Genomic DNA, 144,179 nt, shown 5'->3' with positions numbered 1-144,179 from the left:
CAACGTTTTTTCAGAGCTTCAACATATACCCCATGTGCATTTCTTGCATACTGTAACATTCTTTAAACCTTCGTGAACCAACACTGCATCGTAGACAAGTCTCTGTGCTATAAGCGATTCTTCATGAAGATTTTCTACGAGGATTTCCTTGTTTATGGAAAAACCCCGTTCCAATGCAGCATTTCCGTGAAACAAAATGAAGATCATTTTTAAAAATGATGTAAGTGCTTCAAACATGCCTGATCTTGTAGGCAGAAGACTACACAACCAGAAACTGTCTAGTCTTTCATTATGGGGTGAAAAAGTTTTAGCAACATCTAGAAATGTGTTGCTTGCACATACTTCCCTGAATTCTCTTTGAACCTTGTCAGCTTCAGTACCTGAAATCCAATTATTGGAAACAAAAGTTTTTAAGGCAAGATTCAAACGCTTATCTCTAATGGCTGGTATTCTCGCTACTTCTGGGTAAAAACAGGAAATTCATTTGGTGAGCGTGAATTTAATTGGAGACCGTTCTACTAAAAGTTTACAAAAAACAACCATGGCGTTCCGGCAGTCCAAACGAAATTCCAACACCTCTTTTTCGTTAACTCCATGTGTATTACAAAGTGCTGCAGTAGTAGAATATCCTAGATCAATGTTTTTAGCAAAAATAAAGTTTTCTTTTTTCTCGAATTCCACTGATGCTATGCTTTTGGCACGTTCAATCACATCAGATTTCACGAACCTTGATAAAACACATTTCATTGTGGCTAATATTGCTTCATACAAGAGTGGTGCGAGAGGAGAATCTGACTAGAATTTTGTCAAGAAAGGTTCCGTCTGCTGCAAGTAACTGAAAAAAGCAAAGCTTTGCCTTCAGTAGCTTATCCGGAATACCCTTCGACACAATTTTAAAACTATTACATGATGGGGTTTTTCTGTCCTTCTTCACACCCTCAACATACTTTTCAACGTATGGAAGAATCTGCAATGCCCTAGCAGCTACACTGAAATTCTCAACCCGACGGATGGCACAATATTTCATTGGGAACAATTGTGAACCTGAATAGAAGTAATAATCAGCTCTACGAGCAGGTACATACAAAGCCGTTCTATTTGCTTGGGAGTGAAAATATTTTCTAAAATCATTTTTAGTTCATCCCTAACAGACCTCTTGCACTGCATATGAACAATTTTCAGTGACAGTAACTGAGATTTCAGAAGCTCACTTTGCTGTTGTAATTTTTTCTCCCCTTCTTTTCTACTTTCAATTTGTTTTTCCAGAGAGAGAATCCGAAATTGTAGTAAATCTATTTGTTTTTGTAAACCTATATTTTGTGTAAAATCATGATGGTAAGTTGCCTCAGTGCTTGTATTGGAGCTCTCAATTTGAGAGTTTTCACAATGAGAACTGTTAAGGAGTATTTCCTGTGATACGGATACATCGACAATAGACCGCAGCTGTTTTGATTTAGATGTGTTCAACTCGTCAACAAGCTTTCGTTTAATGGTTCTAGACTGAAGTCTATCGCTTCTCGTGGAATCAACTGCTTTTTTGTTGTTTGGCAAATTAATGTTTGGGACTGCATTATGTTTAAGCAACCTCCGCCTTTTCTCGTCCATTAATTCGGCACGCAAGTATCTTTGATAATCTTCATCGGTAAAGTGTTCGGAACAAAGTCGTACTGTTTTTTGGTTAAATGTATCCTTCCCACCACACAAAAAAATCCACTTCTTTAATAAGTCATCATGTTTTGGAAATCTAAAATAACTTATAGCTGTGTCTGTCTTGTCTTTATAGTTTCTACAATTCTGCACTGCACATCCGGGCATCTTAGAAAATTATAACTTGAAAAACAGCTATTTACATACCATACTATGCCACAATTCAGTAAAAAAAAAGAGCTCAAAGTATTATCTACAACTAAAGTATTTACACAATACTTTTGTTTTCACTTATTTACGTTTTATTGGTTTCGCAATAGGTTCTACATTATAAAGTAATTATGTTTTCATCAAACTTACAGTTTGTACAGAATACGTAGAAAGATTGTGGTAAACAAAGCGCGTAGGCCGTGTTCCTCGAGCACGGGCAAGAGACTGCTGCTCCGAGCTACGTCACAGGTCCGGGCGGCCAAGTACCGTTATTCCCAGCCCCTAAATCGGCTCCCCCCTGGCAACCATGAGCCTGCGAGTAGGAACACTGACAGTGTAACTCCATGTATCTTATAATGTATAGTTAGTTTGTATTTAAGAAATGAATGAGCACATTCTCAATGACAGGTTCGCATCAGGACTCATTTGCTATGCACACTTGTGAGGAACTGTACTATGAGATGTACTTTACGTTGCTGACACTCTTCAGCTTTGGTAAGCAAAAGGAAAAGCACAGGGTACGTGGGCATGCGGTGTATACAATTTGTCCAAATAGCCACTTCTCCGAGCTCCTTCTGTTCGAAGGACCACTTGTCCGAGTGACCACTTCTCTGAGCTTTGAGGGGTGGATGGTGTCCCATGCCCCGCCTTTTCCCCTCTCTCGGAGCCAATCAGCGCACAGGAGTCTAGCAACGAATCAGCATTAAGAGTATTTTTATTTTTGCTATGAGATAAACAAAAATATTATTCCTTTGTCTTCGTACATAAAGCAGCAAGCAAAAACTAATCATTTAAATGAAGTGTAGGAAAAGTTATAGTGAATATATATATTTATTTGTACATCTAGGTCTAACAGCAAATTAGCAAATACATTTTTTTTAAGTTTGTGCACTGAAATAAACAAAAATAACAACCTGTCACCACCGTCTATAGAGCAGCTATGTGGCAAGCAAGAGATAGTTAATGATGTGTCTAAATTTAAAACAACTTGAACTGAGCGCAGAAACTTAATTGAATCGGTGGAAAAAGGAAATAAGTCCAAATTTGGCGAAAATGAACTGAGATATACAAAATGTTGTATTTCTTTCTGCCTACAATATGGTGTGAAAAAGAAAAAAAGTCCGTTACATAGTGCAACTGCTGTGGTTACATCAAAATATTGATGAATGGATAAAGGAAAAATGTCCAGGACATATTTCCCTGTTCCAATCAATAAACATGTTCTGAAACAGTACCACAGTTTTATCACTTGGCAGCGCCACATGTCAATAACTTTAAGGCAACTTCTTTTTACATAAAATATAGTTTTCAGTACCTGCAACACCTTGTTACATTATCTGTGATTTCTATGAATTTTCCTTCTTGTTCTGTTTGTTTTGCATGAAAGTATAAACACTGCAGCAAAGTAAAGTTATTCTGGTGTGTTTAGTTATGAATGCTAGTGAATCAGAATTTGAAGATCGTAAGAGAAGAAAGAAAGGTGTGAGAAATACACATGAATATGCGAAAGAAAAGACGAAGTTAGCTAAAGCAATAGGATTGCAGTACACAACATCAAAAGGGTTTCTTGTACATGGTACACCTTGTAGGTGAGCATATTATCATTGTTGTATTTTGTCTCAATTTCTTGAAGGGGTCTCCTTCGATAATTCAGTTTGGAGGTCACTGCACACCTAAGAAATATGCATATATTTGGGGAGTGTTTGGAAACAGCCTTTGTGTTAATGTGTAACATAGTCCTGTGCTTGTAAACTGCACACAGTTAAGAGCATTAGTTTGCTGTATATGTATAGATAAAATGGCCAGTATGAAAATATTTTATTTAAAGGAAGGTTTGATCTTGTGCAGCATTTATAAGGTGAGGGCAAGCTCATACGCCAGGACGTTAACATTTATGTCTTTATTTCCAGTTTTCGAAGGATGTGTTTCAACAAATTCACAGAAGAACAACAAATAGCCATCATTTCGGATTTGTACGATGGAAAAATTAAAAATGAGCAAGACTTGTACCTTTGTGGACTTATTGAATGCCTTCCAATTGCAAGACAGAGAAACAGAAAAAAATAACAGCCTTTGTTAAAACTTCAGCTTTCAAATATTACGTTAAGAATGGGTCACAAAGGTTACATGTCTGTCGTAAGGCCTTTCTAAGTTTACATTCAGTTGGTAATAAGGCTGTTCATCGCCTAACATCACTCTTGGCAAGTGGGAAGTCCCCTAAAGACAACAGAGGAAAACATCTTAATCGGGCAAATGTTTCATGAGGTGAAGTGATTGCTGCCATTGATGACCATATCAAGTCTTTTCCCAAGCACTATACACGTTACAGTAAGAAACCAGCCGTTTACCTGGATGCAGTTTAAACTGTAAAAAAATGAACGAACTTTTCTGTTGCAAGTATTCCAGTCTTCATGTTAAGTATGAGTTCTACCTGAAATACTTCAGGGAGAACTTTAACTGTAGGTTTGGCCGTCCACAAGTAGATGTATGCTCTACATGTTAAGACCTTGGTGCCAAGTTGAAATCCACTTTTCTCAATGAGACAGCGCAAAGGGTGGCAGCGGCAGAGTTACTCATTCATAAGAGACGTGCATCCAAATTTTACAGAAAACTTCAAGACATCACCAAGCTTTGTAAGGAAAGAGATGATGTAGTAGCCATTGTATTCGACTACATGCAGAACTGGCCTTTGCCATGTCTACCAGTTCAGGAGATGTTTTACTTGAGAAAAGTATGGCTCTATGTGTTCGGAATACATAACCTAAAGAACAATACAGCAACATTTTATTGTTATCATGAAGGGCAAGCAAAACGTGGCCCAGACGAAGTGTGTACATTCCTGCTCGACTATTTAAATGACCTTCCACCAACAGTTAAGGAAGTATATTTATTTAGTGACTCTTGCGGTGGTCAAAATGGTAACCATACCAAAGTGAGATTTTTACTTTACTTAACTGTCAGCAAACGATTCAGTGTTATTCACCAGTATTTTCCAGTGAGGGGACATTCTTTTTTACCAGGCGACCGAGATTTTTCTGTGATAAAAAGAGAAGTAAGACATCATGATCGTGTCTATTCTGTATTGGAGTATATTGAAATGATAGTAAATAACAGGAAGAAGAATAGTGCATATCAAGTGAAGTTAGTTGAAAACCAAGACATTATGGACTTCAAAAACTGGTGGCTGGATTTCTTCAAGAAAAATAGCAAAGAACTTGGTTTTCAAACGATGGAACAGTTCGCACTGGCTACATACAGACATGTTATTTATAACTCTGAAATGCCTGGATATGTTACAACTTCTACGTTCATTGATGGGATTATTTCAAATACTTCCAAGCTGTTGAAAGCTAACGCAGAACCAAGGTGCCACTCTATAAAAGCTTACAATACACACATTCCATTGAACCAGCTTAAGATACAAGATGTAAATAAAATCATGAAATATATTCCAGAAGAATATAAAGGTTTTTATCAGGGCATTGTAGATTGGTCACCAGCAACAATGGTAGATTCAGAAGTCGAGAGTGAATAAGACATTGTGATGTGTGCCCTTGCGAAACATGTTAAATTAGATCTGATAAAATTCTTGTGTGTAGTGGTATGCAATTTTAAGTGTTTGCATAGTTATTACTAAATCGATGGAGTTATGAAACAAGAGACCAACCGACAAAACCAATGTTTTGAGATATTGACCATCAAGATGGAAGTACCTTATTTATTCCACAGTAATCGATCACATAAGTGATTTAATATGTAAAATAATTATATGTATCTAATTAGTCAGTATATTGTACTCTGTATAACTCATTACATACCTTTTTTGACAAAAGTGTACTGATATGAGCAGTTGGTCTACTGTTGCATAGTACAGAACGAGACATTTTCTGACATATTATGTAGTTGGTCGTTTGTTGCATATTCCGATTGGTAAATAAAATGAACAGGAAATAAACAGTAATCTTTCTTTGCTTTTTATTATTATTATATTATTTTATAACTAAATAAATAAAAATTCAGTTGTTGGTAAACTACATTTGTAATAAAGAATCCTTGTGGAACAAAGTTCTTATTGGATTTCTATGTCGAAGTCTGGCTCCCTGCCAAAGCCATCAATATCATCTTTGATTCCTTCTTGAGCAACGAGACTCCTGTACATTTTCCTGCAGTCACTTGGAATGAGATGCATCAGAGATCTGAGATCTTTAAGTTTTGCTGGTGTTATTGGCTTCCCATTTGGCCAGAGTTGAGCGAGACATTTATGGAAATATGGTTGAGCAGGCTGATTCTTTTTTTTTGCAAATTTATCTCTACGTAGTCAATTTGTGTGAAATCTGTTTTTATGAATATGGAGTATGGTTGTACTTATCTTTAAAAGATTTGTGCAATGGGAGTGCATGACTTGATGTAAGTTTTTGGACATACGCCATTGCTAAGAACTTTTTCTGTTGAATAAAAACTAATAAATAAAATAAATAAAAATAAAAATAAAAATACTCAAAAAAAAAAAAATACAAAAAACACACAAAATTAAGCAAACAATTGCTGTTGTCAACAAGGATATGAACACCACAAAATATTCCGAAACAGGAATATGGTCAGCAAACAAAGAAAAAACAAAGAAAAATGTACTAAGAGAACAAAAAAATCCCCACAAATGATGACAACACAAAAATATTGAAACCCAAAATAATTCAGCACAACAGTTGAAGCGAGAAAAAAAACATGACAAAACGAAAAAACAAACAAAATCAATAGTTTTACCTAAACAGAAACAAGCGACGTTTCGGGAACTGCTATCTGCTCCCGTCCTCAGGCAGAGACGCACATGGTACGGAAACACAGGTGCGACTGAGAAGGGGCTGCCGCCGTTTCCTCATATGCTCGGCCGGGAGCGTGTGACAGTGATACCGGGAACTATTACGTTCCCATAACTCGCTATGTGGTCGCCAATATAAATAGTGCAACCCCGTCACTTTGATCGAATCATTGGAAACGTCGGCGGGGCGCGATGTGTGTGATTTTAAGATTAAAGGTGGCTCACGGTCCAGAAGAAGTAAAATAGCTGTCGCATGTTGCTTGGCTCTATTTTTAATAGTGTAGGTGTCAGGCGGGGGGAGGTCACCCTTTCCCCTCAGTTAGTTGGCTAACTGATGCATGAGAGTGTCGTGATGTCTGTATTTAGAGGCGTGTGGAGTGTGCGCAAAAATGGCCTAATTAATTTCGTTGTGTGAGTGTAGTGTATAGCTCCAAGGCCGCACATACCCGGCTGACCAAGCAGGCATATCATCGTGTAAGTTTACCGATGTGTAGGAGAAATTACATAGATTAGTAAACACCTGGCCGCCTTAAGGACCGAACTATTGCGTTCCAGTATAGTTCGGTCAAAGTTAGGCTAAACCAGTATTGCTGTAGTTAGCCCCCAGGCTGTTGTCGTCTAAACCTGAAAAATAGAGAGTGAAATTAGTAAATGAATGTCATCCTATTCTATTATTGTTCGAGCAGAGAGATGCCCAAAAACCCATGCCTTCCGAAACGCGGCCGGCACTGGAGGTGAAGCCTGCCAGGCGGGTCTCGCCCTTCAGGCATACGGAGCCAGCCCTAACACACACAGGCAGTGGACCGCTGCATGGGTCAAAACCTACACCTGCATGCTTCGGACCATTTCGAATTAGCAAGAAAATGAAAGTTACATTAATGAATTAATTAATAATGGCTGGGGAAAACAACTAGCAAGGACTAGTGGAGGAGGTGGGGGAAGGAAAGATTTGGTAATTAAAGGAATTTGGGCCTGCGGTCGAGTTGTCGCTGGTTTATAATTAGAGCCCCGCTGGGTCAAAGGTAGTGTTGACGCAATAAAATAGAGCCCCGCTGGGCCAAAAGTAGTGTTGACGCAATATTTACGAGTCCTGGGCATGTCAATCATTGGCTAGTCCAATGTTGATTATTTGCACCGCAGGACGTAGACAGGCACATCGGGGCCAGAGAGAAACGTCTGCTATGTTTGCTAAGTTGCCCTGCGTACATGGGATGTGTGGATTCTAGTATAACCTGGCTTAGGCAAGTCGCGGTTTTTTAAACTGTCGCTGTGCAGCTGGGTCGTAGTCCGGAAGTGAATTCATATAAGTATTGGCATGTTCAGGGAGCTGGCCATAAAAAGACCTGTTTTGCCGTTTTATATATTCCTCTACATATTCTACTTTGAGTAGCTGGTGTACTTCTAGTGTGCTGGTGTACCAGCCGCAATCTGCAATGGCTCTAAGAAATTTATTTTGAGTGACCTGTACTTTATCGATATGGCATTTTGCTGCATAGCCCCAGATTTCGCAAGCATATAATAATTAAGGGCGAACTATTTGTAAATACAGCTGTAATTTTTTCTTTCTAGGAAATTGGGGGGCCTTAAACATTGAGTATAGGCTGCGCAAAGTGCCTCGCGCAAACTGTGTCACCTTAGTGGTGTGAACTTTCCAGGTGAGCCTGGTATCTAGAGTTAAACCTAAATATCTAGCCGATTTAACAAATGGTATGGCTTGATTAAAAATTTTTAATTCGCGGTCGGGGGCGGTGTATTTTTTAGTTAAAATTAAAGTTGTGGACTTGGCTCCATTTATTTTAATGCGCCAGCGAGTGTACCATTGTTCGAGTGAGGTAAGCTGCCTCTGAACTTTGGTTAAAGCAAACTTCAAATTCGGGGATTGATATATTATTGCAGTGTCGTCTGCATATAATTGCACGTGGGCATGTTCCCGCGGGATGTCGGCTGTGTAAACATTATAGAAAAAGGGTGAGAGTGGGGACCCCTGCGGCACACCTGCTGTCAGCTCCCGAGTGGATGATTTCACCCCCTCTATTGATACAAAAAATTTTCGACGCCATAAATAGTGGGCCACCAGATGAATATACGTGTCTGGAAAGTTAAATGTAATTAATTTTTGAATTAAGCCAGGTATCCAAACTTTGTCGAAAGCTTTTTCCGCGTCTAGCATCGTTGCGACAGTAAATTTCGCTCGTGAATTAAAACCGTCAGTGGCCTCTTCAATGAGCTTAATTAGGGGGTGAGAGGTAGAGTGGCCCCTTCTAAAACCAAATTGGTTATCTGGAATGACTTCGTGTTCGTCCGAATGGTGTTGAAGTCGTTTGAGTAAAATTTTTTCGAAAATTTTACTCATGCTATTTAGGAGGCTAATAGGTCGCCTGTTTTGTGGTAGTGACGCATTTTTTCCCGGTTTCGGAATGGTGATAACTTTAGCTAGTTTCCATGACGCTGGGTAGGATTTAAGAATAAAAATAGCATTTATTATTTTAAGAAAGTATTGTATAGCCTGAAATGATAATTTCTTTAAAGTATCAAAATTTATTCCGTCAGGTCCGCCTGCTTTATTTTTTGGTCGCGAGTGAATAGCTTCTAAGAGCTCTTTAATTGTTACGAGTTCCGGCTCGGCTTGTGGAACGATTTGTAAATAGTTATTACAGCTACTGTCGTGGTCCTAGTAAACTGAGGCTCGTTTATGTCCTCGTTTGGTGAAAATTGTTTTTCAAAAATGTCTGCTATAGCATTTGCTTTATCTATCGCGTCATATTTAATGCCCGCGTTTGTAACAATGGCTGGTGTGGAGATAAATTTATTTTTCCCTCGTAAATTGCGTGTGAGCCGCCACATTTGCCGAGGTTGAGTTGCGCACTCTGTTATTAAGTTTCCGTATTTTTCTATTTTTAAATCTTTAAGTTTTCGCGAGACTTGAGCTTTAAGGCGATTGTATTCAGTCCCAGCTTGCGGTGTTCTCGTTCGTTGGTAAGTGTTGCGCGCCTGCCGTTTTAAAACGATTAGCATGTCTACATCTGGGTAATTTATTCGCGTAAATTCTCTTTTATTCACGATTTTCGTGTGTTTTTTGCGCACGTCTGTAATTGTGTCGGTGAAAAGTTTTACGTGAGTTTCGAGCTCATCTGCTGTGTCTATCGCTGGAGTTTCTGTAAAAGTTAATTCCAGGTCTTCGCGAAATTTGTCCCAGTCGGGAATACCAAAAGTGCGGCTAAATATCGCTGCGCAAAATTGAGCATTAAAAGTTAATTGAATAAGTACCGGAAAATGGTCTGAGTCAAGCTCATCTAATTTTTCTGAAATAACCTGCGCACCTGGTATGTTTGTAAGAGCTATATCTAATATGTCAGGCATGCCACCATTCGTTGGATAGCAAGTTGGCGAGCCTGGAGCAAAAATTTCGTAATTATTTGCTACCGAATGATCTAATAATTTTCTGCCTGCTGGGTTAGTATTTTTGCATCCCCAGTCTTCGTTTTTGCTGTTTAAATCGCCTGCGATGAAAAAGTGTTGCTGTGGATTAATTAATTTATTTAAATCCCTAGAAAGTAGTGGCTTACCTGGGGGTTTATATACTGCCGACATGCAGACATGCGCATTTTTATTACGAATATTTATGCTGGTGGCCTCTAGGTGCTCTAAGCCAGTTATTTCTATCGGATGGTGATGAATCCCGTGTTTAATTAATATGGCTGTGCCGCCCCCACGAGTGGCGCGGTCAGTGCGGTAAGTGGTGTAACCACAAATATTAAATCGATGATGCGGTGATAGGTGAGTCTCGGTAATGAATGCCACATCAATCCCATATATTACAAGGCACTGTTCCAACTCGTACGACCGAAGGCGGAGACCACATGCATTAAAGTTTAGGAGTTGTAGTGTTTTCCCCATGTTTACTGCCATTTACTGGAGCACTGTCGCGAGTGCTTCCAATAGAATGGTTTGGCGGTATTTAATGCTCTCGGTGGAGCGGATGCGTGCGTAATACGGTTCGAGTGCCTTCACTAAATTCCAATAATCGCACATGCGCAGGATCTCTGCTAGTTCCGCGAGGCTAGTGATATTATTATTTGGCTGTGCTTCTGGCGCGGTTTCTGTTCTATGCTGCTGGCTCTTCTCGACGCGAGCCTGCACGATTTCCGTTGCCGTGCGCCGCGGTGCGCTTACGCCTGACGTAGCTGCCGCGTATGACGTGGAAGCTACTGCCTGTGTTTGATTTATGCCCGGTTGGCTGGCCTGCTCGCTGGGCCGTGCGTTTCGCGGACTGCGCTCTGTTGTTGTTGTTGTTGCCCGGTGCACGTGTTCCCTGGTGGGTGCGGGGGGAGGGGGGAAACTTTCCCGCGTCGGTGCGGCCGGCTGTGCTCGCGAGGCTGTGCGCGCAGCTTTCTGTGCTGCCTGTTCCGCGGCGGCCTGTCTCCGCGACTCTACGATCTTCAAAAACGCGGGGCACTGTCGCCAGGCCGCGGTGTGGCCTGTCTCTTTACAGTTCGAGCACACCTTTGGTGCCTCCTCTGGGACTGGGCATTCGCTGCGGGGATGCGAACCCGCGCACCTGATGCATTTAGGTACTTCTGAACAGTTTCCGGTGGTGTGTCCGAAGGAACTACACCTCTTACAAAGCGGAACGTCTTCCGCGCGAGTCGTGTACCGCTCAATCCTTATACCACTTGTGTAGTATAGTTGTTTGACGGCGTAGATGTCGTGCGCGCTAGGTGCCACGCACACCACGAATGACGGTGTTGGCTCGAAAAACTCTTGCCCTGAGTTGCGGTCTGTTAGCCGCCGACTGAGCTGTTTGATGAAATTTACTTTAAACCCGAGCGCGGTGAGCTCCTCAGAAATCGCATCAACCGGCGTGAATTTACTCAAATTCTTTATCACTACTTTTTCCCCTCGCTCGCTGGGCTGGGAGAAAGTGTGGAAAGGCACACCGTTTGCCTTAAACCAAGCGGTCGCTTTGTCTTGGTCCAATTTGCCATCAAAAGTTATGCGCACTTCTTGATGCTTCGTCAGCGTCATTCGGTTTTTGATGCCGAGTCGCGCGAAGGCAGGGCCCAAGCTGCCGATTGCCTGACTGTTGCGGATTACGAATGGTACGCGTTTGTAGCGCGGAGCCTCGTCAGTCGGTGTCCGTTGTTGCGGTGTCGGTACCGCTTGTGACGCATCGCTATTACGCCTGCGTTGTCTACGCTCAACAGTGGTGAAGCCACTGTTGTCGTCATCGATTGTTGTTGTGGGCTGGAGCCCTGGCGGTTTTTTGATTTGACTCGCTTGTTCGGTGTCTGATTCGCTACTCTCGTGCAGCCGCTTTGTCGCCGTGCCTACCTCCATCTCATCGTCGCTACTACTCATCGCAAGTAGGTGCCCCGCCTTGAAAAAAGCAGGGCACACAACAGGCGTATCGTCCGACCTAACTAGCGTGGTATTCCTATCTGTTCGCCGCGTCCTAGCTACCTATCGAACCTAGCACCTTACGCACTGGCCACTGACCTGAGCTTCCTTTTTAGGAACGCCAGGCTAGGCAAAGAGAGAGGCTGACCCTTCTCCGACCAGCACGCGGTAAAGAATCGAGAAGGGGCTGGAAAATGAGGGTATTTATCAGAGAAAGGGCTACATCTTGCTCAGCCAATGACAGACGAGCTGTCTCCCCATTGGCTGTGCACCATGTAGTTAAAGCGGATTGGTTATGGTGGGTTGAGTATTGGCTATTGTTTTGTGCTGCAGGGATGTTTCTCTCTTAATCAAAGGGATCCACATATTTTTTAATTCAATGCTCTGCTGGCTGAAAATATTTTTATTGCTAATAATGAAGGCTGATTCTTTGATTTTCCTTTTTATTTTATCGGATTCCTGTATGAGTGGTGTGGAGTCTTCCCAGAGAATTTTGTGGCTATTTTCCCATGTATGTTCAGCAAGTCTGGATTTTAGGGTTTCACCCTTCTTGCAGTTGTTTTTGTGTTCTTTGATTCGGGTGGATAGAGCTCTGCCAGTTTCACCTATGTACATGTGGCCACATTCACAGGGGATTTGATACACACAGTTGTGAGTTTGTAATTTTTCTGTGGCTGGTTTCACCTTGGTAACAATACTTTTAATAGTAGATTTAGAACGGAATGCTGTTTGAAGTCCATATTTATTTCCTAGGCGTCTTATTTTTTCTGAAAGCCCTTGAACATATGGAATAACTAGGGTTCCTGCAGGTTTCTCAGTTTCTGTGGATTTGAGTGTTTTGTTGGATTTCAAATGCTGTTTGATGGTGTTGACAGGGTAACCATTGGCTATGAGTTCTTTTTTTATATGATTGTGTTCAACCGCAATAGATTTCTCATCAGAACAAATAATCTCAGCTCGGTTGGTTAGTGTGTGAATTATGCCAGTTTTTGTTGTTTTGGGATGGTTGGATGCAAAATTAAGGTATTGGCCTGTGTGCGTAGGTTTCCTGTATACTTTTGTTTCCAGGCTGTTGTTTTTTCTGCTGACTAGTACATCCAGGAAAGGAATGCTACCTTTGGTTTCTTTTTCATATGTGAATTTTATTGATGGCCTCAGAGAGTTGAGGTGGTTCACAAATTCCTCCAAAGTTTCAGGTCCATGTTGCCAGACAGTGAAGGTATCATCCACATAACGGAGCCAGATTTTTGGAGGGCTATTACTTTTGCTAAGTGCTTCTTGCTCAAAGTTTTCCATAAATATATTGGCCATAAATGGTGAAAGAGAAGAGCCCATTGCCATGCCATCGGTCTGTTTGTAGAAAATATCCTTGAACTGGAAATATGTTGTGGTGACACAGAGGGTAATCATTTCCATGATGGATGGGATTGGTATTATAGTTCTGTCCTTTAGGGTTGGATCAGCTTCCAATTTCGCCTTGACAATGCTGAGTGTTTCGGCTACTGGCACATTAGTGAAGAGGCTTTGGACATCAAAACTCACCAGGGTATCATTGTTTTCTATTTTCAGTGTTTTGACTATAGAAATAAAATGATTAGAATCTTTGACAAATGTATCTGTCTGTCCTGCTAGTGGCTCAACAATTTTCAGGAGATATTTTGATAGTTTCTGGCATGGGGAATTACAACAACTGATGATCGGGCGCAGAGGCATGTCGGGTTTATGAATTTTTGGAAGACCGTAAATGTGGGGTGCTTTACTGCTGTGTGGTGTCAGTTCTGATCTAGTTTTTTCTGGGATGTGATTCTGATGTTTTTTTAGAGTTTGGTACACTTTTCTTTCAATGCTGGCTGTGGGGTCTTTTACCAGTTTTGTATATTGATCTGTGGTGATCAAATCAGTAATTTTTTGCTCATAGTCTGGTTTGTCAAGTATGACTGTAGCACGACCCTTATCGGCTGGGAGGATTACAATGGTATGGTCGGATTTCAGAGTTTTGATGGCCTTTAGTTCATCAGGCGGCAGATTCGGTTTAGGTGGACCAGCTGAAGTGATTGCTGTACGCACATTCCAACGAAATTCATCTTGTTTGGCGGCAGGAAGTTTGTATATTGCACTCTCAACAGATGAAACTATGTCAAGTGCAGGAATGTGTCGTGGAGCAATGCTGAAATTGAGGCCTTTTTGTAAAACATTTTCCTCGCTATTGGACAGCTTTCTTGAAGATGAATTAACGACAGTGTTGATGCTCTGTGTTGTGGGATGTGTTTTTGTATTCATCTTACTCGTCAGTTTGGCTAATTTATCTTTTTGCTTCTCTTTGCACTGTAGAGACCTCTTTTGGACCAGATTCGTGATGGACTGATAGATGCGATTGAAATCTTTAGTATTGAGGTTAGACTGAATTTCAAGCTGTAGTGCCGAAATTTCATTGTTCAAATGTGATTTTTGGCAGTGATATGCGGCAATTCTTTCACTCAGAAGCTTTTGGCTGGCTTTCCGGGTTATTTGTTGAGCCTGTTTGCTGTTGACCGGGGATTTGATTGTGAGTCCTCTAGGAATGACTCCCTTACTGCGACATTTACAGAGAAAAGTCAAGTTGTTCGAACATTGTGATAAATCAATTAATTTCTTTTCCAACTTCCTCAGAGAAATATGCATACCGGGTCCATACCGGGCATTGATGTTATCTTTAAAAGATTTGTGCAATGGGAGTGCATGACTTGATGTAAGTTTTTGGACATACGCCATTGCTAAGAACTTTTTCTGTTGAATAAAAACTAATAAATAAAATAAATAAATAAAAATAAAAATAAAAATACTCAAAAAAAAAAAAATACAAAAAACACACAAAATTAAGCAAACAATTGCTGTTGTCAACAAGGATATGAACACCACAAAATATTCCGAAACAGGAATATGGTCAGCAAACAAAGAAAAAACAAAGAAAAATGTACTAAGAGAACGAAAAAATCCCCACAAATGATGACAACACAAAAATATTGAAACCCAAAATAATTCAGCACAACAGTTGAAGCGAGAAAAAAAACATGACAAAACGAAAAAACAAACAAATACAATAGTTTTACCTAAACAGAAACAAGCGACGTTTCGGGAACTGCTATCTGCTCCCGTCCTCAGGCAGAGACGCACATGGTACGGAAACACAGGTGCGACTGAGAAGGGGCTGGAAAATGAGGGTATTTATCAGAGAAAGGGCTACATCTTGCTCAGCCAATGACAGACGAGCTGTCTCCCCATTGGCTGTGCACCATGTAGTTAAAGCGGATTGGTTATGGTGGGTTGAGTATTGGCTATTGTTTTGTGCTGCAGGGATGTTTCTCTCTTAATCAAAGGGATCCACATATTTTTTAATTCAATGCTCTGCTGGCTGAAAATATTTTTATTGCTAATAATGAAGGCTGATTCTTTGATTTTCCTTTTTATTTTATCGGATTCCTGTATGAGTGGTGTGGAGTCTTCCCAGAGAATTTTGTGGCTATTTTCCCATGTATGTTCAGCAAGTCTGGATTTTAGGGTTTCACCCTTCTTGCAGTTGTTTTTGTGTTCTTTGATTCGGGTGGATAGAGCTCTGCCAGTTTCACCTATGTACATGTGGCCACATTCACAGGGGATTTGATACACACAGTTGTGAGTTTGTAATTTTTCTGTGGCTGGTTTCACCTTGGTAACAATACTTTTAATAGTAGATTTAGAACGGAATGCTGTTTGAAGTCCATATTTATTTCCTAGGCGTCTTATTTTTTCTGAAAGCCCTTGAACATATGGAATAACTAGGGTTCCTGCAGGTTTCTCAGTTTCTGTGGATTTGAGTGTTTTGTTGGATTTCAAATGCTGTTTGATGGTGTTGACAGGGTAACCATTGGCTATGAGTTCTTTTTTTATATGATTGTGTTCAACCGCAATAGATTTCTCATCAGAACAAATAATCTCAGCTCGGTTGGTTAGTGTGTGAATTATGCCAGTTTTTGTTGTTTTGGGATGGTTGGATGCAAAATTAAGGTATTGGCCTGTGTGCGTAGGTTTCCTGTATACTTTTGTTTCCAGGCTGTTGTTTTTTCTGCTGACTAGTACATCCAGGAAAGGAATGCTACCTTTGGTTTCTTTTTCATATGTGAATTTTATTGATGGCCTCAGAGAGTTCAACTGTTGTGCTGAATTATTTTGGGTTTCAATATTTTTGTGTTGTCATCATTTGTGGGGATTTTTTCGTTCTCTTAGTACATTTTTCTTTGTTTTTTCTTTGTTTGCTGACCATATTCCTGTTTCGGAATATTTTGTGGTGTTCATATCCTTGTTGACAACAGCAATTGTTTGCTTAATTTTGTGTGTTTTTTGTATTTTTTTTTTTTTTTGAGTATTTTTATTTTTATTTTTATTTATTTATTTTATTTATTAGTTTTTATTCAACAGAAAAAGTTCTTAGCAATGGCGTATGTCCAAAAACTTACATCAAGTTATGGTTGTACTCTTGTGATTTTCAGTTCCCTGATTTGCAATCAGTTAATTTTATTTCTATCAGTGTCGTGTTTTCTGTTGACTATCATAGTTTCCAACTTTTCAGTTCCAACAAAATGCTGCTTCTTCATTTCCTTTACAGTCAAAGGGTTCTTCTTCCTGCAAGACTTCATGATGTTCATGTAGTCAACCGCTGTATAAATTCGTTGCTGGTACTTGAAAGCAGACTCTATATCACCGAAATCTGAGTCATTCGGCAAGAAAGAATGACCTGACACCAAAAACCGTTGAGTGATACACTGAAGTGTTGGATGCTCTTCAATGACAGCTTTTAAAAGCAGTACGATCTTAATGTTGCGGTTCTGGCCCCCACAAGAGTCGGACCATAATGTAAGTTCTTGTATTTCAGGGCATTCTTCCATGAGGTGCTGTCTGAGACATGATCCGACCTCCTGAGCACCTCGCCCAGCCTCTCCTTCAAGCCAACAATAGCAAAAGCCCTTATTAGCGGATCCTGAATGTATTCCACAGTTGTAGAGCATCAGCTTCCGTTTGTAGTACAGTAGAGCACCCCTTAACCGGAATCATTGCGGGGAGGTCCATTCCGGTTATGGGAAAATTCCGGGTAAGGGGAGTTGCGGTAGGCCCGGCCTCCGAGCCGGTTGAATAACCTTCATTCAAGCAAGCAGGCAGGCACGTGTTTCTTATCTCTGTGGGTGGGTCAATGGAAGAGGATGATGAAGAGGGTTCGGGGGAGGTAGTAGGACTACAGCTGCAGTGTTGTGTTACTTCTGTGTTGACGTGCTAGTGATTCACACTTTCTGAGAATGTATAGTCACTGCCACGCACAGTTTACATTTCACATACACAAGAATAACACTTCAAGCATCTCGTTTAAAAACACAGAGATAGAGAAATACAGGTAAATGTAGACTGTTTAACCATATATTAACGTATAAATATGTACATAATACATATCTGTACACTAAATTATTGTCTACAAACTGAAAGCATCACACGTTGGAAGTAAATGTTACTCGCTATCACGTGTGTCAGCGTGTATAGTGGGAGTCGGTGTACATACTCTCGGGCCGGCCGGAATTTACCGTTTACTTGACATAGTGAAACAATAAAACTACTTATAGCATAAACATCTTTATAGTAATTCACGTCCGACGCGAAAACCAGCGGTGTATTTACGCAATGCGCGGGAAAGACTGACTATAATTAGCTCTCTGACAGACGTGCCCGCGCGTGCGCCTACAAGACATGTACAATCAGGCAAAAGCAAAAACACCTCGTTCCAGTGCGGAAATGTTTTGGAGATGTTTTGTAATGTTTTAATATTTTTTTGGAAAATTAGTTCCGGATATCGGGAGTTCCGTTTGTGGGAATTATGGTTAAGGGGTGCTCTACTCTACACTACGTTTGTTGGGATTCGAGGGAGAGGAAGTTTCTCTTCCAAATCGAATGTGAGACACTCTACTGTCTTGTTAGCTTCAAGCATGTTTTTTTTCATTAAGTCACGTGCTGTAGTTGCCGCAAAAAAGTGTTTAGAATGTCTTCCCTTCAAATCTGCCTTCTGATTCTCAGTAGAAGCATTTTTGAGTTGTGCACTAAAAGAGTCGCAAATACTACAGGTATCTTTTTTCAAAGGTTTTTGTTTCAAGTTAAATTTGGTATAAAACATTTTCTTATAGGTGGCAAATGAAACAGGTTCATCAATCTCTTCTTTATACATGTTGTACATGATAGGGAGGGTGGTTTCGGCTGGTAGGAACTTGTCATTATTGGTTGATCTTGAATAATGTGAGATATACCGTGGGTACTTGCTGATATGGTTCACAACTTCTTCCTCTCGTTCTTTTTTAATTGCGTTGTGGCCACCCATGGAGCCACGCTTGTCCTTGACAGGGCTTTCTACAATAACCTTTGACATAGCTCTGTGTACCATGCAACTGGAAATACGGAGGGTTTGCAGAAAGAATGGTTTGCAAACTGGTGTCTTTTTACTACCCAAGGTGTAAACTCTTGAGAAATGTGTCTTCTTATCATGTGTTGCTTTGCCTGATCTCTTCGTGATTCCTTGAGAAACCATTGTTCCAATCAGTAAACATCTAGCTTCATATCAGCCAGCTCCCCAAAATTTATTGAAAATAATCTTCCTTTCATCTAACGAAACTTTATGACTGCAACGACATCTGCTGTTTACAATATCCCTGAATTCTTTAGGCTCAACAGGAACCTCTCTTGAACTGATATAAGGTTTGTTTGTGTTCGTATATTTCTTCCTTGACTGCCTTGTTTTATCAGCATACTTTCTCTTCCGTCCTCTACTGGGTCGTCCTTTAAAACTCGCACATTTTCCAGTACAGGTACGACACAATCAGAAGGTAGTATTTCTATTGTTTCTTCAGCTTCTTCTGGTACAGGTACATCACAATCAGAAGAATGTAGTTCTACTGTTTCTTCAGCCTCTTCTGGTATAGACACAACACAATCGGAAAGTGGTAGTTCTAAGCCATCTTCATCTGCTTGTAAGACTTGGCCTTCTGCTTCTACTTCTATGGCATCTGCATACTCATTATTTGTAATAACTGGCAATGTTGCCAGATCTACTCTATCACGACTGAACAGCTCATTTTTGGCGATATCAATAACATCCACAAATCCATCAAAAATTACAGTCTCCTCTTCACCTTCTCCAGTTTCTCAGTGTTTAAATTTTTCTGCAGAATTTATTGGGCAGGCCTGGAAAACAAATGTATTAATTTGCAATGATTCATAACATACACAAATAGACAGTAATGTGATGTCAACTTTATGTACTGCGGGGAACGCCCCTTAACCTATAAACATCATTAAGATCATTTAAATCACAATATAGTGATGGAGGAACACAAAAAAATATGTATAATTGATAACTATGCCATTTAATTTATGACAAAATGCTAAAAACTATATTATTTTTTTCTATGGGCTACATTACGCTATTGATTATAATATACCTCATTAGCATTTGTAGAGTCCAGAACTTTGTCACCATTCAGAATTTTCATACATCCTTCACTGCCATTAAGTACAGGATGTATTTGTTTCAAATTGTATTGGTCCACCTGTAAAATAAATATTTGTGTAAGAACTTTCAACGGGACACTAAACACATAATTAATTAGTAAAGTTTATGCATGAATTGTATTGTTTAACTTCAATAGTATGAAACATTAAAAAATTCATTAATATTATATGCAATAAACTTGTTTCATGTTATAACCTATATGGATTCTTCTTACCTCTTTGGTTAAGCTACTTTCTGGTTTGTCTTCATATTCTGTAGAGTATATTAACTTAGATGGCACTGTGCACATTGCCATAATGCATTTTGTCCTATATGAGATGTTATCCATATTTACTTAAAATACTGACTAAATAAAATCTACTAAGAATTTGTTATCTTAACATAACCTCCTCAGAAAAGATCAGACAGCAACAACGATAATGCCAACTGTGCAAAGATAAACTATTAATGAATATTAACAAAAACAAATTCGAATATGCCAGTTGGTCTGTTGTTGCAAAACAATCACCAACTATACAGTTAAATCAACACTAGATCATTACTTAGTCTATTGTTGAAAATAAAATACAGATATTTTGAATTTGCAACAACAAAATCTGCTCATAGATGTCAGCAGAGTACATGTATATCATTCTTGATTTTTTCTCAGTTAATTACGCGAGTGAGCAACAGATGGGGCCAAAAACGGATTTTCAACCAAATTTTTGGTTGGTCTCTTGTTGCATAACTCCGTCCAAATGTGTGTTGCATTATTGGGTTACAATGTCTAACATATAATATATTTATCTATTTGTATTACATGTATATAATGTATTTTTTAGGTTTATTGGAAAAAGGAAAAATATGTAACATGTAGTAATACAGTGAGTAAAACATGGATTATTTTACCTAACTAGTATTAATCTTAAGTAGCAAAAAAAAAATTCTATTCGGCAATGATATGAAAAATTGTTTGTTAAAAATATATGAGGTTTTTCCTATCACCGATTCAATTGTAATATATCTGTCTTTGTGTGTGCGTGTGATAATTCTCTGATTATGTCTGGCCTTGTGATGATACGTCACTAAGATGTTTGATTCCCGGGATACAGCATTTTCAATAACGCAGTGACATGTTTTGCTCAGTTTATTTATGTCTATTTCAAGCAATATTATTTTTTGAACTAACAAAGTCAGTTTTACTAATTCCTTAATTGAAAAAAATAGCAATAATTTTTAACTGAATTTTTTATCCCTTATGGCAAACAGGCTACTTTTAACACAGCGGATTATAAAATAGGTTACCTTGTTTAAATAAAAACAGAAATACGACAATGAAAAATCAAATTACGTTTTTCACATCTCGCAATACCTCAATGAAGGTTCTGCAAACAAACCCCTCCCTCAGAACTACAGGTAGACTATCTTACCGCATGCAGTGAGATGTGTGCCACTGTGAGATCACCTCACTCGCACGTGGTCGAGTGCGTCTTCTCCAAGTTCTTCCCTCTCTCGCATGTGTGAAGGGGACCAATTATATCACTGTTTCTATGAAACACGGTCACAATATTGGAAAGTTGCCTGCTTATTATCGTAAGAGGCTTAATATATAAAATTCAAAAAATGATCACATCATTAAACTTGAAAGTTTTTTTTACATTATGTTTAGTATATTGATCATACTTTATTATTATTATTTAACATATGATGTATGTTTCTTTTACATAATAGTTGCTCTGCAGAGGAAATATAATTGAAGGATCTCATGTCCAAACAAGCAGGTGGTAAAATTTAACAAAGCGTTGATTGGAGGAAAGGATAAAGGAAATAAAATAAATTTATATTTCATTGAGCCTATATGGTTTTTGGTAAATATTAGATAAGTAGGGGAACATGAAGATTGCACTACTGAAATAATTATTATAAAAAGTATATCAATGATTAATCCTTAACTTATTTCCGGGAATGCCAAACACAAGGGTTACAAAAACATTAAAATTTCATTAATTTCTTGAAACCACAATTTTTATTACTCAGTCCAAATAATTCAAAGTAAGAAAAATTAAATATTTAAAATAAAAATATAGTTTAACCAACACATAATACTCATATGTCAGTTGATATGATTGTGGAGTCATTTTTTTTAAACTAAAAATTATGTACAAAGATATAAGAACTTGTTATTGGGTAGTTAATGTTAAATACTGAATGTCAGTCTTAAACCCGAGTAACTTGTTCAAAATGTTTTTAACTTTATATTTATATATCTGTTTATTACCCTCCACCACGACCGTAAACTAGAGCCAAGTGCATGAGGTATACCATTACTAGGGTAGGTGGGGGCAAGTGTCCGCAGCGATTTTAACAATTGATTACTCAGTCAGTCTCGCTTCAGTAGGTTGTTAGTGCAATTTCCAGTTGTATCTCGAGAACTTGTGGTTAATGGTCATTTGGGAGCAGAAAAAATGAGGTAAGTCAGATATTTATTACAATATTTTTGTGACTTCTCTTTAAAGTTCTAGAAGAATAGAGCTACTTATAAAAACTGTAGAATTTTCTGTCAAAAAGTTTTATTGATTATCTTTGAAATTAATGTTTAATTTTTATTCTTTTGTTTACAAAAAAAAGTAGCTCATCATTTGGACATTACAAAATGGGACAAGTCTCCTCACTTTATTTGGGGCAATTCTCCGCACTCTTCCGATTGCGGACATTTGCCCCTTGTCTGCTCCATTTTTGAAAAACCTTATTACATTACTTTTTTTTCTAACAGAGTTATAAATAGTGAAAATAAATGTAGTATTTCTACTAATTTAAAGGTTTACTTATACCCATCAAGTCCATCACTTTAAAATTAATATCTACCTGCACATGTAACATTCGTGTACTGTGTTTAGTTAGATACATACCTATTCTAAATATTTGTTTTATTCCAGGAACTATGTGAGGAAGAAAACTTACAAACCCATGACAGCAGAGCAATTCAAAGTCGCTTGTTCGTTAGTTCAAAAAGGGTTCTCGGTTTGTAGAGCTGCTAAAAAAGTTGGATTCCATGAGAAAACACTATGAAATCGACTGAAGGCAAATAAAACAAGTGGGCAATTTGGGTGGAAAAAGACATTCATCAAGGAGCAGGATGATGCTTTGGTTAAACATTGCATTCAACTTGACAAAAAGGTACTTTCGTTTGATCCTTAAATCATTACGTTTTCTCCTTTATCAATATGCTGAGGAAAATGAAATTCCCCACCAATTTTCAACCGAGGGGAAATTAGCTGGTAGAGACTTCACTCGGGTAAGACAAGTGTGGCTAGAACTATGGACTTTAATTGGGTCCAATTATTGATGTATTTTAATAATTTGGAGGCCACATTGAAAAAATTTTAATTTGGTCCATATCAAATTTACAAAATGGACGAAAGTGGGTTACAAATGGTGCCACATAAACTTCCAAAACATGTAGCACCAACAGGGAATAGGGATGTTTCCAAAAGAGTCGCAGCTGAACAAGGTCAGACTGTTACACCTGTCTGCACTATGAATGCCACTGGTCATTATGTACCTCCTTTTTTCATATATGCACGTAAAAGAATAAATCGTTTGCTAATCAAAGGAGGGCCTACTGGATGCAACATGGGTATAACGGACAATGGATATATGACGACAGTCACATTTATCACATGGCTTCAGCACTTCAAAAAACATGCAAAACCGAGTGAGATCAATTCTATATTGCTGATATTGGATAACCATGTGTCTCACAGAACTCTTGAGGCTGTGATTTTCGCAAAAACAAACAATATTCACCTCCTGACTTTGCCACCACACAGCAGTCACAAGACGCAACCACTTGATCGTAATTTTTTTGGTCCCTTGAAAAAGTATTACGATGCTGCTGTTGACACTTGGGATGTCAACCACCCAGGGGAAGTTTTCAACATATCCTGTGTTGCCGAAGCTTTCAAGATAGCTTACGAGAAGGCATGCACTATCGAAAATGCCGTAAAAGGTTTTAGAGCTACAGGAATTTACCCCTTGGATGTAAATAAATTCACAGATGATGACTTTCTTCCTGCTGAAATAACAAACCAGGAACTACCACATGAAGAAGAAGAAGAAGAAGAAGAAGAAGAAGAAGAAGAAGAAGAAGACATACAGGACCCAGATAACAATAGATTGATTGCATTCAATCAACCTGATAAAATCTCGGAAGCTGCTCCTGATCCAACATCCTCTGCCTCCTTAGCACATTCATCAGTTGTCGCAAGTCAAGAAGAATTTGATGCCCAACCTCCTGCTGTTATTAATAGCACTTCAGCCAAAGACAATGCTGAACAATGTCAGCATCAAGCCAAGAGTCAAGAAGAAATAATTCCTCTTCCGAAAATACTTATAAGAAGGAAACGGTCAAGAAAAGGGTTAAAATCTGTGTTGCTCACATCAACTCCTCATAAAGAAAACATGGCAAAAGAATTGAATGCAAAGAAAAAAGAAGCAACTGAAAAGGAGAAACGTTTGATGTCAAGGAAGCGGGGTAGACAGCTCTTTCCTCCTGAAAAAAGGTATAAAAAAACAAAAAATAAAAAGACTGACACTGAGTTCTCAAGCACTTCAGAATCTGACCTTGATGTGAGGTCTCTGTTTTCTGAAAGTGAGGTTGATGAAGATGAAACAGAAAACTGTGAATAGAACAAGAACAACTCTGGTTCGCTATCATCAAATGACTATCCTATAGTTAAAGTTCATGGAAAAACTAAGGACTCTTTCCAACTTTATTTGGCTTAAATCCTTTCTCATAGCCACGGAGGATACAAATGTATGTTTTTCAAGCGGTATCCTAATACCTACAAATTCTCAGAAATTCCAGAAGAAACGTTCGTTGACAAAAAAGATATCATCCTGAAACTGTTAAAACCAAATGAGAGCCACAGTGCTAGATTTCATAACATGTTAACTTTCCCAGACGATTTGACTGTCTTCTAGTCGAGAAATCAAAAGATTCCTAGTCTTTAAGTTGGAAGGTAGTGCCTCTTGCAAACATTGTTTTTATTATTTTTTATATTAAGTAAAATACACTTTTAGACGTAGGTGATTTTCAATTAGTTTAAGTTCTTGTAATATTAGCCTATTGTTTCATCACAATGTTATGTTCAGAGATGGTAGTTAGATATTAAAAAAAATAAGCCTTCAACAGTTCCTATTCTTTTTAGTGACCTTTATAACTACTAAAATAAAGTTTTTATGATGAGTTTCAATAGAATTCGTATTTTTACCTCCCGTTTTCCACTATGGGGGCAAATCTCCGAAGTGCGGAACTTTGCCCCACAAAATGGGGCAAATATCAGCACAATCATTTGTTCAAATAAAAATTAATATTTCCCAAAATAATAACTATATTTGGCTGGAATTGTTATACAATGGTTAGTTATATCCTAATATTTTAATTCTATACCAGAAACCTAATAATATCATATAACTGCTGTCCACAAATATTTACAACCAAAAATCGCGGACAATTGCCCCCACCTACCCTACATACTAGGCATTCATTGGTTATAGACGTGACATAACTGATATGTAGAATCTTAGGATAACGAAAGTTTGACAAACTACATACAGACAATCACACATAATATTAAGAAATATTATGTTGGATGCCAGTCAAACTATTTAAACCAAGCATTATTGTCTCACCTCAATACAAGTTAATTTTTTTCACTTTGATTTTCATATACTTATATTTTTGACAGTGAATAACGTTTATAAGCATGTTTTCACAGTAAATTTCATGTGTAAAAATACCGGCGGCGCAATATTTACAGCGGTATAGAATATGAAGTGCATTTACATAGAAAACATTTGGCCATTATATGAAACATAAGCAATTAAAACTTTCTTAATTGCATGCTACCAATGAAAATATTGCACACAAATTTTGTTCTTCATATGAGGGTTTATACACTAGCACTTTTTTTTTTTTTTTTCATAGAGTACTTTTGAGCCTCATGATCACCAAAATAAGAAAATCTGTAACTATGCCCTTGTTAAAGTAAATCAATAAAATTAGATATTAAATTAACAATTTGTTAAACTCCAAAATAGAGTTAGGGTTGTTTTATAGCTCACGTAATGAGACAATTTTGAAGAAGCTGAAGCTGCCTGCATGCGATGGTTCTTTTTTTTTCACGTGCAGAACTTCTACTAATTAAAAACTCAAAAAAAACATCCCAAATATTAACATGAATATATATTAAAGATAATTTTATTCATAAACAAATGTTTCACATATAAGTCAATAGAAACAAAAGTAATGATAAAAAAATAGCTTAAAATTAGTATTAATTTTTACATCAAATATTATGTCAAATGGTTAATACCACTTAAAAGTTGCTAGAAAAAAAACATACAGCCATGTGAGAACATAATATACCAATAAAGAATTACCTTACACATTTGCATCATTAATGCATTTACACCCCTATCCTTTTGTTTATGTAGTCCTACCAGCAAACAAATTTCCTCAGTGCCGATTCTTTTAAAATTTTTAATTTTTAACCAATTAATAACACTAAGTAGCTGTGATAAACTATCCTACTTGGTCAAACTCTTTTAATTAACTAAAAGAGACTACAAATACTGTATTTAATACTGCAATGTACCTTGTACCTATACAAATAATCATTTTCTGCATTTTGGGTGGTAAAAAGAGTAATTGGTAGTACTACTGCTTGGAAAGGTCTAAACCTGGAGCTATTTCTACATACCAGATTGCAATAAACAGAGATGGAACAGTATCTGTGCAAATGTAATTTTTGTGGTTGTCCAAAAATAATAATTTTGCAAGTCTTCGGTATAAACATCCACATGGAAATGTACGGAACACACAGGCATTTGCTGGATTAAATTTGACACTTTGTTTGCAGTGCGAAACCCATACCCACCTAATCTCCTAAATTGTAGAAAATTTGAGGTACAAAACAACAAAATAAACTGTTTAGAGAAAGCAGGTTCGTTGCTCATCTTCCACACAATAACTGCAAGTGAGAAGTTACCCTAGCCTCCATATTACATGCGAAGTTGGTCGGGGAAAAAAGAGCGGGAGTCAGTTATAGGTGGCCTTGAGAACTAATTAAAGCCTTGACCATTGTTTGCAATATTGTTCAATGCCTTCTCATCTTGAAATCTTTCAAAGTGTGTATTCATGTTTCACCTTAAGGGCGCCGCCTACTTGGAGAGCGCAGAGACGTGCAGAGCCTTGGAAATACGGCTTTTATTCGATAACTATTCCACACAATATTATGCGGTTTGGCTACAAAAAGCATTTAAGGAACAGTTTACAGGCCTATAATAGTGAGATATTCTATTTTCCCTTACTAACAGGTAAATATATACTATTTAAAAAAAATTTCAATGTAATATTTTAGTAATGCGGAAACTTGATAGTTTTAACTATTAAGTGAATTTTGAAAAATATGGGCAGTATTTTAATAAAATTCCTTATTGAAATTCAGGTCTAAATCCAATTCTAGAGAGTTGTTTAAAAGTACCACACATGTTAAACACCATTTGTTAATTCACAGCCAACCATATAAGGAGTGGGCAATCATCCTTTACGTAACATATGAGAGGCTAATATTGATGGTATGAGTCACTTATATTCCGAAGCACTAGTGTTATATAACATATGTTTTACATGAAAGCCCCTCTAAATTATTTAATTTTTTATTATCATTCAAGCACTTAGTTGGTTCTGTCTTTTAAATATCGTAACAAATAATTGTTTTGTTAAAAATTGGTAATGTGCCTTACTCCACTATTATTTTAAGCCTTTCATTTTACTGTATGCAGTTGCGGCATTCCTAAAAAAAAGGCCACTTATATTTTCCGAGTTTGAATAGGAAAATATATCTTTATTCGTTAACCATTTTTACTAAAGCCTGTTCTACAGTGACACGGAACCGTAAGCAATGGAATCACAATCGCAAGAGTTCAGTGTTGCCAATCTCATGCTGAAGCGTTTCCGTGTCCGCTTGTGTCCACTGATGCAAGTATCTTAAAATTTTGGTTTTTGTAATATGTTTACGGTTGGATTCACTGTAGAACGGACCTAATAATTTATAAGAACGGCTGCAAACAATAGCGTCCAAAATGAAATATGCTAGATGTATTTTACTGCAGAACAATAAACGGCGATTGTTTCACAGCTGCAAAATATTGCACACATTGCATACAAACACAACTTTAAAAGCAACAGAGCATTCGTTTAATGGGTAATAATAATTTGACGCGTGCCCGCCCTTCCTATATTAAATATCACGTTACTTTACGTTATAATTAAACCCAAAACGAGTTTAATTAAGTTCAGAAGCAATTCAGGGAAAAAGGTGTTTCGGCAATAGGCCTACTCACGTAATATGCGACGTCGTAGGTTATAAACAAAGCGACGAACAATAGAATAATTCATTAAAGCAACCAACCATCTTCGCCCTTTATTTTTCACGTTGCTATAACCACACATATTAATGCACTTCAGAATATAATAGTAAATATGGACGAGTTGTGTAAACAAATGTATATTTTTCTCTTGCCACAGCTAAACATGTACATTGTGACGCCATCTTGTGACCGGCGAACTACCAACTGTATTAATATTTTATAACAGTATAAATTTAACTAATTAAGTGTGAAAGCAAGTTTAAATACTTTTTAATACCTAGGATTGAATATGTATGTATGTACATATAATTATTTATGTCAAATTTATCTTTTCTTTTTAATTATTAATATCTAGTTTATACTTCCACCACCAGGGCAGGGAAATTTCGGCGAGATTCATGCGCACGCATCTCATCCCTTCCAAAGAGGAGTTAGTTCGCCCCTCCCTTCATTTCTTCGTTCCCGCGCATTTTTCCCTATATAAAGGCGAGGTCATCCACCTGAAAGTCAGTTGATCGGCCCAACGGCCAGTGAGGCTGGATTCCGCCCACTGGCCATAGGACGATCATAGGGGAAGCAGCAGAACGACTGGCTATCCGTTTTCTGCTGCTCGCACCCCTCCTTCGCGAGTTAGGCCATCCGAGGACCTATCTCGGCCTAGGGAATTTGTCTCTTCCTCCCCCCCTTTCTGGACGATAGGGTGTACCGTGTATAAATTCTGTGTATGTTGTAAAAGCCGATGCAGGCAACAAATTGAAATGTTTGGACAATTCAGGTCAATAAAAGTTCCGTGTAAAATACCGACATTTTTTTAATGAATAGCCTAGCCCCCATCCCTCACCCCACTAGCTATTCGCCTTCACCAGCCAACTGCGGATCCTGCCGCAAGATCTGCAGCTTGGACCTTCTCCACCCGGATACCTGGCTCTCACTCAAGAGAGACATCAGTGAGAAGAAGAGGAGACGGATCAACATTCTGGCGCCCAACGTGTGGCCAGACCAGCAGTTCGACCTCCTCCACTTCTGCTGGCTCTCTGTCAAGAGGGCTCGGTGCGAGAAGAGAGGAGAGGATCAACAACATCCACAACATAAGTTGGCGCACCAACGTGGGGCCCGTTGATTGTTCTACAATACCCGTGAAGACCCACTGGAAGCTCTACCAGACAGACTAGCCAACAACCACTGGAATGGACGCCTGCCACCACTCGCAGCTCATAGAAGACTTAACCAACAGCAGGCACACCATGGCCCACACCGGGAACAGCAGCAAGCAGGCAAGTGCTCCTGACCTTCCTACCACCAGGGATCCTCGAGAAGCAGACCCAGACAGCGGAGGGGAACAGCCTCCCCTCCTGGCGCCCAACGACGGCGGACGCAGTCCATCGACTCTGCGCTGTAGAAGACTGCCCTGGCACCGGAATCCATCAGATCAGCTGTGCTCACTGGACTCCTGTTCCATCACTCTTGGCCAGACGAGCCCCGAGATCACGCCGGACTAGAATATCGATGCCTCGCATGCCAGCAGAGACAATCCTGCTGCAGCATGGAACCAATTAGTTCCAGACCTGATGGGACCTTACCCCAGAAGCACGACGGGTAAGTGCTTCCTACTCGTCATCACAGACCTTTTCTCAAGATGGGTCGAAGCCTTTCCCCTCGCTAAAGTTGATTCATTTTCTACTCCAAGATGAAGTGTTCCCTGGATGGGGATACCCCAAAAGCATACTTACAGACAATGGGGTGCAATTCACTAGCAAATTATGGGCCGACAGTTGCGCCAAATGGGAACTAGAAACCTGGGCCACTCCAGTTTACCATCCCCAGGCAACCCCTACAGAGAGCCGTAATCAGGAATTGAAGAAAGGGCTCAGGATGCGTACCACGGCCAATCATCGCCACTGGGATCGCTACCTGGGAGAAATCCTCTCCACACTGCGGCGTAGGCACAATGAAGCAATCGGGACCAGCACCAGCGAATTAAACTTGAGACGATAGATCCAGCAACCTGGAGAATGAAGTGGAGTTCCAACCCCACATACCGCCCTTCAGCGAAGAGATCTGTCTACAAGCTGCCACCAGAGTAGATGCGCACGAAAGGCTCAACTAGGGTACCTAGCCCGCAAGTATCCTACACCGAAGAATCCGCCCAACCACCAGATTGCTGAAGGACAAAGGGTACTAGTCAAGACCCATCCACTCAGCAATAAGCCTAACCACTTCTGCGCCGGATTCGCACCAAAGTGAGAAGGACCCAACCAGGCCTCTGCCAGGCTTCTACCAGCCTCCACAGTGTCGCCAGATGCCGTGGCGGAGCTGCAAAGGAGACCCCAAGGACCTACCAGGACGGTACCAAGAGACAGTTTAGCGGCCACCAAACCGACGACCTTACCAATGGCCAAATCCTACAACCACCGGCAGCTGTTCCAATAGACGTTCCCAGGAAACCACTGGCAGCTGTCCCAATAGGCGTTCCCAGGAGACCACCAGCAGCTGTCCCCAATCAGGACTTCCAGAAAGCTGAAGAAGCCATATCCGAAGTGATAAGCCAGAGACTCGTACTCTACAAAGACTGACAGTTATCTATGTGTAAAGTGTTCCTCCAAGACGTCCTAGCGTCTTCTCCCGTAAAGTAACGCTCGCCACTAGGGGGGAAATTGACGCGTGCCCGCCCTTCCTATATTAAATATCACGTTACTTTACGTTATAATTAAACCCAAAACGAGTTTAATTAAGTTCAGAAGCAATTCAGGGAAAAAGGTGTTTCGGCAATAGGCCTACTCACGTAATATGCGGCGACGAATCTGTGCGACGTCGTAGGTTATAAACAAAGCGACGAACAATAGAATAATTCATTAAAGCAACCAACCATCTTCGCCCTTTATTTTTCACGTCGCTATAACCACACATATTAATGCACTTCAGAATATAATAGTAAATATGGACGAGTTGTGTAAACAAATGTATATTTTTCTCTTGCCACAGCTAAACATGTACATTGTGACGCCATCTTGTGACCGGCGAACTACCAACTGTATTAATATTTTATAATAGTATAAATTTAACTAATTAAGTGTGAAAGCAAGTTTAAATACTTTTTAATACCTAGGATTGAATATGTATGTATGTACATATAATTATTTATGTCAAATTTATCTTTTCTTTTTAATTATTAATATCTAGTTTATACTTCCACCACCAGGGCAGGGAAATTTCGGCGAGATTCATGCGCACGCATCTCATCCCTTCCAAAGAGGAGTTAGTTCGCCCCTCCCTTCATTTCTTCGTTCCCACGCATTTCTCCCTATATAAAGGCGAGGTCATCCACCTGAAAGTCAGTTGATCGGCCCGACGGCCAGTGAGGCTGGATTCCGCCCACTGACCATAGGACGATCATAGGGGGAGCAGCAGAACGACTGGCTATCCGTTTTCTGCTGCTCGCACCCCTCCTTCGCGAGTCAGGCCATCCGAGGACCTATCTCGGCCTAGGGAATTTGTCTCTCCCCCCCCCCCCCCCCCCCTTTCTGGACGATAGGGTGTACCGTGTATAAATTCTGTGTATGTTGTAAAAGCCGATGCAGGCAACAAATTGAAATGTTTGGACAATTCAGGTCAATAAAAGTTCCGTGTAAAATACCGACATTTTTTTAATGAATAGCCTAGCCCCCATCCCTCACCCCACTAGCTATTCGCCTTCACCAGCCAACTGCGGATCCTGCCGCAAGATCAGCAGCTTGGACCTTCTCCACCCGGATACCTGGCTCTCACCCAAGAGAGACATCGGTGAGAGAAGAAGAGGAGACGGGACCAACAACACGTCAATCTGGCGCCCAACGTGGGGCCAGACCAGCAGTTCGACCTCCTCCACCCCTGCTGGCTCTCTGTCAAGAGGGCTCAGTGCAATTGAGAGGAGAGGACATCAACAACATTCTGGCGCCCAACGTGTGGCCAGACCAGCAGTTCGACCTCCTCCACCCCTGCTGGCTCTCTGTCAAGAGGGCTCAGTGCAATTGAGAGGAGAGGACATCAACAACATTCTGGCGCCCAACGTGTGGCCAGACCAGCAGTTCGACCTCCTCCACCCCTGCTGGCTCTCTGTCAAGAGGGCTCGGTGCGAGAAGAGAGGAGAGGATCAACAACATCCACAAATTATATTATAGTTTCTTGATTTCAAAAGAAAGTATCGGGGCATAAAAATATCTTTCACAATTCTCTGAAGTGTAATCTGGCCTTATTTCAGCGCGAGAATCCTGAACAATGACATTCCGCCGCACGCGCCAGCCAAGAGTCTCGAGGTGCCCACCACCTGCCTCGCACCCTTCCCCTGCCCCCGCACTCTCCTATCCCTGGTGTCCGCTCGGCGGTCGGGAGGGGGCCCTTCGAGGGGCAGAAAGCCACGCAGAGTAGTTCCAGCGCCTTCTGCGATTCCTGCACGAAGATGAGCCCGTCCAAGTACTTCAAGTGATTTTCCCACGGACATAGGTGGCGCCCTTAAGGAATGGTTATTTAAATCAATTTTTAAACCTTAAAATATAATACGAGTATTTTAAGTAATACAAGAAATGGTGTCATTTTAACAATTTTCAATGCTACTGACTGTCTGCTTTCATGAATTTGATATAAAATCCTAATGCAAGTACACAAGTAGTAGTAAACGAATAACAAAATTATTTATTGAGAGAAAAATAAGTATTTCCCCAAGAAAAAACAAAGTAAAATGTGTTCAGGATACCTTCTAAAACCTGTTGTTGCTATGGTTTTTATCATGCAAAATCCTTATCTCTTCAATTAATTTAACAAATTTTTGATGTGTAACATCCAAGCTCTCAGTATACAGCACTTGGTTGAAATAGATAATTACGTGAATACAACGGAAGTAAAGGAACTGAAATGTTTAACAGACTGTGCTGCTACCTATGGTAATGGCGCAAGCCAAAAGAACACTTTATAGTATTAACTTTTTAGTAGATTTTAATAAAAGTCTTTGAGTTAAACCACGTACAAAGCTGGAGTTTTCCTCGGTCTGCTAATGATATGATTCTATGGTTAACGTAGTTGCTCCGGCAGCGAATTCTAGCGGTGTGTACGGAAACTACGAGTTAATTGTCTCCGGAAATGTAGATGAAAAAATAATTTGCTATGTTTATCGTGCTCTGCATTAAATAAAGAATTGTACATTTGATTTTGTGTCGTATTTAATATTATAAGCGTATTTACAACATGAGAACACATGAATTGGCTTGTACCTGAGGTGCGATGTTACACATTACCAGTAAGTACTGAAATACATTTTTTTACAAACTTTTATGTTAATTCCTCTTTTGAAATGTTATTTTTACAAGGCCACTGTACCTTCCTTATGTCACGTAAACTGCTTCAGACTGCTGATCAATTCATGAATGCCACTAATAAAGTCTAATTTAGTAAATAGTTTAGTTTTATCCAGTAAAATTATATTATTTATAAACCATTTAGTTTGATATCAAGAGACATAGAACCAAATCATCAAAGAAAATACACCTAAATATTTTGGACACATATCACAGTAAAGGAATTAAATTTATACAAAGAAACATTAAAGAATATAACTATCAACAAAAAATACTACTTATTTCTAGGCCTGATATAATTGAATACCACCTATTTATAACTATTATCGAACATATTAATGGGGCCCAGCTTCAATAGATTATAAATGCACCCAATAACAATTAGTTTTCGTAATCTCTTTGTATATTTCGTGCATTTTGCCTGCAAAGAGGACATCTCAAAGTACCTGGTTGACTCAGCAGTTGTGCTGTGCACGCCGCACACAGAATGTGGGTACAGGGTGCAACAAGGTGCACAGTGCATCTGTTCAAGGGAGGCTCTGCGTGTTCTGCTAGCTCTGATTCACTTCTGCTGCTGTGCTCTTCATTGCCTTCACCTTGAGCTCCTGGAGCAACGTTCGCATCTTCTACTTCTTCCTGCAGTTCATTCTCCATTTATGCATTAACAACTTGCACATTGTTATTTTCATCAACCAGTAGGTGGACTAAAACATTCTCGAACAACCCATTAACGGTGTTCGATAGTCGACGTAAATACTGGAGAAGATTATATTCTCCCATGATCAACAGTCGGTTCGATTCTCTGGTTATTATGATGTTTTACCTTCTTCTTCTTTGTCTAGACTGCATTGGATGTCCATGAGTTTCGATCAGAGTTCGAAAACTCAAATACGTGTCATTGCATAGACGCTGAAAGTAACCTGCAAACAAATATTTTCAATTAGTATTAATACAAAAAGGTATAAAAGTAAGTTACGTTTATTAGTCTGCTATATTCACTAGTTTTCAAATACATACATTGTAACAATTTTACATAAAGGCTACTTGCACAATTTATTAACTGGTAAATATAAATCAATTTTAAAGTTTACACATCAACAGTAAAACCTTGTTTTTTTAAGCTATCTATATTACATGCGCGGCCATTTTATAGGTTAATGAAAGAGCATGCTCTGTAAACAAATATTTAAGGCATGATTAAAAGATTTTACAGTCAGCACCCCTCGGGCCATTCCTCTTGCCGTCGATTATTAAGGCTGTTCCCTGTCGCCTAAACACTGTGTATTCAATCGTTGCATATATCAAACTCCACAGAATTTGAAATATTTATTTCTGATATCAACTAAGTATATGAAGTTCTTTTGAACTTTTTACATCTCGTCAACATATTTAACAAAAAAACCAATTGCATATAAATCAAGTAGGAATCTGTATTGCTCTAAGAAAATAACTACAGAAAATGCCAGAAATAACCTACATAAATTTGAGAAAACCATTAAAAACTGATGTTAGGATGGTTAGAGCAAGATTCCAAACCAAGTCCTCGTGACTGTGAGTTCAATGTTAACCATTGAACTAACTTGCTCGCAGCAGTGATTCGTGTGAGAGAGTACAACAACGCAACCTACATGAAAATAATGAAATATTGAAACGTGAAAATGCAGTTATGTGTTTGCGGCACAAACAAAATAACTTTTACAAGTAAATTGTTTTATAAGCAAAATTGCTCAATTAATGAAATTGTGTATAATTGTGTGAATAAATTTTGAAGAGCTATCAACCATTAATTGACTGTGAGAAGTTACACTAAAGGAATTACTATAACTATACTCTTGTGCAGTGGTTTCTCATTTGAAAGTTCTTTAATAATCACTTTTTGACCTATAGTTTAGAAAGAGTAGAATTTAATTTCATTATACCAGACATTAAAATCATAAGCCATGCATAAATTTCACATTCAAATATGAGAAGTAGAAAAAAATGCATGTAAAATTTTAACTTCTAAATAACCGAACCAATAAAACTCCATATGTCGAGCCGGTTCCCCATTAATGAAAGAAGCATTGTGTGGAAAGATTCCACGTGGTTATTTGTCCATCTTGGAAGTCGAAGGACAGAAAGTCACTCTGCCCCCACTCTTCTCAGCCAGTACCGTTCGACGTGATTTGAGGACTGCCATAATGTTAGCGTTTAAATTTAGAAATGTTGTGTACATTCTCAATGCTTCCAGTCCGTCACGAATATCGAAGGAGGGTGTCACTAGATTATGTGGCGCTCCTCGCAAAGCTGGTAGATGAGGAAGAGCCATTACGATCCTTATGAACCGCATTTCTTGTGGACTGGTTCTGATTTGATAGCTCCAGCCACGGCGGCCACTGCGGAAAACTTAACGCCATATCGCCTGTTGGCATTAAAGAAAAGTCACAAAGCTAAGGCCTAGAACATAATTCCAATTCTTGTTTGTAGGTTACATGGTAACAAGTATTCTACAATTTTTATGTTAATGTGCTGTTTGGATGCAAGATTCAACTAAAATTTTCAATTCATCATGTGCTAAATCTGTTCTTATACACCAAATAATTATTTAGGCTTAAGAGAAACCATAAACACATTTTTTATAGTGAACGTTTACTCTCTCGCCTATCTCAGTCCTACCACTTAGGTGGGTGAACGTGATTAGGGAAATACGTCATTTTATGTTCACAGTAAACCATAATTTACTATAAAATCAATATCACAAAGTATTAATATATGTTGTACGTTTCTTTCTTCAAGGCCTTAAAATACCAGTTATCGGCATAACTAGTAAATCAAATTAATATTTTTTTTTATTTTCTCATTATTTGTTACCAGATTGCTAAGAAATAAAATCCTTTGTACAATAATGTAAAGCAAATAATCCATAAGACAGCTATTTACTATGATGTCCTCAATAATTATTTCCATTAAATATGGTAATATAAGCATTTCACTTTGAAATGCATACTTCTAGCTTTTGTTTTTCTTCTTCTGGAAATACATTTTTTTTAAAAATATATTAAAGTAGTTTATTTTATTAGGTTTCCAGTAGTGATACTACCAACCAGAATGTTGCGTACTGTTAATTATTTTAACCATCGTATATTAGGTTTTACATTTTATATAACAATAAACATAATCGCCACTACGGATGACTTCATTGTGTGTCGATGTTGTAAACGACTGGCTCAGGCAGTTATTTACAATGTGGCAGACGGAACAAATAATAATGTAAATGTGTTTGTTAATGGCGTTCACAACTTCAAAGCTCAAGTCGAGAAGTTTCAACCAGTCTTCCTTTCTTCACAAGGCACATATTTTGTCTTTCATGCTAGCAAATTATTTTTTACCACACCGTAACAAAGAACAAATCGACAGCATCAGCTTTTCGTCTTGCGTCAGACCAAACTGATCAGACGTACCAGTAATATGGTATATTACCGCAATAGTATGGAGTACCGTACTGGCTTAAAATACAATACTATGCCAACAGGTGCGACACACTGCAAATTGTACATTGAGTGAACTTATGGTATATATGCCCAATATATGGTACAAATAGCCGGTGCTTCAGTACTTTCCAACAATTCAAAAGTTAAAATTATTATCTGAAATTGTCCAATTACCTGCAATTCCCCTGAAAATTACCGGTATTCCCGGTTTTCCCTGTTTTCCAGATGAGTGGACACCCTGGTTTTGACTGTAGCGACACTTATGCTCCTGTTGCGAAGCTCATTATAGTGAGAATCCTGTTCTGCTTGGCAAACCATCGTGATTTACATGTCCATTAACTGGATGTTAAGAACGCCTTCCTTCATGGAGTATTGAAAGGAGAAATATACATGTGTCCACCAGATAGGGTAAAAGTCAAGGATGGCATGGTTTTGAGGTTAAAGAAAACTTTGAATGACTTGAAACAAGCACCAAAGGAATGGAACTCAAGGTTTGATTTTTTTTTTATTATTTCATTCAATAGACCATACAATGGTATAGAATATGTCAAAAAACTTACAATTAAACATAAATACAAACACATAAACAGGTACAAGAACAGTATTATAAGCATTACAAAATTAAAATAATATAATACAACAGCTGCTCTTCCATGAATAAGCACCTATTATATATTATATATAAAAGAAATTATATATAAAAGAAAAGTCATACATAAAAAAAAATTACGATGCTACCTCCTGTTCATAATCATGTATATTATGAAAAGCCTTATGTGATAAGTAAAAAAATTATTCCTTTTTAAATAAATTATATTGGTCCATATTTTTTAGAACGGATGGTAATTTATTGAATAATCTAATACCAACATTTCTAACTGACTATAAAGTTTTTTTCTTATTAACCCTTTGCAGATGAAAATCTGCATTAATTCGTGTGAAATGCTCATGAATAATTGTATTTTTTTAAATAAATTAGTTTGTTTTTATAAATAAACAATAATACTTTGTAAATATAAATACAGGGCACAGTAAGAAGACCTAAGGATTTATAAATATCACGACAACTGTCCAAACGTTTCATGTGGAGTATAATACTGATTAATTTTTTTTGTATAATAAAAACTGATTGTAGATGATGTCTATTACTCCCCCAATACATAATTCCATAGCTGATTAAAGAATAAACATAGCCAAAGTAGGCAGGCCATAGGCATTGTTTGGTAGTTATATGAGAAAGTACTTTAAACAAATAACACATACTGTTTAATTTATTTAGCAAACCAAACGTGTGTTTGTCCCATGATAAAAATTCATCAATCTCAAGGGCAAGGAATCGTGTATGTGCCACAAAATTTAAGTTAGTATTTTTTAACAGAGTATTGGGTTTGTTTTATTTTAATTTAGAGGGGAAAAAATAAACTTTGTTTTACCATAATTCAGTAGCAGTTCAATATTTGTAAACCAAGAGTTTAATGTATGTAGTGTATTCATAACCAGAGCATCAAGTTTAGAAGCTGGATTGGCTTTAACCAGTACATTAGTATCATCTGCAAAAGAAATGATAGGAATATCGGTAAAATGATAACTTAGATCATTTACATAGACCAGAAAAAGAAGTGGCCCTAAAATGCTACCTTGAGGAACTCCTACATTCATAAGTTTAGGTAGGGAATTATAAGACTCTAATATGTTGTTACTATTGACTCTAGTAACTTGAACTATCTGCATTCTGTTTGTGAGATAAGACTTCAACAATTTATTGACTACACCTCTAATTCCCAAATTATATAATTTATCAATAAGTAATTTATGATCTACTATGTCGAAAGCTTTGGACAGATCAAGAAAAATACCGACGACATCCTCTGATCTGTCCTTGCATTCTGTGACAAAATCAACGAACTCGCCAATAGCCGACTCTGTATTTTTTCCCTTTAAGAAACCATGCTGGGATGTAGATAGCAGGTTAAATTTTGTGAGATAGCTAACCAATCTGTTATTAATGATAGACTCAAATATTTTAGAAAAGGAACTAAGAAGTGAGATTGGTCTATAGTTCTCAATTAATGTGGAATTACATTATTTTCATAATGGTGAAGTGACCTTCTCGGCCTCTACCATCCTACCCCTCCTTCTTCGTTCCACTCTCCGCCTCCCGCCGCCCTCCCTCCCTCATCAACTCTGCGCTTGCGCGGCGACCCGGGTGCTGGGGTATTTAAGCCCCGGAGAGCTGTCTCTCGGGTTGAGTATTAATATTTAAAATTTTCAGATAGTCAACTTTGGTGGATCAGTCAGGACTTGCGTACTCTTCTATGTAGTCATTTTACTTTGTTAGACGTAGGAGCGGCGTGGTATCCGGTGAGCATGGCGACTTTTGGTTTATAATCTAACTTCGTTACGACAGAAGGTGGCTCTGTCTACTATGTGAAATTTCTGGTTAACTTCTTGTCTTGTTTTAAATTTTCTGATTCGGACGCCACCTTGTAAAAATTTGGTTCGGTGCGTTAACGATTTTGTCGGGTTGATAGTGTGATCGCCCCTTAACTGTAGCTCTTGTGTTCCTAGTCTGCCATGACTAGTTTAACCGGGCCACGTTCGCGTGGTTGTACTGATTTCGTTCACTGTAATGCATATACTTTGTGAACCTAAATTCCTTTTGTTATGGAGCTATACATTTTGTTATGTGCTCGTTGAATTTCCCCATTTTGCATAACTCAGAACAGGCCATTGCCTTGATGTACGTTACGAGCATAGGTGCTATGTTGAGCCCAACACATGTAAATTCGATGTTAGGCGATTGGCCGATTCTTTCTGTGACACGTAATTTTTTTTTTCTAACGCACTACTTACGTTTGCCTGGGGGCATGTAATTTACGAATGTAACGTACTTAAAGTAGAACTTCTGAATGATACCTTAAGATATGTACTTACGGCTTCGATTTACGACGTCGTATTTTAGAGTCCCAAAAATGTTGGACGTAATATATGTCTTGTTTGATTTAGCCTCATGTTAAATAGCCCTAAGTGGGATGCTCGTATATTATAGTATCACTACGTATATTACTAGGGACATGTGTAAAGTTTTTTTATAAGTATGGTTATTGTAGACTTATTTTTTGTCTATGTCACTGAAATATAATCTATTACTTTTGGCTGACTGTATACTCGGCAACACGCTGCTCTATTACTGTTACTATGCATTGCGTGTAATCACCTTATTTAAATTGACTAGTCTATCTGATGTAAACAGACTTATAGCGTGCATTTAGTTGGAGATAAATTGAGTTGTACCTGTTAAATCACATATTTTTATATTATTATATTGTATTGATTGACATCTATGTATCGTGTAATAGTGATTGTAATTGATTTAAATATTATAATAGACTCCAGTAAAAGCGTCTAATGTTGTAATGGGCAAAATCTCCTGTTATTCGTTACTCAGTACACTATTAGTCCCTCACTCTGTTGTGCATAACATAATGCACGTCTTAATTCAAATTTAGTATTTCTCTTGCTCTTATCTCGAGCGGTAAAGTTGGGGCGTTTTGGGTGGAGTTCAAACCCAGTACGCTGCAATGGGATAACTTTAGCAATTTTTAAGTCATTTGGAAAAACACGATGTATCAAAGATTTGTTTAAAATATGGACAAGAGGTGCAGCTAAAACATCTGAGCAATCTTTAATGACTTTAATGGGGATTCCATAAAGTCCAGAAGATTTTTTATACATACAATAATTTCTGAGTATGTTACAGGATATAAAAACATAGTAAATTCAGATACTTTTGTTCGCCAATATGAAGGTGAAACGCTTTGAATAGGTAAATTAGATCTAACTATATTTGGAACATTGCAGAAAAAACTATTTATGTAATTAGCTGTGAAAAAAGCTGATTTAATTGGAGCACCCTTTAAGTCAACTAACTGTGGAGTTTCATATGAAGTTTTTAATTTACTGGTTACCTTATTAATTATACCCCAGATTGTCTTTGATTTATTATTGGAACTTTTTATTAGAGTTTCAACATAATTTTGTTTAGCAATTTTTAAAATTCTTTTATATATTTTTTTATAATTTCTGTAACAGCTGACAAAATATGGAGATTTATCATATTTACTTCTCATATGGAGATTTTTTATATTTTTACTTGCCATTTTTATACCTGTGGTTATCACTTATTTATATGTTTTAGTTTTTTTGTAAAATACTGCTCAAATTGATCTATACAGGTATGTGAAGTCTCTTGGTTTTATACAGAGTCAAGCAGACAAAAGTGTTTACATGTATAATGATGACAGTTGTGTTGTTTACTTGCTACTCTATGTTCATGATTTTTTAATTGCTAGTAGTTCACTTAATAAAATTGAAGTACTGGAAAGGAAACCCATGTCAGAATTTAAGATGAGAGATTTGAAAGAAGTTAAATACTTTCTAGGTTTGAGCCAAACTAGTTAACTTGTAAAGCTGTTCAGTAAATTTCAAATGGAACATTGTAAGCCTGTGCAAACACCTTTAGAATTGCAATTTATACAGTATGTTACTAAAGAGTCTATCATTCATGTGAAACCCTACAGGGAGTAGATAGGTAGCCTCATGTATGCATCTCTCACCACCTGACCTTGCTGTAATTTTTTTCAGCCAGTTTCAGTCGATTGCTACTGAGGTGCAATGGGTAGGCCTAAAGAGAGTGCTGAAGTACCTGAAAGGGACTTTTCATTGCGGACTGCAGTACGGAGAGAACAATCATGTACCACTGGTAGGGTTTGTTGATGCTGACTTTGCCAATCGATCTGACAGAAAGTCTGTAACAGGGTTTCTGTTCAAATTGTATGGTGGTGATGTTGTTTGTTGGGCAACTAGGAAACAGAAAACAGTTGCTTTGTCTATATCTGAATCAGAGTTTGTTGCTCTCGCTTCAGCCACCTCAGAGCTTCTCTGGCTGATGCAATTGTTGAAGGAGCTAGGTGTTTAGTATAGGGAGCCAGTGACCATGTTTGAGGACAACCAATCCTGCATATGTGCTCTGGGAAATTGGGAACAGAAGCGTTTGAAACATATTGATGTTAAATACAACTTTGTGAAGGACCTGTGTCACAACAATGTAATTTCTGTAAGGAATGTACCATCACAGGATCAGAAAGCAGTTATATAGACCAAAGGATTGGCAAACAATCCATTTGCAAGACATCGGAAAAACTTGGGGATGAGTGTAGTAAATTGATGTATAAAAAAAACTGCTGTGCATGATAAATTGAGAAGGGGTGTTGAAATGACGATTTATTTACTATTTTAGTTTCTCTCTTTCAGTTCAGTCTTGGGAAGGTAATAAGGAATCATTTTATTTTATTTATTATTTATTTTATTTATTTGTATTTGTGACATGCCCACCGACAGCTAAAACACTTTTATGGTGGGCACGAAAAAAAAAAAAACTAAAATACAAATACAGAAAACAAAAAAAAACTTATAACAACACAGAAACACAAATACATAAACAAGGCAAACATAGATATATAGAAATAAGAACAATAACAACTAGGTCATTAACAAAAACAAACATAATTAATAAAGGTAAAATCAAATTATTAAATGTTAAGAGATATTGAAGGAAAAATAATATAGCTATGACAGACATAAATCAGAATATATATAATTAAACACTGTTGGAATTCAAATATATATATTATTGTAATTTGTTATAAGTCTATAAATAATATCATTATTAGTAATAAGAGTACACAGAGTAGAGCGTAAGCGGGAATTGAATTGAGGAATTCTTAAGGCAGTATTTTCAAGAAGATAAGGGCATCTGAATTTATGAATGTAACAATTATGAACAAAAAGAACATCAAGATAGGCCCTACGGTCTACCAGAGGTGTCCAATTGGGGCGTGGGAGGTTCCTTGTAATAATTAAATCTATAACTTTATTTTGAATACTTTCGATTTTTTCAGTATCTGTTAAGTTGATACCATTCCAGATAACAGAGCCATATTCTAATTTTGATCTTATGAGTGCCATGTAAAGAGAGATAAGTGAGTCCGAGTTGGTTGCATAAGAAGTAATAAATTTTATAAGCGCTAGAGTTCTTCGTGCATAGGAATATATGTAATCTACATGTTTATGGAAATATAGTTTTGAATCAAGGATGATACCGAGATCCTTTGTGTAGTGGGCTTGAGAGATGATAGAATTCGCTAATTTGTATGAATATTTAATCGGATGGTATTTCCTAGTGAACGATATAACCTTGGTTTTATCTTTGTTGAGTTTGACCAAGTTTCTTAGACACCAATTATGAACTTTAATAATATCTTCTTGTAATAATTCACAATCCTCTAAGGAATAAATAATTTTATAAATTTTTAGGTCATCAGCAAAAAGAATTCCAGTAGAGTAGCAAAGTACTTGTGTAATGTCATTAATAAATATATTAAAGAGAAGAGGTGAAAGAGTACCTCCCTAGGGAACACCAGAACACACATTATACTGAGAAGATCTATGATTGTTGATCGATACAAAAAAACTTCTGTTGGATAGGTAGCTTGAGAACCAATTGATATAGTTTCCACAGAGACCAAAATGGGATAATTTAATAAGAAGTAAGGAATGGTTTACAGTATGAAAGGCTTTAGCCAAGTCGAAGTAACAGGCATCGGCCTGACCCCTATTTGTAACTATATTATATACAGGATTAAGAAAGGTAAGAAGATTAGTGGTAGTAGACATACCAGACCTGAAACCATGTTGATTATTGGTGAGAGTATTACTAAGTTGAAAATTTAAAAATTTTGCTATAATTTTTTCAAAAATTTTGGAGAACCCATTAAGTAATGATATTGGCCTGTAGCTTGAGACGTCTAATTTTGAACCATTTTTATGAATAGGAATCATTTTTGCTATTTTCCAATTATTGGGAAATATATTCGTTTTCAGACTGGTGTTAAAAATGTGATAAAGTAGAGGTACTAAAAGTTGGGCACAGCCTTTAAGAATAAAATTGGGAATGCCATCAGGACCTGTGGATTTAGTTGATTTTAAGTCCTTAATTGCCCAAAGTATTAGACTTTCAGAAATTTTAGGCACAGCTATAGTCTCAATAGACATGACCGATGTAGTTATTGGGGTAGAAGTATTTGGAGTTACATATACACTAGAGAAATACTGAGCAAACACATTCGTTACCACATTCGGATCATTTGATATATCCCCATTTACTTTAAGAGAAAGTTGTTCATAATAACCATCTTTCATTAATTTAATATATCTCCAGAAACTTTTAGGGTTTTTCTTGATATTGTTGTTTGTCGATTGAGTCCAGTGGATTTTGTCGCGTTTAATTAGAGATTTCACAGATTTTCTAAAATGATGACGTGTCCCGGCAACAGCGTCGGGTGATGGAGTGGCATGAGGTGGGGCGACAGGCCCACTGGTAGGCTGGCAGCTGCTCCTTGACTCACAGATATTGGGCTAACCTGCCCTTTTGCTGGGCCAGGGGTAGAGAAGGGGTAGAGTCAGGTACAGTGCGAGGAAGTGGTGTTAGATGGAGCCTTAGAGCGAGCACCCGAAGGCCGCTCCAAAGGGGGAGGGGAAGTGGGGCTCCTAGAGCGAGCACCCAAGGGCCGCTCCAGGGGAGGAAATCTAGAGTGGGCACCCAAGGGCCGCTCCAGATGGAAGGGGGGATTTCTAAAGCAAGCACCCAAAGGCCGCTCCAGGGGAAGGAGGAGGGGAGAGGTGAGCAGAAAGCAATAACCCAATTTCCAACTATCTGCTTTATTTTCCCAGATTTCTCTGGGGTAGGGATCTCTGGCTAGGCACATTTCGACCTAGCTTAAATACAGCTCCTTCAGACATTGGTCACTGACAAAGCGACAATCTTTCCCAAATACAGAAAAACAGGCCATCCTGTGCCCTCCCCAGTAATTCACACACTAGGATATTATTTACTTATAACATATATAGCACTGACACACATTTTATATTATACAGTCCTTAATAAATCCATATGCACTGCTATAAACGTTCAAAAAGATGCGTGCTGCCATCTATGATATGTTTGCGGCACCACTCGTAGCCTGTATCCCACGGCTGGTGTAGAGAAGCCTGTTGGGATACAGCTTTCCTTGTGAAGCGGCCATGTTGGTTGCAGAGAGAGGAGGCCGAGGGCAAATATAGGACACAACAATGAGAGAACTTTGCATAGTGGAATAGATTATTATTTCTTTTGTACAACTTGTGGAAATGTTTTTTAGATTTAAGAGTACTTATTAATTCGTTGGAAAACCAAAGGGGATATTTAGATTTTTTTTTAATAGAAAGAGGTATATAAGTATCAATTTTTTCAGAAATACAACTGGTTAGTTGATCCACGAGATCATTAACATCAGTAAAACTATAAAAGTATGACCAGTCACAGTCATTTATAGAGTTGTAAAGACCAAGATAATTCCCTTTTTTGTAATTTCTGAACACATAAGAGGGATTAATATTATTATGACATGTTTCTAACATGATGTTAATATTTAAAGCGGGATGGAATATATCTTCTTTGATAAGGATATCAGCAGAATGTGATACCAAACAATGAGGAAGATTAGAATGACACAGATCTAAGAGATTTATAGCTGGTTGGGTACAATTAAATTGTGATAAACCAAGACTGGATGTGAAATTCAGTAGGTAACTGGCTTTAGATTTGACATGTGAGTGTATAATGTTATCAGGATTAGAATTAGACCAGTCAATGCCAGGCACATTAAAATCACCAAGAATCAATATATCATCACAACAGACTAGCAGTTTATCTTCCAAGGCTTCAAAATAATTCCGGTAAATATTAGGTGTGATATCTGGAGGTAAGTAGATAGTACCAAGTATTAATGATTTCGTAGGCGTTAGTTTTATTTTTAACCAGACAGCTTCGATGCCGGGGAAAACGTAATCATACAAAGGATGCACTGATAAGAATTTATGCTTATTGATGGCAGATAAGACACCTCCGCCTCTATTCTTCAATGTCAGTTGTGAGTTTCTATCGTCTCTAAAAACTAAATAACGGTCTGTAAAATAGTGAGAGTTGATATTATTTTTGTTAAACCATGTTTCTGTTAAACAAATAATATCAAAATGTGAACTAATTAGGTTTTCCTGAAATTCAAGAGATTTGGTTCGTAAACCTCTCACATTTTGATACGCAACTGAATATTCTTCAAGAAACTGTTTCACAGGTGGAGATTAAGATGCTCCTCCAGGCACCAAGATTGAAGTAGATGTGGATGCGGAAATAGAAGTAGAGGTGGATGTGGAAGTGGATGCACTAGGCCTGATGATGGGTTCTTCAGATGCAGAGTTGTTGTTTAGAATTTGATCATGATGTAGTTTGCCGTAGAAGGGGCTTAACAAGCAGCCGTTAGGCCAAAATACAATGTTATTTATTCTAGAAAAGTCCTCTTCCAGCACGGAGATGTGGAAAGATGCGTAGGAGTTGAATTTAGTTTTGAGTTTAGTTACTTTAACTTGGGATAAGTTCAGTTCATTAGATATGTAATCAATGATGTCTTGTTCTTGCACGGTCGGATCAAACCTAGTTATAAAAAGTACCTTCGTTTTTTTATAAATAGGTTTGGGAATCATTTTTAACGAGGATATATTTCTAATGCCCACTTTCATGGGTGTTTTTTTCGTGACCAGTTTACGCTTCATTTCCGGATGGCTTGTTGACTTGGCTGTACGTGTGTGCTGTACCAGCGTAAAACCATCTGTGTCGTCACATTTGTTATTTTCCTTTGTGCTGTCGCGCTGAGTGGAATGTAGGTCAGAGGACAGGCTGCTATTACCGGCGCGGTTCTGTGGAATCGTGCGGTCAGCTGGCTTGGCGATGAAAGGCTTCTTGAGGGCCTGGCTGTATGAAGATTCAGGATGAATGTCGGAGAATAGTTTTTCTTTAATATTAATTAGTTCCTGCCTGATTTCTGCTGTTTCCGCTCTGGAATCCATAAGCAGGGTTTTCAGTATACAGTTCTCATTTTTTAACTCTTCGATTTTTACACATACCGTATTCATTATTTTGAGCAGATCTTCCATGTTCACCGTGTTCTTGTTGATACTTTCAGAAGTGAGGGAGTCATTCGATGGTAGTTCCAGAGTGAACACAGGTTTTACCGTTGTTTTTTTAGGAGGTGACCGAAACATGGTCGCACAGACGTCACTGTCTAGTACTGATGTAGATACATCGTTACTTGATAGATCAAAATCCGCGAATTCCGATTGGTCTAGTATTGAGGAATTAATGATTAATGATCCTGAGCACTAAATAAAAAAGTTTAACACGGAGTTAATCGCTTCAAAACATCGAAACCGAGGAGCGCGCCCGAAACACGTCCGCTCAGTCTGAACGCTCGTCCGCAACTGTTCTGTTATATTTGGTTTTGTCACAAGGTTTTTTATATGTGTGTTTTGTTTTCATTTTCTTTCTTACAAGATGGAGAAAAGGGTTCAGTTAATGTATGTGTGTGGTGATAACGTATTCAAGTAAAGTATTAAAGGAAGAGAGAAATGTACATCATGTTGCTATTAATTATACTAACCTGCTACCCGCCTAATTGTCTTCACATTAATCTGAATTTTAAACATAATGGTATTTAGGAAATGCTCTTTCTGCCAGATTGTAAGTACATATATAAAGTTTCACTTTATAATTAAGGGTAATTCCTGAAGATATGTGATAACATTCAATTTAATTTAACACTACTAGTACTAAGTCAACTAATGCTGTTAAAGTCAGTGAGTAATTAGTATGACCTTGCCTGACTGGCTTCAGGTCCCCATATACATTGGGCCCAGATGAAGCCTGCATTCGGGGGCGAATGAACTGGAGTATTGACCCCGTCCGCAATGTTGTTCAGAAACAAGTGTTATGTGAGTATTCAAACTGCTCATTAGGGGGAGGAGTTACGATGTTATTTTTGCAAGTTTCAGCAGCCATATTGGATTTACGTCATCGGCTGCCTAACACCATCGATAAGTAGGTGTCACAAGTGGTGCTGTGGTGTTTATTTATTCTGTACAAAAAATGTTGAGGACGGTGGTTAGGTTTTGATCCGAGGGAAGCTGTTTCCCAGTGTATATGGGGACCTGAAGCGAAGTTTATTTCTGATGTCTCAAGACCAGCAGGGCCTTACTACAATGATAAGAGTCTAAGAAAATGAAAATAATGTATACTTACCACTGCTTGAAAGAATACGTGGATTGAAAATAATTTCCGCAAACCGCAGGAGTGCGTGGAACTACTTTGAATGTTGCGTCCATCACTACATCTTCCATATGTTCCACGTTCTCCAACATTTCACGAATGAGGTCAGGGCGACAAGAAGTGCAGCTGCATTTCTTAGGCATGAATTAGCGAATGGGTTGTCATATCCGGTTTGTCCATAGCGAGCAGAAACTTGCAGTAGTTGCAAGTTATTACAAAAACCTTCCACTGATGCAGGTGTTGGTGGTATTGTCTGTCCCCGTTGTCTTCTCATGCCCCGCAGTACATTGTGTTGTTGAACTCTTTCACTTCCATTTACATTTCTGTCAAAACCATGAATTTTATTAAATACTGAGAATTACTTGAAAACATTGTTTGAAATAATTTGAAAGTAACCCAGTCCTAAAAAAATAAGTTTCTGGTCTGATGTAATTTTTGAATATTAAAGAAAAACCATCAGTTTGCATAACTTTTTATGTTATTTTTGGGTGACTGCATATTAAATTAGTCAAAGCATTTGGTTTATTGCACATAAACCATCATTTATGAATTGTTTAATTTACATCTTAAATGTTAATAGGAAAGGGTTTTATTTAAATTATAAAGAGTAGTACTTGAACTAATATGCACCATCATTCACATTTAACCTATGAAACAAAAAATGATACTAGATACACAAATTACAAAAATAAACATCTGAACTAAATTTATTCATCAGGATAATAAACATTCAATAAAACTTATGTAGATTGTAAGTTGGCATATAAATATAATGGACATTAATTATACAGATAAGTGTAACAATTAATACACATTTCTTTAAATTGTGTTATACATCTTTTTTTCAAATGAAAAATACAAATATAGGTGCCATTCCAAAAATATTTGTACATTCGTTATGTTTTAATATGAGAGTTAAATTTTTTAATGTTATGGCAGTAATGCACATACATCTCTTCCAGCAATTTCCCAGTCAATTGAAAAAAACTTTTAAGTCAGAATTCCAAGTGTGACCTTATCAATGTTAAATTGTCTGCTGGTTGCAGAACTAAGTATACTTACATTGATTCTACTGTCTACCTATAAACTACAGAGATACTGATGCTATATGCATCTAAAACAAATAAATTAAACTTTATGCAAAGGTGTCCTTCTTGTTTTGAAAAAGAACAAAAAATTTGCACTTAAGGAAAGTGTTCAAACATGAACAATTTTAACTAACAATCAGGAATTTTACTGTCTGGATTATTAAAAATATAATTGTATTTTGTATTCCCCCCACTTTTAGGGTAAGAATTGCTTATGAAATCACTCAACATGGAAATATTACCTCTCATTATGAAATTGACACAGCATTCACTTCACAAGCTACGTATTGATATGTAGATAACCGACCTGTACCAATTGCAATGGAAATTGACTGGGCACTATGTTCCATCATCCACTACCATCAAAATTTACAATCACTTTTAATTACCAACAATGCCACAATTATGTTGTGGTAAAAGGTGTATACATTACAGTAAAACCCCAATTTTGTAACAGCCGGAGTTACAGAGAATACTGTCGCAAAATCAATAATGGTGAAAATCAAGACTCAAAAAAATGCTTTACGCTTATTTTAACTCTGTCTACAGTATAGTTTAAATGGCCTGACGGTGCATGAGAATAATGTTTTAAAATTGATGCCCACTAAAAAATAGTTCAAACAGATACCGACTGCCAAAAATCCCCAAAATTGTATTAAAATGCCATTCTTTGCAATTGGTCAGCATTAATCATCAAAAAATACACACATATGTTTAAAATTAAAATATTATTTTAATTTAGTGTGCAGATGTCTGCTAAACACGATCACACCCCAAAGCAGTATGCCAACCATCCCTTACACAAAAAAATGTAAATATTGGACCGACCCCAAGAAACTTTAACTAGTGCAGTAACTTTTTGAAGGAAATTTTTTAACTAATATGAAGACATCTTCCAAAACAAGATTAAACCAAAAAACTGTAAACTATCAGCCATAGTCGCAAAAGTAAAATGTAAACACTGTCACTGCCAACTGTTGATGCAATTAACGAAAGCGAAGTATGCTTTCAATAGTTTCTTAAAGAAAAATCCAAAATATGTATTAGCTAAAACTTATTCCAATACAATAGACATCTTTCAAACAAAATTTCACCTTTAAAACAGTGACCATCATGCCTCCTAATCCAATGGCGTCAACTTCCACATCTAATTTGATGCTGGAGGAGCATCCTACTTCCCACAGTGAAACAGTTCCTTAGAAATTATGATATTGCATATCATAATGTGAGAGGATTAAGAACAAGTCTAACGAATTTCTGGAAAACCTTTTAAACTCTCATTATGACATAATTTGTTTAACAGAAACCTGGCTCAATGATAACAACATAAATTCTCACTATTTCACAGACCAGTATATAGTTTTTAGAAATGATAGAAATCCTCAACTTACACTGAAAAATAGAGGGGGTGGTTTACTTTCAGCCTTTAACAAAACCAAATTTTTATCAGTGCTACCTGTTTACATGTACGACTTTCTCGGTATTGAAGCTACCTGGATCAAGATAAAAACATCTCCTGCAACAACTTTTATCATCGGAACTATCTACCTAGCCCCGGACATCTCGCCGAACAAATATCTCGAGTACCTTGAACACTTGGAAGAAAAACTATCTACCACTCAAGAAGATATTTTAATTCTTGGTGATTTTAATGTTCCAGGTATTGATTGGCTCACTCGGCACTCTTCAAACATTACTCATTCACATGTCAAATCCAAAGCCAATTACCTTCTCAACTTTGTGTCTACATTGGGTCTGACCCAATATAACCACACCCAACCTTGCAAAAATCTTCTCGATTTATGCTTAACAAATCTACCTCAGTGTACAGTAACACAAGCCTCTGAAATACTTACCAAAGAAGATTTGTATCATCCAGCTCTAAACATTAACATTGAAATTTATTCTAGCTCAAGAAGTGTTAATCCTCCCTACAGAAATTACAAGGACGGTAATTTTTTAGGTCTTTATAATTCCATAAAAAATTACGACTGGTTACATTTCTATGAATCAACCAATGTTAATCATCAGGTGGATGTTTTAACAAATTGTATAACTGACAATATGAACACATTTATACCACTAATTTCTAAAAAATTACCCAAATATCCGTTATGGTTTTCTAATGACTTAATTCAAGCATTAAAATCAAAAAAAAAAACATTTTCACAAACTTTATAAACGATCCAACAATCCTTATTATTATTTACAGTTTTCACATTTTCGCAAAACGGCAAAATCTTATATAAAACGTGATAAAATTAATTGGATCCGCTCTACTAATAACAACATCAAGAACAATCCAAATAAATTCTGGAAGTATGTTAAACTAATGAAAGATGGTTACTATGAACAATATTCTTTAAAAATCAATGATGATATTTGTGATGATCCAAATGTTTTATCTAATGTTTTTGCACAATATTTTTCCAGTGTCTACAAGACTTCAACCAATAATGTGACATCTTTAAACATGTCCTCGGATTATAATTCCTATGTCCTACATTTCTGAATCCCTTATTCTATGGGGCATCAAGGCTCTCAAATCTTCCAAATCCACCGGCCCAGATGGCATCCCTAATTTTATCTTAAAAGGCTGTTCGTACTTATTAGTTCCTCTTCTTTATTATATCTTTAACACCAGTTTGCATTCTCAAGTTTTCCCTGACAAATGGAAAATAGCAAAGGTCATTCCGATACACAAACATGGTTCTAAATTGATTGTGTCAAACTACAGACCAATATCTTTACTTAATGGCTTCGCAAAAATATTTGAAAAAATTATACACAAAGTTTTTAATTTTCAACTTCAAAATAAATTATCAGCCAGTCAGCACGTTTTCAGATCTGGAATGTCCACCACTACTAACCTAATTACTTTTCTTAACCCAATCCATAATGTAGTAACTAACAGAGGTCAGGCAGATGCCTGTTATTTTGATCTAGCCAAAGCATTCGATACAGTAAACCATTCACTACTTTTAAAAAAACTATCAGACTTTGGTTTTTGTACTAACTACTTGAACTGGTTTTCTAGCTATCTCAATAATAGATACTTTTTTGTATCTGTCAATAACCATAAATCCTCTTTACACCATGCTAGTTCTGGAGTACCACAAGGTGCCACTCTCTCACCTCTCCTCTTCAATATATTTATAAATGACATTACCATGGTCCTTAATTACTCAACTGGTGTACTCTTTGCTGACGATCTGAAAATCTCTAAAATAATATCTACAGTCAATGATTGCGCTCTTCTACAAGACATTAATGAAATCAATAATTGGTGTCTTCTAAACTTGGTCAATCTTAACGATAATAAAACTAAGGTAATATCCTTTACTAGTTTATAATTACATTCTGAATAGTAACCCAATTTCAAAAACTTTCATTATAAAAGACCTTGGTGTCTTTCTAGATTCAAAATTATTTTTTCATAAACAAATAGACTACTTAAACTCCATTTTAAAAAGAACATTTGCTATTATAAAATATATCACTCATTATGCTACCAATTCCGATTCAATTATTTCTCTTTACTTGGCATTAATTCGATCTAAATTAGAATACTGTTCAACTATCTGGAATGACATTGGGTCGACTGATATTGAGAAACTAGAAAATTTACAAAACAAATTGTCTCAACTAATAATTCATAGAGGTTTTCCGCATCCCAATCTTATTGCTCTAGCAGACCATAGAGCCTATTTGGACTATCTTTTTGTACATAACATTTATAACTATAAAATTAAATGTAGCTATATTCTTGAGAACACCGGATTGAGAATCCCCCAATTCAATTCTCGCCTCTTTTCTAGTTTATGTACAATTTATAACAAGAATGATCTTATTTATAGACTCGTTAAAAACTATAATAAACACAACACCAAGTCAAATTAATTGTGTACAGAGCTATGTTTTAAAGTATTTAATGTAATTTATATCCTCATACTAATTAGAGTCAGTATTTTTTCTCTTTCACGTCTACATTATTGTACTCTATTAAATTTTATGTCTTGCTGCTTACTACTTTGTACTAATTATTATTTTAAGTATTATATTTGTATTTGTCCTTGTGTTGTCTGTGTGTATGGATGTCTTGTCCTTTGTTTCTTGTTTCTTTATGTATTTGTGTATATTTTGTATATGTCGTGCCCACCACTAAAGTCCCTGGACTGTTGGTGCGCATGTAACAAAATTCAAATAAATAAATAAATAAAATAAAATAAATAAATAAATAAAAACGGTATCTGGACATGCATTATTGACTGCATGCACGGCCATATAGGGCTGTAACAATATTTTTCAGACAATATTTACAAAATTTATATACAATGATTTTTAGCAATAAATTTTTTTCCAGGTATCAGATATGAATATTTTATTACTTTGCTTTTCAAGAAAATTAGTATGTAACTTTAATCAAGCTTCTCACTAAAAAATCTGAATATAAACTACCTGTCTACACAAGTCATGTTGTAGTTGCTCTAATGTTTGCGTGATATTTAAGCGGTGTTTCTTCTAGAAAATAAAGGCTGAAAACCAAATTTACAAAGAAAAAAAAATTTTTTTTTTTTGGTCGGGTCTTGACCGTGTGTACAGGAAATATGCAGCGTGACATACTACATAGTTTACAATCTTTATGAATTCACGAACATATTTTTAATTGGTTTTCAATGCTGTATTTTTTTTGGGTCATTTCCCCTTAATTTATCATAATTTTTTTATTTTTGAATTTTTTGTTGAACATTTCTTGAAAAGCCCATTCATAATCGCAGCCACTTGAAACCCAATATATCTACCTGGCTTTTAACTTAATATATTTGACAAAAAAAAATTTTCAGTAGTTTGTTTTACGATACTCAAGAACATTGTTGCAAAATCGCTGTTATGAAATCAGGGTTCTTCTTAACATAGTGTAAAACTAGAGTTTCAAACTCAATGAAAGAAAAAAATATATATATATATTTCAGGGCTCTTTCAATATCATGAAAAATATTTCGTGGTTGCAAACATCTCCCTGAAAATCAATCAGCCCATGCATGATGAGATGCATTAATATAGAAAGTAAAAGTTTTTACTACATTACATGTCTTAGTAATACCAGTAAACTGTACTTAATCAGAAGTACACATTCATAATTCATAGATAAAAATATACATGTAAAAGTTCTCAAGTTCACTAAATTTCACGATTTAAATGTTATGAGAAGTAAACATTCTTTGCCATTAACATAGTTTCCACAATTAAGTACTTCATATTATTACCTTAACTTATATATAGTAGTCTACATACTCACAGTATGTAAAATGAGTGATTTGACACACAATAGTTATTAAAATTCCCAAATCAAACGTTTCTGACACATACCACCACTCATAGTTCATTGAGGATTACTTCTTTTCTTATTTTGCTCCCTTGTCTTTGCCTGCCGGAACCATTCTCATACTCAATGTTCAAACTTTTTCCCCACAGGTGAGGTGCTCACAGTATCTAAAAAATAAAAAATAAACATAATGTTTCAACTATTTCATATAGAATTATGTGTACCGCAATATAGCTAGCGCCATTTATCTGGGCAACTGAGCTCCTTTGTGCTATCTTAGGAGAGAGGAGCTAAAAGAAACCAAATACCCTAATGCCGCCTTTCTTATTCCTTCAGCCCCACAAAACCCACCTACCTTTTAATATTATTGCTGATGACTCGAGTTTTCCTTAAATCTTAACCAGCAAAGGTTGTAAATTTCCTTCCATCAGCATTGCAGCTTATGAGAATTATTTCTTATATTATTGATAAAATCACCTTGTGAAAAGTTGGGAATATGCCAGTAAATAAATAATGATAAACAACACTATTGAAGTTGTGTTGGATTGTGACACCATAAAATTTTTCCTTTTGTTTTTCACACATTACCAATTATAGTGAACAAAGAGGGGAACTAAAAGGGAAGGTTTGTTTTATCCTGACATGTAATAGTAAATTCATGCAGCAGTCTAGTAAAGTGCTGTTTTGTAAAATGGTGCCCCCCCCCCCCCCCCTTTAAGTTACTGATATTGCGATATTGCATCCATTTACCTGTTTATTATGTCACCTCTAAAAACTATGTTAAAAATTTGAAAGCAATAAAATTAATTTAGGTAACAGACGGTAATGTTTCTCAAACATTTCTTGTGTGCAAAATTTTATGTGAAAACATGGGAACTGACATAATGTTGGCTATATTTTTTTAGATGTTAATTGAATCCCAAACATAACAAATCAAAATTAGGAAAATGGGATAAAATTTAAAAAAAAGATTAAAAAATTTTATTTCTCAAGTTAGAGAGAGAACACTAACATAATTTTTACCTGTAACTGAAAGGACATGAGTCACAATAGTATAAAAAATGTTAATGTTATTACACAACATGCATATACTAAATAGCTATATTAAAACTATTACACAACATTATAAATCTGTGTGTATCTTTAATCAAGCTTCTCACTAGAATAGCTGAATGTTAACTATTTGAATTTAATTTTTAAAAACATTAAGAGCAAAAATATTCATATACATTTAAAATTTCTTTTCTACCTTGTGTTTTTGCAAAAGAAGAAACTGAAAAATGTTGGCTTATTACGAAAAACATCTTGAAATAGTAAAATTATTGAAGTGTTTTTTTTTTTGGCAACATGCAAAATATCTTTACTTTATTATGCAGAGAAAAATAATAATCAAATGCTAAAATGAGTAAAACCAAAAAACCCAGAGTAGCATCAGGTATAGGGGTTTGTCTGGTGCAACTTGGACAGAGTAGATTCTGCTTATATGTACCTACATATTATATTGTCAAAGTAAAAAAATATATATTTCTTAAATTTTTCAGATGGAACACAATTTAATACGCAAGCTCAAATGCAGTAAAACCTTTGCAGAAAGAAGTCAAAGATTAAATGTTTGTGTGCTAACGAAATTCTTTATACAGAGAAAACAGAACATTCTTACTTAGTTACACAATCAACTTCTTTTAAGAAAAGCATATAATCACTAAAGTGTTCAAACGAACATAACAAATAAGAGTTGTAGCATTTGCAATTCACACAGCTTCCTTTTCTCCCATTCCAGCTGTAATTAGCAGCAACTTCATTTGTTGTCAGACTTACGAGCACACGTTTCACATATTAATCACCACTGCTGCATTGTATCTGTAAATTAAGATCAAAGTTTTTATGTGGCAGATGGTTGTAAGTATACACGTAGTGTCTCTCAGCTCATTATACTGAACAATACAACACAATCAAATCACACCATAGATATACACAATCATCTCCAACACATTACACATTGCAATATTGGAAATAGCTGTGAAACTAACATTTACTTAATTGTTGGCCCAAACTATGAAAAATACTTAAATTTTGTTTAATTTTTTAAGATAGATGTACATTTCTGAACAAAATCAAGAAAACGTTAATTAGAATTTTGTCTTTGAGTTGTCACTGCATGTTCAACTATACTATGTTCCACAGGTTTAGATTCCCTAAGGTGATCGATCACCTACCTGGTGGGCTCTAGATGCATTTTTGACAATTTTTTTTAAAATAAAACTATTTAATCTAGTTGCCACTGTATTGTTTTACAAAAATTAAAAACTTAATAGAAAGTTTACTTTTGAACTTTAGAATAAACAAATTATATAATACACAATAAAAATATATTTAAATCAAACACACTCTAATTTTATTACATTTTGATGCTTTCACACAATTATAACAATGTCCCGAGCACAAAATATTAACAATTTAACAACACCTACCTATTTTCGCTAACACTATTACATTATTAGGTTAATAACACATATATAATAGTATAAGAGGAAGCTTACTTAGTTCGCAGTAAGCTCTAATTCCTGTGCCATAAATCACTATGAACATCAACCTGATAAAAACTTTGAACAACCAAAGTCTTATTGATTTATGATGTGTAAACTATCTGAAGCAATGTTACATAACACCTTTTTAATGTGTCCCATCTACCAAGGCCTTGCGACTATTCGGGAGGCACTCAAAAAATAATTTTTTTTTGACGTGACGTCTAATAAATCGATGAACGCCAGCTGAACGCACGAAAAAGTGTCCTGTTACGCACATTGTCCCACTATGATGTGTCCAGTTACGCTCATTGTCTTCCTCGGAAACCAGGCACTCGTTAATACATATTTTACATTGTTTATTGCGAGGGGCGTTATTATTAATGAATTATAAATACAATTTTGTGCCCGGAGCAACAATTGCATATCATTTTGAGCTCTGGAAGACATAAAAACGTAAAATATTCTCGACGAATTTTAATCTCAGTCCCAGCGCACCACGAGCGTCTGGGTTGGAGATTAAAGCCGAAATTCTTTCTTAAACTTACTAATACCATTTTACTAACTGCAAGGGCATTTTTATTTAATTCTACCTTTTATTTCACGACGAACAAACTTCGTCGTTAAATGTGTAATTGCGAAAAAGCGTAAAACATTCTCGACGATCTTGAAGTTAGTATAAACATGGCGGCCGACTAGCAGCCGACAATATATTTTAAATTTCCCGCCTAACACTGTAAGAAATAAACATGGCTGACTACATACGTTTTTAAAACTCCCACGACACAAAACAAAATTTTTCTAAATATATATACATCTGCAACTATTATTTCCAATATGGCCTCGTGGCCGTGCGGTTAGCATCGCTGACTACCAATCCAAAGGTTGACGGATCAAACTCCCGTCGCAGCTATTCTTTCATTTTTGTACTTGTAAAATAAATACGGCATGCGCGACACTACAAAAGTAATTAACATATTTGAATTAATGAATGCAAATAAAAGTAAATTTATCAATTAAATTGTTGATTTCATTTCACTCCTTTGTATCCATACAAAATAGTGATAATTAATTAAAAATGATTTAATTTTATTCATAAATGTATGCAGAGGTAGATTTTATCATACCAAAGATAGAAAAATTAAAAAAAAAAAATACTTCCTCAAAGAATAACATATTTTTAATGCCTAAATGGTTTGGTTGCAAAAACCTGTCACGGCTCAGTCTCAGGCCGAATATATTTCCTTTTCTTCTGGATAAATCATTTCATCAATGTTTTGTTATGACGTCACGTTAAACTATCGTCCGTAAACCGACTTTACAGACAACCAATTTTTTTTTTTAGATAAATGAAGAAATTACCATTAATGTCTTCTTTTCTTCATTGAACAAGCTTGCTTCTTAAAGTATCAAAGTCCTCAATAGACTTAGTGGGCAAATTACTTTGCCATGTCCTCAGCTCTTTTCTTTCATGCAATGTTGGTTCCTCTTGGACATTCCCTTCATGTGTACTAATGTCTGCAGCAATTCTAATGCTTGACGCACATCATATTTCATGAGGGATAGATCTTTTTCCATCCTTTGCAGTCTTTCTGTACAAATTATGACAGTAAACTGTACTGTTAATTCAAGAAACACAAACAGAATTGCACTTACTGTATCAAAATACTCACCACATTCTTAATTATAATAAAATCATTATAATAATAATAAACTAACCACTAGGTGATGAAATGGAGCTGGAATTTCCCACTTCCAACTTCTTCTTAAACATTTCATTCCTCTTTAAACTACTCCCATTAACAGCTCTCTGTGGCGGGGAAGGGATTTCATTATCAGAATAATTATCACAGTCACTGGATGACATCCTTCTAACAATGTGTCCGACAGCCTCTGCCTTGAAGTTCCTCTTCAGATGCTAAATCTGAAGAGTCTGCGGTTTTTTTTTCTTTTCTCAGGGCTTCTCCATATGATGATGAAAACAGATGCATGCACTTAAAAAACACACAAAATTCTTAGATTTGCCAGCAACATCCACTTGTACCTTTAAAATACATGATTCTTATAACTGTACAGTGATGTTTAGTTAGGTAAAATTAATTGTAAAAGGTTAAAAAAAACTCAATAATCTTGGAAATACTGTATGAAAATAATTTTTCTATTTGACTGCTGTTAAAAACATAACATATATATTTACAAATGTGATTATTTATAAAAGAGTTAAAAAAGTTAGAGTTATATATACCCTATTCTTACCACAAGAATGCAGGATTATTATTTTCCATGACTTCCAGTCAGCACTGGGCAGTTCTTCATTAAGAATAAACCACCTCGTATTATTTTCAGGCCAATAACATTTCAGCCCTTTACTCAATTCCTTAATCCAACTGCTTAAAACTGTTGCCACCACATTACTCTCTAAAAATTCTAAAACAGAATACCTGTAAAATACATAAATGTAATTGAAAAAAAAAGTGTTACAAATGGTCAATCCTTAAATATGTGATCCAATCAAATTAGTTTACTATTAAAGCAATATAATTACAAAATTAAATAATTTGAACATTTTATGGTACACTAAAATAATGGAAGATTGAGATCTGGAAATGAATGTTTGGTTCAAAAGAAGATTTTATATCAGGGCTGGCCAACAGGTGGCACTTCACTGTATGGCAATTTTGGGATAGTACAATTTTATTTTGTGGGTCAATAAGAGATTATTAATTATAAAAGTATGCAGATATGATTTTTATTGCAACATATATTCAATTGAAACAAGTCAAATTTTACTAAAACATTTTATGTCATCAGCAGTCAGATACAGTAAGTATTTAATGCTGTAACTGTGACATTTTTTTTAAATATTTGCTTATAGGAACCATATTGCAAAAATAAAGGTAAAATAGGTTGGGCGTTGCATTTTATACAAAACCTTCTCTTGACAATTTTTGGGGGAACAAAACACCTTGCCCCCCCCTCCCCCCCCCCCCCTCTTGAGTTGGCACCTATGTATGTGTTATGGTAACATACGAGTAGAAATCTATCCTTACAATAATTTCTTGAATCCCAATTCATGCACACACACAAATAATTTTGACAGCTTGGACATGATCATGATGTTAATAGAAATACAAATGATGGTACTGGCCAGAATATCATAAACTCCCCGAAGGTGATATTCCTGATGCATTTTTCTGCCTTGTGTGGAAACACATAACAGATGACAATTAAGAGCTAGTATTGGGTACTTTCAGCAGGTGTAGTAGGCTTAGCTTTGGGCGCAGCACTGCATGTAATCTTTGCTCACAGTGCTGTAATTCCTACAGAATAACTTACAAGCTAGCAAAGGTCATTACTTTAGAGCATAATTTCAGTTAACTTTACCGTTGGACAGTCTGTCTTCTGTGTGGAATAGCAATGATTTGTACCAGTAAATAAATTAGATCTTCCATATAAAAATGTATTGTCGTATATGAAACGTTATAAAAAATTGAGTGATATTTTATGTTTTGCTTATTGGTTAAATCTTTTTAGAAATTTCATTCCTTTGTGTGTGCAAGGAAGAGCAATGGCAATGAGTCCAAATTGGTCATATTAACAACTACGACATTGTAGGGATGAAACTGAACAATTTCCTAGAAAAATATTATCCAAGTTAAACATGTATTAGGGTAAGAACAACAAAATGCTAGTTTAGACTTTGGCTTGTTTTCAATGTTGTGTGTTGAATATGGCCAACATAAAACAATTTTATTTTGGAGAAAACAAAAGTAACACTGAAAACTGCTTTTCCTCTAAGATAAAATTAAAATGTACCAAGTATAAAAATATGAATCCCAGAATCAGTCCCTGTTGTTGGGTTATGGAATTTTTAATGAAAACCCTTTTATTTTGCTCAAATATAGGTAAGTGACTCACTAAATAAGCCTAGTCATATTGCGCATACTTATTTCATTACGACCCCTCTCCTCAGCTATACTTAAATATGTGATAAACACTTTGTGGTGTTGCATAATTCAGTAGGTGTTCTATACCACTGCTACTATGTATACCATTTGGATAACCTAATTTTATATCCCCCCCCCCCCCTTTTCACCCCAACACTCACAAACCCGTATTTCCTTGGCTGCCTGTTAGATGATAGTTATATGTGAAACGAGATACCGTATTTATTAATATGACATCTGGATTAATAATTTAACGTCATCAGTAACGAGACCACGTTCTTCAGTAAATTGAAATCTGTGAAAACAACACTGCAAATAATTTTACTAACCCAATCACAAAATGTAGAAGAAAATTATTTTTATTAACCAGCTTCTGGATGTATTTCTAATTGCAGTTGATTTCTGTAATGATGTTCCAGTTGATTTCTGTAACTTTTTTGGGTGGGAAATAAAGTCATCAACATCACCGAGTCCCCTTCATAGACACAGTAAACTCTCTCCAGTCCGGGGTTCTTGGGGATTTACAGACCACGGATTTGTGAGAGGTAAAAAAATTGTTTATTTCTTTACTGTTAAAAAACATGTTTTTTCTCTTCCCTCGTGTAGGTAAATGACACGTTAGCAGTTATCTAATGGAATTACATAAAACAGAATACATTGCTAAACAAGATTCAAAATGACTTAAAATAAAAATAACGCCACGTCTCTCTTTGACACTGTGTACTAAGGCATCTCCCACTGCACTGTTTACAACCAGCCGGCTGCACGAACGACAGACACGCGGCGCCGACCAGCGATGTAATCTTTTGTTTACGATGACGTCTCAACATAATGAACACGAGTGCCAACATATCAGAGAACAAAACACACACATAAACTGACGTGGATAAATATGTAAACAACTGTCATTACACTTACCGACACAAACATTATTACACATATTAAAATCAAGCTCGCCACTTTACAATACGTCTGCATCGCATATAAACACAATTTACAAGAGCGTGTACACACAAAATCACTTAATTTCCGTATTTAGAAGATTCAAAGTTATTGTAGGTTCTCTGATGGGAATAGAAGTAAGAATTGTTGATTTTATTTTTCTACGCCCTTTCCGGTTTTCCTGTCTTGGTCCTGCTTTCGGATAAGGCCTGATCTCTTCTGGGAATAGGCCTAAGCCTGTAACAGTAGGTAACATTGCTAGGTCCAGGAATTGGCGCTAGCATTTTCGGTCGTGCAGAGGGTCGCTCAGTTGCTGGTGAAGTTGCAATTTATGGCCTGTCTGTGACATATGAAGTTAAAAAATCATCTGCTAGAAAGATATTTTCATTGAATGTACTGATGCCTGTGGCTCGAAATCCACTTGTTATATTCTTTGGTGTGAATGCCAAAGGAAAAGATTCTCCCAGTAGACCAGCAATGTCATATATGGTAATGGGTTAGCCAGGGTTGTTTGTCATCCAGTGCCCTATTTCATAAAACTCGATAGGCGTGACATATGCGACAATTATGTCAAAATTTACAAATATGTCAACTTGTAATTACAAGTGTATGTTTCATATAAAAAGAGGTTGACAGGCAAAGAATCTTAAATAGCTACAATTAAAAACAACTGTCTCATAAACACGACCATATTTGACAATTAATTGTAGGTCAAATTTTTTTTGAGTGATGTGGCCAAAAACAATTGCCCGCATCCACGTGTATGTCAAAACATTAGTTGGCTTTCAAGTGGTGTGTGCGATAATCGAACCCTGCCATTCCTTTGCGTTTCAAGAACAATCGATTTATACCATAACAAAGTAAAATATTTATGCGACATTTATAACCTTCACACATACAGTACAATGAACAGTGTGGATAAGATAAGTATTTTAAACCTCATTCGTGAGGAAAATGAGGTGTTCTTTGGAAGATTTTCATGCAGTTTGCCACATGAACAGAAAATGGACACATGGAAACGCGTAACTGAGAAAGTGAAAGCCATCAGAGCCTATACAAGGGATTGGAAGTATCTTAGGGATACTACATGGAAGAACTGGCGCAAGAGAACGATTGTAAGTAAAAATTGTATGTGTACCAGATTATTAATACCGTATTTACCCGAATATAATGCGATGATTTTTACCAAAATTGCTAGAACTGAAAGTGAGTATCGCAGTATAATCACAAACGTACGTCTTGCCGCGGGAGGAATGATTTGAAACGACGAGGCGAGACAACTGTGTCAAGGTCACGGCAGGCGCCAGCGATGCCGCTAAAACGTGAAGTAACAGTAGAGCTGTAGCAAATTGTATGAATTCGGTACTGAGTAACGGGTGCGCGCCATCTAGTACCGAATAACGAAACGTTACATACAAATGCATTTCGTTACTCGCATTTTTCGTAGTATGGAACAGTTCACTTGTAGTTCTACACTTAACCTATTAAATCAATTAAATTTAGAATGACTTAACACAAATCTGGTTAAAAATACGGAAAAGTGACAAAAAAATGCACCTTACGCAGTTTGGTATGTAATGTATAAGTATGTTTTCTACAAATTACGAATGTTGCGATGCCGCGACGTCATACTGTACACGTATGCAATACGACTCGATTCGTTGCTCTAACATAACATTGCATGCTATGTAGTATCAGAAGTAACGAGTAACGTAACGATACGATAGTAACGAGTACTAATTGTTATCGTAACGAATATATACGGGTACACTTTCTTTCGTTACTTTTACACTTTTAAGTAATAGCGCGGCTAGTCTCAGCTTGGGTCAGTATTAGGTAGACGTGATTCTCGTTTGTTTGGTCGCTTGTGCTGTGTTACTGTGACGTAAGTTTTGTTTTGCATCATAAGAAAGTGATTTTTTATAACATGGGTACTGTAAAAAAGCGTGGGAGTACACGATTAAATATGCCTAAAGGGCTAAGAAGAAGTTACGATGCTAACTTAAAGACTATTGTGGCAAATTATGCCATACAAACGAACAACTGTCAAGCTACTCGTAAATACGTCAGTGAAAGTAACGTGCATAACTGGAGGAAAGATTTGCATTGTCTAAAAAACGCAAGTAGTACCAGGAAAGCATTCAAAGGGCCAAAAAAAGGAGAGGTTCTCGGATATTGAAACCCGCGTTGTGAATTTTATCAAAGAGAGGAGAAGAGACGGGATGCCTATTTCGCGAAAAGTAATAAGATTAAAAGCCCTAGAAATTGCCCGGGAGTTTAATATTCTGCGGACCAGCTTCAAGGCTAGTACTGGCTGGTGCATGTGAATGATGCGCCAATGCGGTTTTTGTTTGTGGCGCAGAACATCATTAGCACAAAAGCTGCCAAAAGATTTCCAAGAGAAATTGACTAGATTTCAGCATTTTATGATTGGTTTGCGTAAACAACACGACTATTTGTACGGCCAAATCGGGAACGCAGACGAAACGGCAGTTTATTTTGACATGCCCGCAACACTACCGTTGATACAAAAGGCGTCAAGACCGTGCGCACGACTGGTAATGAAAAGCTGTGAGTCACTGTGACGTTTTCTGTTTTGGCAGACGGCAGGAAACTGCCACCATTCGTCATATTAAAAAGAAAAACACTTCCCAAAGAAGCATTTCCGCCGGATGTATTCATTCGTTGTCAAGAAAAAGGCTGGATGACGAGTGATTTGATGCAAGAATGGTTGGGAGTTGTGTGGAATCGGCACCCCGGTGCACTGCTGAAGAAAAGGGGCATGTTGGTCCTTGATGCGTTTCGGGGACATCTGACACCTGAGGTTAAAGCTGCGGTATGTAATTTTAACACAGCCTTGGTTGTTATTCCAGCTGCAATAACAAGCCAGCTACAAGTCCTCGATGTTGTGGTAAACAAGCTATTCAAGGACCACCTTCGCCAACACTATAGTGATTGGCTGCTTGCAGGAGACCATTCTCTCACACCGACTGGGAAAATGAAGAAACCATCAATTCTTCAGCTAGCAACATGGATTTCCACTGCATGGAAAAGGATAACTCCAGAGTCCATCGTCCGTGGTTTTAAGAAATGCTGCACATCAAATGCCATGGATGGCACTGAAGATGATCTGCTGTGGCAAAAAGAAGATCAAGGCAGCAGCAGCAGCAGCAGCAGCAGTAGCGGTACAGACACTGACAGTGAATGATTTTTCCTTAACAGCATCATAACAAATTCTGTTAATGTTAATTTTGTTAGTGATGTGACAAACTCAATTTTATATTTGCCTGGGTAAGTTTATATATTTAATTTTTACTTCAAATAATTAAAAATTTTAAAAAATAAGTGCTGTGTTTTTTAACTATGATTTCCTCTCTATAACTTTGTATTTGAACTGTGGTTTCCTCTCCATGAATTTATTCTTCTAGATAATCAGAAAGTTGGGGGTCGCATTATATTCAGAGTTACAGTATATTCGGGTAAATACGGGAGGTTAGGTATGGACACAGAGGCATGTTATTCATGTGAATAATTTTTAGGTATAGCTACTCATCGTATACGGGCTGAACTATTGATAATAGAAGCAAGGTGTATTAATGAAATTGCTTCTTTTGCTACGAAAAGTTGTCGCGAAAGACAAAAAGAGCATGTTACAGATGTTTATTTTTTCAATTTTCAGAGATTTTCTAAGTTCCACAAGCAAAAGAAATGTATGGACTTGTAATTCGTACACAGATACTAACCTAACGTCACATAATGTAACCTAATCAAAAGTAACCAAACCTTAACAAACCTAATGTAAGCATACATAATCTAATGTAAATAAACCTATGTTAGGTTGGGATAAGTTAGGTTATGTTTGGTGATGTTATGTTAGGTTAGTCTCTGTGTACAAATTACATGTAACATTTCGCTTGTTTTGATTGTGGAACAGAAAATCTACGAAAATCGGAAAAAAATAAACATGTACCATATGCACATTTTTACAGGCGACTCATTTTTGTAACAAAAGAGGCATTTTTCTTTAATAAATCTTGCTTATATTATCAATAGTTTAGCCGATATTCGATGAGTAGGTAGACTTAACAATAACCTTCATGTGTTTGCAACAAGAAGCCACTAATATAGTATGACACTTCATATTTAGCCTCAGTAGTCTAATTAATATGGTTTAAGAAATAAATAAAAAAATAAAAAAAATTGAGCTTTTGTATCTGCGTGTGCTAGTAATGGAACACGTCTTAGTGATATAGGATGTATATTATAATTCAATTACTAAAACCTAAATGTTTTTCATGCCCAGGAGAAAAAAGATAACAGAACAAAGACGGGAAGTGCAGGTGGGAAGCAATGTATTTATGACGAGGCAGATCATATTATCATGGACATTATTGGAAAAGAATCACCTGTTCTTGAAGGAATAATGGTTCCTGAATCTTCTGGGACTGACATGCTGCAATTACATTCACATACCACGAGGATTTAGGAAATCAGACTGGAGAAGTTATTGTAAATAATGCAGATGGTGTTGCTGAACCAATGTGTTCAAATGCATCCGACAATTTGAGCGGTACTCATCAAACACCATCTGCAAGCACAGGTGGCAACACAAGGAAAAGAAATAAACTCTGCAAAGAAGGAATATTAATTGTTGAGAACAAAAAAAATTAAACTGAAAACGTTATTACTGGTACAGATACTCGAAACAGCAAAACGAGAAACATAAAAAATTGATCTAGAGTTACTGAAAATGGAGAAAGAAGCAGGCCTTCCGCCATCTGAATTTATAGCTCATTTGACAAATTCAACAATATTTCCTGTTAACACTGAAATATTGCAATTTGGTGCTTCAAACAGTGTAATTGAAGATGCTATTGTCATTGTTAACAATACATGTGAAAATAACTAATATATATGTTCCACACATTAACATCTGATTTAGATAATCTTGTGTAATGAAACCAAAATAATTAAACGTACATTTCAAGAAAAGCTTATGTTAATTTTCAATGGTTATGTATAATTTGTACCTAATTATTCATTTCAGTTTTTGTAATAGTGGATAAATATTGGTTGAATTAAATATAATGGAAATGTCAGTGCATGATACAAAGCAAACTCACTGATATGTATATGGCTAGAAACAAAGAAACCACTTAATGTTCAAACACGTGTATCAGTTCTTGAAATACTGCAATAGCCTCTGAATCAGCTGCGTCAACATCCTCATGAGCTTCCCCATCCTCGCCTTCTGCATTTTCATTGTTTTCATTTTATGGTTCATACACCTCTGATCCTAGGCGTTTCTCAATGTTATGCACAATTATACAAGACAAGATAATGTTACATGCTGACACTGGATGCATTCTCAGATGATTAAGGCATGGGAATTTCTCTTTTAAAATACCAAGCGCATTTTCCACCAGTCGTCTGGTAGATTTAAAGGCTCGAAGAAAAGTTGTAAGAGCATTTGTCCGAGGTATTTGTACTGGGATATTTGGTGTAATAAGCCACTTTTTAATCCATATCCACTGTCGCCCAGTAATATTGCATGTGGAGATGGTCTCTATCCATCGCAGAACTCGTGCATCGTGTGGGGCATCTATATTGATCAATGACACATCTGCGACTCCAGCAACCCTCGGAATGTTTGCTACACTCATGAAAAGCTTTTCGCGGTTAGTTGAACACTCGGTCCTAACACCACAATGTTGTCACACTTCAAATTTACACTAAAAATTATCTGTATTTTTTTTGGTCATTAAAACACATTTTATTTCAATTGTACGAGCTCTAACAATTAGTACCACCACCATGTTCTTACCATTCTCAGAACGTAACAAAACATAACAGTCACTGGAATGGCATGGCCAACAGCTACAGTCACACGGCAAGAAACAGATATACAGTAAAACCGTTATGACGACTACCTGTCTATAATGACCTGGTTTTGAGAAACCAAGAATTTTTTATTTTTTTAAATTTCAAACGGGAAGGAAATCGGCCAAAAATACATTTCTGAGCGCAGTGTGCTATAGAATTCGCCGAGCTACCGATGTCGATAAAAGGGACGGGCGCGTACTCTATACGAGCATCAACGTAACCAAACATGACAATCAGCGCTAATCGGCGAGCTATCGAAACCGATAGTAGACTACGACATGTGTGCACTCTGTACTCTCGCAAGGAGAAAGTAATTGATGCTTTGAAGGATAAGACAGTTGCTGTAATGTCAGATGAAACGACCGACAAGAAAGGTAGGGAAATTTTTGTAGTGATCCTTACCACTGTGGAACCCACAGATACACAAGAACAGTATGTTGCTTCAGTGAAATCTTTGGAAGAGGTCGATGCCCTTCAGGATATGAAAGTTGAGTATTCTCAAGGGGTTGCTTTCATTAGTGATGGTGCCAGATACATGAAGACATATTTTGATGGCCTTTCTATCCTCTTGTCAGACGAAGTAATCCGTGTTCAATGCTGGGCACACAAAATTCATCTACTTGGTGAATTGTTAAGGGAAACCTTGCACAGCTCAACCAAATGGTGATTGCAATCAAATATATTTTTTTGACTGCAAGGAAGAAACGCAGTGCTTTCAAACAATTTTTAGAAGACAAGGGGTTAACTATTTCTCTCTTCCCAATTCCTGTGCCAACTCGCTGGAACTCCTGGCTAAAATCTGTTGAGTGGTTGGCAGATAACTGGGCAGTTCTTTTCTTGTTTCTGCAGTCGCAAGAAGAGAATGAAAGCAACAGTGGCTCTAAATTCCTTCATAATTTGAAGGAAGATGAAGCTAGTGTATTACATGTTGAGTGTGAATTTGTCAAGTCTCTGAGTGTTGTGTTTAAACCTCTATTGATGACACTGGAAACCAACTCTGTACCATTGGCAGCTGACCTGTATCCGAAGCTGCAGCATTTGAAAAGAAGATTGCACGTTAATGGCAGTGGGGTTTTCAGTGACAATGTCAACGACGGACTGAAAAAGTTGAAGTGTGTGCACAAAGCCAAAGCAATTGATGTAATGAAGAACACTTCAAGTCATATTCCTTTGAAATTGGACAAACTGATCACAGAGGATCCAGCTCATACATTTTTTGAGTCTGTCGAAGACTTGTTCAACAGGCAAAGTGTACTGACCCAAGAAGTTTCAGGGGACAGGTTGAAGGTGTTATTTTCGCAAGTGCCATCTTTGAAGAAGGTGCCACTAAATGAAGGTGTACATGCATACATGGATCTCAAGGAGCAGCTGCAAAAAAATAGTGATTTGAGTGTGCTTGAAGTACTGAAATCAATGCACAGCGAACATAAGTATTTTGTGGACAGTGCATTTAAAGCTTTGTGGGTTCCAGTCTCAAATGTTAACTGTAAGAGATTCTTCTCAAAATTTTTGTATGTATTCACAAACCGCAGAACAAATTTGAGCTTCACCAACTTGTTGTCATCCTATGCTTATGAAGCAAACAACTGAATTGCTTTTCGATTGTTTTAAGTTAACTGTTGTTTTTTAATCATACATTGCATTACAGTTTTTCAACTTTGTTTTTTAATAAGTGTCAGTAATTGTATAACATATATAATAAATAATAAACATAAATTTCCAATATCCCATAATTTTTCAAAACCATAACGTTTATCTGCACTCAAGAGTTTTACTATTTCTACTCGAGAATTTTCCATTTTGTAACCCAAGAATTTTAGTTACTGCAACCCAAGAATTTTTCGGGTCTCTACTTTTGCCAAACCAGAATATGACTGGCCCAACAAGGATGACGTCAATGTAGTGAAGTGGAATTTTATTTTTTTTTTTGGTCCTGTTACCCTAAATGGACATGGACCTTTCATTGTAAAAGAAAGTGATGTTGCAGAGAAAATATACAAATGGGTTTCCAATTACAAGCAAGAACTTTTCCCAGTAGATCCAGACTCAGATTTTGACTGAGAAGTTGTTGGGTAATTGTACCTTAAAGCAAGTGTCTTCACCACAAACTATTTACGCTACATTTTCGACAATCAATTTAGGCCACATTTTCCAAAATATAAAAAGACCATAGAAAATGTTTTAAATGAGGCTTAAGAGTATTTTTAAGCCTATTTATGAGTTTTATTACTTAAATTGTTTAAATTTGTATTTGTAAAATAAAACATTTTTGCAATCAATTTGCACTGTCTAGTGTATTTGGTTTATGAAGTCAGAGTCACACATTGACTTGTCCTTGGTGAAATCCTGTGGAAGTGTATGTGCAATTGCCCAATCAATATCTGTCACTTCGCAGGTTGGCTGGCAGATATTCATGGTCTTCAGTAGGTGGTGGTGCAGGTGCCCCCCTCCACCAGTTTTCTTTCACTGCTTCTTCACCTGTGATATAAATTACAAACTGTTCGTTATACATATAGGCCTCTTGTCTTATGTATTACATTACAGCTATGTGTTCCACCTTTGTGCGTTCATGTAAATACACACACAATGAATAAGCAAAGTAACGCATAGGAGCCGAGGCTTGTTCAGGTTTTGTAAAATAATGTTAGCCTAATCGAAAACAATTAACTGAGATTTCTTTAAGCACATTGTAGTTGTATAAGTTGTACGTACTTAATGGTTATTGGTTTGTTCTACTACGTTATAATATAGATATTGTTTATTTACGAAGACATTAAATAAACATTTCACATAACGTAACCATACTTCCTAAAGGTTTTATTTTACGAATTTTTTGCTGTCGTTAAGTTTTCCAGGCGCTATGATGATAAACTGCATAGGGAATGAGATTCTGTCATAAATTAATAAATTATACTTGCAGTGTTACCTTTCTTATGCCATCAATTGTAGGGTTAAATTATATTACAAAACCTTGCATTGACTCGGCCGCCGCGATGGTTTCCTTGATAGTGTGAGTCTGTACATGTTTTTGAGAACTGAAATCAAATATTTAAAATGGTGATAGGTTAGGTTAGCTACATTAAAACCCTGTAAAACACTGTGGACGGTTAGTTATGTTAGTATAGCTACATTGAAATACTATGAAATATTTTGAATGGTCGCTTAGGAAGTACCAATGCCTAGAGATGATGAAAAATCATTTTAACGATATAGCCGCGAATAAATGCGACAAACCCATTTATCAGCAATAAAATGTGATAAACTAACCAACTTGCGAATTTGCGCTATATACTAAATAACCATTGTGTTATTTTGAGTTACTGGAATTTTTTTTTTCGTCAGCACATGTTTTGTTTCCAAGCTGCGGCTGCGGCTGCTTTTGTGTGTTTGTGTGTGTGTGTGTGCGTGCAGCAGCGATAAGCCAGCGGAAGTTGTCAAGGCCAACCATTACAGTCTGCACTAAAGTGCTGTAAACACAACTCGTGTCCCAGGCGATGTGTAGCCTACAATAAATTAGGTACCCTACCGTATCTCTTTGCCTGTCACTCACGGTCACGGCCGCTTCTATTTCTGGATATTTTCCTTGTTTCATCCTTCAAAATGCTTGCTTATCTTTCGGCGCCTTCTAGAGTTATGTTTGGCTGCACCTGTCAGTACTTGACATTGGTTGCTGCAATATCTTATTTTCTCGCAGCCACATTTTTTTCCGTTTCATTTGACATACTTACCACCTTTCTATTTGAACTCAGCTGTGTAACTTGTTATTTTCTTCATAAACACTACCTGGTAACTGTAAAACAAACTCCCCTTCCCCCCTCGCATTCCTTACGAGCAAAAAAAAAGTCTCTCCCACCCTTCGCCGTCCATCATTCAACAAGCCACCCTCCTCCCTCCTCCCGCCGTGCGTCACAACAAACCACCAGCGTTCATTGTTATTGCCTTTCCCTCACTCTTTTTAAACTCCCGGTGTGAATTCATTACTAAGTCGGCTACGCGGTAAAGGAAAACTGGCTTTGCTGTGCCGTGTATCAGGTTACGTAAATATTTTTACGAGATGGGGTGGACGAAAACTGTATGGCCACATTCAAGAGCAGAGCAGTATAAATTGCATTATTTTTACGTTAGCGATACCACAATTCTCATGTGCAAGACCTGCAATATTCGTATACACTGGGAAAAAAAAGAAACAGCTGATAAACATATCAAAACATTGTCGCACATCAAACTGCTTAAGAAATTTTTACACCAGCGTGAAAATAAAGGGCAAGCGACTCTGCCGGCATTAGTTAAGGAGCAAAAAAAAAAAAAAACAAAAAAAAACGCAAAACTGAACAGCAGGAGTGTTTGTGGAAGAAACAGTGAAAATATTTCTTAAATCAAATATTGTGCCGTTGCACTCCGTAACATTGCATGTACTCAACCTGTTGCCATGATTTTTTTTTGCAAACTGGACAAAGGCAGCGACTCTCAGAACTCACGTTGTACCACGTGTGGGTGAAACCATGCAGACAAAAATAAAGGGAGCTGTAAGAGACCAAAAAATTGTTGGGGTTGCTGATGAAACAACAGACACTTGTGGTAGTTGTGTTTTGCGGTATTATTTCGCACTGTAACTGCAAGTTCAGCCCAATGTGTGTACTTAGCAAGTTGTTAGTTTCTGAGCAAAGCAAATGGGACAACCTGCAGACAGGCTATTTTGGACACTGTAAACAAATTTGAAATTTCATTTGACAATGTAGTGGGCATTGTCTCAGATTCTGCTCGTTACATGGGCACATGTTTTCAAGCACTAAAAACTATCTTTGGGGAACAGCTTCTTCATTTCAAATGTTGGGCACACAAAGTAAATCTTGTTGGGGACTGCATTGTAAAGGAGTTTGAGGAATTAAACTCACTTGTTGCCAAGATGAAAACTGCATTTTTGCATTCAAGAAAAATAAAGAATGGATACATTGCAATCTTGGAGGACACTGCCCATACGTCCCAGCAGTTTTATTTCCTATTCCAGCAGTAACACATTGGAATTCTTGGTTTAATTCTGTACAGTACTTGGCTCAATACACTGAGGAAAATTTGAAATTTTTCTCCAGTGAATGTGAGTTCACAAATAGTAGCATTGAATATATTGTTGGCATGTTCAAGGACAGCACTACTGCTTTTCTCCTAAGAGTACAAATAAAGTTTGTCAGTGAGATTTGTGTGAAGATTAAGGCATTAATCACAGATTTTGAAGGGTCTGAATACCCATATGCCCACAAACTGCAGGATGAGCTGGAGACACTGCAGAGTTCTCTGCAGAGGTGTGCAGATGGTTCTTTCCCACTTGGAACTATTCAACTGTTGAATCAGAATTCCAATACTGTTGTCAAAGAGAGAGTGAAAGTAAGATTGAAGACTTGCATGCAGAAATGTCTTCTCACACTAGCTAACCATATAGCAGGTGGAACAAGTGTAGTGCACAAGAATGTAGGTTCTTTGTTCAATCCTACCCTTGAAGGACAGAAGAACAAGTCAGGGTGTCTAGTGCCAAGCATTTTTAAAATTCCCTGACATTTCCAGGTTTTCCAGACTTGCTTAAAAATAATAATAAATACCACATGTGAAAACAATTAACTCGCCAACTTAAATACAGTAGTTAGTACTATTTGATTTTGTTTCTCAAGTATTTTATGAAACATGCACACAGACTTACGATACAGAATGTAAGACAGACACACAGACATATGCATTCTAATTAAATTTAAATTTTCATTGCTCAAAAAGTCTAGACTCACCTCTTTATTGCAGTGCTACATTCAGTCACAATAAAACTATCAAAATGTGTTCTGCTGATAAGAATATGCTACACAATTAGCCTTCAAATAGCCTTCAAATCCTGTCTCAAATACAGTTTTCAGTCTCCAAACACAGAGTTCTTCAAATTCACAAAATTACATCATTAATCTTAAAAAACTTCTATATAGTGAATTGTAGCTGTAAGTACATAATAATGAATATAAACATATATGAAATGGATCTTAAAGAAATATAAAATTATAGCATAAATATTAAAAACTGAGGTATTTTTGTGAAAATTATGATAAAATTTAGTAGGCCTAAACACTACAAAATGGGCTCTATTATCACTGCACTACGTTTTAAGAGCTTCTATTCGAGAATCAAGAATTGCACTTTCAGTTTGCGTATCTTCTAAAATTTTCTTTTTTCTTGCCTGAAGCTCTGCAAGTTCAGCAGCAATTTTACGTTTCAAGATGTTAGTTTCTGCTTTTCCTTGAGAAAGCTGCTTTGTTACAGGGAAATCATCAATTCCCCCAGCTGCAGAGACACTATCATGAATTCTCCTTTAAGCTACGAGAGATATTTCTTGTTGATTTTCCACCAGACATTCCTTGTTTACAGAAAATCCTCTTTCCAGAGCAGAATTGCCATGTGAAAAGATAAAAATCATCTTCGGGAAAGATGCCAAATTTTTTGTTTCCTCCAATGAACAAATTTTCAACTGATCAAGGCGAAATTTACTGCGTGTGTATATCATCACATTTTCTTGCACCAACTTTACAGCACACAATTGCTTGATTCTCAACAAATTTTATCAGCTTGCACTCCAGAAATCCAGTAATTGCATACAAAATGTTCTAGTGCAGCCGCCAGTCTCTTATTTGCCAAATTTGGAATACAAACTACTGAAGGGTCAATGAATGAAATGCTCCTAGTCAAACTGAGAGTAAGTGAAGAGTGATTCAAAATCTTCTTCACAAATTCTTGTAGGCACTTAGAACATTCATGCCTGAATAACTCAATGTCTTTCTGTGTTACGTTTTTTTCAGAATGCAATGCTGCTTTTGTTCCAAAACCCAGGTCAACATTTTTGTGAGACATAAGATTTGTTCCCGATAAATCAATGGCAGACCAGGGTTTGGATTCAATTACTTCAGGTTTGACAAACCTTATCATAAGATTTTTGACAATAGCACAAAAATCTGAATAAAGAAAAGGCGCCATTGGTTTATCGGTCTGAAATTCTTTCAGAAAAGGTTCAATTTTAAATGCCACAGAAGAAAAAAATGCAAGTTTAGGACCAAGCAATTTATCACGAAGAGCATTCTTAACCACCATAAAGCTAGCACACTTTGGTTCAGACTTTGAACAAAGTGACGGAATGTATTTGTGCAAATGGGGCAGTAATTTCAAGGCTCTGTTTGCTACACACACATTATCTAACCAACGAACTGCACAAAATTTCAAAGGAAACAAATCTGATCCTGTTATGCGAATAAAATTTGCACAACGACTAGGGATATTGAAAAAAAGATTGTGAATTGCACGCAAAAATGGAATAATTTCCCATCCTGTTCCTTTCATTGCTGTCTTGAAAGCACAGTGCAATGAATGCAGACCACAAGTGCCAATATCCAAAATAACACCTACATGTGGACAGCCTTCGTTTAAATCTTCTCTTAGATCTTTTAAAAAACGTAAGTTCACATTCGGACCATCCATAGACACTTCAAGTATCTTGTGTAAAGAGCAGAAGTTAACATAACTGAACGAATGCATAAAGTAAATCTGCTGCAGTTGAGTGACCCAAGAAAACAGAGGTTAAGTAGCGAGTACAAGTCACATTATCGACATTGTCCCAATACCGCACCGTTAAATCCATCTGCTGTTTTTGCACAACCTTATTTAAACTTTCATCAAAACTGACCACAATATGTGAACAAGCTGATATAGCAGCTTTGAGATCTCGCTCGAGTTCTGGCGCCAAGCCATGAACAATAGTGTAAGATACTTTTGCTTTGCTCAATTGCAATATTGCTGTCAGGGTACATCTTGCGCTGGATTGAAACACTACTTTCAGCATTCCGTAACGAGTTATGTGATGTTACACAGGACAAACACCATGACCTCTGCTCTTGTCACATCATCATTCAATAAATATGTTTTCAATAACTTTGATTCCTTTTCTACATATGTGCATTTACAAATACATGAGCATGCTGAGCCAGCAACTGCATTTTCTAACAACTTCGGTACATTAGGTGATGGTGATAACTCTGAACCCTCAGAAACTGATGAATTCTGAATAGATTCTGATGATACTTCAAGTACATCTGTTGACTTTACTTGCAAAGTTGTTTTTGATGGCCCTGTCTTGCAAAAAATTGTAATTGGGACCAATTTACTGGCTGCCTATAATCTTTTGCTATGTTTAGCCCCAGACGCATGACTTGTGATAGCTTGTTTCCCCATGTTGTTAAGCTCAAACTTTTGCTTGCACACATCACACCATGCAGAATGGGGATTTCTTTCAATAGGTACCCTTCACCCACGCATACATTGGGTCCTGGCTTTATTCAGCTCTGAATACCGTTTTTCTAAATTTTGAAGGCGGCATGACACCTTGAGATGGGAACAAAACACAGCTGTTAAAAATTAATACCTACTTTTTCTAAAAATGACAGCTTACATACAGAAAGTACATTTTGAGTTGATACAGAGTAACCAAAACCCTATCAAATATCTGCAATATTATCAACATACCACATCCTTACTGGTTAGTGCCTACTTCATATGAGAGTTACAGCTGAATTAACATAACCTTATTAAAAGTTATATATTATTCCTGTATCAAGTGTATATGCACAGGCAGCCGGTATCACAACTTAATTACAGCTATAATTAAAAAAAGGTTTGTTCCTTCACAGCAAAAAAAAAGTTCTTTGTTGATAATTACTGTCCAAAATAGCCTAACGTTAATTTAAATAAGGTTTCATTTTTTACCTGATGGTACTTTACAATATCATTAAGTATGTTAGGTTATGTGTTGTTCTAAGAACAATAGGTAAGATATACAAAAAAATGTTGTTCACTTTTGGAAAAACCCACCCATTCTCACGGTTTAAAAATAATTTGATTTCCAGTTAAACATAATCCAGTAGGCCATTATGCAAAATAACTGTTTGCAAACAAAAAAATAATTGGATTCATAACCTAAAAAAAAAAAATGACGTCATGCTTACGTGATTATTATAAATACTGCTATTTACTTCATAACCTAATTCATTGAAAAGGTTCTGTGAAATCACACACATACAGAAATACAGTGACATCAGATAAGGCTCACTTACCTGTTAAATAAACAAAGCAGATCGTCGAGAAACTAAGTATAATCAACTACCATTAGGCATCCGTAACGATCCAGGATAACACGAATAAAAATAGATATAAACAATTGCATGAAACAAAACCGTGGCATTTTAACGCACTGGGTGGTAGTTGCCGCCTAGATATAAAGTAACAAGATAATTATCAAATGTATGGCTATAGTACGTAACCTCAATTCACCAAAATAAATAACCACAATAAATAAAACGAAAGAAACAAGTACAATAAATGCAAGTGAAAAATTGTGATGGCGTGGCTAGGCTAGCCAGGAATCGATCAAAACAACCGAGAAGCGAGATGTAGAACACGCAGTCGATAAATCAATATAAACTAAATTGATGTTATTGAAAAAGAAAACTGTTTTGCAGACGGGAACATCCAACAAAAACAAAGCTACTTTGAAAAGTGTAGTTTATCCGAAATGTCAATAATTATAAGTAAATTACAGTGACTGCAGAAATGTTTAAAACTCATCTGCCGTGAGATACCTAGGCTAAGTTAAAAATACAGCAGAAAAAATTCCCTGACTTTTCCCTGACACTCAAAATTCCCTGTCGCTAGACACCCTGAAGGTGGATGAAAAGCGTGCTAATGAGTGCAGAATGAGACTTCCATTTATCAATTATTTGAGTGCAGATGATTTCACAGAAGGGTGCCTGTACTTTCATCAGCAACTGCTTAACCATGTTAAAGAGGGTGACAAGTGTGATGTAATCCAGATTTTGTTGGCAGTAAAGCTAAGTACCTAGAATTTTCTGAGGCAGCATTGAGATGTGTGTAGCTTCTGGTCAGTAGTGTTGATGCTGAAAGGTTTTTCAGTAAGTACAACCTCATTGTCACTGACAGGAGGACAAGGATGACCGAGAATACCATTGAAACATGTTCAATTCTTTCATTTAATCATGAATTATCATGAACATGATGTGTGATTTTTTTAGTGTGTCAAATTTCTCTGCTACAGTATGATGTGTTACTAGTGGTCAGAAACAAAAATTTGTATGATTGAGTGTCCCATGTAGCTGTATTTATTTGTATTTTGATTCATTTCTTTATTAGTTTATTACTATATGTAATTACAATGTCAGTATTATTATATTATAATCTTATATTTTCAAAAAGCATTCTTTTAACATCCCACACTACAGGACTTAAAAAAAAATTATAAACGCTAATGAATGCTACAGAACAAAAAAAAATAAATGCTATAAAGTAGCTTTTTAAATGCTTTTTTTCATCATCTCTACCAATACCAAATGATGATTTAGTTTAACACGACCTGAACAACCGCACACACAATTTTTTTATTAACAGAAAAGTTGCGACCCGGTTGTAATATAACCTATAATCTATGATTTCTCAAAAACTATTCGATTTTAGAAACAATGTTTTTAGTTATGTATAAACATATATTTTCCGATTTTTTTTTTTTTTTTTAAATGGAAAAGTCGCGACCCGAGAATTTTACCTCGTGTAGTATGCTAACACGTGGTATCAGGTCATTTAAGTAACTCCTTTGCTGTAGCAAGGAGATGCCTATAAATAATAAATAATTGGATTATACCTAAATTTGACACATTCGTCTTTGCCGTGGTCTTCATTCGTTTCCACTGCTCCCTTAGTCTCTCAAGAGTTCTGGTGTTCCCGACCCGGGAGCAGAAGTCAGTGTCAATTTCTTTCCACGCATTATTATTTTTAATATTCATGTTCGTCGCATCCGATTAATATTCAATAATTTCCATGTATTTTTGGATAACTTGAAACGAGTCTTTCTCGTCTTTTGTCCAATTAGTTTCACTTTTTTTTTTACTGCAGGCTCCATTAAGGCACACGCAAAATTTAACTTACTAATTGTTAGAAATAAGAAAATAATATACAATAATACGGCTGACTGTAACTAATACAATGGACTGGAAATTTGCAAACACTCCAAAGATTCCCTTAAAACTTAGTGAATAAGGATGTTATTTGTGTAGGTATTCTTTTAATTTTCCCTGTAGATGTATATTCTGTTAGAAGTTAATGTGGATATATATATATATATATATATATATATATATATATATATATATATATATATATATATATATATATATATAAAATATGATAATATGATTATTTTAGAAACACAAGTTCAATGCTTGATAAGTGCAGAAATTTTTTTTTTTTTTGTTTTGCATCGCTGGATGGTATGATTAGCGATCAATGGTGGTGCGGGAAAGGCACAGGTCTTCCGCTTCTCCACTATACGCCACACTGGAGGGGAGATCAAAAGGGTTGTTTAGGTAAGGGGGAGGGGGATGGCATACTATATAGATGTTTTTACTTATATTGAGCTCGGTTGGTTGATATGTCGTATATAAGCATGGAGACATGTGGCAGTGAGGAGAAGGTGGGCATGTTGGCACTCCCTGTCGGGGCTCAGGGTGAAGAGGTGGATAAGGAAGTCAACAGCGGTTGGAGGGCCGGGATTCGTACCACCACAAGACGTCATCACTCTGGGACCTCTGCCATTGATATCATCACCCGTAACGGTATGGATGTCCTCGGCAGGTGAAATGCCGCCGGAACCGTCGGCACCTGTGGCCCAACAGGTGATGTCACCAGTGACGTCGCCACCCACATTGCCGATGGGCACGGAGGCTTCAGAGACACTGAGGACGATGATGTACTGGTTGACGCCGTCAACGTCTCCATATTCTCCGCCCGAGGCTCTAGGGGAGACATCGACAGCCTCGATATACACCTTACCGAAGGTTGCGGGGGCGACAAACGACCTGACCCCGTCTTATGATACTCCTCAATCCCGTGCCGCGGGCTCCGGGTACGTCATCAGCTCAACTGCCTCCGCATTAGACTTGGGGAATCTCCTGAGGCTCCTGAGTCGACACAGCACTTTGAGGATGTCCTCCAGATGCTCCCGGGAGTTCAAGTTGCTTTGAGCGAGCAACAGCATGAGATTAGACTAAACCTAAATAATCTAATATATCCTCCATATTAGTTTCTTTTGTATAGTATCAGTGTCGGCCGGGAGTTCAAGCCGGACAGACGTGTCTTGTGCGCGCACTCGGTTGTTGTAATTATTGATGTTCAAAGTGTGATAACTACCAATATTGATTTGTCTCTACTAGATCAGCAAGACTTTAAGGGGTTTCCCTTACCCTTACAAGATGGTGTATTTGTGAACTGTATTAATACTAATTTAGCCATGTTCAGGCCGCCTACGAAAAAATCGTCAACTAATTCGGTCGACAGCCTGGACAGGATTCACTTTCATTTACTCTGAAACTTCAAGACATTAATATGGTAAAATCTCTCTCCGTTAAGTTTGATGAACTTAAGAGTGAAAATGCGGTGCTTAAAACATTGCTAATGGACTGAAGAGAAGAATCCTCTTTAATCAAACAAGAGTTAAAAGAGATCAAAAAAAGCTTATACATAAAGCAAAACTCAGATTTATCTTACAGCCAAGTGACCAAAAGAGCGCCCAATAATAACGTGATCAATGTTAATGGTGCAGTGACCTACTTTCTGGTCAGCAAGAAGCGCGCACGGTCAGGAACTCTTAATAACAACCAGCGAGTTGACTCTGAAGGTTTCATGTTGGTACAAAAACCGCATAAGTCAAGACATAATGAAAACCCAGTTGGTACTCATGATCAAGAATGTAAGAAATCTCCACCCCAAGTAGGAATACGTAATACATCCACCCTTAAAACTGTCTCCAAACCTACCTACAAAGAGACTAAATCCCTGTTTGTTACCCGTTTTGAAGCCTCAGTTAAAGAACAAGAAATTATGGATTACATCACAAATGAACTCAATTTATCTCACGTCAAAGTTACTAAACTCCAAACGAAGTATAATACTTATGCTTCATTTCATATATCAGTACTTGAAAATGACTTCAGTAGAATCAATAATATTGTGTTTTGGCCAAGTGGCTGTTTAATTAGCCCGTTAAGTTAAACTACATCCGGATCTAGTCTTCACTAATGTTACCAATCAAGACAATACAACAGTGACCATCATGCCTCCTAATCCAATGGCGTCAACTTCCACATCTAATTCGATGCTGGAGGAGCATCCTATTTCCCACAGTGAAGCAGTTCCTTCGAAATTATGATATTGCATATCAAAATGTGAGAGTATTAAGAACTAAGTCTAACGAAAAAATCTGGAAAACCTATTAAACTCTCATTACGACATTATTTGTTTAACAGAAACCTGGCTCAGAAATAACATAAATTCTCACTATTTCACAGACCAGTATATAGTTTTTAGAAATGATAGAAATCCTCAACTTAACACTGAAAAATAGAGGGGGTGGTGTACTTTCAGCCTTTAACAAAACCAAATTTTTAACAGTGCTACCTGTTTACATTTACAACTTTCCCGGTATTGAAGCATCTGGATCAAGGTAAAAACGTCTCCTGCAACAACTTTTATCATCGGAACTATCTACCTAGCCCCGGAGATCTCGCGGAATAAATATCTTGAGTAACTTGAACACTTGGAAGAAAAATATCTACCCCTCAAGAAGATATTTTAATTCTTGGTGATTTTAATGTTCCAGGTATTGATTGGCTCACTCGGCACTCTTCAAACCTTAATCATTCACATGTCAAATCCAAAGCCAATTACCTTCTCAACGTTGTGTCTGACCCAATATAATCACACCCAACCTTACAAAAATCTTCTCGATTTATGCTTAAAAAATCTATCTCAGTGTACAGTAATGCAAGCCTCTGAAAATACTTACCAAAGAAGATCTGTATCATCCAGCTTTAAACATTAACATTGAAATGTATTCTAGCTCAAGAATTGTTAATCCTCCCTACAGAAATTATAAGGACGGTATTTTTTAGGTCTTTATATCTCCATAAAAAATAATGACTGGTCTCATTTCTATGAATCATCCAATATTAATCATCTGGTGGATGTTTTAACAAATTGCATAACTGACAATATGAACACAAAATTATACCACTAATTTCTAAAAAAAATTACCCAAATATCCGTTATGGTTTACTAATGACTTAATTCAAGCATTATAAAAAAAAATTCACAAACTTTATAAACAATCTAACAATTCTTATTATTTACAGTTTTCACATTTTCGCAAAATGGCGAAGTCCTATATAAAATGTGATAAAATTAATTGGATCCGTTCTACTAACAACAACAAGAACAATCCAAAGAAATTCTGGAAGTATGTTAAATTAATGAAAGATGGTTACTATGAACGATTTTTTTTAAAAATCAATGATTGATGATCCAACTGTTTTATCCAATGTTTTTGCACAATATTATTCCAGTGTCTACAAGACTTCAACCAATAATGTGACATCTTTAAACATGTCCTCGGATTATAATTCCTATGTCCTACATTTCTGAATCCCTTATTCTATGGGGCATCAAGGCTCTCAAGTCATCCAAATCCACCGGCCCAGATGGCATCCCTAATTTTATCTTAAAAAGGTGTTCCTACTTATTAGTTCCTCTTCTTTATTATATCTTTAACACTAGTTTGCATTCTTAAGTTTGCCCTGATAAATGGAAAATAGCAAAGGTCATTCCGATACACAAAAATGGCTCTAAATTGATTGTATCAAACTATAGGCCAATATATTTACTTAATGGCTCCGCAAAAATTATTTGAAAAAATTATACACAAAGTTTTTAATTTTCAACTTCAAAATAAATTATCAGCCAGTCAGCACGGATTCAGATCTAATGTCCACCACTACTAACCTAATTACTTTTCTTAACCCAATCCATAATGTAGTTACTAACAGAGGTCAGGCAGATGCCTGTTATTTTGATCTAGCCAAAGCATTCGATACAGTAAACCATTCACTACTTTTAAAAAAACTATCAGACTTTGGATTTTGTAGCAACTACTTGAACAGGTTTTCTAGCTACCTCAATAATAGATATTTTTTTGTATCTGTCAATAACCATAATTCCTCTTTACACCATGCTAGTTCTGGAGTACCACAGGTGCCACTCTCTCACCTCTCCTCTTCAATATATTTATAAATGACATTACCATGGTCCTTAATTACTCAACTGGTGTACTCTTTGCGGACGATCTGAAAATCTCTAAAATAAAATTCTACAGTCAATGATTGCACTCTACTACAAGACATTAATGAAATCAATAATTGGTGTATTCTAAACTTGGTCAACCTAAACAATATTAAAACTAAGGTAATATCCTTTACTAGGAAATATAACCCTATAGTTTATAATTACATTCTGAATAATAACCCAATCTCAAAAATTTTCATTATAAAAGACCTTGGTGTCTTTCTAGATTCAAAATTGTTTTTTCATAAACAAGTCGACTACTTAAATTCCATTTCAAGAAGAACATTTGCTATTATAAAATATATCACTCATTATGCTACCAATTCCGATTCAATTCTATCTCTTTACTTGGCATTAATTAGATCTAAATTAGAATACTGTTCAACTATATGGAATGACATTGGGTCGACTGATACTGAGAAACTAGAAAAATTACAATTAAATTGTCTCAACTAATAATTCAAAGAGGTTTTACGCATCCCAATCTTATTCCTCTAGCAGACCGTAGAGCCTATTTGGACTATCTTTTTGTTCATAATATTTATAACTATAAAATTTTATGTAGCAATATTCTTGACAGCACCGGATTGAGAATCCCCCAATTCAATTCTCGCCTCTTTTCTAGTTCATGTACTATTTATAACAAGAATGATATTATTTATAGACTCATTACAAACTATAATAGACACAACACCAAGTAAAATTCTCGTTATTACTAATATTTTATATATCTATATATATAAAAATTTAGCTTCCGTATGTATTTGGCCGCAAAACTCGGAAAGTATACTGTGCCGTTTCTAGGTATGGCACTCGTGATTTTATGAGTAGGTAATTAATTTATTCACATTTCTTTTTTTTAATCTTTCATGTTAAATAAATTTTAATATTTTTATGCAAAGATTGTATTTAATATTTATTTATCTTTACATATTTCATTGTTTTAATGTTAAAGTTTTGTGTAGCTATTTAATTAATAATGTCTTAAATGTGTTTGTTTCTATTATAATCAAATGTGTAAGGGAAACACTACTACAATACTGGTTCTATGAATATTTTGTTTTGTTTGTGTAATTCTACTTATTGTAAACTCTATGATTTCTGTCGTGCCAAACGAAAAAGACTTACCTTGCCCTTTTTCAATTTCTTTTCGGCCATTTGGCATGTAATTTTTTGGTGCGGATGTAAAAACCACCACAATATGTAATAACCTATCTGTTACCGCCGTTTTGGGTGAGTAAATGTTTCGTCTGTGGGAAAAGTGTATCCCATGATAATTATTTGTTATGTTTGGAGGTTAATATTTTTGTGGTTTCATTCCATAGCGGTTCGAGTCATGGGCCTCATCCTGGCTTTGGTGTTCCAGGAATCTAAATTCATTTTTGGGAATTAACCTCTTCAAAACAAAGGCCAGAAATTTCATTATTATCATTATTATTATATTAAGGTTATGTAACTGTTTTAAACTTCTACGTGATCATCATGCAAGTTTCTACTATTGAACTTGAATCAACGAAATAATATTGATTTCTACACTTTGGAACATTTCCGGCAATTAATTTTCATTATGAAGAAAGAATTATAAGAAGACTTCAATAATTTAATATTTGTTTGATGAATTATTTTTTTAATAATATTTGTTGATAAACTTAACCTGTTTTTACTCTAATATAAATACTTGGTACGTACCTAGTTGTTCACGAGCTCGTTACTTAATATATAATACTCAATAACATTTGTTAAAATGTTAATTGTTTTATTGATGTTTGTTTACATTGTTGTTTTTACAAAGGCCTATAATTACAACCAGCACCAATCTGATATTTGTGTTATTTGTTCCCAGTGGTTTATTCCAATAAGTTTTAATTCCTTTTAACATATTATGTTTGGTTATAAAGGCAACATATTCTCATGTCTCTATAGTAATTTATACTAATCCTTTGGTTAATACATAATAACATAGTACAACAAATGTAAACGATCCGACATATCTGAAACTTTCATGTGTTATAGTGTCCTCGGGTAACTTCCAATGCCACACATTGAGGTTATGTAGGATGCTATAGCAGATGAATACCTTTCAGTCAAAACAATATGTCACAATACGATGGTTTGAATTGAAATTTTTACAGAACATTGCATCTAACAGAGTGTTTATATGAAATAAAAGTTTGGGAAAATCCACCGGAAAAGTCGGAAAAAAAAGTTTCTATAACTAAATATCATGGTCACCCAACTTAGTTGTGACCACGCTCAACGATGCTGTACCATATTGTCGAAGTTCAAGCACATCAGGCTACTCGACCATTGTGCCTTGACGACTATAATTTACACAAATATGTATATATATATATATATATATATATATATATATATATATATTTCAAGAAAGAATAAAAAACTTTATTTAATTTGAAAGTATATTCTTTCGACTCTATTGATAAAAATACGTTTAAATTAAAAAATACATTTCGTACAATACATTTGAAAATTAAATTATTCTTCTCTTATAGCTTATATCTTATATATTGCTATTATAATTTGTTATAATCACGTACGTTGTTATGATAATTGTTGATATATCAAACCGGTTGTCATATCAACCCTGTTGTCATAGCAAAATGTGTTTGTTGATTTTTCCAACAATAATCTTTTAACACTTTTGTTTTGTTTTCTAATAAGCCAAATATTGATTAAGCACAAAATGTGTCACTGTGACCAGTTTATGTGTATGGTATCATTTATAAATGTTTATTAAAGAATGGAATTGGTTGGATTTCATCTGTAAAGTGAGTAAACTTATGTTTTATAAAAAAATTGTGATTTAATGAAACACTATTTTCAGAATTTTGTATTCATATAGTTTTTTTATCTTGGAAATAATTTAACTTTATTTTTTCACTGGAAATATGAATTATGTAGGCTACTATCATTAAACCTTATGGTGCCAAAGTATGAAAAATCGTGTTTTCTGTGTTGTGCGAAAATTGTCAAGGCCGAAAAATCCTCTTAAAGTATATATATTAACTAAGACACGTTTTTCGACACTTAACCACATTCTATCGTTGTGAGTTGAGCTACCCTATTATTAGCTGCTTTTTCTCATAAAATATTGCAGAAGTTTCATGTTTCTGGGCATCGCACAGCATGTGACACTGGAAATGTGTTTTTCATATTTATTTGTTTACAATAAAAACATCACATTTTAATTAATTTAATTACATGTTTTAAAAGTATACATTTGTTTATTTTGAGTTCATTTTGGTTAATTATAAATTTTTATTCGCTTTTAAAAATTATATTTTTTTATATATTTCTTAGTAATTTTATCAATGAAACAGTCAGTATAACTTTCATAGAAGGTTTTATATAAATTGACTTAATTTTTTTTCAATACATTCTGTGTAAACAATTATGAACGGAACAATAATTACAGAACTAATATTTCATTGTATTAAGAAAAAATTTAAGATTTAAAAAATAAAATCCATGAATATTATTTTATAACTACGTCCACTCCTCATTTTGTACATAAAAATATTAATTTTAATTACAATATTAAAAATATTAACGTAAAAATGGGATAAAAATTGTATATTTTTACTTAAGAAATGCCAAAAAATTAGAGTTTATTTATTAGCGTTAAAAATTATGAATATCTAATGAATGAGTTATAAAATAATTGTTATGGTTAATTTATATTGTCATTTTTTACAGTTCATCACCGTTCGTGTGATGCCTCGCCCACGTTCAAACATTGGCCGCCATACTCGACGTGCAAACGCAGAGCGTCAGAGATTATCAAATCGCACTGATCAACAACGTTTAGAATATAATGAACATCTTAGAGAACGAAGTATTCAAAGGCGAGCAGAAGAATTGGCCGATCAAAGGGAAGAGAGACTTCAACTCTTACGAGAAGAAGCGAGAAGAAGAAGAGCAGCATATTCGTCTCAACAACGCCAAGAAGAAATAGATCAACGGCGAAGACGAATGCAGTTACAACATCTAAATAACCAAGCTTCATACCACCGAATGGCTTTTTCATATGAACCGGATATACAATACAATACCTCATGTACATTTGTTCAAATCGGAAAAATGGATAAAGTTTGTCCTCATTGCAGAGCAATTAAATTCAAAGGAGAAACTCCAGGAATGTGTTGTGCAAGCGGTAAAGTGAAGCTACCTGAACTTGAACAGCCAAAAGAACCACTGAAAAATTTGTTAAATGGAATTACTGATGATTCTAAACATTTTCTCCAAAATATTAGAAAATATAATTCATGTTTTCAGATGACTTCATTTGGCGCTAACATTATAACGGAGCATTATATGCCGACATTTAAAGTTCAGGGTCAAATTTACCACAAAGCTGGTTCTTTACTTCCTTTCCACAATAATCATCATAAATTTCTACAAATATATTTCATGGGAGATCAAAGTGCTCAGTTGAATGCACGATTTCAAATCTACGCTGGAGTAAAAAGGGACATTGTTGAGTCGTTGCAACAGTTGTTACATGACGATAATAGTTTGATTCGATTGTTCAAAAATGCGATTGATCTTATGCCATCAGACAGTCATAGAATTGTTATTCATGCTGATTATACACCAGCAAGTGAGCATGTCAGACGATATAATGCGCCAACAATTGATGAGGTAGCAATTGTCATGGTTGGAGAAGAATTTCATCATCGCGATATCGTTTTGCAGTGCAGAAATGAGCAACTACAACGAATTGCTGACACTCATAGGTGCTACGATCCATTGCAATATCCAATTATGTTTCCAAGTGGTCAAGACGGTTATCATTTTAACATTAAAATGATAAACATAGTCACAGGCGAATACACTGACAAAAAAGTTAGTTCTATGAATTATTATTCCTATAGAATTATGTTACGTGAAAATGAAGAAAACCATATTCTGAAATGCCGTCTGCTCTTCCACCAGTACATCGTCGACATGTACGCGAAAATAGAGTCGGAACGACTACTATTCATTAGGCTCAATCAAACAAAGCTGAGATCAGAAGAATATGTACATTTGAGAGATGCTGTTATAAATGATGGTGATATAAGTAACATAGGCAAGATGACAATATTGCCTGCAACATATACTGGTAGTCCACGACATATGCACGAATATGCGCAGGACGCTCTTACATATGTGCGAAAATATGGTCGTCCTGATCTTTTCATTACATTTACATGTAATCCAGCATGGGATGAAATAAAAGAGTTACTTTTCCCTGGACAATCTCCTGCTGATCGCCACGACATAACAGCACGTGTTTTCAAACAAAAGCTAAAGATGTTAATTAATTTCATCACTTTACTGCACGTTTTCGGAGAAACACAATGCTGGATGTACTCTGTGGAGTGGCAAAAAAGAGGACTGCCACATGCACACATTTTAATATGGCTTACTATGAAGATCATGCCTAATGAAATCGATAAAGTCATATCCGCTGAAATACCAGATACTACAACTGACAATGAGTTGTATGATGTTGTGACCAAGAACATGATACATGGACCATGTGGGTCAATCAATACAAATTCACCATGTATGATTGATGGAAAATGCTCTAAACGTTATCCTCGAGAGTTTTTAAAAGATACAATCACTGGCAGTGATGGTTACCCACTATATCGACGAAGAAGTACAGAAGACAATGGGAAAGCAATTGTTATGAAAGTGAGAGGAAATGACATTGAAGTTGATAATCGTTGGGTTGTTCCATATTCGCCACTTTTATCAAAAACGTTTAAAGCACATATCAATGTGGAGTATTGCAATTCTGTGAAATCCATAAAATACATCTGTAAATACGTCAACATAGGCAGCGACATGGCCGTGTTTGGAGTTTCATCAACAAGTAACTTAGATGAGATCTCACAATACCAAATCGGCAGATATATTAGCAGCAATGAAGCTGTATGGCGCATTTTAGGATTTCAAATCCATGAGAGGGATCCAACTGTCATTCACCTTGCTGTTCATCTCGAAAACGGACAAAGGGTATATTTCACAGAGAAAAACCTACAAGACATTGCAATAAATCCACCGAACACAACATTAACAGCATTTTTTCATTTATGTCAAACAGATGATTTTGCAAAATCTTTGAGGTATGCAGATGTTCCAACTTATTTTACTTGGAATGTGACCAAAAAGAATTTTGAAAGAAGAAAGAGAGGGAAGGCAGTAACTGGACAACCTGGAATATTTTCATCAAATGCTTTAGGAAGGATATACACTGTACATCCGAACAATGCAGAATGCTTTTATTTACGTTTGCTTCTAATTACATGTCGTGGTCCAACATCATTTATGCACTTGCGAACAGTGAATGGAATAGTACATACTACGTATCGGAGTGCGTGCGAGGCACTTAATTTGTTGGAAAACGACGATCATTGGGACAAGTCAATTGAAGATTCATGTGCTACTTCTCATCCATCTCAAATACGTATGCTGTTCGCAACTATTTTGTCCGCATGTTTCCCATCACAACCAGCGCAATTGTGGGAGAAATACAAAGACTACATGGCTGAAGATATTCTGTACAAAATTCGCCAAGAAACAAATAATCATGACTTGGATTTCACAGAAGAAGTATACAATGAAGCGCTGATATTCATTGAGGATCTTTGTCTGACAATATGTGGTAAGTCGTTGACTCAATTGGGAGTGACGGCACCGAACCGGTCCATCAATGCGACATTTGACAGAGAACTACTTAGAGAACAATCATACAACAGAAATGACTTACAGCTGTTCGTCCAGGAAAATACACAGAGACTCCTTCAAGAACAAAATATAGTATATAATACTATCATACAAGCTGTGGCCAACCAATCCGGTGGATTGTACTTTTTGGATGCTCCAGGTGGAACTGGAAAAACATTCTTAATTTCCTTAATCCTTGCTACGATCCGTTCAAATGGCCATATTGCATTAGCTCTTGCTTCCTCGGGTATTGCTGCAACATTAATGGAAGGAGGTAGAACAGCGCATTCAGCTCTTAAACTATCACTAAACATGCAATGCACAGAAAGTCCAACATGTAACATTTCAAAAACATCAGGAATGGGAAAAGTTCTTCAGACGTGCAAAATCATTGTATGGGATGAGTGTACAATGGCTCACAAAAAGTCATTGGAAGCATTAGACCATACACTGAAATATTTGCGAAATAATCCAGATCCATTTGGGGGAGTGTTGGTGTTACTATCCGGTAATTTCAGGCAAACGCTCCCAGTGATACCTCGCTCAACACCTGCTGATGAATTGCATGCCTGCTTAAAATATTCAAATTTTTGGAGCACAGTAAAAAAAATGCATTTAACCACGAATATGCGAGTTAAACTTCAGAACGATCCTACAGCAGTCATATTTTCAAGACAATTAATTGAAGTTGGTAACGGCACTGTACCTACAAATCCAGAAACAGGAAAAATCAGCTTATCATCTGATTTATGCAACATCGTAGATTCAAAAGAGGAATTAGTAGACAAGGTATTCCAAAACATCGAAACAAAATTCAAAAATCATGCATGGTTGAGCGAAAGAGCCATTCTAGCGGCTAAAAATGTTGACGTACACGATATGAACAATAGTATTATAAACAGAATCGAAGGTGAAACAATGACATACAAATCTATTGATTCAGTAGTGCACCAAAATGAAGCAGTGAACTTTCCAACGGAATTTCTCAATTCACTCGATGTACCAGGATTACCACCACATATTTTGAATTTGAAAATTGGTGTGCCAATTATATTGCTTCGAAATATCTGTCAGCCTAAATTATGTAATGGTACACGATTAGTAGTTATTAATGGATAATCTTATTGAAGCAACAATTTTGATTGGACTTCATAAAGGTGAAGACGTATTACTTCCACGAATGTCACTTATTCCGACAGATATGGCGTTCGAGTTCAAGCGACTTCAATTTCCAATACGCCTTGCGTTCGCTATGACCATCAATAAAGCACAAGGACAATCTTTGCAAGTGTGCGGTTTGAATTTAGAAAATGAATGCTTCTCTCATGGACAGTTATATGTCGGGTGCTCCAGAGTCGGTAAACCATCTGATCTATATGTTTATGCAAAAAATGGGAAAACAAGGAATGTAGTCCTTCCATTAGCTTTACAATAAAAATATTTAAGCTAAACACATTTTTATTTCTTCTATTACATTCCACAGCCATGCACAGTAAAATATTAAATTAAACAATGAATTAATATTAAACTGTGCCACAGCAAAGCGTGGCCGGGTTTAGCTAGTCTTATATAATTGTACTTTAAATTGATCTAACGATTTTCTATATATATAAATTTAACCATGTTACTCTCATGAAACTTTTTGTAAGTTTAAGTAATTTTTTGAATTTAAGTATTCATATGAATATTAGTATGTTGTCTTGTATTTTTTTCCTACTGTTTGTTTTGTTCTAGTATTTGTTTTGTACTTCTCCTAAATGTTGTGCCCACCGTTGGAGCCTTGTGCTGTTGGTGTGGCATGTTACAAATCAAACAAATAAATTACTTAGTATTTTTTCATTATTGCAACGTATTCATGTAGGGTTTTTTATATCGTTGAATCTTGTATTTTAACATGTTCAGTGCCAGGCCAAATTTACTCAGTTATCTCCTGTGTGCCAGGGCAGTTTTAAAGCTTACTATGTGTATGGTGCCAAGGGTGTTTTTTTTTTATTATTACTCTGGTGCCAAGGCTGTAACTTTTGAACGAGCTTAAATATTAAAATTTTGATTAAAACACTGTGAAACTAGCTTAAAAAACTATCTTCCTAGTATGTTACACTATGTGTACCCAAATGGTTTCTCACTAATTTTTTATCATTCACAAATTTGGTGAGATACCATGTGGTGTCACACTTTTGACTCTGTTTTTAAGGATAAATATACAGATAAAATAACATTTGTATTTTTAAAATAGACTTTATCAAAGTTTCTAAAGCAAAAACTCATTAACTTTTCTTCACTTTCCGTGAAATTCCTCAAAACACTCTAAACAAACACAAGAATGGTTTGTCCTCGCATGTTTCACTAGATGCAGGGCTTGCTCACGACCCTTTTCTTTTGCCAGTTTCTTATAGCAACATTTGCACAGACCTCATTTCTTCCTGAAACCAACTATACAAATATTTACTTTTTATTTTTTTTACAATTATATTCTACAACCAAAAAAAAATACTGTTACAAGTTGAAAAACTTTGTTTTGAGAAAAAGTCACCTGTGAAAATAATATTTTGCATAATAAGGTATATGTTGGTGAGTGAAAAATAATATAAATGGGTTCGACCAAAATTCAAACGTTTTTGAGTTGTGACACTGTTTTAGTTGTGCAATATATATATTATATGTATATTTATTTTAGTCTTTAATAATTTTGACCTACCTTGAAACATGTCCACTTTCTTTTCCCTGACATTCTTGCAAGTAATGGCTAGATCGCTTTCATATGTGTTGAATCTTGTCATCAGATAGGGATAAAAGTTCATATATTATGGATTTTCTAAACTCTTCAAAAGATTTCCTTTTCCTTGAAACCTCTTGAGAAGAATTATTGTACAAAAGGAAAGCATTTACAATGCAAGTCCCAAAAAGAATATCTTAAGCTGCTTTGTGATACCATCTTACTGTTTTCCTTAGCGCAGAATGATAAGATTGGAGAGTATCTGCTATGTCTATACCAACCACCCTTCATTGAATTGTACATCATGATCATTTCTGGTCTCACTACTGCTGTATTGATCTTGTTTTTCTTGCCTGTATCAACCATCTTGTCAGTGTGTTGTGTTGACATATCTATAACATCACGCTGATCTTTCCACTACAGCACTGTACAACCTGAACTGTTTTCCATAGCTTTCATTTCACCCTTCTTTAGTTTTGCATTTGTTACTTTCTTTGGAAACCCTCGCCTATTTTTTCGGACAGTACCAATGAAATGTGTTTGCAGGGTGTCCACTGTACGGGAAAATACGGGATATTTTTTAAATACAGTAATGTACTGCAAAGTCATTGTTTTTGATAATAAATCTGTGCATCATGTTCCGTGCGCAACGCGGAAAAATAAAGTATAATTCTAAATGGGAACAAGAGTTCTTGTGGCTATTGCCTGATGCTAATGATATGTACAAAGCTAAATGCAAACTATGTGCCAGAAATTTCGCTGTGGATTCTATGGGAAGTAGTGCGATTGTTTCGCGTAACAATGGGAAGGAATACATTACAAGAATGAAAATTCAGCTCTCTACACCACCTCTAAAATATTCATTTTCACCTACATCTCTATCAACTGATTCTTCTTCAATTGCATCTGCTTCGTCAGTTGTATCAGTTTCATCAAATCAAGGAAGTTGTGGTAAGGAAGATGGCTTGGGACAAGAGACGTCGATTGGTGAGTTGTCAGGTGGTTTGCTTGTTGTGGGAACTTCACATGCAAATTAAGATGTTGGTATCAAAAGAATGTTGACAAAAGACAGTGTAACCAGGGAAGAAGTGTATTGGTGTCTGTCAACAGTACTGAACCACTCTTCCCTGCGTACAGCAGAAAAAAACTGTACCCTGTTAAAGAAAATGTTCCCGACATGCGAAATAGCCAACAGCATGCAACTGCACAGGACTAAAATTGCTATTCGGTTGTTTATGGTCTAGCACCGTACTTCACAAATGAATTAGAAAGTCTGCTAAAATCTTGTAACAAAATTACTGTAGACTTTGACGAATCACTCAAAAAAGTAGCTCAGTGTCAGCAAATGGATGTGGCTGTGCGGTTCTGGTACGTTGATGCTGATACAGTTTGCACAAGATACCTGACATCAATTTTTTTAACACATACCACAGAATTTCTTCTTCAGGGCCTTAAAGATGCATTGAAAAACTTTCCCTTAAACAAAATACTGCAGTTGTCTATGGATGGACCCAAAGTCAATTTTAAATTTCACAGAATTTTAAACACAGAGCTTTCTTCATCTGTGGTCGATGGGCCAAAGTTGCTTGACATTGTATCATGTGGTTTGCACACTTTGCATAATGCTTTTAAAGTTGGTGTTAAAGGCACTGAGTGGGGTCTGATCGAATTCCTTCAATCTCTTTATTACCTTTGGAAAGATTCCCCTGCTCAACGAGGAGACTAGGTTCAGATTACAGGGAGTTCTGTTTTTCCACTGAAATTTTGCATTGTTGGATGGCTAGAGAACGACAGCGTAGTAACAAGAGCTTTGCAGATTCCTCATGTTGCGAATCATGTAAAAGCACTTGAAGGTACTCCTAAGGAACCAAAGTGCAGTAGTTTCAGAACTGTCGTCAGTAATCTGAAGGACATAATGTTGCTAGCAAAACTGGCATTCTTCCAATCTCTGTCAAAAAGTTTGAACATTTATTCAGGGAATTTCAAACTGACTGCCCGATGAGCCCGTTTTTGTTTGAAACACTTTCAGCTCTTGTGCGAAATACCATGGCAAAAATATTCAAATCTGAAATAATGAACACATACATTAAGAAAATTGATGTTGGGAATAAAGCATACCTCATGTATGCAAAATACATTGATATTGGTTTTGCAACAAGGTCGGCTCTTAAGAAATGCAAGGGTACATCACAAAAATATATCCTTGTTTTCAAAAATGATTGTAGGACATTCTTAAAGTTATTTATTCAGAAATGTATGGAGAGATCACCTTTGAAGTATGCTTTTACAAAAGCTGTTTCTTGTCTCAGTCCCCATGTTTTTGCATCAGAAGAGGGTATTGTAGGGTTAAAAATGGCTCTTGAAACAGTTGTTACAAATAATGTAATACAAGGCAATGTAGCAGATTAAATACAGCATGAGTATACAGACTTGCAGACTAAGGAAATTGTCAAGTATCAAATGACAACTGATGCTAGGAGTGAAAAGCGTGTGGATAAATTTTGGATGGAAGTGCTTGGGCACAAGTTAGAGTACGAAAATCTAAAGAATTTTGTCCAGCTCATTCTTATTATGTCTCATGGAAACTCAAATCTCGAAAGAGATTTTTCAGTTAATCAAGAATGTCTAGTGCAAAACTTAAAAGAACAGTCTCTTGTAGCACAGCGAATGATTTATGATTCAGTGACTGCAAAGAGTGGAATGGACAGTATTGAAATAACAAAATCACTTATTTTTTCAATGAGGAATGCTAGTGGAAAATACAAGGAAGCTCTTGAAAGACAGCGACAAGAGAAAGTGACAGAGGAGCAGAAACAAGATGAAAGAAAGAGGGTGGCATTGGAAATCAATGAACTTGAAATAAAGAACAGGAAAGTGGTTGAAGAAAAGGAAAGTGAACTTGCTGAAATTTCAGCCAAATTACATATATTAAAAAAAATTAAATTTGGTAGTCTTGGACTAAACAAAGTTAAATATTGTGATGCTGTCACTGTTTTGACAAAACACAACTATTATTTAGATAACTTTGCTTGTATATTCTTGTATTTAGGATTGGTTATAGATAGAATTGCTTCTAAAGAAGGTAAAATTTGGGACAAAATAATTTTATTTCAACATATTTTCAAGTCTTGGTACTAGGTAATTTAATCTCAAGTATGATAAACTTGGAAAACAGTTGTATAATTGTAATACATTCTTGTATATTGTTAATTTGTTATACATGCCTCTTATTGAGACAGATTCATGTTTGTGTAGTTCCCAAAAAATTTTTGTAAGTAATTATCTACTTTACCGAATATCGTGGTTATTTATTTTTTTGTTAACTAGAAGTGTGCAGCAACATAATATTTTGACCTTTTCTGTGCACCATGAATAAAAATTAAAACAAAATATTAATGTTTTAATGAGTAATTGCTGGTATCATTGTTAGTTAATTTCGCTTAACTAAAATATCAATATTTATAATGGATGTTAAAATCTGTAAATTGTTTACATTTAAACTTAAACGTTAATGTGGTTTCAAAGTATATAGGTATTTTGTTTTTATGTAAAATTCATGCAAATATGCAATACATTGAATTATTGAATGTCTGACCTGCCCCTCCAGGTACAACAATGTGTCTTATTCTTCACATTCAAAGATGCCATGTAACTGAATATACTGAATACCTAGCCGAAAAAACTTCTCAGTCAAGTGTCAAACTTCAGCAGGGAAAAAATTCTCATGATTCAAAAAAGTAAAGATTCGATTAGTGATTTGATTCGAGACAAAAATCCTAGATTCGCAGAAGCCTACTGCCTTGTCCCTTACCAACCATTTGTCAAATTTGCTAACATTTAGGTAATTTACATTCTGCATGCATAGTTCTCTGTATCTACAGTTTGTTTGATTTACTGCTATGTTTACACAGGGTGTATCCTGTGTGGGATGCTGATTATTATGACATGTTTTACTTTCAGTTTGTTGAAGTTATCTTCTACATACAGTTCAAACAACAGCTTCGCCTTGGTTTCTAGGAATGTCATTTGACCCACTTATCATTACTACACTATCACTGAATGTTATACATGTGGAGTTTTCTTGTACACATTGTAAGATTTCTTGCTGTTGTGCTCCAGGCTGGTTAAGGTCTGCTGTAACCAGCAATATCTTTTGCATGACTAATGCAAGGATCAATGTACAATTTTTTTTGTTTGTTTATTTTTTGTTACAAGTTGATGTTTATAAATACGTACATGTATGGGACTTTAAACTGTAAAACCACAAACAAAATTTGTTTGTTTCAAAATATGTTAGGAATCACTCATCCGTAATTTTAAAAAAATAAGTATTTTTTGTTAAAATATATTCATAATCTACTCCCCTTATGTTAGGCCATAAATCAATAACTTTTAAACAAACCTAATTTGTTCAACCAAATTCCACTATTCTCATTATAAGTTAACAAAGGTGCATAATATTCAGAGTTCAGGCAAGTTGCAATTAGTTGGATTAGATTGATTTTGTAGATTACATTATTTTATAATGATAGTGTATTGTTAGTAAAAATTATCATTTTCAATTAGTTCCAGGAGGAAGCAGTGGAGCCTGCGATGTTGAAATCTGACAAAAATAAGAAATTGAAAAGAAAGATAGCTGCAGTAATGCGAGAAGAGGGTGAACTACCACCTGTAAATGGTAAGTATGTTTATTAAGAGTACATGTGCATGTGTAAGCTATTTGTTATGTACGTTTTTCTGTTTTATACATATGTCTAGTTAATGGTTTCGTATCTTGTGTAAATAGGATATGCATTTGAGTTAAGATGTTGAACATGCACATTCAACATGTAGTTTTTTTTTTAAGTTTAATATTGCACAAGTCACTGTCGTTGGCCTGTGTTATTTATGCAAATAAACACTTTAAAATTAGGAGGGTGACTAAATTTCCCTAAAAAATTTGGTGGGTCTGCTTTAGTTTATTTCTTCTGGGAAATATAACAAGGGGGCATGAACTAGGATCACCGTGATAGGGGGTAAATACTCTGGCTTCTTGACCACTGCAGCCCCACTAAAGTAAATAAACAATTTAGTTATCATTTCAGCCCCTACCATGATGATTATGATTTTTAGGAAGGTGCACATAAAAATGCCTTGGTGAATCAGTGTACAAATTTGATCACTGGCACAGCCTCAATGTCAGACAAATTAATTTATCATGGTTTTAAACTCTATACAGGAAAAGTTGTGGGCAACAGCTAGCATACATGTTTATTGCTAATGCTAGCTTTTACTTTTGGTATGTGCTTTACCAGAACTGCATAGGTATTTAATTAATTCAGTTTGTGCACTGGATAACTTGAAGGCCCTTACAAAATGTTTTGCAGGGACCAGCCACACCCTAACAGCAAAATGCATGGCACAGGAGACACGCAGATCAGTGGCTGGGCCACTGAAAAGAAAAACCTAGCCTGTTTGCAGCCACAGCTGCTGTGGAAAGAGCATTGCACAGGAGTCAGAAAGGCATGAAATAGATATGCAGCCAAAGAAAAAATAAATTGTACTATTAGAGACTGAGTTGAAAATCAAAGAAGGAACTTTAATTGATTTGACGAGAAAAAATTCACTATTATAATAAGTTTTCTGGTGTATATAGCACAATAAAAGTTAGGCCTATATTATGTGTGTATATATTTTAATCAGTAAATAATAACAGAATTATGTTTTATTACTTGTGTATTGTATCCGAAACAGAATATAACCGTTTCCAAAAAGTGAACTCTGAAGACTAGGCTTTAAAAAAGCATACATATTATGGTTATAGCATTCATGTACATGGTAAGTCTCAGTTTTTTTTTTTTTAACGTACTATATTCTGCCCTTTAAACCTACTTATCTTTCTGGGAAAAATACTTTTTCCAATCTTGTTTGCATCACAAAATTTTGACCAATAATAATAAAGTAGCAGTATTTCATCCAAAGTTGTCAAATGTTACAATACATTGAGTCTGTTTATATGATGACTGAAATTGAGGCCCACACTAATACAACATGGCTTTTTGTAGTACATTACAAAGTTCAGTGAGCATAAAAACCAACTTGAAAAATTTCTGAAACAGGTAAATAGTAATAAAATATTTAAAATACTAGTTAGTGTTTTGTAACTTAAAACCATTAAAATTCTACCACTTGGCAGAGGTATACTTGATTACCAAAAACGCCTGCCTATATGTTTACCTCATGTCCTCAAAATACTGCACAAATGTCTGTCTAAGAGCTTCTGGACCGTCTACGTCTTCAACAAGAGGAATATTGCCTTCTTCAATAGTCCTCGCAATTCTCTCCCGTTCGGCAAGGTTAAAAGGTGGTTTGGGATTGTTACTATCAATAGCAAGATTATGTACCACTGCACAGGCAACAATTACAGCTTGTACAGTTTCAAGCTGTAACTGTATACTCAGTGCAAGCACTGGAAACCGGGCTTTAAGCACCCCGTACTGCCTTCATCAGGATTTCTTGTTCTTACTAAAGCCTCATTGTACAGATTTTCTGCAGCAGTTGCAGGATTTCTGAATGGTGGAAGAATGTGCAAGCTGGGAGCATAACCAGAGTCAACTACAATTACAGAGTTTCCAAAATCACCTCTCTCCAACCTGGCTTTCAAAACACTATTATTATAAATTGTTGCATCGTGTGTTGACCCTGGCCAACGGGCAGCTATGTCTCTGACCTTCAGTTTAGAATCACACACAGTTTTAACATTAAGGGAAAAATAACCCTTCCTATTCCTAAATACTTCAGGCACTTCACCACTTGGAGATTTTATTTTAATGTGGGTGCAGTCCATTGAGCCAACAACTCTAGGAAAGGCAGCAATTTGAAAAAATCCATGCTGCGTATGTTGCACCTCTTCTTGTGTTGATGGCATTGTTATAAAGTTAGGCCTCAGAGAAGCGATGGCTTCACTCACATGCTTAACCACACGACCATCTGTGGTCTTGTGCACATCAGCAAAATCACCAACAATTGTAAGTGTGCTCCCCGTTGCATAATTCGCAAAGCTAGTAAAAGCTAATTCCTTGCTGTCAGAGCACAGTTCCTATAAAAGAAAATAGGGTAGTACTTTAAATACAACACATGCAAAAATGAAAATTTTTTTTTGTTCCAAATCACGTATTTTTTCTTAACCTGCCAGGCAACATAAAACATTGCTTAACGTATTTTTAAGTAACCTTTTTTTTTACATTTAAATTACAGTTTAAAATAGACAAACAATCCTTGTCCTAAATTTGTATTGCATCACAGATTTGCAGTTCGGATTAGGGCAATATTTTAACACTAAAGGATTATTTTTGAATGAAGTATAAGGCCGTGTCACAAGTCGCCCAAAGAGTACTCTCTCGCCCACTCTTGACGTCACAGAGGGTACTTTCTCCAGTCCCAACTGAGAGTATACAATCCTGAGAGGGAGAGTGGCCAGTGAGAGTGCATACACTCTTGAATTGCGACACGGTCTTAACAAATGGCCAAAAAATGAACACAGCCCCCCCCCCCCCCCCCCCCCCCCCGAAACCACCAAAAAAAAACATTGAACACACTAAACAATAAGGAAAATTTTGGTTAGGTTTGATCCGTAAATTTTATGACAAAGAAAATTAAAGGTAAATAAACTAATGCATAGTTTACCTATTGGTATTCAACGCAATATTGCCATTAATTTCTTCAAGCAACCAAAGTGCTGAATGTCTGGAGATTCTGAAGCGCATTACAAATTCATCGTAGCTCCACTCTTCATAGTTATCTGGACGGTACCTAATTGTTTTCGCCATTCTTGTTCTAGCAAGCAAAATCTCCAAAAACTCATCATCAGAATCACTATCAACTATCATCTGTCTCCTTCCAGCCGTATTTGTTTTCAGTAGCACAGCTGATCGGCCCGATGCCTTCGAAGTGCTTATTCGCTGAATAAGGGCTTATTGGCTCGTCCGACCACCGAATAGTTCATTCAGCGAATAGGCGCCCGAATATGTTTGTGGACGCTATTCAAGAAAGAAATTTTATTCAGAGCTTTATCCGGAGGTGGTAATACAGGCCCATAATATAATAATAATAATAATAATAAAGCTAAATAGATTCAAGAACAAAAACGTGTCACATTAATGATAAATTAAAATATGTTTTCACTTAATTAATATGTTTCTTTGATTTTGCTTCTTCTATGTATGTAGGGTCTCTGCATTTCAGTCCACGAACATGCCTCGGATCCACACAGTTGAAGTAAAACCTTTTAACTCCGGAAGCATGTCTTTTTCCCAAAACGTCTTTTCGCACAATAAAATTAGCACAAATGGTTTCTTCTTTCAAATGTTCAATTGTCCTTGGATTTGATAGAAAAAAAGGGTGTGTTTTTTTTAAAGTTTCAACATGTCTTCACGGTTAGTGTGAACACCTATGTTTTTTACTTTGGAAGCCTCTCGTATGGATTTCACATGTTAATAAATTGTCAACTTTCAGGTTGTTAATAGAAGGTAAACATTTAACTTCGATTATAGTGTCATTCTCAAATTCCATCTGGACTGCTCCAAGATATGGTTAAGATGGGTGAACAAAGAGTCCACAAGGGGATACTTTTTCTGAAACTTATTTTCGTATACTTTAAGTGTGGTATTTTCTTGCATTCATCCATACCACATTGCATCTGTGTTTATATCCTTGGGTTTCACTATTAAAACCACTACGTTGTGGCAAGATGTGTCAGATCTCATTTAACAAACTTTTGAAAACGACGATGCTGTTAGTCTGTTCAGTCTAGCTTCCCTCCACACTACACTACAATGTTGGCCAACTGTTTTTCTTTCCAGTTCATGACACATATCTTCTGAAGAAGCTGAACTTTCCAGCCACATTAGGACAGTCGTTTTCTTTCTCTCCATTTCCTTTGTAGATATATCGGGTTGGGCAGCTTCGGGTCCAAAGTCACTATCTGGCTGAGTAAACACACATTTTCATTTGGCAGATCTACGATTGTCAGGTAATCATCTTTTGCGATTACTTTCAACAGCTTTCGCACGTGCATTTAGAACTCTTTTTGTCACTGAATCTGGGCTGCGACCTAATAGACTTTTTGCTGGTGAAGTTGCCAGTTCGGACCTTTTATACGTGAAAGACCAGAACCTAAGCAGCATCTTTTATACCAACCACTATTTGATACATCTGTCCGTTTTTCACTTGAAAATTTAGATATCAAGCTCATGAAGCATTCTGCTTGGTTAGTTGTATTATTACCTAACAACTTGTCAGCTTTGGTAATAAGTGGGTCTAATGCTTTCATTATAGCTGGCCATATAGTTGTTGCAGACATCACTGGAACACTATTTAGTTCTCCCTTTTCTTTTCTGTCACCAAATGTGTCACGGCAATTTTCGTGATCACCAAATACGTGTTAAGGACCGTTCTTCAAATCTTCTTGCAGCAGAGCACTGTTGCAATCCTTATTTGCCGAATAAATAGCTGCTCGTGCTCTTCTCGTCAATCGTGGAATAAACTGGGCCAGTTGACGCCGTGAGTGGTATCTTTGGCATAGCGTGTAGTTTGCTTATATAGTTTCTTATCATATGGTTGGCACATTCCAATTTCACTACATGTATACCATATGAAACACCTTGCTGAATTCTCAGATACAAACTGGAATTACCATCACTGATGATGTACAAATAACATAGCCCATGCATCGATTCGCTTTCTTTGAACCCTTGTACAAGAATTTCCTTTATAATTTTTGTAGCATTATGTGGCCTAGATTTGTTGCCTGGTTTTTCTTGGTTGCACACACAACAATTTAAAAATGCTTCTTGCGTATTCCAATGTACAGTAAACCATTTGTTTCGGTACCAATTATATAAGCCTGGAAAAAAATGAAATGTAATCAGTAAATATTATCAAAATATACAAATATTGTTATTAGGCTATTTTTCCAAAAAAACAGGCGAAAACAAAGAAAATCATTTTTGTAAATTACTTGCTTGTACATTCTTCAAAGCCGTTTAGACTAATAAATAATACCCTGATGGCAGCCAGTCGGAAAAGTAAATTTCGCAGTAAGGCGGATGAATATAAAATTAGTATGATCTCTGGTGTGTACGCGACCTAGCACAATAAAATTTTATTTCCATCGTATTCTATGTACGGCAAAGATTAATGTACGTACATACAGACCCAACCAACGACGTATATATATCATAGACCCAGCATGCCTTCTGAAAGCTGAGGCCAACATGTCCTCCCGCCGCGAACAGCTGATTGTGGGCCGTTTTCTGTTGTTTTGCTATTAGGATACATTGAAGCTATGTGCAGCTGCCTGTGAAAATGGTTTAGAAATGGGTTGCCTACGGTTGTAATGAAAAATCTGTCCAAGGAAAATCGGTGTAGTTTCACAGGTAAGTGTATTTATCAAATTTATGGTGTATTTTGGGATTTTATGTCAAAATTGTTCTGAAATAATTATACTACTTTTACGTTTTGGTTGCATGATAATTTGACTTAAAAATTAATTTATATTTACGTTAAATGTGGGGTATATGTATGGTATAACTATTGGTTACATGTTTTTATCGGAATTGTGTGTTATATTTGTGTGTTTACTTTTCCTGGAGATGAATTGAGGAAGAAGTGGACTCTATCTCTGAGGCGGGAAAGTTTTGTGCCATCCAAGCATTCCAGAATTTGTTCTAAACACTTCTCCCAAGATTGTTTTGACAAGGAAGCTGTTGGTAACGGAAGAAAGCTGAAACCAAATGTTGATCCAACTGTTTTTGACTTTCCGGCACATTTACAGCTTAAAAATGCCAAGAGGAAAGCACCTACCGAGAGAAGCCAAATTATGTCTCAGCCGCATGAAAGCGTCACCACCTCGCAGCAATCCACTACCAAGTATGTGATTCAGAAATATTCTTTAAATTTTATATATTTTTTTAAATTTATTTAAATGTTAAGGTTTAAGACTATATTTAAAGACAGTTAACTACTATCCGGAAACTTAAATATAAAATCATTACAGCTTTTGGACAAAAAGTAGGGGTTGGGTTAGGTAAGGTTGCTCCTGAACTACTTTGTATTTTAACTTGGAATGAATTTTCAAAGTTCTTCAAGAAAATATCAAGAACTGTGTTACATTATATATTTACATTCTCACCTTCAAACACTTTCCCCCAGTTATTGCATGACAATGAAGGTATTGATTTGAAATTCAGTAAATTATCTAGTTATATATTTTCATGTTTCTTGTTTCGAGTCTATACTTTTCACTGGCAAGTCAATTATTTGAGCCAAGTGATCTGAGCATCCTAATACAACATTTTCTACTTTAAGGAAAAAGATGTTTGTAATGATGAAATCCAATGGTAATGCCAGGGGGGGGGGGGAACAGCCCCCCCCCCCCCTAGAGCCCTATAGATTCAACAAAGTGCAAAAAATACATACTTTTCCCACAAACTTGCCCGCCCCCCCCCCCCCCCCCCCCACAGGTCATTGGCTGGCAACGCCCTTGATGAAATCTATTGTATTTTTTGATTGTGCTGTTTAGCACGTATAGCCAAACACACTTTTTAAAATTGCATGTGCACATAATCTCTACAAGCCTGGTACCTACATAATATTTTCATAGTTTAGCAAAATAATATCTCAATCATAATTTTTTTTACAGGGATATTCATACAGTTGGAAAAAAGTTAAGATTGGCATATCTAGGTGACTTCAATGAGAAGAAACTGACTTCCCAGCAGAAGTAAGAGTGCCTTGGTGCTGCAAAGGAAATAAGATTAAAATACCGTAAGAAACTGAAACTCCTTCGTCAGCGGTGTAAACGAGCCACTGCAAAAATAGTGAGCCTTTAGGCAGTTATCTCGCATCTGCAGGACAAGAAACTGATGGGTGATGTTGCTGCAGATACACTACAGGTAATGCCACTTCAAATGACTCAGCTCATTAACACCTATTAGCATTGGACCACATGCAGGCACCATCACCTGGACCCCTGAACACATTGTCACTAACTATTAGATTTATTCCCTCAGCTTTCCTTTTGTCTAAAATATTTTATCATAATTCAATTTTAAGTAATTATAAAACAATAAGTTCTCTCTGAAACTTGGTTAAAGAGATATGTAATGGTTTGAATGACCAGGATCTATACTATACTTACGGTCAGAACTGTATATGATTAGTCACACGTTTATAAATTTAGTGGTCTAAGTTATTGAAAAAATTATCAAGTACATTAAGCAAAATTTCAAACAATACATTTTTGTTAGGAGAAATGACAATTTGTAATGCGTCTGCTAGTTGCGTCCTTTATTGAAAGACCAGCTTTGACAGAAAATTCCTAGTATACATTTAAGCTGTTATACATTATGAAAGTTAGTATATTATTTGCAGATGCTGAAACAGCAATAACTTAAACCAGTTGTAACAATCCAGATTACAGCCTTCCTCATGCAATCCAGTAATAATCTTTTGTTGTAAATTTTTTTTGTCAAATTTCAGGTTAGGTATTCAATTTCAAATGATGTAAAGATTTTCCTTTTAAAAATTTTGTAAACGTAATTCTCTGGGTTTATTGTTTTTTTTTTTAAATGCATAAGTTAATTATTAAGTAATTTTTTTGCTGGCTTCTTTGTGTGGGAAGGCGTGCTGACGTGATTTTCCTTCGTTATTTCCACAACCGAGGCTTTGTTTCACACGCTAGGCATGTGAGTCACGGTCACGGGAGTGCGAGAAAGATACAGAATCGCTGCGTCGTGGGAACAGAAGTAAGCATTTCGTGGGAGCTTCTGTTGCTATGCGCCGTGATTGGCTGAAAATTACGTCAGCCAGCCCAGGACACTGCCCGCACGAAGGAAAGGAAGGCTGTAAGATCAGTCATTGTCTGAGCACCGTGCCGAGAGGTAGTGGTCGGGCGATGGCTCGTATCATTTAGCAATGTAATATTGAACTAAAACTTAGCGGCTACGGTGTGAGCGACGCCTAACAACCTTCTTTTTTTTTTCTTTGGACATTTAAATAAATTAGAAATTTTTGACCATAGTTATAGGCAAAGCTCACAGCAGGCGACAAAGTGTTTTGTCCAGCCGTCGCTGCCCGGAACTGATCTGGGCAATATAATGTAGTCGTAGTAAGAATCTACGTGTTTTTTCTCCTTTCTAGAGGTACAGTTGAAATTTTTTTTGTGTGCTCTGTTATACGGAATATGGTGTGATTTTATCATGAATAAAAGAAACAGGTAATCCATCAAACATTGAGCAGTAATTTCTTCGTGACCTGCTTCTAACCTGTATGTTCCACTCATCACCAAATTTGAGCTAGCCGGAGGTGGTGGGTGGTGACACAGTTTCTTTTTACGAAATTTTAAAGGTAAAATCTGTTGCACTATAACATAATTAAGATCATTGGTTTCAGAAATCTTTGCCATCTGCTGTTGCGGATCTCATCCAGCGATGGAAGAAGAGGCCAACCAGAGAAGCCTATCCTCCAGAGCTGAAGACGTTTGCTCTGACACTGAATTTCTACTCTCCTAAGGCGTACAATTATGTTAGGAAAATGTTCATGAAGTGTTTGCGACAGCCTGTTACACTGCAGAAGTGGTATTCAACTGTCTATGGAAAGCCAGGCTTCAGTATTGAGGCTTGTACAGCATTGAAACTGAAGACAACAGAAAATGTTACTTGTGGTAAACCTATATTATGTTCTTTGATGTTAGATGAAATGGCCATACGTAAACATATAGAATTTGATGGTCAGAGTTTCATTGGATATACTGACTTCAGTACAGGGTTGGATGATGATTCCCTACCTAAAGCAAGGGAAGCATTGGTGTTCATGGCTGTTGCTCTAAATGGTAGCTGGAAGATCCCAGTAGGGTATTTCTTGATTGCTGGTCTGCTTGTATAATAGTCTACCTCAGCATGTTAAAAATATCAATAGTAAAAAATAATTTGCAATAGAGTTAAAAAAATAGCAGAAGAACTGTTTTTCTATTCCTTCAAAGATGTTGAAGACTTTATAAAAATAAAAAATAACAGTAATGATTTTATAGGGTAATTTCAACCCACCTGTAATTTATGCTATTACTATCTTTATTGTATACTAATTATGTGTTATATGTTCTGTTTCACTTTTAATTATACTTTCAGTAGTTTCATATTAATAACTTATAAGTAAAATGTAATTGTATATTTTGTGTTTTGTTTTTATGAAACTTTATATATATATTTTTTATATGTACTTGACATTTATCATACCCCAAAAATAGGGTCAAAGGATATGAAATAAATAAATAAAAATATAAAATAAAATTGTATGACAATGGCAAGACAATGCTTGAAGATTCTTTTTGATTGTGGCATAATTGTAGCATCAATGACATTTGATGGTGCTGCATCAAACTTATCTATGGCTGAACATTTTGGAGCCAAGTTTTCAGTACCTGATTTGAAAACTTGGATCACAGATTCTTATACAGGTAAGCCTATAGGTATACCTGTTTCTTGACCCATGTCACATGTTGAAACTTGTCAGGAACTGTTTGGCCAGCAAGGGTAGTTTAGTGGATGAGAATGGAGTTATTATGTGGAGGTTTTTGAGGAATTAGAAAAACCTTCAAAGGTCTCAAGGTTTACATGCGGCAACAAAATTCGGAAAACGCCACATAAATTGGTCTAGCGAAAAGATGAAAGTGAAGTTAGCTGCACAAACATTCAGCCAGTGTTGCTGATGCTTTAAAATTTTGTAGCCAAGATTTACAGTTGGTTGAATTTGAAGGATCTGAGTCTACCTTCAGATTTATAGAAGTTTTCATTAATTTATTAGATATTTTGAACAGTCGAAACTTGCTAGCAAAGTGTTACAAAGCACCTCTATCTGAACAAAACATTGACAAAGTGAAGGAATTCTTGGTTGTCGCAAAGAATTATATATTGACATAATTATGTGAATCATCAGATGGGAAACCAATGCATTTGAGCAACAGAAAGACAGGTTTCATTGGATTCCTTGTATGTATTGAAAGTTTATTGGGTTTGTATGATTATGTGGCAAAAAAAAAAATTGATGAAATTTCTGTTGACATACAAAGTAAGCCAGGACCATCTGGAGTTATTTTTCAGTGCAGTAAGGGGTCATGGGGGCCATAACAACAATCCAACTGCGAAACAGTTTCAAGCAGCTTTCAAACGCCTGCTAGTGCACCACCACATCTTTAAACTGCCAAGCTATTAATTCTACCACTATTTTGAAAGCAAGCAGTGGGAAAAGGAATATTAGTGATCCCTTCCTCAACATACACTGTAGTGTTCCTGTTGCTGTGGAAAGTGTTGAACATGACCACAGCTACAATACACTAGCGAGTTCTACCAGACTGAGTGAATATGTAGATGATGTAGTGGGGTACATTGCTGGCTTTGTTGTCAGGAAGTTGAAGAGATTAATTTTGACAATTGTTGTAGTGCACTAGTTGCAGAGGAAATGAGTTTAAAGCTTCTGAACAGGAAGAATATTGGTGGATTGGTGAGACCTGCTGAAGATGTAAAGTTATGCCGTTTGGCTGAAAAGTATTGTAGGATTGAGCTCTCAAATTTCGCTTTGCATAAAGTTTGTTTGAACACTGTTTTGTGTAAAATAATGAGAGGCCTCGATCTATCTCTGTTCCCTGTGCTAGATGAACATATACTGTATCAGCAACCCTTACATAACCATAATAAGATACAACTTTTAAAGTCCATACTTACCAGATACATAAAAATTAGATTGTATCACACAGGAAAATAATATTCAGATCACTTGCACCATTGCACCAGGAGAGAGTTAGGAGTGTGTGTACCAAGTTAGTGCTGTTTAAAAATCAGTAAACCTGTGTACGTAAGTATTTATTTTGTGCATATTCAGAACCATTTTTGTTAATGAAGGTAATGCATCAAGAGATGCAGTGGTAATTTTAATTATGTGAAACCATGAAGTCATGCATTTCGTAACACTAACACTAAATAGTTAATGCTACTGAGAAATGCTTTGAACATTCACAAAAAATTTTCCGTGCAATATATGGTTTTAGATCGAGTATCTATATAGCCCAGATCTGTGTCATTCTATAACCTAACGAAATATTTTTTTTAGACATTTCATAAGTGTACAATTAGTTAATTAATATTCTTTAATTTTAGCAACTATTTGTATATTTCACCCCAGCTCAACATGCCGAACGAGACGCTATCATAAAATTATTGTTAAAATAAAACTTCATTATGCCAACACTGAGTTAACATTTTAGGTTTTCAAGTTTCTAATTATTCTATAATTGAACAAAACACGCAATATAATAGTGTTAAAGTAATTCTAAAAAAAGACATTCCAAAAAAAATTGTGCTGTGAGGACGACCACTAACACTTCGCATTATGCTCCAAAATACGCCGTACATCCGTAAAATGATAAAAAAAAAAAAAACAGGAATATATAAAGCACCTTTATTGATGTGTAAGTCATTTAATTATCACCATATCTTACAGAAAATACACGCATATGTATTCTAATTAATTCAGAACCATGTTTCGTATCACAAATTGCCATTACGTTGCAAACAATAAAAAACCCGAGTGGCCCACAATCAGCTGTTTAATGTTGACCTCAAGGCGGTTGTGTGGAACGCATAGACGAAGCAGGGTCTATGATATATATATATGTTGTTGGACCCAACCATGGAGGTAAGAAATAATTAATACTTCCATGGACACAACATTGTTAGAGTTAGGCGGTCACATCAAATATCAAACCTCAGCATGGGATTGGTATATAAAATTTAAACTGCCGCCATTTTGAAACAAAAAAACCGATCCGGTCCATCTTCGAATGTGACCGAGATATAGACCCAAAGGTTTTGTATACAAAATTTCATTTTGATCCGTTGATAAATACGTCTGTGACCTTGCCAACAAGTTTAGTTATATCGCATATATATATATATAAATAAACTTTTTAACAGGGGATATTTTTGGTGTCTGGGGACCATGATCGAAGAAAATGGGGTGAAATTTCCTTGAATTTGTGACTCGGGGAACTCCACAATAGGTAGATATTATAATCTACCTAAAACATATGTTGGTTTATGTCAATGTGATAAACAAAGTTTCAATTTCCGTTCAAAAGAATTATGTGACAATATATTTCTTAAGCTAAGCTGTTATCATTTGTTTTACACAGACTGGATATCTATGATTTGCTGGTCACCTACTCATTCTTCAGTAACATTTTGAATCATATTGCTGGTTTTGAAGCCGTGACTGAATTCAGAAGTGTACACACTGTCACTCTCGCATGCTCTGGCTCACAATTGAATAAACTGTAACTCCAACCGTCAGCTCTCTGCCTTTGACACACTGAATGGATACGCATTCTGTTGGGGGAAAAAAAAGGACTGAGAAAAATAATCAACATCATACTGTGTGTTTCCCGCACAATAAAAGTTAGATTTCTGATAATGACAACAGGTTTTGTATACCTAATTTACATAATTTTATTTGTCCAGCCTAGAGCTTTCATTAACTAATGACACAAATTTTCCGTAATATTAACGTATTTACTAACTTAAATGTTTTGTTCACAAAAACTTATTTATACTTCCTATTTATTGTACTCATAGAGGTGAATGCAAGTAAACGTCTCTCATTCTACAAAGAATAGATTATAATTTTCCCTTCTATTTAATTGCCAATTGCCTTAACACAAAAGTAATGTAACAGCACAATTCACTATATTTAGTTAAGATTATTACCATTATTATGATTACTGCTAATACAATATCTTATTTATGCTCTGTATTTCAATTTTATATCATGTCTTTTTTTTAGAATTCAGGCATTGAAAAGCTTACAGTTTTAATCATGTTTCATGATGTCCATACAAGTCCATGTATAGTCGAGGAAACAAAAAACCAGAGGCACAAACCTATCAAAGATTTGTCTAAAGCTACATTTTTGCTTAGTTTTAGAGTTGACTATTAGTCCACTCATTATAGACATAAAAAAGGTATTGGGGTGTAAAAGGTTGAGGAGTTTTGAAACTTGGCAGGATTGAATACTTGGGTGTCCTGTATATAACCTTCATTTTGCCACCTTGAACGGCCGCCGCGGCCTTCGCCATCTTGAAAAAATGGTGCCCAAAATAGCTTTTCTTTTTTTTTTCAAATAGCTTATTTCTTGAAGATATAGAGAAAAATGTTTAAGATAAAAATGAAGATAAAATTATCTACATAATTACTCCTACGCATTTTTTTCATCAGACCTAAGGTTTCCGAGTAACAGGGCGAATAATTAAGAGAGTGGTTAAAACTTTAGAAAATCGGTATTTACAAGCTATGTTTCACCAATTTCCCACCCAATAGCGTACGAAAAAATGTTTGATACAATAAAGAAATAAAAAACTCTCTCCCTTCTACCAACTCTTTTCCAAATCACCTCTGAGGACAAGTTGAATTTTCCATTTATTAATGTGCATTAACTCCGCGCACCATTGCTTCGGACTTCCATTGTCGGAAACAAGATTCACTTGACATGCAGACAATGCGTGCGGTAGTTGTTACGTGTGGTTTAAAGAAACATACGGCAAAAAATAAGGTAAAGAGATATTACTTTTTTTAATGTGAAAATGTATTATTTAAACTTATAATAGTGATTTCCAGGGAAAATTTCATGCCTGCCTATGAATACAGTATGCTAAACGAAACAAAGTATTTCTTTGCTAGTGATCTGTTATTTACAGATCATTCAATTTTACTTATTTGCAGTGTACAAGGTTCTTCAGACTAGGTTTTCTTCATAATGGGGGCCATATGAGTAAAAGCCAGTGGTCTCAACTACTCCAAGCAAATATATTAGGGACTTTGGTCTTTAATTTGGTACCTATTTTAAACATTAATAGTCCCTAAGTCGAAAATAGGGACTATTATAGGGACCAAAAAAAAGGGCCGGATAAGCACAATTCAACATTTTGTGAAAAACAATGTAGATAAAGACTTCTAGTATTCCTCTGACGTACTGCACTGTGTACCGCTGAAGAGGAAAATATAAAGAAATAGTACTTTGAAAACATAGCACATTTCTACATAAAGAAAAAACAATACAAAACTTTGTTCATAATGTGACAGATGCTAAAGCTACTAATGTGACAATGGTACACACATTTCTGGGTCTATGGAAGTTAAGTTTTAAAACAAGGAAAAAATAAGATAAAATATGTAGATTTTATAAATCTAAGAATACTTTCCTTCTTGTTTAACGGTTCAACTCATTAAAGTTTACAGTCTGCCTTTCAGAATCCATCTCAGATATCTGATAATATTCTTTATTTTCTGTGACGTAACTAAAAGGCAAATTGTTGAATTTTGCCTGGATGGGGTATGGCCATGTTTTATGATTTTATTACCAAAAATTGATATTGATTACCAAGTATCAAAAGCATTTATTACATTGAATTAAAATATAAAATTTTTAAACACCAAAATAGATTTTATCAATTAATTTATTACAATTTTATTTTAACCAACAACATAAACAATTAATTTTTTTTAATCAGTCTAAAACACTATATTTTGTCACTGAATGAAAAAAAGGAATATACATATTCATACAATTTTTACTGACGTTTGTACTCTTAATATAAAGGTTTGTTTTTTTTTCATTACTTGTGGAAATAACTTTTATAAATTAGGAACTAACATGTAACAAAGTAAAAAGTAGCAGTAGTACCTTTTTTTTGCAATCAGTCATTTACATTTTTTAAATGGGTATTGTGACATAAGATGGATGCCAAAAGCAAGTGTGTAAACCAATATACTACATAGCAATTAAATAAATTACTTTTAGACAGATCAATAAGTAATCAAATTTCAAAATGTTACACAGCTTTCAAACTAATTTCTTATTGACAGACAAATAAAAAAAATAGCATTTATTGAAATACCACACACCTCTATCATAGGCAAATCAAGAAAAGTAACCAACATTTATCTAAATATGTTACCAACTTTAAATTCCCCTTACACAAACACTAATAAGTAATCATTAGTGTTGTGCGAAACCTCGAACCTGGAGGAAAATTTCGAGCAATATTGCATTCTCGAACAGCGAGCGAGAAAAATTATTTCTTGAAAAAAACGATAAATTTTTTTCCTACCGGTAACAACTCAATGTGGTATGGAAACAAAATTTGATATTGATAGTTGTATTCTTATATGTTGAAAATTACACACACACTGCCATTATTTTAGTTTAAATGTTATAAAAATACCAAATGAGTCTGCCTGTTTGGACTAAAAATCAACCATCAAAAACCATATCAATAACCAAAACTGTGAATAAAAACTGTCATATGAAATTCCAATTTATCCTGAAAGAAAAACTGCCGTATTTTATTTTTAAATTACGTAAGCGTAAGACCTAATAAAATACGTTCTAACTTTACCTACAAAACTGGTTTTGTTTACATACACATAATTACGCTCAAGTTATTAAAAGCATTACCTTTAATTTAGTCATAATATTTTGTTAGGTAATGTTTATTAGCATACTGAAATGTTGATTATTACGGCAAAATACAAAATTTACTTTTTAACGAACAAAAGGCAATGGTAGTCATGCTGCCAGACCGAGTCTGTTTCGCTGATCCGTTTCTTATTTCATTTCCAATAAAAGACTGTGCAAGTCATGTGATTGCTAAATGGACTGGAATGGATTGAACACGCAGAACAATTCACGCCCTTGTATTACGTAAAAATACGTGAATGTGTGTGTTCAAACCCGTTCAAAAGGCAGAATAAATAGTATGTTCATCCCATTTCCTTTTCCACCTTTGTTTCACTCAGTCGTAAGACGTCACAAGTAATGAATCCCGCCAAAGCCTCCCTAGTATCAATTACTTTGTTTTCATTACAGTACCAGAGTTTCCCATTTACGTGAGCTACTCTGCGTGTATGAATAAATAATGTGACACCTGTAAAATGTTATAAGGAATATGAGAATAATTTCCTAATACTGCTTTATGTCCAACTGCGGCGTAACCAAGTGGAAAAAATTGTTGCGGGAATATAACATTTTAACAGAAGTAAAATTTGTTGTCAAATTAAACTTTGATTTTACGGTAAAATGGAAGATGTGGACATATCAATGTGGCAGTATTACACAAAAAGTGGCGATAAGTCAACGGGAACATGTAACATTTGTAGAAAATTTATCAAAATGAAGTCCGGAAATACATCAGGTCTACTGAGACAGCTTTCATAGCACGATGCCATAAAAAATGAATTTGATGACTTTCAGAAACAAAAATCATCACAGCCTAGATTTTCTAGTGTATCTGGAGAACCTGTGCCCAAACAGCTTAAAATAGAGGATACATTTAAATGGTCTCCAACTCATGTGAAAGCTATAACCATAACAAATTCAATTGGGGAATAGCTGGCTGATGCCATTTTACCTTATAACGCAGTGGAGAACATGTCTTTCATAAAAATTCTTGGTACTGCACAGCCTCTATACAGAGTACCTAGCAGAACTACGTTTTCACGTAGTGTAGTCCCCGGTTTGAATCTTAAAGTTAAAGAAAATGTGAGCAAACAAGTGGAAGATGCATTGGCAAGTGTAGCTTCCATGTCTTCCACATGTGACTTATGGACTTCCCTTGCCAATGATGTGTTCATGGCAGTGACATGCCACTTTATCAAAGATTTTACCCTCAAGACTTTTTGTCTTGGTTGTCATCACTTTCCGGGAGGTCACACTGGTGCTGCCATTGCAGATAAGTTTACTTCAGTCTTGCAAGAGTGGAACATTGTCAAACTAAAAGATGCAATACCCCTATATGTAGTTACAGATAATGGTATAAACATAAAGCTTGGTATGTCAATGTGCTGTGTAGAACTTGTTCTACTTCAATGTTTTGCACATACATTGCAGTTAGCATTAAATGATGCACTGAAGGAGACTGATGGAATGGGCAGCATGTTGAAAAGAGCTAGGACAATTGTTGGACATTACAAGCATAGCTCCAGTGCTACCGAGAAACTTCATAAAATTCAAACTGAACTTGGACTGCCAGCACCGAGTTTGTTCCAAGATTGTGCGACTAGATGGAACTCAGAGTATCTCATGCTCAGCAGGTTACTAGAAAATAAAGAAGCACTTGCATGTCATTTGGCCACTCAAAATATTGACAACTCGTTTAAGTGTACGTCGAAATTTTGAAACCGTTATATGAAGCCACAACTGAATTACGTGCAGAACAGTCTCCTTCAGCTTCAATGGTAATACCGGTTTTATTTTCTGTGACACAATATCTCGCAGGTTATGTAAATAAAAATAAGGGAATAATGGGAGCTGGTATGGTGTTTGCTAGAGCACTGCTTCAGTCTTCGAAGGCGAGGTTCCCTTTGTTTGAAAGAAGTGAACCATATTACACTGCCATGCTAGTAGATCCACAATTCAAGCACCTTGTTGTACCCAAAGATGAAAAAATGGTGGCAGTTGAGCATTTGAAGCAAAAAGTGGAACAAATTTCACCTTCACAAACAAACACACCAGGTAAGCTGAAGTGTTGAATGAAAATTTTTTTAAGGCTTCAAATATTGATCAATATTAAATATATTATGAGTAACATGTATGTTTCAGGACACTAACTTCAACATTACCTACATTAACGTTAAAAAAAAACATATTTCTCATACTTACATAAATTTAAGTGCCTACTATATTATTTTTTTAACAATATGTACAGCTTTTTAAAGTTTGTATATCTACAAAGTGTGTATTTATTGAGGTTGTCAAAATGTTATATTTAAAGCAAAATATATTCTCTCTGATTCAGAAAAACCTGAAGCTCAAGAAAAGAAATCATCTCTCTGGAATGCGTTCGATGAACTGGCACAACAGGCTGAAAATAATGGCAACATGGAAGTGTCAGACTATCTTTCTTTGCCTACTATTCCAAGAGCGGATGACCCCTTAAAATGGTGGAAAGAGAAGGGCAGTAGTATTTACCTCCAACTGTGGAAAATTGCAATGCAGTTTCTCGGGATTCCTGCGACTGAGGCAGCCAGTGAACGAGTGTTCTCAGGAGCTGGTAACATTTTGATCTGCAGGAGACTACTTCTTGCTACAGAACATGTGCAAGAACTTGTTTTTCTCCATGAAAATAAAAAAAGGATGTAAAAACAGTGTGTTTAATAATTCAAGATGTTTTCATCATAATTTGTTATTTTTATTGATACGATTATTGTTGTTATTAGTTCAGGTTATTTTTATCTATTCTTAGATGATTTCTTGTTGATGCTTATCATCACAATCATGTTAGCTACTAGACTTTTACCTAAGTGAGTGAATGTTTATTTATAATTTAGTGTAGGCCTACATTACGTGTGGTCTATGTCAGTGGTGCACAGGCACCTAAATTGTCATTCTATATGATAAACAACAGTTTTATGTACAGAACAATATATTTTAAAAGTGATATCTACAGTAAACCTTGATTATTTAAAAATTTATCATTCTCGTCTTGTTTCTCGCGAGAAAAAATATTTTCTTTCTCGAAAATTTCTCGAGGTCAAGATCTCATTCTCGCACAACCCTAGTAATCGCTATTCTCTTATATCATATAGTAATCTTTTAATTACAATATACTTATAAAGTAACATTTAACCAAAACATATACACCAAAGCCAGCAATTTCCCACTGAACTGCTACTGAAAGTGCTTTTTACAATTTCATTATGTTTTTGGTGTTTTGGTTGGAAAAATCTTGTAATCATTGTATCTTTCCTTTTACGAACCTTGTCCACCAAACAGAAGACTTTCTTTTCCTTTTCTTTTCGTTCCAAGTTAGAGCTTATTCCAGCATCTACATAGACTGAGCTAATTTTGCTTCCATTATTTCACCTTTTGCAAGTGCTTTTTTAAGTCAAACATTACCTTCATCAAGCAATTGTAACTTGTTCACCTACATCCTTCTTTACTTTTTTAAGCTTATCCTCCAGAATGCAAACCTTTTTCTTTTCTTGTTCAGCCTCTTTTAGTTTAGCATTTTCAGCAACCTTTATACTTTCTATTTCATCTTATTTCTTCTGTTTCTCTTCTCTTAAACATTTTTATTCATTTTCACTATGGTTCTGATAGCCCTTGTAAGCGATACTAGCTAAAGAAATCAATTTTTTGGTGAATGGTATATCCACAGGTTCATTGTTATGGTAAATTTTCAGACCAGCTGCTATATTTAGCCTTGCATTGAGCATTCTTTCTTTCATGTGAGATCTTTTCTCTGACAATATTTCACCAGAAAGGGAAAACTCTCTCTCAACATCAGCACTACCCATGATACAAACAGAGAGCAGCTTTGATAAATTTTGCTAGAGACGGATACTTCAACTCCCCACTATCAATTTTTTTTTTTCAAGAAATGTGCCCAGAATGTATCAACCATATTTTCTTCTGGTTTATCTGCATCAAGAAAAACTTTCCACTCATCAATAAGTTCATCAGTTCTAATATTAACAGGAAATATAGTTCCAGTTTGCTAACATTTCCTTCATATCTGAACTTGCTTTTTTTCACCCTAGGATTCACACATCTTAGGTACTTCAGAGTTTTGTTGCCAAGAATGTCTTTACCTAACAGATAACTTCCCAAAGCCAGATAATGTTTTTGAACTACCATAAACAATACTCCTTTTTCAGACAATTTCAAAACTTTGTTGCGTAACTCTTCATTAATAACAACGTCTGTAGCAAGAACTAGATTATTTTTTTCAAACAGGTTTTGATCAACATTTGAAAAAAAGGCTTTAACAGCACCTTTCTTACATATTCTCCCGGCAATTTGAATAAAAGATCTTTCATTTCATTGTGCACTAGGTGTGTATGTTATGTTTAAAAGAACGCCGCCATACTGCTATGTTTAAATACAACTCCCAGGAAGTGCCGCCATCAACAATGCCAACACACGCCATCAGAGCGCACCGCCATCTTTAATTCCTACACATGTCACCAGAGCGCCCCACAGAGCGCGCCATCTAGGTGTCGTCTGCTGAGACTCCATGCACACAGTGCGCAATAATAATCCCCCACATCATAATTTATGTAATACTAATACAAAAATAGCATAACCATTTCTTTAATGTTTTAAGTAATAAAATAATTTTAAAAAAATTGTATTGTATTAGTTAAAGTTAAAAGACTTTAATTTACAGTAGCTCTTTTCCAGTGTCTCAAGTAAAATATAAAATAAGTAGAGGTGGACGGGATCCCGAAATTCGGGATAAAAGTCTGGAAAAAAACCATTCCCGAACTTCCGGAAAATAATTTTTCTCTTCGGGATAATACCTCGGGAAAACAAATTTTTTTAAATAGTAAAAACCTTCGTCGTACTAATTTTTATATTATAAAGATACGTTATGTATACATACGTCCCGTAACAACTTCGTTTACGTATACGTATAAATAAAATAGATATTATAGACGTTAACGTAAATTCAACACTCGTTCATAAACATAGTTTAGTTTAAAATAAATCTCTAACTAAATAAAGAGCACAATGTTGAATATTATTTTTAATGAATTTATTTTTAAGTATGGCGAATGTTAACATCTTCGCCGTCATTTTAGGTTATAATTTGTCTTGAAAATTAACAAGAGCAACAATAAGCAGTGTTGCCAAACGCGTAATATTCAAAACACTTATAAACTGAAAGACCCCATCTTGGTTTCAAATGTTTATGCCATTATAAACGTCTTTCATAAACATCAGAGGGTTTTACGTTTTAGTAGTTGGTCATTATATAAGAATGAAAGTGAACAATTAAAAACAAGTGGTGTTTTTACAGTACGCGTGATAATTATTTCCTGTAAATTTTATTTAATAAAAAAGAGTAGTTTATACACTTGTGTGAACGATGGAGCCTGGCATCTCAGGCAGTAGCAAACGTGAACCAGGTGTGTCTTTAAGAAACTACCAAATAACAAGGTGCAATGTACTTTGTGCCCTTCTGTCCTGAAAACGGAATATGGTTCCACAACAGGTATGCACAGACACTTAACACAACATCCAAAGGCAAAAAATGAGTTGGTCATTCTTCAGGAAAAATACACGTATTTCAAATTATTAAGCAGAAGTGAGAAAAAGTCAGTTAAATAAGATGTACCAACAAATCAGCACAAACTAGCTAATTTTGTCACCTGGGGTATTGATCACCCCAAGCAAAAGGATTTGACAAAAGAAGTAGGTAAATGGTTAGACGGGCAAAGGCTACTTGCACACATGTCGATTTTGGACGGCCGGTCAAATTGATTTCAAAAATTAATTAATGAATCCCAAACGAGTTGTTGTAATGTGGTTGCTGTACCATCGTATCAAGCGCCGTAGGATTAAGCGGAAGTACTGGATTCATCCAATCAACCAAAGTAGGGAACACATGGGAACATTCTACACTCTTTTTAAAGAACTTCGGCATGATGGGAGTAAATTTTTAACTTCTTCAGAATGTCGGCAGCATCCTTTGATGAACTTCACGACAAGCTGAAAAATTAATACCAACGCCAGAATACTAAATTGAGATTCCATTCCATCATGTCTATGTATATATACACACACACACCTGATAGTTTTGTAATTAAGGTACTGGATGTGCTAATTAAATAAAGGAATGAGCACTTTTTTAAACTATTTACTTAAATTAAATTAGAAAGATCTTTAACATTAAAGAATCCCATTTTGTTTTTAAAGTGGACAACTCAATATTTTTTTAACATATGTTATGTCAAACCTATTTGGCACAAATGATAGGGAACAAATAAACTAACATGAATTTATTTTATTAATATTTTTTTTTTTTGCTATTTATCATTGAAGATAAAAAAAAACTTATGTCCGTATAAAAGTAAAAATATAGCCTATGTATGAACGAACTCAAAACACATCTGTTCATCTTGGAAACTTAGCTTAATCATAAACTTTACTTTTTTATATTACTAAAAAGGAAATTAACTCAATTCAAACTAAGAAAAATTGTAGGTGTTATCTGTCGGCACAGAAGCCGATGGGGAAGGGCTCTTCGCAGGGTAATTATATGGAGATGTGAATGCCAAAGATTGGCCAAATTGTTAATAGAACTATGCAGTGGTTTGTTCTCGCTGCGACTCAGGTGTCTTACTTTTCAAAGAGCATGCTTGCTGGTTGTTTCTATTGGACTAATTGAGGTATTGTGGATTATGGAACTGATGACTTTAGGGAAATGGTTTTTGGAAGTTGTTATTTGAGTTAAATTGGTTTGAGTATGACAGTTGAGTATGGGGTACAATAGAGGCTGTGGGAGGGGATAGTATTGATTGTAATAGGGATGTGTTTTCAGTAGTAGAAGTTGATTAGTTTTTTTGTCATTGATATTTAACATTACTTGAAGAACAGCCATTGGAAATTTAAGAACTTCACTGTCGTCAATTTTGTTTAGGTGGGGTAGAAGTCCTTGGAAGAACAGCATGTGGGTACTGGGTGTTGGTTGTTCCAAGGCTTTCAACATTTTTAGTTCAACTTCATCTAGGCGGCGGCATTTTCTATGGCCTCTATTATTTTCATTGCTGTATGCCTTAGATTTCCCGCACAAATGATTGTTGAGGCTGAACATCAGCATCTCTGTCATCATTGATAAAACTACTATCTTTTAAACTTTCTGCAACTTCCCTGAACTGAAAAAGTTTATTCAAAAACTGCATTTGGTCAGCGTAGACATATTTTTTAATGTTAGATGTGCCCGCTCCACTTTTCTTGCATTCTTTCAGCTTTCTCTTTGATTTTGAAAATGCATCACGAAGATTGCCCGACCTCTTCATTACTGCATTTCCTGAAACATTGAAAAACAAACTATAGTCGACTCCGATTATCTGAGTGCGGATTAAATCCAAATTGCGGGAGTCTTACTAAATAATAGTTGCATAAGTTAAATGTAAATACCATCTCTTTATGTTAGGAACTTAATCAGCATGTTGTTCAAGTGTATACTAATGTAGATAGGTTGCAAAACTAAAAAAAGTCATAAAACTTACAAACCACTATTTTATTTTTTCCATGGGATATTGCTACTAAATTGGAACAGGTAATTTTTTCCAGGTATCTTGCAAGTGGGTACCTTTACCGATCTACATTGCTGCAAGAACGATAGTAAAAGAAGTATGCGAAGCTATTTGGTCAGTAATGAAGAGAGAATGTATACCTCAACATTTCAAAGGTAAATTTGAATCCATTGCTTCTGATTTTGAAAAAATCAAATTTTCCACATTGCATAGGTGCTGTCAATGGCAAGCACATTTGCATAATTTGCCCAACAAAAAGTGGATCCATGTATTTTAACTACAAAGACTATTACTCTGTACTATTAATGGCAGTAGCAGTTCCCTCCATTTTCAAGCAATCTACTCTTTGGCAATCAGTATTGACAAACTTATTATAATTACCTGACGAAAAATGCTTACCGGGAACAGAATCTCCGAAAGTTCTGTACTACTTTGTTGGAGATGAAGCATTTGAGCTTCACAAACATTTGATGCGGCCATACGGTGGAACACATTTAACACTAGAAATGAGGATATTCAATTATCGTTTGTGTAGAGCTCGGCATCATGTCGAGTGTGGTTTTGGAATATTGAGCGATAAATGGCGTATCTTCCACAGGCCTATAAATGTTGATCCTGATTTTGCAGTTGATATTATAAAAGCATGTGTAGTTCTTCATAATTTTGTTTGTGACTGGGACGGGTATTTACCAGAGGATATTACAACAATCACTGGACTGGAAGAATTGCCAAGAGAGCTCAAAGCACAAGGTGGTCTTCAAGCTAACAATGTTCAAAACATATTAAGCAAATATTTTGTTTTAACTATTGGGGCTGTTCCCTGGCAAATGAGTAAGATATGAGTAATACGAAAGCTAGGTTACTCTTGATGATTACAGTAGTAACTTAGTAAATTAAGGACACCTTGACGACCATATGACACAAAGTATACTATTTGTTATATATGTGTAAATAGCGAATAGAGATAGAGCTCCAAACATTTTTACCGTACAAAAAATTTAATTTACACATGGCTGTTATTAATACAACTTTTTCAAGGTGTTTATGTCCAATACATCAAATTGAAGAAAGTCATTTTTACCTAAATTATATTCTGTTTTTATTTACTTTTACCTTATAACTTTTAAATCTAATTTACTTTAATAGTACCTACAGTTATGTGTTTAATAACAAATATTACGATATGCTATGATTATCAGACACATATGCCAAGACTCTCAAGAAATATAAAATATCTAAAAAAAACTTATCATTATAACTATTTTAGGTTTGGGTGCCCTTAAATTATTCTTAACATGCTACAACAATTTTTTTTTATTTGCATAATATTGTATGACAAATATAGTAGATATGATATAAAGTATGACTCACAGTATACTACTTACCGCATGAATTTTTTTCTTTGCTCTCCATTTCCTCAAAATCCTCATTCAGTTCGCAGCAAACTTGTCTCCATGCATCTCTAGTCACATTTCTATCTTTAAACGTGTCCAAAGTTTTGTCGCACAAAACTGGTCGGTCTTCCTTCCACTAGCGAAATAAGTACATCATTGTCTATCTCATAATCCGTTGCAAACGTATACAAAACTCACTGCTGAATCACTATTTTATATTTTAGTCCTATACGCGCAATGTCGACTGTACGGCGAGAAGGCACAGGGAGGACGGCCGGTAAACAATCGGTGAGTGTGCAAGCTCCGGTCTGAACACGCTACCCACTGTATTCCCGGTGCCGGCCCGGCACCAGTGGTCCACAGTGGCAGTGGCCGGCTGCTAACCGGCCTTTTTTCCGGTGCCGGTCCGTGGTCGGCCAGTGTGCAAGCTCCAATGCCCTCCAATGGTGGACGGCTGATACTTTACCGGCCGTCCAAAATCGGCGTGTGTGCAAGTAGCCAGACGCCATCGTGATGTACGTGCGGCCGGCTGCCGGGGTGGGGAGAGTCTCAGGGTTTCCACCCCTCCTTTCCTTCACTGTGCATTCCTTAGCCGTGGAGGAATGATCTTGCACGCTGCGCTGGGAGCGCTCGTCCACAGGCCTCGGCGGCTCTTACCTGTCTGAATAACTCTTTATGGAAGTTTATGTGTTTGAAGGCATCACGCCCAGTATAATGCCTGCAATTTAATATGTTCCTAGGCATGAATGTAATTATTTATGGTTATTTTCATTTAAACAATGTTATCTATAAGCTGTATTATTGTTTTTATAAAGACTTATACAACAAAGTTTTTCAGAAAGAATTCAAACTCACTAAATTGTACAAATATCTACAATAACTATATTTTTAGGGCCGTCAGCAAAACCTAAATTAGAACTACCAGACCTGGATTTGATCTCGAATCCTTCGGAATGCAAGGTCATCGACTTACACATATTTTTAAACCATTTTATAACTGTTTTTATTGTATGTAGACCTGCATACAAATTCCTCCTCCCCCCCCCCTTGAGACATTGTAGTTTGCGTGGTGTCAAGAGTATTCTGAAACCCACACCCTTGCCCCCGAGAGTCGACATGCGTCCAACTAGCTACGGATTCTTTCTAGTGGGTGGTGTAGTAACACAAATAGAGATACAAATAGAGATAAAAAAAAACATTTAAATTTGTTTAAATATTTTTATTTACCAAAAACAAAATTAGCAAAGGATATTTTCAATAATATTTTATTAACATCTCTTACATTTTTGTACATATTTGTGATTGTTTATTAATAATACACAATACAAGCTAGAAAAAAAGTGTTGCATTAATTTTAAAAAAATTAAGAAATAGTTCAATTATATTTAAACACAACTGTAAACAAATACATTATAGATAGGCTAAATGATCATTCTAAATTTCTAAATACACATATCATGATGGAATAAAATTCCATCAAAGACACACAAAATTAATGTAAGAGTTAAGAATATGATACACATATACACTATAACAATAAATTTATAACTTTGGGAAACATATGATAGAATTAACTTGTGAAATGCTCTCTCCATGAGTGTAAAAATACCTATTTTAAATTTAAAAAAAGAAGTGAATCTTTCAGTTATCACCAGAGATGTGTAAACAACTAACCTCGGTAATGGGCAAATAAATTTATAATACTCAACTCAGACACAAAATTTAACAGTTTATTCTTTAAGATAATGCCGAACGTGATAAATATAGGTACAGAAATTATGTTTTCCCACTAGAACGTTAAAAAAACCTCTAATTTATTTGCCACAAAAACTAGGCTGGATGTTATTATGATAAATTAAATTCTAATACACTATGCAGACAACTTTTCTCCATGTAATATATTCCCTTTCCAACCTACTATCACGAACTGTGAGAGTTGGCAATACTGAGGACAAGTGGTGTGAAGAATGTGTGTGGAAGCGTGGTAGAGAGTTTAGTGGAGAACTGAAGATGTTTGAATTGTAAACGTAGTGAATAAAGAGTTTGATGCTAACTCGGATACCATTATTGATAATATTAACAGGTTATGGGCCCAGATACGTAAATGTATTAGGTGAATACTTTTTTGCTGAGGAATTTTTCAAAATGGCAGATAAGGTCGAGACGAGCAACATTCAGAAGTTTGATGGGAATAATTTTTCACAGTGGAAATTCCAAATCGTGTGTGCTCTTAAGGAAAAAGGATTGTTTGACGTTGTGAATGGAAAGTCTAAAAGGCCAGCACATGAAGAATAGCAGGAAACTTGGTTAAGAAGAGATGCAAATACCAAGTTTGTATTGACTTCTGCAATGGAGTTCAAGCAAATAGCCATCATTTAAAACTGCTGTACATAATTTTAAATCATGGAAAAGCTTAATTCAGTTTACCAACAAAAGTCAGAGTTTAGCAAAATGTCATTACTGAAGAAATTTCACCATCTCAGGTTGGAGCCAGATGATTCCATAATTACTTATATTTCTAAGGTAGAAATGTTAGCGAAGCAAATCAGAGAGGCTGGTGAAAGTATGTCAGAGACTGCCATTGTGACGAAAATATTAAGTACACTCCCGGAAAACTATAGGAATTTTCGTCAAGCCTGGCTGTCTACAGACGAAAGCATACAAAACCTTACCACCAGGCTTCTAGATGAATAAGCTAGCCTGACTGTATCAGACGAGAGAAATTACAAGAATGGGCCAAAGTCACCCCCACATTTGGGGTGAAAATGGCTCAAACTTTGTATACGCAACATTTTTCTGACATTTTCCAAATTAGCTAAATGTTGTATTTTCATTGTTATACGAATGTAAAATTACCTCAGTACCTAGCCACATTAAAAACACATTATGCATGTAACACTTTGACCGTTACAACGATTAGGCCAAAGTCAAAGAAAGCCAAAGAAAATAAAAAAATGGAGGTAAAAGTGAAAAATGAATTTTGGTGTAAAGTCGAGGCTGAGTTTAACAGAACACAACTCATCAATGAAAAGGTAATTATTATTGATATATGCAAATAGTATAGCAAATATTGTTTAAACCAGACATAATAATTTTCCCCAAATTAATTTTAATTTGATGTTATTACAAAATAGTGGCAATAGTACAGAATAGCATCAATAGGGAATTAACAATAATCTCACTTTTTGGAAAATCAATGTTAGCTGGCTGTTGTTATACGTAACTGTAATTAATAGGTCTATTTTAAGTATTACCACATTTACTTAGCACAATGTCAAATTTATTATTTTACTTTTATGATATATATGTTTAAAAGTTACTTATTCTTAATATTATTAGGGTCTATTGTACTTAATTTTATGCTTAAATGGTTCAGACAAGTGTCCATTGTATCAAATATTATTTATCGGTAAATAAATATAATTATCAGATCCCTTTACACAGGTAGGTAAACTGATATACTACTTGTTGAAGTCTGGTTAAAATAACTCAACAGCTCGCATTGTCAAAGTTTATTACTTATTTAATATTTCAATTAGGCTATAGTAAATTACAGGTTTTAATTTAGTATACATAATTATTTTTTAACATTTTAATTAATTTATCTTAATTTTATTGCTATAGGCTACTGCCAAGCGACAGCGTACAGCACTCACACAGGAAAGACAGCAGAGGTTGTCAACAGGTGGTGGTGCACCTGTCAGTGATGTTGCGATAGATCCAGAGATCGCATTAGTTGCACCACATTTGCTTGTAGAAGTTCCTGGTGTTGAAGACAGTGACAGTGGTATGCATAATGGTGAGTAAAAAATAAGTATAAACACATTTTAAAAGCCACACTTGTTCATAATTTAATGAATGCAGACAAGCAATACTGGCAAAAATCTAAAATTTTTTGGTGACAACAGAGAAAACATTGTTTATGTAACGGCTGATCTTCCATGCCGTTATCGGATCCTGGTCACTGTGTGTATAGGAAATGGACCAGTTAATATTTAATATAATAGCAAAATAATTTAGGTTTTATTATACTACCCCTATAATATGTACGGTAACATGTTTCAGAACCATCATATGGACCTAGTTGTAGCATTAATAATTATCATCATTTACCAACAATTCTTTAAAGTATGTGCATCATCCTTATAATGCCTTACTGTTTATAGGACTGATATGTAGGAACATTGTGCATTCTATCCTCATAATGTAAATTTATGAATTGCATTTTTTTTTCCTTTCAGGTAAATCTTTCACATGTGACGATATATATGTTATGTATCCGGAATAAGATGCTGTGTTAGGTGAGGTATCGCACTCCATAATAATCCACTTCTGTAATAAATATTATGTACATTTTCTTTCTTTTTTCTACTTAAATTTGAATAAAATAAAGCTCATATCATGTTAAATGTCTTGTGATTGAATAGGGTGGATGATATTGAAAAATAAATATAGTTTCTTACATTTGCCAAATGTTGTGCTGTCTTCTGACCAGGAGCATGGTTTTTTCAGAGGAATACAAATGAGTTAATAGTTTCCTTATACCTACTCTGTATGCAGTTGTATTTTCATGCAGCATTTGTTAAAATGTAAACTAGACCCCGATTGGATACAATAATTATGCATTGTCTTAAATGTCCCTCCTTTTAAGAAATAAGTTAAGTTTATCCTGTTAATAATCATGTTTTGATGATGGTGAAAATTTTAATTTGTACTGGGATGTTTTGAAATGTCATTCTGTTTAGGAGATGAAGAATTATGTATATATTGAAATAATTTAAATATGGTTAAAGAAAGTAAATATTGTATCCTAAAAAATGTAGAACACTGAAAATTAAAAGTTGTAATTATTCAAGCTAGAAATTCATAGTCAGCCACACATTAAAGAACTACTACAACCTTCACAATGCAAAGCTATATTTCACCACATTCATTTCAACTGAAACCTTGTTTTCTAAATACATTTTAACAATTACTTGCAGACATAAATATTACTGCATATTTTCACGTACAATATAGATTTTAAATTTATTTTTTATTTACATTAACCTAGATTGTTTATTTTAATTCTTCTTTCTTATTTCATTGATGTAGATGCAGCTGAGCCACTGCATATTGATGACAACAGTGTGCATGCACAAGCACATTCAAACCAAAATGAAGTTGCTTCTCCAGTGTCTACCCCATCTGTAGACTATTCCAAGAGGTCAGGGTCATCACCAAGGGCACCTGTTTGGAAGAAACATGAACAGTACATGACAGAATCCGAAGCATACAAAGAGAGCAGCAATTATATGCTGAAAGAATTGCAGTTGAAAAGGCGCAAAATAGGAAATGGGAAGCAGAAGCTGAAATTGCAGAGCTCTAATTAAAAATGAAGCATAAAGAATATAAAAAATTAACCAGCAACAATTTTGTGTAGAGCAAGTTATTTTTTTTAATATTCATAAAAATGGGAAAATTAAAAAAGATAAAACAAATTTCAGTGCAGTTGTATTGAATGTTTAAAATGTTAAAGTTGCAGCGTGGCGTGAACCAGCTTATTCACACCAAGTTACAAACGGCGCTCGTAGAGGGACGGCGCCGTGGGAGACTTCGCTTCATGAAGGGCTTTAATGAATTTCTCTTTGTGTGGGCACGAGATGGCCGTGACATAGCAACGTACGAGGCAGTAGGCCACTTCAAACTATACATCATAATTTTATGATTCACATACAAAATACCTCCTTAGGTTGTATTCTCAAAATACACAACAGTGATGGATTAAATAAATTTTGATTTGAGGAATTATTGACTTGGTGTGAACTATCGTTAACAATGAGCAGCTGTCAGGCTAGTGCTTGTCGACAGGAACGCACACAGACAACACATTGTACGGAAGCGCATTTCAATACATTTTGCCGATAGGTTGGCTTCCTGAGGTGGCGAGTGAAGATCTTCACTTGCCGCCTACATGACGAAGCCAACCTGATCAGCGAAACACACTTCAATTCGATGTGTCCTCAAGAGTATGTGTTACTGTTGACAAGTACTAACCTTATGAGTACTTCTGTCTTTTCAATGTATAATTAGCTATTTAGCTGCATTTGTTTCACTAGTTACGAATGTATTTATCAGATGCTTTTGTAATGGTTCATTCAGAATAGCTTTAGACTTTATGTAACTCCTAACTAGTAAAATACCCATGGGCCACATGTCATCCATGTGTTTTTACATTTATATTTATTTCAATTTTGATTGAAGTATAATTACATGTGTTCTAAAAAGTCTTAAGTTACCGTGGATGGACTACAAAATGCTCACCATGGGCAAGATGCCGAACTGCATGACCTTCTCCAGCCATTGCTTGTACATGGCCGACCGGAACGAAGTGCTCTATAGCATCGTCAGCATCATCAGGCAACTCTTCATTTGCTGCCACTGCAATATTGTGCAGGACAGCACAGGCAACAATAATATTGGAGACAATAGGCAGTGCGTTTCCCAAACCTCGTCTCAGGCAGGGGAACCTTCGTTTCCAGACTCCGAACCCACGTTCAATAATATTTCTTGCCTGAATGTGAGCTCTATTGTATAGCCTGTCTGCCTCGGCCAGAGGATTTAGCAGTGGGGTTAACAGATGTCGCAGAGCAGGGTATCCATTATCTCCAAGGAGAGACCCTGTTAGTTGCCCTTCTACATACCTCATGTTTACCCGTGACATTTGAAATATCCTGCTGTGATGGGTACTGCCTGCCCATCTTGCCACAGTGTCAAGGAATTCCATTGAGGGACCCATGACTGCATGTAAAGTGATTTTCAAATCCACATAAACCATACAACAAATTAATCGGTTTCACATGGATACCCTATTCATTCCAAGTTAAAAACACAAAAATGCCCTGAACTATAGTAATTGTTAGAAACGTACCAGATAGGCCTATACAAATATTGTAATTATAGCTTGTTTATGTTTGAACCAATTTTTCTTATTGCTGACAATGATAAGTGAAAACAATAAGCTCATTTTGCAATGTTATGTGTGTGTTGTGTATATATATATATCACACCCAGCCTATGTTATGTTAACATTGCCATGGGCCTATTAACTTCACTTTAACCACAACCAAGCATAGTTATTCGAGAATATAGTGCCTCACAAAGCAGAACCACATTAATGAGTTTTTCAAATATTGTGAGAAGCTATGTAATCATTGTTATCACAGTTTTAATATAACATTAGTACTGGTGTATTTAATCACATTATCAGTGCAGACTGTCATAAGCTAAATAAAACTTAATTTACAGTTAGCCATACAGCCTTGTTCAGTGTACAAAAAATGATTAGGTTTTAGGGCCTAATCAAAGCAAGATATGAGTCAGACCATTTATTTTAAATAGTACCAATACTAATTAATGAGGATTTACAAATTTTGGATTGTTAATATGTTACGTACTGGCATTGAATATTACCTGCACATTTATAGAAAAAATTGTTTTCCTGTTGCGGTATGCCTCACCATGGTGGTGACCTGGTGTATCAACTATTTTGATATGCGAACAATCAATGGCTCCATCAATACCTGGGATGCCATCAACACCACCAACCCTCCCTAGTAACACAAATTGTTCCGTATTAGCTGCTTTTGCTGCCGCTGTTGCTGGAAATTTGATGTGCTGTACATGCAAGTGTACGATGATTCTCGACACTTCCTTTACAATATTGGATGTGCTGGCTTGTGAAACACTGTCAATGTCACCACAGACTATCTGAAAAATGAAAGAAAATACTAAATACTGTACCTAGTGTACATATATATCTGCACACTTCACATTTACTGCTTACCTGGTAAGATGCTGTTGCATAGAATCGCAAACATAGCAAGAGTTTTGGAACTGGTGCTAGTGGCAAGCCTCGGTTCGAATTGTGTGTAGTATTGCCGGCTCAATCTGAGGCAATATTAAATGCATTACTGCATGTTTTGAAAATCTGTACCTTTTTATAAATTCGTTATCTGCCCACCACTCAAAGGGGTTCCTTGCATCTCTGATGTAACGTTTCCTCAGGCGGAATATGGGTATTTCACGACAATTATCATCATTGTGACAATCAAAATCCAAGGGATCATCAAGACAGACAATACGAGGTAAATACATTCAGATCTGTAACTGAAGTCATTCACATATTTATGACGGTAACCAAATACTGTACCAATAATTACATTATGAGGTGGTGACATTAGCCGAAATTTACTTCACAATATGAAAATTGGAACAGCATGTAAAAGGCCAACGAAAATTCAAAACGCCTACTTAGGAACCAATTTATGAAAACTTGAAGTTCTGAAAGCATAATTTACAACTCTGTAAAATAAACTGTCACACGAGCTCACATAATTAGGATTCACTATCACCTATTCAAATACAGGTAAAGTTTTATATGCCCTGTATAGGTATATTGGTTATAATATAAAACCAAGTTAACGGATATTTGGCCAAAAGATGTATTTCCACGCATTGGTTACAGTAGGCCTATTACCAAATATTTTTGTGCAATTTGTTATTCACTTAGGCTATTTTTGGGTTAGGTGGTTTAGGTTGGATAAAAATGTAATTAAAACCACAGGTTTTAGGTAACAGCCACATAGGCTATTGTAAAATTCATACAAATCCTAAATAACCTAACCTGCAAACGCCTGAGCTTGCAGTACAGTGGAACTTTTTCAAATTCCACTGTGTGCAAACTTAAGATTTTGCATACCATAAAAAATGCAAAATAAAACCACTGTTTTCTAATTTGGCTCATTAGGGTTCCACAGTTTTATTGAGCCTATTCTTATTTATATTTTCTCTTTAGTAGTTTACTGAATCTTATTATCGTTCTTGACCTTATTATTTTATTGGGGTCTGTTTCAGAACATTAATAAATGGAAGAAATAAAACCGAAATAAATACTTATACCATAATAAATAAAAACGAAATTGCTAAATTGTGTCTCAATTCAGCTCACAACCACAATTGCGTGATACACAATTTCCCGAGTTTTCGAGCTGACTTGAAATTGGATTCTGAGACTATTAATAAGCAGAAGTCTCAGGAGTTGACTACTGAACAGCAAAAACAGGTTTCAAGAAAATAAATTGTAATCGTTACTCAGCTGAGAGTTATCTCAGCATAAATTTTAATATCGTATCTCAAGAGTTGTTTACTAAACAGCATCTCCTCTCAAAACTAGTTTCAAGACCTGAAACCCGACTATTAATACGGCCCTTAAACTACCGAAAATGTTATGTAAATAATAAGATAAAATTAAAAAGACAAGATAAACAAAATTCATTAAAAATATTTTGCCTTGACACGTTTGATTCCAAAAGACTCTGAGAACGGAATATTGACCATGTTTACGAGCAGTTGTAATAAACAACTCTTAGATATATTGATTGGTAATTGCTTGACTATTTACTGCGGTGAATAAAAATGATACATCGAAGATCTGTTTAGGGACTGTTTTACCACCTCCTGATAAAAGTAGCTGACAGCTGTCTACCAGATAAGCTCTTCTTGCTGGCTTATCAGCCACTGTCACGTATTACGACCTCCTTATTGCAACCCAATAGCTATCTGGGACTTATAGTGTGATTCTTTGTTCGCTACAACGTGAATTTCAGTAAAAATTGTGTTCGTTAGCTTTATCTGGTAGTGTGTTGTATCTAATATTTAATTATTTGGTACTCAGACAGCTGTAGAAACTGTGCCCTATGAGGTATACAGTTTTTAAATAGCCTAGTGTGTACTGATACTATCCATCATTAAGGTAGTAGGCCTAGTTGTGTGTATGACAGATTTTAATATTGCAAGGAAGCATAATGTAGAAAGTAGTGCTTGATTTTTGAGAACATTATGAAAACAAGCATTTTTATTGAACTCCAATATTGTCATAACCTCCCCCTTCTGTTTCTGTTTCTCTTAGATGCCACTTCTAGGTAATTTCGAATAAAACGCAACAAATCATTTTTATGTGTACTTGGTCACAGGAAAGTCACGCAACTTGCCAAATTGTAATATTTTTATTAGCTTCCTTACAGGCATGTAAAATTCACTTTCGCTACCCCACATCGGCCATTGCTAACAATTACTTCTCGTTATGTCGAAAGTCTTGCTCAAATCTACCGGACCGCTGCTTTAAGTTTTTACGTTTTCCCTGCCCAATCTTGTCTGGTCCGATTTTCCCCTTGTGGCCACTGCAGCTCCTCTTCCATGAATAATGCAGGCTCTTCGGCCTCCTATGATGTAGCAGCATGATTCCCGCCGTTATCTTTGCTTCTCACTGATGCATAGTATTTATTACCTACCTGTATTTAAGATTGCACACTTACATATTAAATTTAATGATTAATCATCTGTAACTGCAAAACACCTTAATTAAATAAAATACAAAATACTTACATAACACTTGTATGCCCAATTAGGCCCATCTCGATGTATAACAAAGTGTTCAGTAATCTGTTGATTATGTATCAACATATTAATTTGAGTTTTTTTTTTATTAAGTAATTGCAGTAGAAGCTTCATGCTGGGACCATTTACGCGACGATGATAACTACAAAACTGTGGAACTGCAAGGTATTTATTAATTAATTAATAATGTCATAATGGATATAAGTAGCCTGAGATATAGAGCTTGTAAGTTTTTATAGTCATAAAAATATGTAGAATACAATGTTTAATGCTTTGACGAGCCAAAAAAAATTACTCCCCTTCCTCCCCCTCTAAAACAGAACAGTGAGTAATTATATTGGATGAAAAATTACCATGTATTTTTTAATTCTGCATTTTAAACAGAACCATTATTTTTCAAGCATGTAATAAATACTATAGAGTTCAAATACCTTACATACAATATAATTTATAATACCTTTCACTTTCAGAAACAGATGACTGGTCATGATACAAGCCATCCATGCTGAGAAAAGCTAAAAATATCAAACTGAGGGAGAAAATTGCTGCATCTCACGATGAAGCTGAATGTTTAACTCCAAATGGTAATTGTATAACATTTTGCACTGATTTTCATTTACTTAAGTACTATGAAAAGGGGAGATTTTTTCTTTGTTTTTCTTTAAAGGCTTAAATATTTTGTGTTGGATCAAATATCTTCAGATGTGTCAGTTTGTGTAGTAGTGGGACTTGTGTATGTATGTCAAAAAGTAATAAAGTATGTATGTTATGTCCACTTTGGCCACTATAAACACCAAATACAAAACAAGAAAACAACTTCAGCATACTGAACATAAACCAAAATAAATAGTACATATTGGAACGGATTTGACATTTAAACAAATTACATTATTTTTCCAAATATTATACTCCTTCAGTTTATGATACAGTACTTTTAAAAGTCATAAAGGCATTCACCTTACGTTATTAAGAAAACAAATTTATGTAGCTTGGAATTATTTGTATGCCACTTGTTTCTATCATAAATTTTTGTTCATTCACATACTCTACTCTTAAATAATGTAAACAGTGTACACAGCTATTTTGAAAGTAACCAAATCTTAATACTTGTTTTAATGAATAGAATAAATTGTGGTCAGTTCAGAAATGTAGGCCTTGACTGTTTATAATGGTTACCATTATGTTATTAAAATCACTTTGAAACCAAATCAATTAAGAATAAATCTAGAAATCTTTTCTACAGATGTACCAAAAACTGTGCGCGGTGCAGAATGTGTATTTAATTGTATGTTCAGATAGTTGATAATGGTCATATGGGGCTAGTGACATGTTATAAAATAGAGGAACTTTAAATATCACAAACCACATTACAGTGCACTGTCGCACTGTCTGGGGAAGCTCGCCTGGCCAGCAACACATTTCTCCACGCAGATGTGTGTGTGTGTGCAGAAGGTTGTTTGTTTATTGTATGTAATATAGAACATTTTTATGATATTTCAAGATTTATTTAAATTTTTTACATCAGTATTTTTTGTTTACTCTCTAACCCACTCTTATTTTATTCCTACATAAAAAAACTGCATTAAATAATACTTTTTTAAGTTTTACTTTTTAGTTACTGTTAATTTATAATGTAAACTATTATTACTCTATGCTGCAATGGTTTTCTCTAAACAATATGTTTTAAAGTAAAATTATTTTTTGGCCTACTTTCCTGGCAAAACACTATCAACAGTTTTTCTTGAATTTTAACATATTACTTGAAATGTACACATCATTTAATTAATTTAAAGCTCTATCAACTCTTAACACCTGTGAACGCTGAAGATTTTAGGCTATTAAACAAGACTGATAATTTGTTTTCTTAGCATCAAGAAGTATGCAGAGGAAATGGCCTGCATTCCATGACCGCCCAGTATCAATGAACGGGGAACGGCTCAGCAGTTGGGCAACGGAAAAAGAAACCTTGCGCGTTGTCGGCAAGAGCTACTCCAAAAAGAGTTTGAGGCCAGAGAAAAGAGGGAGGAGGACCTTCGCAAAATTGAAGTGGAGATAAAGAAGAACATATTAGAGAAACTTGAGCTTGACATAAAGATAAGGAAACAAACTTTACTGGAAATAGAAGATAAGCACAAATGTTAATTTTATTTTCTACTGTCCATACAGTACTCTCTTATGACAGTCTTCAGTTTATGTTTCCTTTTCAAACATGTAATTAATAATGAAACTTTATTTATGTAAATTTTTTGTATGTAATTTGCCCACCAATTAATATATAAGGTTATAAGTGTATTTTCTTTCTTTTTACCTTCCTTACTACCACATTGGATGAAATCGATCAGTGGTAGTCATTGCAGAAAATGAAATAGATATACATAAGTAGAAGTGTGGTGACCTAAACACGATATGTAAATTCTCCGATGCATTTACACTTGCTACTCTTGGAGGTCATTTGGATTTCCATTATTAGGACTGTTAAAAAGTAGCTATTGCATACACAGTTAAGTTTAGTAGTGTACATGTTTTCTGATCAAGTTCTTTATTAATATAATATATTTCAATAATAGATTAGTTTACCAAAAGCATTATGTAAATTCAAAGTCTGATGTTAACAAGACATGAACTCCTGCATATATAAGATTCAATAACCATGGAGCATAAGATGTTTAAACACTTAAGAGTTAGTCACATTTCAAACAAAGCCAAAAACATTCATATATACAAAAAAATATTGAGTTTTGATATGACTTTGTTATCATGTACATGTATACATAAAAGTAAATTATACAAAATACATTAATTACAATGAAATTAAATTTACAATAACATCACATTAAAAACACTTCACAGCCATGAAATGGGACAGACAGAATATCATTTCTTACTAGTCAACATCCATTATTCATAAATGTAAATTGTAATAACACATAAGAAATAGATTGTCTGTTAAAGTATACATTTTCTCTAATTTGGTAATTGATTTGCACATAACAAATCTCACTTACAAACTCATTTATAGTATGCTTTACAGCAGGACTAAAATTTAAAATATCGTAAGTGGTTATGGTAATATGGAACACATGCTCAAAAAATTGAATGTCAAATGTGATACCAACTAGTTACCACTACAAGGCAAATTATATTAAATATCACATTAATAGAACACAAGTTAACATCACACGAACAAAGCACAAATTATATGAATTTCTAGAAATTTCTGAAATACAGAAAAATTAAGTTTGGTTTTATTTTGTGACACGTCTGACATAACTGACATTTGTGGCAGAGGAAGCATATCAAATCAAGATTACAAACTTTTTGGTTGCTAAATACGCTAATTTGAATAATTAACATTTAAAACAATGTCACTGTTATGAAATTAATTTAATATTGGTTGTTTTTCTTCTGTCCCCATAGCAATCTTTCTTTTTACAACTTTTTAAAGGTGAGAAATGCACTTGGATGCTAATACTTACTACCAGTGGCTTCAAAACGTAATATTAGTACTTGCAACCAGAAATGGGAGCCTCACAAGATTTCTAAGTGTTCAAAGGTATGGTACCCAAATAAATAGATGCACAACAAGAAAATAAACATTATTACAGCAATAACATAACACATTAACAAATTATGATGCTGACTAGACACTTTAAATAACAATTGACATAAAAGATTTGGCCAATCTGGCAAGATTTCTCAAATCGATAACCATCTGCAAGGACCTCATTATGGCTTCATTGATCAAATTGGGACTAAGTTTTTTAACACTGCTGGCGATGCTTTTAAAGAATAAATCAACATCATCGCGTTTTTCTGCACCCAGTGTTTTAAGTAAGGTTTTTCTCTCGGTTCACCGAGATATCAGCAACTCAAAAATTGTATCATTTTGTCGTGCCATTTTACTGGGTGGTGTGAATGACGGGATATCTTCCACGTTCTCCGAAGAAATTGTATTTGTTGACGAATTTGGGATATCTCACTGTACTCGCCTCGCCATCCTCATCTTGACATTCTTCACACAGAACGTTGGATATACTTCTAAAAAAATAAAGAATTTTTATTATTATTAAAAATTATGAAAAAATGTAAATCTATAACTTAGGGTTATGACCTACTCTCATTTGTTATCCACTTGGTTCAAAAATGTCAGCATATCAGCCAATGGCCATGTCTTCCCTTTAGTGGGAGCAGAACTTCCAGTACTTTTCCCTTTCCTTTGCCTTTTATGATACATGTCCTTGAAGTTTCTCCACCTTTTCTTACAATCTTCAACTAAAACACAGAAATACATGAATATGATTTATAAATGGTAATAGTAATAAAAATGAATTCAACATATATGTTATATTTGTTTTTAATGTTACATGTATGTTCTTTTTATTTTTTTCTAGGTTTGTGGCAACAGGAGAAACATTTAGATCTTTGGTGTTCACATTCATAATATTGTCGTCTTACATCGCTAAGATTATACCAACTGTGCTGTCACAGGGTGTCTACTGAGTTACAAAAACAAAAATTAGTGACTTTTTCTTGAACTTTCATGACAATTTCTACTGAAGTGTGACCACGAAACTTGTCAAAAAGGCATAATTTTTAAATGTTATAAAATTAAGTGTAGTGTATACCTTACATCAAAAATAAAATAAAAAATTGAACGTTTGCTTTTCTTTATAAAAATGTATAGGCCTAAGTGCTGGAAAAAAGACATAAGTTAAGCCTACATACACACAAAACTAATTGGATACACTTAAAGATAGTTACAAAACACTCTTATTGACTGATTTCTCTGTATTCCGTGAAGAACAAGTATTTACACTAAAAAACTGTAAAGTATGAAACTAAATTTCTAATTGGTTGACATGTTTTTCAGCTTCTTCTTCTCAATGTAAATTTCCTTCTGGAGTGCAGAAGCTTCTTCCTCAGCCTCCAAGAGAAGTTTTCTCTTCCTGACTTCTAATTTTGCAATCGTTTCCATGGCAGTTTTTATCTTGTTAGCCTCTTGTTTTCCTTTTGAATTCTTTTTTTCAAGGGCTTCCTTCCTATTGAAGCTTGCACACCTAGCTGATTGGATCATTCCATTGCATATTTCAATATTATTTATTCCACCCACTGCCTGCACAGCTGAATAAATGCTACGCTGAGAAATAAGAGAGAGTTCATTCATATTCTCAACCAAACACTCTTTATTGATCGAAAATCCCCTCTCAACTGCGCTGTTGCCATGAAATAATGTAAATATAATTGTGCAAAATGACAACAATGCCTGGTTAGCTTTAGCATCTGTGAGGATGTCAAAGAGGAAAGAATCCAACCTGTGTGAACTTATGTCAAAAGTTTTCAACTTTTCTTTAACAGCAGATTGCTCACAGATGCCAAGATAATTTCTTTTAACCAGGTCTGCCTCAATGTTGGAGACATGATTGTTTGAAGTTAGTTCATCAAGGGCAATTGTGACATATTGTACCCTTAATGTGTAATTCAACATTCTGTTGGTGAAAGGCAAGCAGCTCCTTTTACCATACTCTTACGTAATGGAGACTTTGGTCCAGTCAATTTCACGTACATTTCAAGTAAAAAGCTTCTACAATCTCGTCTAAATAGTTGCACATCGAGTTCTTTTACATTCTTACAACTGTTTTTCGCACTGAATCCTATGTCCACATTTTGTGTAGATGACAAGTTATTTTTCACATCAATTGCAAGTAGCTGTTTTGTGTTCTTCACAGAACTCATTACATCCCTTTTCACAAACCGGCTTGCAATGCTGCGTGCCACTGAATACAGTTCTACATACAGAAATGGCAACATTGGATTGTCACTCTGGAAGCTTATCAAGTATGGCTCAACTTCTTTTACCACTGATTGCAAGAAAAAAAGTTTCGCTTCAAGAAAACTGTCTTTAAGAAAATCTTCAACAACACTGAAGTTCTTTGTTTCTGGTCGTTTGAGCTGAACAAAAGCTACATATTTTTTCAAATGTGGGATCATCTTTAAAGCGCTTTCAATGACTTTCGAGTTTTCCACCCATCTGATAGAACACATTTTCAGAGGGAACTCGGTGGACCCACTTGACTTAGTGTAGTCTGCTCTTCTGGATGGAAAATCTTTAAAAAGGTAGTATAGTGCACGCAGGAAATTATTTATTTGCCACTTACATTTATTGTGGCCTGTCATGTAAGCCCCATGAACTGTGTGAAGAGAGCAAGTTCCAACATCAATCAGTTTCTTATCTTCTTCGTTGTCTGCAGATTTTTCCATCATGTAGTTGAAGTCCTTCAGAAACTTGAGGTTCGCATTTGGCCCATCTAGGGCTATCTGCAAAACATTTTTCAGAGGCAATCCCAAAGCATGCATTCCTGAAGTGAAAGACTCAAGAAGATCAGCTGCAGTGGCATGCCCTAAAAACACGGAGTTCAGGTAGCGAGTTGAAACCATGTTTAAACTACTGTCCCAGTAACGAACAATTATATCCATCTGTCCTTTTTGCGCAATACGATTCAGACTCTCGTCCAGCGAAACTGCAAAAAATGTACACTTCTGTAAAGTACTGGCAAGTTTTTCTTGAAAAAAAGGGCCAAGGCCAAAGGTTGTCACATAACCAATTTTATCCTTCTGCATTTTGAATTTTTGTGCTATAACACTGTCGGGGAACATTATGGGGAACAAATCACTAGTAGCGCATGAACCTCTGTCAGATGGGTGTGTCATTATTAAGTGACCACAATATTTCTGCTTTCGACACATTCTCATTAACACAATATTTATTTAAAGAACCTGGGAAATGTTGTGACTTTGAATTTGAAGGAGTTGCACATTCAGTAAATAATTTATCAATAGAAGTCACAGTTCCTGAACTATGAGTACTTGAAGTGGAAGGTGCAGTATCTTTTTCCTGACCCAAATGTGTGAGCTTGTCAACCTTCAAAAAACTTAGTGTTGATTGTTTGCTTTGTAATATGGTAGAAGACAGCTCCAGATGTTTTTTTCCTGCTTCATGAACCTTCACAGATGACAAACCACTGTGACTTACATCAAACTTCGATTTACAGAATGTGCAAAATGCCTTGTACTTATCATCTTTAACAGGACGCAACCACTTTGAAAACCTATCATTTTCATCTGAGAGCCAATATTCTTTAAAAGAACATTTGCCAGGCATTTTTTTTTTCTTAGTTACTTTTTATTCAATTAACACTGGAAATAAAATTATTAGCATGTAGTTGCAGTAAAAGCATGGAAAAATATACAAAGTTAACAAATGAAGGTTAGTTTGAAACTTAATTGAATAAAATTAAATATATCTGCTTTCCCGCATGCCAATTTTTCGTCGCACATTAACATTTGTTGTCAAACATTTTCAGCACATTATATCATAGAAAATATTACAATTCCATTCCGTAGCACTTTAACCTCTTCGACAATTATTTCAGTTGGAAAATAAAATGTGGCGGCAATTAAGCGATTTTGTGTTTAGTAATTTGTAAGCATAGTCATTAACAAAACCAAAACACGAAAATACATCACACACTTTGTGCACAAATTTTTGGCTTTCTTTTATCCTAGCCAAACATAAATTTACATTTCGTACACGTAAACAAACGCTATAAGTTTGATTATGAACGCTCGCCATTTGGCTAACAACTTATTGATATGGATGCGGGTCGCGCGCATTGATGCCTTGACAGCTAAAATCGATTATGTGTGATCATTGTGCGCTCTGAAGAGTAAGAATGAAACTGACTACGCCGTGGCCGCCACGGAACGAATGCCACCATTTTTTTAAGCGTGAAAGGTACGAGAATTAAATAAATTATGTTTTCACAGCATTCTGATGGACTTTTTTTTTTAAAATAGTAAAGAGTAATCGCTATTATTAAAATTTTCTCTACAGTCTATGTGAAAATTATCACGTTGCACGTAAGAGAATAGAAGCTGTAAGCAACATTTTGAACGGGATTTTAAAGCAAACGTCTTATGGCGAAAATGGTGGGACTGGCCTAGTTAAACACGGGAAAATGTATTGTGTGGGAACATCTTAAGCGATGATTTTCCTGAAAATGTAAGCTGCCAAAAGCACAAAAAATATGGTAAATACAAGATCAGTGCACAAGAAATACACATTAGCCTTATAATTAATGTTTTCGTGACTTTTACCAAAATATACTTAAAAATGGTGACTTTTCCGTGACTTTCGTGACCTTTTACAACATTCGTGACTTTCGTGACCTAGTAGACACCCTGTGTCAGTTCTCCGTAAGAAATTACTACCGATTCTTCTTCCACCGATCTCACCCGACCAGTTAAAATCAAAATCTGTGGAATTTGAAGAAAAATGGCAATTTCCTAACTGTGTCTGGGCCTTTGACGGAAAACGGGTAAGAATGTTTTCGCCTGCACTATCAAGCTCTTTGTATTATAATTACAAACATTTTTTCTCAACAGTCCTTCTTGCTGTAGTCGATGCGAACTACAAATTCATTTTCATTGATGTTGGGTCGTACGGGAAGGAAGGCGACAGTGGAATTTTCGACAAAAGTAACATTGGGAAATTATTTGCAAGTGGTAAAATGTTTCCTCCGCCTTCCAAACTTCCGAAATCGGACATAGTAGTGCCCCACGTTTTTGTAGGCGACGAGGCATTTCAATTACATCCTAACATGATGAAACCCTTCTCTCGTAGAGTTGCAAGTACTGACAATAACAAAGCTGTTTTCAACTACTGTCTTTCTTGAGCTCGTAGAGTTTCTGAAAATGCCTTCGCTCTATTAAGTCAAATATTTCGCATATTTTATACTCCAATCAAACTTAAGCCAGAAACGACCGATAATTTGGTTATTGTTGCTTGCTGTTTACACAATTAACTGAGAGATGCATTTCTAGAGGAAAGTAACGAGCCTCATTACGAACTAAACAAACAAGAATCACTGCCAACTAAAACTCTTGGACCATTAGCGAGGAGTGGTGGTAATGCACATGCTGATTCACAGAATACTTCAACAGCCGTGCATATGCAAGGACAACACCCTGGCAAAGTTATCACGTCACTAGAACTCAGTAGGACTTGGAACGTAGCCTTGCTGTTATAATAGTAAGTTTGTGCGTAGGTATAATACTAGAAATAAAATTTGAGAAACATAGGTATATTTATTTATCAGTTTACTGTGTTCACTGTGTGTATACTGTATTGTTGCTATAATGAAAATATGTGTCACTACTTAGTTACTTACTTAATTAATGGTTAAAATTACCCATTTAATTTATTTCTACACTAAACAGTTTATTTTAGAGGCAAACACTTTGAAATTTAAAAAAAATATATATATAACTAAGGGAAAATCACATAATAAAATATTTTCCATGCAAACATTAGGAAAGGAAAAAAATTATAGTGATTAAATTTTGTGTAAAATCAGACTGCTTATAATATTTATTTATTTTAAAAAGTTTAAGTGAATGTTGTGATGATTCGGAAAAAAAAGTGCTTCACTGTTTACCAGTTCATTATATTGGTTTTGTGTATTTTTGCCTATTAAATGTATAAATAATAACAATAAACATAGAACCTAAAATTAAAGTAATGATAAATTATAAAAAAAAAATTTCAAATTGTGGCTGAGCACTTCCCAGTTACATCTTGTGTATGGTATTAGTGATGGGTCAGTACAGCTTCTCGGTTTTCAGCATTTTAACCGGCCCCGAGAACTGCAGCTGAAATGTTGGTGCTGGTACCAGTACCGGCAGTATAGCGCAACCATTTATTATTCTTTCACTGCAGTATAAAATGGCTCAACTGACGTCAAATTCACATATAAATTATTTATTTGGACTTCTGTGGAATAATATTCAACATAACTATAAAAGAAATTACATATGAAAATAATTAATATTCTCATCACATCTGTAAACAAAGTATGTTTTTCAATCAAAACATAACAGTTGAAGGTGCCATAGATGTAGTTCATCAATGTGTGCAACTGTATAACGTGCCTTAGCACAGAGATGTGAACAGAAAGATGCCATATTTGTTTCACTGGTTTTTAAACTAGGCAACTGATTCAAGTCATTTACACATAAGTATGCGTGACTGGTGTGTAAAGAACAATTAAAAGTACAAACTCCATAGTATATTGTTTAATAGAATTGATGATTGATTACTAAATATTTCTGTAATAAAATTTTATGCTTTTTATGCAATGCTGTGCAGTGTAAGTTCACTGCAGCCATCTAGCGGAATGGCTAGTAACTTTCTCTTTTAGGCAAACGGGATTGCTTTGAAAGTGGCATGTTTTTGTTTTTAGTGTTAATAGCATAGACAACGATCCCGCGGAAGCGTGATAAAAATAATGATTTTAAAGTAGTTTTTTTTTTTTAGCAAAGTGGGGCATGGATGTGTAGATGTATTTTACTATTGACTGGTCAAACTAAATGCTTGTGGACATTTGTAAAGTATAATTATGCTGGCAAAATAGTCAAATTGTGTAAGGCATGGCATTTTACTGTTAACTTTGCAAATAAACTGTTCCCAGGTGTTTATTGTGTAATAAATTTATTTCAGAGGTGACTCAAAATCCACAGCCAACTGTACATTCTTTGGCAACTGGAAACGCCAAATATTCAGAAAATAAGTCTGTACCCATCAATGTTCAAATTACGTCGTCAAGGAACAAAAGTATCGAAAACTACTTTAATAAACCATGTGGTAGTGAAAGTGTTCAGACACCTAATTCTTGTGATGAGCAGGCTGTGGATAGTCCAAAATTTCAAGAGTACTCTGAAATATCAATCAAATTCAGTGAGCCTCAAAGCAGTAATTTTTCTGACTTCGAGGCTAGTGATTCAAGCAAAATGGGAGTATCACCAGGTTTGTCTCCAAGCGGTGAAAGTTCTGGTATCAAGACAAAAAGAATCAAAAATACTTAATCTGCTGCGAACCAGCCAACATTAGTTCAAGCATATGACAAAGTTTCCAAGTTCAAACCTGGTGACTGTAGGGCCCAAATGATAATGAGGCTCATAACTGAAACAGTTTGCTTGGATATGCAGCCACATTCAGCAGTTAAAAACTGAGGTTTTAAAAGCCTTATTAAACATTTAGAGCCCAGGTACACTCTTTCTACAAGAAAAGTGCTATCAAATAAACATCTGGAAGAAATGTATGTAGCTCTAACCACAGACTTTTGGACTTCCTGTGCTATATAATTGATTATCTCTCATTGACTGTTGATTTTTATTAAAATAGAAATGGCACATTGGAACTCTGCCAGAAAGTTATTGACGTAGTACCATTCAAAGAAGTTAGCCATATTGGAGACAACATTTGCCGCTTTCTTTTAGATTTACTTAATGAATGGGGCTTGGCAACTAAAGTAGTTGCAGTTGTGAGGGACGGTGAAACCATCATAATCAAGGCACTGGATGATTCCTTGTTTGTTCCAGTACCATGTGCTGCACATTTTCTCCAAATTTTATTGACAAAAAATTTGTAGTTAGTTCCCAAATGCAAAAAAGATAGTCTCTGGTTTCAAACATTCTTACAAAAATACAAAAATATTGAAACAGTGCCAACAACAGCTTGATTTTCCCCAACACAGAATGATACAGGATATATCCACATGCTAGAGCAGTAAGTACACTTCCCATGATAACGTGATTTTCTGAGCAGAAAAATGCTATCATCATGGCTAGTAGTAGAAAAGATGCA

This window comes from Bacillus rossius, chromosome 5 (assembly GCF_032445375.1).
Source record: "Bacillus rossius redtenbacheri isolate Brsri chromosome 5, Brsri_v3, whole genome shotgun sequence".
NCBI lineage: Eukaryota > Metazoa > Arthropoda > Insecta > Phasmatodea > Bacillidae > Bacillus > Bacillus rossius.
Note: the sequence above shows the minus strand (reverse complement) of the source record.